At 42.5% G+C, this 144179-nt stretch overlaps 1 protein-coding gene across 2 annotated transcripts; it reads left to right on the forward strand.

The window, feature by feature from the left end:
* The first annotated feature begins 16609 nt into the window (after positions 1-16609).
* Positions 16610-111873, forward strand: RNF2 (ring finger protein 2). 2 transcript variants are annotated; one of them, XM_073592880.1, is made up of 9 exons: positions 16610-16792; positions 24604-24751; positions 52361-52396; positions 82182-82273; positions 82372-82532; positions 83933-84148; positions 92294-92566; positions 102196-102367; positions 108139-111873. In XM_073592880.1, exons 4-9 carry the CDS (start codon positions 82187-82189, stop codon positions 108238-108240), a joined length of 1011 nt encoding a protein of 336 aa, XP_073448981.1. In that variant the 5' UTR covers positions 16610-16792; positions 24604-24751; positions 52361-52396; positions 82182-82186; the 3' UTR covers positions 108241-111873. The 2 variants fall into 2 exon arrangements, with proteins under 2 accessions (XP_073448981.1, XP_073448980.1); XM_073592879.1 differs by lacking the exon at positions 24604-24751 and having other exon boundaries at positions 16611-16792; positions 108139-111872.
* Positions 111874-144179: the final 32306 nt, after the last annotated feature.

Raw genomic sequence — 144179 nt, forward strand, 5'->3', positions numbered from 1 at the left:
AAAGTTGTCACTAAATGATATATTGCTCACACATGCCATGGGCATATGTAGAATTACACCCCAAAATACATTCTGCTGCTTCTCCTGAGTATGGAGATACCACATGTGTGGGACTTTCTGGGAGCCTAGACGCGTACGGGGCCCCGAAAACCAAGCACTGACTTCAGGATTTCTAAGGGCGTAAATTTTTGATTTCACTCCTCACTACTTATCACAGTTTTGAAGGCCATAAAATGCCAAGATGGCACCCCCCCCCAAATTACCCCATTTTGGAAAGTAGACACCCCAAGCTATTTGCTGAGCGGTATAATGAGTATTTTTTTTCATTTGGAGGGGGGGTCATTTGGGGGGGTTGAACTGTCCTGGCATTTTATGCACAACATTTACAACATTTAGAAGCTTATGTCACACATCACCCACTCTTCTAACCACTTGAAGACAAAGCCCTTTCTGACACTTTTTGTTTACATGAAAAAATATTTTTCTTGCAAGAAAATGACTTTGAACCCCCAAACATTATATATTTTTTTAAAGCAAAGGCCCTACAAATTAAAATGGTGGGTGTTTATTTATTTTTTTCACACAGTATTTGCGCAGCGATTTTTCAAACGCATTTTGGGGAAAAAACACACTTTTTTTAATTTTAATGCACTAAAACACACTATATTGCCCAAATGTTTGATGGAATAAAAAAGGTGATCTTAGGCCGAGTACATGGATACCAAACACGACATGCTTTAAAATTGTGCACAAACACGTAGCGACGACACGCTACATACATTTTTAAAAGCCTTTAAAAGCCTTTACAGGTTGCCACTTTAGATTTACAGAGGAGGTCTACTGCTAAAATTACTGCCCTCGATCTGACCTTCGCGGTGATACCTCACATGCATGGTGCAATTGCTGTTTACATTTGACGCCAGACCGACGCTTGCGTTCGCCTTTGCGCGAGAGCAGGGGGGGACAGGGGTGCTTTTTTTTATTTTTTTTTTTTGCTTTTTTATCTTATTTTTAAACTGTTCCTTTCATTTTTTTTTTTTAATCGTTTTTATTGTTATCTCAGAGAATGTAAATATCCCCTATGATAGCAATAGGTAGTGACAGGTACTCTTTTTTGAAAAAATTGGGGTCTATTAGACCCTAGATTGGAGCTGTTCTGGTCTCTGATTAGCTGGCGGAACCACCGGCTGCATTCTCAGGTTCCCTGTTGGGACAGGAGAGCCAGAGAAAACCAGGGAAGACGGTGGGGGGGGGGGACATTCCCTCCCACAGCTTGTATAAGCAGTCTAGAGGCTAATTAGCTGCTAGGATTGCTTTTACATGAAAGCTGACCGCTGGCTGAAAAGAATGATACCAAGATGATACCTAAACCCGCAGGCATCATTCTGGTAACCACTCAAAGTCCAGCAACATACCAGTACGTTGCTGGCCCTTGTTGGGCATATATTGTAATCTTTTTTTTTTTATGCAGCCTGTGGGCTGAACGAAAAAAAGAGATTGATCGGTGGGTATGCCCACCATTATAATACCTCCTTTCATCCACATACTTCTAATGATGGGCATACATGCACCATTTTGTTTTTAACTGTGGTGGTGAAATCACCCCCTACAGCGCTGGAGTCACGGCTTTATGTATCGTGGGAGCAAACGCTGTTGCTGTCAAGATAAATAAATCAGTGCTGCAGCTGAATGGCCTAAAAAATATATGCCGAAGCATGGGGGCATCCTCCCCAAAAGTTAGGAGCAAAGCACTTCTACACCCCTGCTGCCCCCATGCTGCAGCATATATGCTCTTTTTTTTAACTGTGGTGGTGAAATCACCTCCTACAGTGATGGAGTCACGGCTTTATGTATTGTGGGAGTAAACGCTGTTGCTGTCAAGATAAATAAATCCGCGCTGCAACTAAAAGGCGTACCTGCTAAGCAAATGATGGTTAACAATAAAACAAAGTAACATTACAGTATAACAGTAAGACATACCATACCTGTAAAGCAAATACAAAAAAAAAATTGTAAAAAATAAAACATTTTTTAACGCAATATGTGCCTAAAATATATATATGCTGAAGCATGGGGGCATCCGCCCCAAAAGTTAGGAGCAAATCGCTTCTCCACCCCTGCTGCCCCCATGCTTCGGCATATATGCTCTTTTTTTTGTGGTGGTGAAATCACCTCCTACAGCGCTGGAGTCACGGCTATATCTATTGTGGGAGCAATAGATATAGCAACAGCAATGCTGTTGCTGTCAAGATAAATAAATCTGCGCTGCAGCTGAATAGCATACATGCTAAGCAAATGATGGTTAACAATAAAACAAACAATACAGTAAGACATACCATACCTGCAAAGCAAATACAATAAAACATAGCAAAAATAAAACCAAGAGAGAACGATAGATATAGAACAATAGTGAGCGAACAGTAGAGTGGAAAGTAGAGAGCGAACATAAGAGAGAGAACAATAGAGAGAGAGAGAGAAGAAAAATACAACCACAACTATTTTTGGCTTTTTTATTTTTTATTTTTTAGTGTGTGTGTTTTTTTTTTCACTTTTTTCACTTTTATAAAAACTGTAAAAAAAACTATAAACTGAAAGTTGCAGATTAGGGTCTCTCAAAATGTGATGGCTATCACATATTTCAAGATCCTGAGACCCTGTGTACATGTGCCTATGACTGTGTGGTGCTGTACCCTACGCTAATACTCAAACTAGCGTGTGATAGCGTTCGAAACAGTCACCAATGCGAAGACCAGGTTGGTCAGGACAAGAGGGACAATAAAAGCGAGTGTCACGCCTAAATCCGCGCTTTCTACAGACAAAACATCTTCTTTGGGGGTTTCTTTGGGTAGGGGTACCAGAGAGGACATGCGGAAAATGTCTCTCATGCAGCCAAGTTACGGCATTTGCGTTGGGAAGATGGGCCAGAGCACCGTCTGGAAACACAAAGGCTCCGATGATCTCTTCCTGGAATTTAAGGACGGATCCAGTTTGTCCTGAAGCTCTGTATAGCACATGAGCGCTCACCAAAGCCTATTGAAATAAATATACAGACACTTTTTTATACCAGCGGCTGGCCTTATGGGCAATTAGGTACGGCGCCAACAACTGGTCGTTGAGGTCCACTCCTCCCATATTGAGGTTATATTCATGGACACAGAGGGGTTTCTCCACAACACCAGTCGCCGTAGTAATTTGGACAGTCTCAAGCAGGCTCTCTTCCCCAGCCTAAGAAGGGAATCTACAAGCCGCTGGGGTAAGCCCTGGCGATTAGATCACACGGTGCCACATGCGCCAATTTGATGATCAAACAAGTGACTAAAAAGTGGCACGCTCCCTATGTAGTCAGGGCAGTTCTCCGGCTCTACGTAACTGTCTCTTCCCTCATAAACCATAAACTATATGTATAGCCTGTGGCCCTGTCACAGAGCTTATACATCTTGACCCTGTGTCAGGCACGCTTGCTGGGAAGATGCTGTTTGAATGACAAGTGGCCAGAAAACGTAATCAGGGACTCATCAACGCAGACAACTTAATGGAGAGTAAACAAGGCTGCAAAACATTGGTTGAAGTGGTTTACGAGGGGCCGCATTTTGTAGAGCCGATCAAATTCAGGATCACCCCGAGGACGACAGAGTTCATTGTCACTGCTCATATCGTGTCCTGGTCATGGAGGCAGAAATCACGGGCATATGGTGAATTGGGTCAGTGGACCAATATGACCGCAACTCACTCTTTTTAGTTATGCCCATGAGGAGGGATAGGCCCAAGAAGGTCTTAAATTCGGAGACCGTAATTGGTCTCCAATCTCCGGCAAGGGTCAGACCAGCATATAAATTGCTTTGGTCCACAATAGATCTATAGAGATCTTTGGTGAAAAACAGCGAATAAAAATTAAGTGACGTAAAATCAACTGTTTCCACCTGAGTTCCGGGTTGGCCAGTAAATGGGGGAAGTACGGGTGTTGAAGAAGTGGTGGGTTCCCAATTAGGATTGGCAAATGCAGCAGGAAGAGTACTATAGGCTCGATGGGCCTGTCTTTGTCTTCTTCTTGGTGGCAGCGGGACACTACTTGTGCTTGCCACCTCGCCAGCTTAAACTGCACTTATGGGACTCGCCACGTCACCAAGTGTTACTGCAGTGCTGGATGTATGACCAGGATGTACTAGGAGGCTGGTGCTTGCTAGTTCACCAGAAGGAATAGCGGCGCTAGTACTGGCTCTCTGCTCCATACGAGAGACCTGCGGTTCTTGCAACTCAACGTCAGCAAAAGAAGATCGGGGTCGGAGGCGCATGCGCGGCGGCACCTAACATGGACGCTTAGTCCGGGAGCTCCGTCCCGCTCCAGCAGCTACGGCCTCAGAGAGAGCAGACCGAACGGCATCAGCCGACTGGATCCACCCCCCAAGTGTGGGAGACAACCCGGGGACCGTCCACATGTACTCCGGAGCGGTAAGACGCAACCTACAGCCCGCTTTTGAAGCCTCACCGGCCCAGCCTGATACAGCTAAAATGGTGGCGGCCCCTTACTGTGTCACCTCAGATAACACACAGACCTCGCGGCCCACGTCCTCCCCCTCTCTACTGCAGCAAGACAACCTTGCACACAGCACTGCCCTGGGCCTCAACTCCCCTGCTTCTACCGAATCCCTATTAGGACGCTGTACGGCAGGTGCAGACTTTTCCCCTATGGAAGCAGGCCCTCCCCAGTCACAACAACTACTACAGCCCGGGGACTCGGGCCTACCTCAGCCTGTTGATGTTGCGGATCTCTTTGATAAATTTGCAGTACTCCTGGACAGGGGATTAACTAACACTGCTAATAGGATTACAAATGATATCAAAGCAGATCTACAGAATATTGGATCCCGCATGGAAATAATTGAAACACACCTGGAAGCCACCTCATCTAGAACAAATCAGAATACTGCCTGTATACAGATTCTCCAAGAACAGCTTGAAACTGCGCATGCAAAGATTGACGGCCTGGAGAACAGGAATCGAAGGTATAACTTCAGATTAAGGGGGCTCCCTGAGTCTTATAAAGACATACCAGTCACAATACAAGCTTTCATTAAGGATTTACTTCCTGACACCCCACAGCACAGATTGGAGTTAGACCGGGCTCACAGGGCTCTCAAACCACCTAGAGCAGACGGTCTTCCACGTGACGTCGTGGTCAAACCACATTTTTACTCCATCAAGGAGGAAATAATGCGGAAATCAAGAACAATGCCTAAAATCATCTTTCAAGGCCACCAACTGCAAATTTTTGCGGATCTCTCCCCATCCACTATACAGAAGAGGAGAGCCTTGAAACCACTCCTCCAATTCCTAATGGACAAGGATATCAAGTATTGGTGGCTTTTTCCGTTTCAACTAAAATTCATCTGGAAGAGCAAATCATACACTTTCGGTTCGCTTCAAGAAGGTGAAAAGGTTCTGCTTCAACTGGGCCTCATCAGCCAGGACTCTAACTCTACACCGTCGGGATCAAATCCAAATTCAACGAAAAGACAACTTCCAACCAGCCCTCTGTCACCAGTTTGGGAATCGGTGAAGTCCAAGAAACATAAGGAGACAGTTCCTCCATGACTCTTTTGAGTTTAAGGCCATCTGGGCCGTGTCCTGTCCTAGTGGACCTTTTTTTTTCTTTCCTCTCAGGTGACCTGGGGGGTCTCGCACCCCGGGATGGTCCCTCGTGGGATGGTCATCCCTTGGCCTGAATTTTTTACTGGGCCAAGGGGATCTCGCGGGGAATCCCTACCGGAGTTATGAGCCCTACCTAAAATTTACACTTAACACAATTTATAGTTGGGGCCCCCCTCTCGCCATGTCTCTATGGAGGTGTCTGAGAGGAGGGGGAGGAATGATAATAACCACAATCAGTTTGGGCACCTCATAGTGATCTGCTCCTCCTGTATCCCTATATCTGAAAGTATTACCTAGAATACCCGACCCATCCGGAATACTCTTCCTCCCTACCCCCTCCACCATGGGCATCTATGCCCACATGGATCCAGTTTCTTATCGCCATCCTAAAAAGGCTCACAGTTTTTCGTTACTTTTTTAATTCTTTTTTGTTCTATTTTCAAGGCAATATGTAGTCTCACCTCCTGCTCATTTATACATTTCCATTAGTTGAAGCCACCTAGGGTGGAATATTATGCCAGTTATTAATGTTTGAGCCTAGCAACCTATATAAGTCATCCCTTTTTCGGTCTTATTTAGAGATATAGATTTAGCGGCCTGTCTGCTGGAGTGGTGCTCATGCACCCCCTCTTGTCTGTGAGATCGGATTTTTGTCTCTTCTCTGGACAAGTGTAGTCCCCGTCGTTTAGAGGGACTCTAAAGTTCACCTTTAAAATAGATGGGGATCCTGTCACCTCCATCCATCGGAAGACTCCCTTGTCTTTCGTCTTTCCTATCTCCTTTACTTTCATCTCTCTTTCTCAAGACGCTCATTATAATCTCTTTTCAGAGGTCGACTGGGGGGACAAACCCCGAGGTTGTATACTGACATCCGAGGACTCTGATAGGCCTACGAGGTACCTTGGCCTTACTGAACTCGATTGGGTAAGTGTTGATTTGGCCCCGAATCGCTCCCCAACTCTGCTCAATGGCTAATACACCACAGATACAAACTACTATCAAGGTAGTTACGCATAATGTACAGGGATTGAATTCTCCCATTAAAAGACGTAAAATTTTTAACTATATGCACTCGCAAAAAGCTGACGTAATTCTCATACAGGAAACCCACTTCCCTAAAAGTTTCTGCCCATCGTTCATTCACGCTAACTTCCCCTTCTTTTCTTTGGCCAATGCCGAGACTAAGACTAAGGGAGTAGGCATTTTTATTTCAAAGAGAAGCAAATTCACCTTAAAGTCAGAACACAAAGACCCCGACGGGAGATACTTATTACTGGTGGGTGAATTAGATGGACAATTATACTCATTTATCTCATATTACGCCCCCAATACTGGCCAATTAGCTGGAGAAAAAGGGGGAATGTGGGACTTTAAATGAGGTACACATACGTGCCTCCATCCCTATATTTGGATGCATCAAAAGGAAGGTGGGACTTTAAATTGAAGCGGTTGAAATGCAGAGGTAATGGTATAAATATAAAGTTTTATTGGTATCAAATTATTAAATTACGTTTATTACATATATGTACAAGATGTGGGCATGGTAATACAGAGGTGTAAAAAACATGGCTGAATAAAATAAATTCACAACAATCAGATAGATAGTATGCGACAGCAAAACGGCCTAAACAAGCCAAACACAGCATGCCCGGCACCTGTATAGATGATCACATGATACAAAATCAAAAATAGCTGGGTTCATATGGGTAACATCATAGGCCATAATGGATGTGTCTGTAGCATCATGTAGCTCTACGCGTTTCGTGGATTCATTTCCACTCGTCAGGAGCAGATGCGACATATCCCTGTAAGTATAATAATTGAAGTAAACCATACTCAGTTGAAAATTGAAAAATGTAAATTGAAATTTAAGAAATTCGACCCAGTGCACTCACCAACCACAGTAGTGGGCGCAGTAGGGGCCAAGCAAGACACGGCGAATCGGGAGCATAGACCACATCACGGGAGCTGAGGCGGCGTAATAGTGCACAACTAGCTTGGGGAGATGTAGGGGTGCCTATGAGGGTTTCCATGTGCCAAAATACGGGTATGTGATGCTGCAAATTGGAGATATCTGGAATCAAATAAAAAAATTGTATTGTGAGATGAAAAGTATGTAAAAAAAAAAAAAAAATGAGAATGTGAGAAACAATTGGAGTGTAAGTGGGATGAGGTGGTAAATTGGGTGATATATATATATACACCCAATATGTCCGCATGTATAAGTGGTGACCAAGAAGAGTGTAATAAGTGTATGAAAATGGTTGGCCAATTAGCTTTCTTCCAAAACATGCTGCAGACCCTAAATCCGCTAACTGAAGGCACGGTGATCTTTGGGGGAGACTCCAACACCGCGTTTGATCAGGGATTGGATAAATCTAGACCCCCGGGCGCACGCTTAACCAGACCTTCTAAACAGAGCCTCCGTTTGGCCAAATTACTATTTCAACATGGTCTGGTCGACATATGGAGGGAAGTCAACCCCACTACCCGAGACTTCACACACTACTCCAACCCACACGGAACCTTCTCTAGGATCGACCATATTCTCCTTACATCACCCTCTATCCCACTGACCAAAAAAGCTTTTATTAAAGAGGTGGTCTGGTCGGATCACTCCATGGTAGTTTTGACTCTCCTCCGCCGGGGAAGTCGGCTCCCTGATAGACGCTGGAGACTTAATGAATCCATCCTGAGTGACCCGTCCAGAGCAGCGGAAATTGAAAAACTCATCAAATCCTATTTTCACACTAATGACACACCAGATATTAGCCCCTCTTGCCTCTGGGCAGCCCACAAGGCAGTCCTTAGAGGCCACTTAATTCAAATAGCTTCACACATTAACAAGTCCAATAAAGCGGAAATCGCAAAACTAGATAAGGAATTCTCTGATTTGGCCAAAATGCACAAAACTAACCCTAGCTCGGTACCCATAGCCAAATTAGACGCAGCCCGTACGGCACTAAACATGGCCCTCACTACCAAAGCCGAAAAATGGTTAAGATGGAATAGATCCAAATTTTACTGCCACGGAGACAAATTAAGCTCAATGCTAGCAAGCAGACTCTCTCCAAAATTCAGGTCCCAAGCTCTCCCAAAAATTAAAATCCAGGGGGGCACTCTCTCTCAGAATCCCCAACGTATCATGGGTGAATTTCAGAGATTCTACGAAGTCTTATACAGAGGGGATCAAAACCCTCCTCAACGGGAGATGGACAGTTTTTTAAATAGCATTCAAATTCCTAAATTACAAGATACCCACCGTCAAAAATTAGATGCCCCTATCTCAGCGGAAGAGGTATGCACGGTCATTAAAAACTCTAAAACTCTCTCAGAACCAGGCCCAGATGGGTTTTCTATACCCTATTATAAAACTTTCGCCATTACACTTGCCCCATATATGGCCCGGTTCTTCAACGCCCTCAGACAAGGGGGACAACTGGACTCCTCACTTAATATGGCTCACATCACAGTCCTCCCCAAACCCAACAAAGACCCCAGCTCTGTAAGCAACTACAGGCCTATATCTCTTATCAATAATGACTTGAAGTTCCTGACTAAGATCCTTGCAGACCGCCTGGCTTCCTTTATTAGCTTATACATTCACAAAGACCAAGTAGGATTTATTCCTGGAAGACAGGGTCCAGATCAAACTAGACGTGCGATAGATATAATTTCTCTCCTCAACTCAAATTGGGATGGAGGCCCATCCAGACAAGGCTGTCTATTGTCCCTAGATCTCCAAAAAGCCTTTGACTCCGTAAATTGGAATTATATATTCAACATTTTACATAGATGGGGTTTTGGGGACTCCTTTCTGAATGTTCTGCATGCTCTATACTCATCCCCCACAGCCCAGGTACGTCTGCAGGGATTTTACTCTGAGTCTTTCCCCATCTCGAAAGGTACAAGACAGGGGTGTCCCCTATCCCCGTTGATTTTTGCCATAGCAATTGAATCCCTAGCAATCGCCATCAGATCCAATCCGAACATACAGGGGGTTCAGTGTGGCCCCCGTCACCACAAATGTGCATTGTTTGCAGATGACATCCTAATGTTTATATCGTCTCCCCTGACCCCCCTCCCCAACATATGCCGCCTTCTTGACAAATTCGGATCTATCTCAGGACTTAAAGTAAATTATGACAAGTCTCAAGCGCTCAACATCAACCTACCTACCCCTTTGCTGGCCAGGATAAGAGAGAGTTTTAGGTTCACGTGGAATGATGCGCATATCACATACCTGGGGATTAAATTGACCCCCAAGATAGAACTCCTCTATCAAGCTAATTATCCTCAGCTATACCAAAAACTGGAAGAGGACTTGACCAGGTGGTCTGGGCTCTCTCTATCCTGGCTTGGCAAAATAAATTCAATTAAAATGACCCTCCATCCCCGCATCCTATATTACTTTAGGGCCCTCCCAATCCCTATTGACAAAGCCCGACTTAATAAATTCCAAGCCAAAATTATTCAATTTGTTTGGGGCAAAAGAGGTCATAGATTCTCAAAATCAATCTTGTTTAGAGCCAAGACCGGTGGCGGACTGGGCTTACCTAACCTACTCTGGTATTTCCAAGCAGCCCACCTTGCTCAAATATCAGCAGTTTACTCCCGCTGGGAAAAACCTGACTGGGTGCATACTCACATTTCTTCTTCTGTCACTTTCCTTTCTTTTCTCCTCTTCCCCCTCCCATTCTCACTCTCCCTAAGGTCCTCACCCCCCACTTCTTTCTCAAATGTTTTTTAACTAGACTAAACAAAATTACTCTTTAGTAATGTGGTCTAGCATTATGTTGGTACACCGCACACTCCTCAAAAATGGAAAAACCAGTTACTTGTTAAGAACATTTTTTCTTCCATTTTTTTTTCATTGCATTTAAACTAGTTGTTTGTCAGGGCGGTCAAATACATGCCATAATTACTGGTCTATGGTTATGCCTAGACCTTTGATATGTCTTGTACGCCAAAAATACTTGTTACCCTCCACAGAAAGTGATGGGTGGTTTTCTTTTTTTTTATGTATGTTTTTTTTTTTTTTTTCACAAATGTTACGTATTGCAAGATAAATGTCGGAATGGGGGGTCTTGGGGGGGGGGGGCTCTTCCACAGAATGTTCCCTATTGGGGTGGGGGAGCTCCCTCCGTCTGGGATCACCCACCATAACATAAAGAGAGGTGACCCGAGTTAAGGCAATAAAGGACTAGATAATTTAGTCTTTGCTTTCAGGGATTTCATCCTCAACTACATGAAACCTTTTATGTATTATTGCTTTCCGAGTTATACTTACCACTTTCTGATCACTTTAAGAATTTAATGTACTATTTGATGATTATTTCTCTGTAACTGTTACATCATTCTCAGATATGGCGGGGCTGTGGACCTGCTTCATGTTTATTGCCTATGATGTATTCACTTTTTTTGGAAAATAAAATATATTGAAACGAAGATCGGGGTCTGGTACACCTGACCTTGGCAGGGACCACAACTCCGTCATCAGAGCTATCTGTCAGGGTGCCGCTGCTGTCTACAGGTTCATATTCTGAGCCTGAATCTAATACCAATTACCCTAACACTGATTAGTTTCACTAATGACACTAGTACAGTGATCAAAAAAAAATCTGATTGCTGTACTAGGTGACACAATAACAGGTGGTGAAGGGGTTAACTGGGGGGGTGATCGGGGGGTGAATTGTGTGCCTACGTGACCTGGTGTCAGTGTAGTGTTGTGCAACTCACTGTTCTGATGCTCTCTCCTCTCGGTCTGGAACGAAAAGACCGACATGAGGAGAGATGACATCACTTCCTCTGTCAGTGTTTACAGTTACACAGACAGGGGAAGGATATCATTCGTCAGGAGCCATCACCAGGTCCAGGCCAGATTTAATTGGCCTGGGCCTGGGGATTGATCGGTTTCTGATCAAATCCAATCGCCGCGTCCGATGTAGCATAATGGCGATTCATCTGCCTGTGCTATTCTGCCACAGTACAACTGCGCCGGACAGTCGGCAAGCGGTTAAGGGACCAGAATCTCTAAAAGTAATTCAAAAAATATATAAAAATTAAAGTAAGTGTAAAAATAAAATAAAATAATAATAAAAAAATAAAAAATAAAAAATGAAAGTGCCCATGTCCCCCTGTGCAAAGGCGAACGAGCGTCAATACCGCACTCACGCAAACAGTGATCTGTGAGTGGGGCCCCAAGGTTTCGCCTGCCTAGGGGGCTCCACAGAGTTTAATCCAGCATTGAGGCTCAGTCACACCAGACAGCTGCACTGAACGTGCTGCTGCAGGTGTACACTGGCAGGAACAGTGCCAACAGTGCACCACATGGTTTGTCATTGCATTCCCAATGGACGGACAGTATGGTGGTATGGTGATGGTATTAACCAGCAAGTGATTAATACAATCAAACATAGTTTAAACTGTACAACAGTAAAGAAAAGCACACGGAGCAGCACGAACGTAATAAAAATAAAGAAATAGGAACACAGCACAACTACTTACTTTTTTGCAGCACTCTCCTGATCCTTCTATACTGATCGTGCTCCCTTAATTTGAGGTCCGACCACCGCTTCCTCAGTTGATCCTTGGATCTCCGTACCCCAAAATTCCTGTGCAGACTCTTCACAACTTTCGCCATGATCTTGGCCTTTCTGACATTTGGTTTGGGGTAAGGTCCATGCTTCCCGTCATAGTCAGCCCTCTTCAAGATGTCCACCATCTCAACAAAGGCCATATTTGATGCCTTAAATCTCTTCCGGGATCGTGACGTTTCTGGCTCCGGCCTTTCCTCCTCCTCCTCGTTGCTGCTATTATCATGCACCTGCTGTCTCTCCGCCATGTGCTCTCCCCCACTGCACCGAACGAGAAGGAGTGGGGAATAGACTAGAAAGAACGTCAGGGGCGGGCGGAGTTTTACGCATGCGCAGTGTATATAAAGCGTAACACGCGCGCGTCGTATGTACGATCTGTGACCGGAGGAAGGAGTATCGGAAGCACCGGTCGTGATAATGAAGGTAACATTTAAACTTGGGCCTATACTGCTTATAGATTGAGGCCTATATTGGAACAAGATTAGGAAACTTTAGCCTGACATTAGGGTTTGTCTTGTGTATTGCAGATAAAATGGATGGCTTCAATGACCACAACTTCCTCCCCCTGTTCATAGATAAATACAGGGAGCTGCCCTGTCTGTGGCAGGTCAAACACGGCAACCATCCCCTATTTAAAAGCCAAAATTGGTGGCCTGAGGAGCACTTATCTTAGGGAGCGCAAGAAGGTCCAGGATTCCCAGAGATCAGGAGCTGCAGCAGATGACATTTATGTCCCCAGGCTGTGCTACTATGAGAGACTTCGCTTTCTGTCAGACCAGACTGAAGTCAGGGAATCCCTCTCAACCCTTCCTTTCACCCTATCTTCCACCCCAGCTGAGGCTTCCGATGTCCAACCTGGGACTTCCAGCCAGGAAGAAGTGGAGGAGCCCAGTTTGAGCCAGGTATAGCATTCTTCTACAGATTTCTGGTCAAAAAATAAATGTTTACTAGATGTTATTATTCATCACTAATTGCTGATTTAATAAAGTGCTTTACATATCAATAGACAGTAGTGGGCAAAAATAATTGGGACAAGAATGAAAAATGCTGTGCTCAGAATGATAGGCTTTTATATTTGTTAGCATTCAATTTGCAACAGTCATGAGATGAAAATTGTGTGTGATTGATGAAGAAAAAACTAAAACTATGCCCCTTTTTCATACACAGGAAGACCTCAGCCAGGAGGAGGCTGTGGAATGTGGCACACAGGAGGAGGCTGTGGAATGTGGCAGCCAGGAGGAGGCAGGTGCTAGTGGCAGTCAGGAGGAGGCGGGGGTTAGTGGCAGTCAGGAGGAGGCGGGGGTTAGTGGCAGTCAGGAGGAGGCGGGGGTTAGTGGCAGTCAGGAGGAGGCGGGGGTTAGTGGCAGTCAGGAGGAGGCAGGTGTTAGTGGCAGTCAGGAGGAGGCAGGTGTTAGTGGCAGTCAGGAGGAGGCAGGTGTTAGTGGCAGTCAGGAGGAGGCGGGGGTTAGTGGCAGTCAGGAGGAGGCAGGTGTTAGTGGCAGCCAGGAGGAGGCAGGTGTTAGTGGCAGTCAGGAGGAGGCGGGGTTAGTGGCAGTCAGGAGGAGGCGGGTGTTAGTGGCAGCCAGGAGGAGGCAGGTGTTAGTGGCAGTCAGGAGGAGGCGGGGGTTAGTGGCAGTCAGGAGGAGGCAGGTGTTAGTGGCAGCCAGGAGGAGGCGGGTGTTAGTGGCAGTCAGGAGGAGGCGGGGGTTAGTGGCAGCCAGGATGAGGCTGGGTCCAGTAGGAGCCTCACAGAATCGCAGGTTCCTCCCATGTGCCTTCCAAACAAAAGACCCAGGAAGGGGAGTAACGTGGAGGATTCAGCACTCAGGCTGATTCAGGAGGCTTCTGCGTCCCTCAGATCCACCCCCACTCGTGAAGAGGCCTTTGCCTGCATGGCTGCCACAAAACTGCAGGACATGCAGGAGGGCCAACGCCTCATGTGTGAGGAAATCCTTTATAAAACATTAACTAAGAGGGTGAGGGGCGAAATCACACCCAATACCCACCTGTGTGAGTTGCATCATCCTCCTCCTCCTCCTCCTGCCACAACTCCACCACCACAGACACAGCGTGGAAGGAGGAGTGGAAGGAAGACAAGAAAGTGATGACCTGGGTTCAGTCTGGTCTGACAAAAGATGCAGGCTCTTGTATGACCACAGCCTGGGGACATGTATGTCATCTGCTGCTGTTCATGATCTCTTGGACGTCTGGACCAGATTGTACTCCCTTATATATGGACTCCTCAGGCCACCAATTTTGCAGTAAAATAATTGATGTGTGCCCTGGGGGCCAAAGGCTTCGCCAATTTCTGCTGTTTCTCCAGCGTTGTCTCCCTCTTTCTTTGGTTAGGACCCCTTAATAAATTTTTGATTTGTTTTATTATACTCGCCTATGTGTGTTTTCCTTCAAAAAAGGACAGTTTGATTGTGAGGAGGCAGGTACATTTCAAAAGTACAAGGTGAAATTAACAAGAGACACCAACACCAAGCAACCTCCTTGAGATTAAATAATACAAGATAATAATCGTGTTGTGGTAACTTGACACACAAAACACACCCAAAAATATTCTGGAGTAAAAAAAATATATACGAAAAATAACAGGAGATCAGGATTTCAAAAAATAAAAACAAAAAAAAAACAAAATCTAAAAACATCCAAAAATGTAATTCTTTTCGGGAGATGTGACAAATAAAAATATTATATTCATGAAATCACGATAAATAATAAAGAAGTGTGTGAGAAGTCTGTGTGAATATGAGCAGAAAAACTACTTCATTCTTCTAGCATTATAAAGAAGAAGAGAGTGCGCTGCATTAAACAATTTAAAACATTGCAGCGTGACGAAAGTGCTATATCCATTCCGAACGCTAATTTTACCAGACCAAGCAGTTCCGTCTCGGAATTTATTTCGAGCATGCGTGGCACTTTGTGCATCGGAATTGTCCACACACGGTCGGAATTGACGCGATCAGATTTTGTTGTCGGAAAATTTTATAGCCTGCTCTCAAACTTTGTGTGTCGGAAATTCCAATGGAAAAAGTCCGATAGACCCCACACACAGTCGGAATTTCCGACAACAAGCTCCGATCGCACATTTTCCGTCGGAAAATCCGACCGTGTGTACAGGGCATTAGTGCCGGTCCAACAACACCCTATCATGTGAGAGTACATCTGTTCATGTTTTAAGCTAAATAAATGCTCTTTTTTGAAATATTGCGGAATGATGGCTCCTGCATATCAGATATTTATATTTCCATTCATAATAGTCACAAAATTACAGCAATAAGGGAGCAACGAAAATAATTTTACTGTTGGGGTCCCCACAACTTGGGAAATTTTATTAAGGGGTCACGGCACTACAGGGTTGAGAAGCACTGTATTAACTGTTTAAGCGGCACTTTTCGGCCGCTAGCGGGGCGCTTTTAACCGCAAATAAGGGGTGAAAAACGCCCGTTTTGTGGAACTTCCGAATCGCTTTTCAGGTGCTTTGGAAGCACTGCCTATGGGCAGGGCGTTTTTGGAGTGGTGTATACACCACTCCAAAGATGCAGCTTGCAGGACTTGCCCGAACGTCCCGCAAGCGCACTGCCGCAATGTGAAAAAGACACCCTGAAATGAATGGGAGGCAGTTTTCAGGCGCTATTTAGAGGCTATTTCTACCTTTAAAAATGCCTGAAAACCACCTCAGGGGGAAAGGGGTCTAATGCTTATAAATCGCTGCCTATGGATAGTAAAATGTACGTCTTTTGTCGCCGTTGCATGAGTGTGCGCAGTTTTAAAGTGAGTCATGTTTTGTATCTATTTACTCTGCGTAACATCATCTTTGAGTTTTGCAAACGTGTTTAGGAGCATGAAGTGCTTCATTATTTCCATCGGCCAGAACGATAATTTATTCTGGCCATTGAAATAAATGAACGCCCATGCAATTGACGCGTCTAGCGCGTTTAGACATCTTAAGCATTTTTTGGATGCTGAAACGCTCCTCTCCTGAACGCGCTGGCCCCCGGGGGGGGGGGGGGGGTGTGGCCTGTAAACACCTATATGGACGCATAGACTAACATCGAAGGCAGGAAAAAAAGAATCGCAAATTGCCTCAAAAAGCCGTGTTTTTAACGCCCTGAGGCCTTATACAGCATATAAATGATCTTCCTACTGGGGGGGGGGGGAAGCTATAACATGATTCCTAACGGATCACGAAGCATCATGATGGAGAAGAGCTCCAGGGGAAGAAGGACGTTTCCCATTCTATGGTCTATTCCTAATTCAGAATAAAGTCCTCACAAAACAAAGGAGCAGCTCCATTCCCTTCACCATCTTCCCAAATTACAGGCTGCATGGCCCAGCCCACAGCTCTCCCTCCTCTGGTAGGGGATTGTACATCCCAGAAGGCGGAGAGGAGCCCCCACCTCATCGTCACAGGCCTCAGCTCCTTCCTCCTCCCTCACACCCCCCATAACATCACTGCAGAGGCTGCCTGACCCCAGCCGTGCTGAGTGAGGAGCCCTGAACACGGAGGACGTCTCTCTCCCCCCCTCAGGACACGGCGTGTGAGTATGGGAGGCTCTGCTTCTCTATTCCGGGGAATAATACAACGGGGAGGGGGGGCTCCCACCTTCATACAGGAGAGCCTGTGTGTGTATGGAGGAGAGCCTGTGTATGGAGGAGAGGAGAGCCTGTGAAGGGCTGTGTGCACTCTATGAGCTCCTCTCCTCACACAGTGCAGGCTCCTCCAGACCTGGGCCCTCTATGTACATACACTGAGCACAAAGAGCCTGACAGGGATCAGCACACACAATACAGAGAGCATGGGGAGGGGGACATCCATCCTCTGTCACCCTACACCTTCATCCACTCATCTGGGGTCTGAGCTCTGTGCTCATCTCTATTATTAGGGACAATAGCCATCTAGGGTGTCACAGATACAAATCCTCAGCCAGTATGTAAGAGGGAATATATTGATTTCCATTGACACCAGATTTTCCTTCTCATTCTCTCTTATAGAAGTCTTCATAGACAAACACACTATATATTATGTATATATTATATACAGTATATGTGCTAGTCCTGATTTCCTAGGTGAACAGGAGCAGGGATGTGTTCCTGTGATCTGCAGGCTGACATGTCTGCAACAATGTACAACGCATAGAGATTTACTAACATTGGAGCGTGCAAAACCTGGTGCAGCTGTGCATGGAAACCAATCAGCTTCCAGGTTTTATTGTCAAAGCTTAATCCTAGTGCACATGATGAGATTATCAGACCAACAATCAGCTGGTTTTTTTTTTTTTTTGTTTTTTTTTTTTTTTTTTGCATGCTAGTCTTCATATGAAAAATGAATAGGTTACTAAAGTACGAAAAATTTCATACGACAGAATAAAAATTCAGAAGTGATGTCATGTGTTGTAGTGTATTTGTATTTTCAGAGGAAAACTGTACTGATTAAATGAAAGTCGCACGATCTGATATCGTACGAGAAACATTTTCATGTTTGTCCTTTTTGGATAATTTCAGATGAAAGCTGTGTACTAACGATCAGACTATGGTACGATCGCTTTGAAGTGATGTGTTGTAGTGCATTTGTATTGTATTTTTGGACAAAAACTGTACTAGTTAAACGAAAATCGTACGAGAAACATTTTCGTGTATGTTTTGTCCCGCTGGATAATTTCGGATGAAAGCTGTGTACTAACGATCAGATTATCGTACGATCGCTTCAAAAGCGGTATTTTTTTGTACGATATTCTAATTGTGTGTAGGGGCCACTGGTTGAACAAGCTGAAGTTAGAATCTGATTGGCTTTCATGCATAGCTGCACCAGATTCTGAGTGCTCCAGTTTTAATAAATCTCCCCCTAGTGATTCCTAGCAAATGTTAATCTTCCAATGTGTACGGTGTGATCCTAGATTGCAGTGCTTTTTACACATCTAAGCAATGCTGCCTCTGTGTTTTCTTCATCTTATTAATATTATTATTACTATACAGGTTTTATATCGTGCCAACAGTTTGCACAGTGCTTCATAGGCCTCATCCACATGGACGCACTGTTCCATACACCCACGCATGTTGTTCTGCGCAGGCAGCCTGTTAAAATTAATGACAGGTGGATGGCTGCACAGATCCCCAAGTGCATCCCCAAGTGTACATCTGTGCAGGACCGATGCACGGATCAGAACACCGTCTGTCTGCATTCTGATCAATGAATTACTCTGCACAGATGTACACGATGGAAGGTGATTGGAGATCCATGCAGATGTTTACCTGTCGTTGATTTCACCAGGTTGCCTGCACGAAACACCATGCCTCCTATGCAGGTAAACACAGCCCTCTGAACATCGGCCCTGTGCAAACTGTTGCCACTATATAAATCCTGTAAAATAATAATAATAATTATTATTATATAGTATAAATCCTGTATTATAATAAAAACCGAGAAGGCACAGAGGCAAGGTTGTTTGGATATTTAACAAGCACTGCAATCTAGGATCACACCATAGACATTGAAGATTAACATGCGATGTGCTAGAAATCCCTATGTGTTGTACATTGGTGCGGTCATGTCAGACTGCAGTGCCAGTGTACCAGAACGAAAGAACCCTGCCCCTGTTCATTTCCGTGCATCCGCATGCAAGATGCCTGTTAAAAATCAGTGATTGGTGGACGGCTGCGCAGATTTCCAAGCACATCCCGCTGTATAAATCCATGGAGGACCAATGCACGAATGTACACTCAGGGGATGCAAATCTGTGTAGCCATCCACCTGTCATTGATTTTACAGACTGCCTGCACAGTACACCATGTCTCCCATGCAGGCAAACACTAAAAGGGGTTGTAAAGTCTGAACGTTTTCACCTTAATGCATTAAGGTGAAAAACCTTCTTTGCTGCAGTGCCTCCCAAGAACCCCCTTTTTCTTACCTGTGCCCATTCATTCCAGCGCAGTGCACGAGCCCAGCGGCTCCAGCCACTGGCTCTCATGTCATTGGACAGATTGATTGCAGCAGAAGCCATTGGCTCCTGCTGCTGTCAATCAAATCCAGTGACACGGGGGCTGGGTGGGGCTGAGTGCCGCTGTCTGTGTCAATAGACACAGCAGCAGGACTCGGGAGGGCGCCCGCACAGGTGTCCCCCTGGAAAGCGGCTTTCCGTGGGGGCACCTGATGAAGGGGAGGAGCCAGTAGCCGGCAGGGTCTGGCTTAAAAATCATGTTGTTCTCCTGCGCCTGGGGAGCTGCACGTGGCACATACAGGCACCTGTAGATGTGAAAGGCTGCACAGGCTTATAACCACATAAGTGGTGATGTTTTCATGTGCATATGACATATTCCCCAAACGCACAAGTTTCACATTTATGAAATACATTATACGCTAATGCACGGGTTAACAAAGGCGCAAAAAAGCATTGGTGCTTACAGGAATACAAGTGCATGCAGCCGATCACCTCAATGAACAGCTATATGCTCCACCTATGGCTCCTCGGCCGCCAGAAAAAGCCAAGATTTTTACGCCCGATCCTACCTGCTCCTCTAACCATCTGGGTAAAAGAGGTCTTATTCACACAGGACATTATTGCCAACTGTGGCAACAATCCAGTGTATTCTTGCAGCTGGCTTCACAGATGAATGCAGTTAGTTGCAGCCTCTCAGCCTGTACAAAGCAATGACAGGCTGACATTCTGTGGGTGTAGCCGCTCATGGAGCGATTACCTGCAGTTAGGGGCAGGTGGCTACCTCTGGGTGCAGGTTGCCTTGTGAACGATGCCCTAAATTGTATTTACACTTTTACAGCCAAATTCATGACCCCCCCCCCCCTACACACGCACACACACACACACACACACACACACACACACTTTATGGTTACTATATGTTCTTATTCACACAGCTTATCTAAAAATAATTAAAAACATATACTGTATATTTTTACCTTATCAGTGCTTTCTACTACTTTCTTTGGAGCAGACTTATACATAGGACTCTAAAGCCAGCTTGTATTGTTCAGAATTAAGAAAAAAACAGAAAAGTGCCTCTAAGTGCAATATTTATTGTATAATAGCAAATAACAATAAAACACTCACATAAGGTAAAGAAAGATGGGCTATCTGGAAGAAGGAACCCACGGGAACTGTCCTCAACGCCTCTAGTCTGGGGTACGCCCGCCGCGATTACTGCGGTAAATCAGGAAAAAGTGGTTCTCCCCTCACCCTGGTGACATCACACGCCCACTGGCGCTGCGCTCCAAGCTGGTTCCATCAGGCTTACCCGGAACAACTCAGGGCTTGCTTCTTCCTGATTCACTGCGGTAATCGCAGCGGGCGTACCCATAGATCGGAGGCGTTGAGGACTGTTCCCCATGGGTTCCTTCTCCCAGATGAGCCTATCTTTTCTTTACCTTATGTGAGTGTGTGTATGTATATATGTATATGTATATATATATATATATATATATATATATATATATATATATATATATATATATATATATATATATATTGGGTAGCACTCTCGCCTAGCAATAAGAATGGTCGCTGGTTCGAATCCCAACCACGACACTACCTGCCTGGAGTTTGCATGTTCTCCCTGCTGTGCCTGCGTGGGTTTCCTCCGGGTACTCGAGTTTCCTCCCACACTCCAAATACATGCTGGTAGGTTAATCCTGTCTAAATTGTCCCTAGTATGTATGAATGTGAGTTAGGGACTTTAGATTGTAAGCTCCTTGAGGGTAGGGACTGATGTGAATGTACAATGTATATGCAAAGCGCTGCGTAAATTGATGGCACTATATAAGTACCTTAAATAAATAAATAAATAAATATATATATATATATATATAGAGGGATTCCATATATGTCTGTCAGTCGTACCTGCATCTGAGTGTGTAAAGATGTTGCAGCCTGCATGCATCACTTCAAGAAGTGAAGTAGTTCTATATACCTCTTATCAGAGAGTTGCCTTGTGCTGTCCGAAGGATTGTAGCTGTCTCCAACTGTGTGAGACCCACACTGAAGCAACTGCCTCCTGTTCTTAAATTGATGCATGCAGGCTGCAACATCTTTACACACTCAGATGCAGGTACAACCGACAGACATATATATGTATATATATATAAAAAAAAACATACAAACCACATTTCTCTACGTTTATATAGAGCGCTGGGATGTGGACAGCATTAAAGCTAAGGAGATGCGATATACCTCCCAGCTAGCCACTCTCTTTTATGTTGGTCTATCTACCATATTGTACAGACTTCTCCTGTTGTTCTTCAAGGCTCTAATGAAGAGGGAACCCCTTGAAAGGCGTCAGTCACCTTTTAGCACTTGCCCTTGCATGGGCATGTCCAATTTCTAAAATTTTAATGTGTATATTTTGAAACCCTGTTTTTATGAATAAGTAGCTACTTTTTATATGCATTTGTTTCTGTATATAAATAAACTGTATCAATTTGATCACAGCGTCAGATCACGCGCCTTTCACCTCTTTCCCTAACCTGGCTCTCTTCGGACCACCCCTGGTCAGCTTAGACAGAGGGACAGGGACACGCATGATCATCTTTTAATTCCCTCACTTTGAAAGTACTACCACTCTATACTAGCAACGCCTTCACAAGCGCAGGAGAAATTCTTTCTTTGTTTATTTTTTCGCCATACCATTGGATGACGGAAGCTACGTCAAACATCTTAAAGGGGAAACTTTTTTTTATTGCTTTTAAGTGTAAATGCAAGATCTCAGGTCTTTTTGGCCCCAGATCTCACTTTAACCACTTCCCGCCCGCCCTATAGCGGATTGACGTCCGGGAAGTGGTTCTGTTATCCTGACTGGACGTCATATGACGTCCAGCAGGATAACATGCCGCAGCGCGCCCCCGGGGGCGCGCATCGCGGCGATCGGTGGAGCGGTGTGTCAGTCTGACACACCGCTACACTGATCTTGGTAAAAAGCCTCCGGCGGAGGCTCTTTACCACGTGATCAGCCGTGTCCAATCACGGCTGATCACGCTGTCAATAGGAAGAGCCGTTGATCGGCTCTTCCTCACTCGCGTCTGACAGACGCAAGTAGAGGAGAGCCAATCGGTGGCTCTCCTGGCAGGGGGGGTCTGCGCTGATTGTTTATCAGCACAGCCCCCCCTCAGATCACCCCACTGGACTACCAGGGATGCCACTAGGACCACCAGGGAAGGGGCAACGTGGATGGCCAGGTATGTACCCCATGGCCATCCACATGTGCCCAATCTGTGCCAATCAGTGCCCACAAATGGGCACTGATTGGCACTATTATGTCAATGATCGCCCAGCAATGCTTTATCAGTGCCACCTGTCATTGCCCATCTGTGCCACCTGTCATTGCCCATCTGTGCCCATCAGTGCCCACCTATCAGTGCCAATCAGTGCCACACATAAGTACCCATCAGTGCCACCCATATATACCAATCAATGCCACCTACGAGTGCCCATCAGTGCCGCCTATGTGTGCCCATCGGTGCCACCTATGAGTGCCCATCAGTGCCGCATACCAGTGCCGCATACCAGTGCCACCTATCAGTGCCGCCTATCAGTGCCCATCATCAGTGCCCGTTAGTGCCACCTCATCAGTGCCACCTCATTGGTGCCACCTCATCGGTGCCCATCAGGGCCGCCGTATCAGTGCCCATCAGTGCAGCCATATCAGTGCCCATTATTGAAGGAGAAAGCGTACTTATTTACAAAAAAATTTAACAGAAACAAAGAAAAACTTGTTTTTTTTCGAAATTTTCGGTCTTTTTTTATTTGTTGCGCAAAAAATAAAAACCGCAGAGGTGATCAAATACCACCAAAAGAAAGCTCTATTTGTGGGAACAAAATGATAAAAAATTTGTTTGGGTACAGTGTAGCATGACCGCGCAATTATCATTCAAATTGCAACAGCGCTGAAAGGTGAAAATTGGGCTGGGCGGGAAGGTGTTTAAGTGCCTGGTATTGAAGTGGTTAAAGAAGTCCTGTCATGCTTTTTTTCTATTACAAGGGATGTTTACATTCCTTGTAATAGGAATAAAAGTGACCCAAACTTTTTTTTTTAAAGACAGTGTAAAAATAAAAAGTAAAATAAATAATAATAATAAAATATATATATAAAGCGCCCCGACCCACTCAGCTCGCGCGCAGAAGCGAACGCATACGCACGTAAGCGATACACACGCATATGAAAACGGTGTTCTTTCTTGACCCTTCCACTTTTCTCCCTTCTTTCTCTCTTACACTTCAGTTTCTGCCCTACTATAATTATTTTTTTAATATAAATTGGTTTGTACAGCACCATTAACCACCTCCGACCAATCACCGCAGTTATACTGCGGCATGTTGGCTCCCCTGGGTGAGCCGTCGTAGCTATACGTCGGCTCACGGGGTTGGGATAGCAGGCGGGCCCGCTGCACAGCGGGGGTGCCGGTGCTCATAGCCGATGGTTGCGATGACCGCTGGCCACGAGCGATCGTGAGCAGGAGAGACAGAACAGGGACGAGTGTGTGTAAACACACACTTCCCTGTTCTGTTCTGACAGGAGTGACAGATCATGTGTTCCTATTAGCTAGAAACAACGATCCGTCACTTCCTCCAGTCAGTCCCCTCCCCCTTCAGTTAGAATCACCTCCCAAGGAACACAGTTAACCCCTCGATCGCCCCCTAGTGTTAACCCCATCACTGCCAGTGACATTTTTACAGTAATCAATGCAATTTTATAGCATTTGTATTAATGCCAATGGTCCCAAAAATGTGTCAAAATTGTCCGATGTGTCTGCCATAATGTCGCAGTCACGATAAAAATCACAGATCGCCACCATTACTAGTAAAAAAAAAAAATAATAATAAAAATGCTATAAATCTACCCCCTATTTTGTAGATGCTATAACTTTTTATGAAAACCAATCAATATACGCTTATTCCAATTTTTTTTTACCAAACATATGTAGAAGAATACATATCGGCCTAAACTGAGGAAAAAAATTGTTTTTTTATATATTTTTGGGGGATGTTTATTATAGCAAATAGTAAAAAATAATGCGTTTTTTTCAAAATTGTCGCTCTTTTTTTGTTTATAGCGCAAAAAATAAAAACCGCAGAGGCGATCAAATACCACCAAAAGAAAGCTCTATTTGTGGGGAAAAAAAGGACGTCAATTTTGTCTGGGTACAAAATAAGTTAATAAACAGGAGTTTCTGTCTGCTTCTGCTTGCAAGTGTTGTTTTGAGGGTTTTCTTTTTTTTTTCTCCTTTATTTGATACGTTTGCTAGCAGTTTTAAAAATACTTTTTTTCCCCTCCTTTTTTATGACACTTTTAAAACAGCTTTTTAAAAAAAAAAATTTAATTTTTCTTCCTGGTTAATTGTTCACAGGTGTATAAAAGTATCTATACAAACTCCCCTAGGAGCTAGCTTGCTCCCTTATGGTGGCTTGCATGTGGATTTTGTGAACATAAGTGGAATTTTGAACTAAAGTGGAGAGTTAATAACCAGGAGTTGAAAACAGGAGTTAAGAACATCTGTAAGTAACATCTTAAATTTCCTTTAAGTAATTGTATTGTAGGAAATGATTGCTAGCAGGGTTGAAGGTTTTGCTCAGTGCACAGTGTACCACTTTGTGTTTTGTGTATGCAAAATTGGTGCAACAGCTCCAGGATGGATACCGCTGTGACAGATGTGAGCAGGTTGCCCTTCTGGAAGCTCGCATTAGAGATCTGGAGGAGCAAGTTGCAACACTGAGCGGAAAGGACAACCTTGAAAGGGGTCCTGGTCGCTGAGCAGGTGGTCAGTAGGGTTGATGTGGAGGGGCAAGTCAGGATTATCATATAGGAAGATGGGTTAATGTAGTTAGAGGGAGTGGAAGGGACTCGCAGAAAAGGAAGGCCAGTCCTGTATTTGTGCATCAAAACAAATTTGCCAAGTTGGGTGAAGATGTGGAGGTGGCAAACACAGAGGTGGCAGTCCTAGATGTCACTGCTACCCCTAACAGCCAGGAGAGCAGCCCATATAGTAGAGGTGGTGAGGGGAGTGCAGGTAGGCCTAGACAGTTGGTTATAGGGGATTCTATAATCAGAAGGACTGATAGAATAATTTGTCGCCAGGATCGCCTCAACCGAATGGTTTGCTGTCTCCCTGGTGCTAGGGTTTGCCATGTGGTGGACCGGGTGGATAAATTACTGGGAGGGGCTGGGCATGACCCAGCTGTCTTGGTCCACGTTGGAACCAATGACAGTATACATGGAAGGTGGAGGCTCCTTAAGAATCAATTTAAAGAATTAGGCTGCAAGGGAAGGACCTCCAAGGTGATATTCTCTGAAATATTACCTGTGCCATGCGCAACACAGGAAAGGCATGGGGTGATTATAGAGCTGACTGCATGGCTAAAGACCTGGTGTAGGGAGCTGGGATTTGGGTTTCTAGAGCACTGTGCTGAATTTTCATTGGGGTGCAACCTATATGCTAAAGATGGTTTGCACTTGAATGGAAGGGGGTCTGCTGTGCTGGGGGAGAGGTTTATTAGAAGGCTGGAGGAGTATTTAAACTAGGATTGAGGGGGGAGGGTGAACTGGAATTCCATCGGGCAGACAGGTGAGTTAAGGGTCAGACATTAATGGAGGGTGGAATGGGGATAGATGGGGGGAGGGTTATGGCAGGTGACAAGAAATTTCCCATGTTGCAAACAGCCATTGGAAACTATAGTGCCATTTGTACTACTAAAAATGATTTGAAAAACAACAGAGCAAAATGTAATAATGCATTAAAGTGTTTGTACACCAATGCCAGAAGTCTGCCAAGCAAAGTAGGTGAGTTGGAAGCTCTGGTGCATGAGGAGAGCTATGATGTAATCGGTATTGCTGAAACTTGGATTCAATCCTCACGTGACTGGGCTATTAATATTCCTGGATATGCACTCTTTCGGAGAGACAGGGTAAAATGGAAAGGTGGCAGGGTCTGTCTCTATGTGAGAAGTGATCTCAAAGCAAGTGTGAAAGAAGACCTGGTTGATGGAGAGTGTGATGAGTCTGAAGCATTATGGGTGGAACTGCATATTGATGGGCGTAGTTCAAAGTTAATCATTGGAGTTTGTTTTAGGCCACCCGATGTTAACGAGGAGGTGGAGACTCAGCTCCTTGCACAGATGGAAAGGGCTGCAAGGGCTGGGACAGTGATATTAATAGGGGATTTTAACTACCCAGAAATTGACTGGAGTAATGGCACTGCTGGGACAGTTAAAGGGCAAAAATTTATAAACCTATTACAGGACAATTTTATGGTCCAGTTTATTGAAGCCCCAACTAGGAATGAAGCTCTGTTGGAACTGGTAATCTCAAACCATGCAGAGCTATTACTAATGTCCAGATAAAGGAACACCTGGGTAGCAGTGATCATAACATGATTTCATTTGTTGTTAGCTGTAAACAAGAAATAAATACGGGAAAGATAAAAACACTTAACTTCAGGAGAGCAAATTTTCCAAGGATGAGGGCTGCTCTCCAGGATTTAGACTAGGAGGGAATATTTGCATTGATAAACTCAGAACAGAAATGGGAATTCTTCAAAAAGACTGTTTGGGACCTCACTGCAAAGTATATTCCCGTAGGCAATAAGTTTAAAAGGCTAAAAACAAAACCTATGCGGCCAAAGTTAAAAAAAACTATAAACAATAAGAAAAGAGCTTTTAAAAAATATAAAAATGAAGGAACACTAGTGTCGTTTAAATGTTACAAAGAATTTACAGAATATGTAAAAAGGAAGACAGATTGCAAAAGATAGTAGGACAAACCCCCAAAAATTCTTCAAATATATTAATAGTAAAAAGGTCAGGTCTGAGCATGTAGGCCCTTTACAAAATAATCTAGAGTGGGTGACTGGGGACAAAGAGAAGGCAAATGTATTAAATACTTTCTTCAGCTCTGTGTATACAAAAGAGCATGGGGGAGCTCTTGTCCATAATGGGGGTGGTATTGACACAGCCCCGAATGATCCACAATGGCTCAAAAGTGATATGGTCCAGAAATATTTAGACAGAATAAAGGTGGATAAAGCACCTGGACCTGATGGCATCCACCCACGGATCCTAAAAGAATTGAGCTCTGTAATTTTCAAAGCCATTGTATCTAATTTTTAGGGACTCATTAATGACAGTAATAGTACCACTGGATTGGCGCAGGACGAACGTGGTGCCTATATTTAAAAAGGGATCAAAGTCTTTACTAAGTAACTATAGATCTGTTAGTTTAACTTCTATAGTCGGGAAGATACTGGAGCGTTTAATAAAAGACCACATAGACGAGTTCTTGCTGGAAAAAAAACATTTTAAGCAACATACAGCATGGATTCATGAAAGACAGAAGTTGCCAGACAAACCTGATTTCTTTTTATGAAGAGGTAAGTAAAACCTTGGACAGAGGAGTGGCTGTGAACGTGGTGTACTTGGATTTTGCAAAAGCATTTGACACAGTTCCCCACACGTGGCTCATGTGTAAGGTAAAGTCTACAGGCTTGGAAATATCAGTTTGTAAATGGATAGAAAACTGGCTAAAAGACAGAATTCAGAGAGTAGTGGTTAATGATTCTTACTGTGAATGGTCTAGGGTTATCGGTGTACCCCAAGGTTCAGTGCTGGGACTGTTACTTTTTAATACCTTTATAAATGATATTGGGTCTGGGATCAAAAGTAACATTTCTGTCTTTGCAGATGACACCAAGCTATGCAGTGGAATAACGTCCTTACAGGATGTCTCCAATTTTACAAGCCAACCTCAATGCACTGTCTAATTGGGCGACTGTGGCAGATGAGGTTTAATGTTGAGAAATGTAAAGTTATGCACATGGGGGCTAAGAATATGCATGCATCATACATGCTAGAGGGAGCACAACTGGGGGAATCCGTGGTGGAGAAGGATCTGGGGGATTTGGTAGATCATAAGCTCAATAATAGCATGCAATGCCAAGCTGTGGTTTCCAAAGCGAGCAAAGTCCTTTCTTGTATTAAGAGAGGTATGGACTCCAGAGAGAGATATCATTTTGCCCCTGTTCAAATCATTAGTAAGACCTCATCTGGAATATGCAGTTCAGTTTTGGGCACCAGTTCTCAAAAAGGATATCGGGTCACTGGAGAAAGTGCAGAGAAGGACAACTGATAAGAGGCATGGAGGAGCTCAGCTATGAGGAAAGATTAGAGGAACTGAATTTATTCACTGTTGAGAAGAGGAGAATAAGGGGGGGTATGATCAACATGTTCAAATATATAAGGGGTCCATATAGTGAACTTGGTGTTGAGTTATTCTCTTTACGGTCAACCCAGAGGACACGGGGGCACACTTTACGTCTAGAGGAAAAGAGATTTCATCTCCGAATATGGAAAGGCTTCTTCACAGTAAGAGTTGTGAAAATGTGGAATAGACTCCCGCCAGAGGTGGTTCTGGCCAGCTCAGTAGATTGCTTTAAGAAAGGCCTGGATACTTTCCTAAATGTACATAATATAACTGGGTATTAACATTTATAGGTAAAGTTGATCCAGGGAAAATCCGATTGCCTCTTGGGGGATCAGGAAGGAATTTTTTCCCCTGCTGTAGCAAATTGGAGCATGCTCTGCTGGGGTTTTTTGCCTTCCTCTGGATTAACTGAGGGTATAAAATTGGGTATATTGGATTGTACGATATTTTTTATTTAATTTATTTATTGTTTTTAAGGTTGGGCTGGATGGACTTGTGTCTTTTTTCAACCTGACCAACTATGTAACTATGTAACGTTGCACGGCCACGCAATTGTCAGTTAAAGCGACGCAGTGCCGAATTGCAAAAAGTGCTCTGGTCAGGAAGGGGGTAAATTCTTCCGGGGCTGAAGTGGTTAATGTACAGTAAATTTGCATATATAGGCAGCCTCTCTTTTTCGATTGAACTGTTTTGTACTTTGCGTGATCATTTGATGCGCCTAAGCCTTATTTCACCATGCACCGTAATCTGGAGCATTGAGTGCTCAGCCACGAGGACTTCAACTGATATTACATTGTTTTGGTGACGTTTCTAATATTCCAATCGCATCCCTTCGTTGGGATCCTTTTCTTTATGCAATGTTTATTGTAACCATCTAATTGTCAATGTAATCTGTTGAATTTATTTTTTCTACGAATAAAATACTTTGTAAAAGAAAACGGTGTTCAAACCACACATGTCAGGTATCTCCGCAATCATTAGAGTGAGAACAATAATTCTAGCCCACCTCTGTAACTCAAAACTGGTAACCTGTAGACATTTTTAAACGTCGCATGTGGAGATTTTTAAGGGTCAAAGTTTGTCGCCATTCCATTTTTGAAGCATGACACGTTGGGTATCAATTTACTCAGCGTAACATTATATTTTACAATATAGAAAAAAAATGGGCTAACTTTACTGTTGTCTTATTTTTATAATTTACAAATGTGTATTTTTTCCCAAAAAATTGTGCTTGCAAGACCGCTGCGCAAATACGGTGTGACATAAAGTATTGCAACGACCGTCATTTTATTCTCTAGGGTTTCTGATAATAAATAATATATATATATATATATATATATATATATATATATATATATATATATATATATATATATATATATATATTTATTTATTTTTATATAATCTTTGGGGGTTCTAAGTAATTTTCTAGCAAAAAAAAATGATTTTACCTTGTAAAGTTTGAAAAATAGGCCTGGCCCTTAAGTGGTAATACTGTGCCATTAGTTTATACTGGGTGAGTGGTGGGTTTACATACACTTTAAGGGTAAAAAAAACTTTCACATTTACAACCACTTTTTAGGACTTGTTCTCATTTAGGGCAGTGACCTGCATTTTTAACCACTTACAGTGATTGAAAAATGGCAAAAAAATAAAAAATTACACAAAGTTGTCACTAAATTATATATTGCTTACACGTGCCATGGTTACATGTGGAATTACACTCCAAAATACATTCTGCTACTTCTTCTGAGTATGGGGAGACCACATGTGTGAGATTTTTTGGGAGTCTAACCTCATACAGGACCTGGAAAACCAAGCACCGCCTTCAGGCTTTCTAAGGGCGTACATTTTTTTATTTCACTCCTCACTGCCTATCAGTTTCGGAGGCAATGAAATGTGAGGCATGTTGAGTTTTTTTGCAGATCTCACTTTTTTGTCACAAAGTTTTGAAAATTGAAAATAGAAAAAAAGAAATACATTTTTCTTTTCTTTCTTCATTTTCAAAAATAAATGAATGCTGCAAAATACTCACCATGCCTCTTAGCAAATAAATTGGGGTGTCTACTTTTCAAAATAGGGACATTTGGGGGAGTTTTGTGCTATCTGGACATTTCAGGGCCTCCGTAACTGTGATAGGTAGTGAGGAGTAAAATCACAATTTTACGCCTTTAGAAAGCCTGAAGGCGGTGCTTGGTTTTTGGGGCCCTGTACACGGCTGGGTTCCCAAAAAGTCTCACACATGTGGTATCCCCGTACTCAGGAGAAGCAGCATGTTTGAGCAGTATATAATTTAGTGACAACTTTGTGCAAAAAAATAAAAAAAGTTTGTAATTTTCTTGCAACTTGTGGCAAAATATCAAATATTTCATGAACTCAACATGCCTATCAGCAAATAGCTTGGGGCGTCTACTTTCCAAAAAGGGGTAATTTGGGGGGGTTGAACTGTCCTGGCATTTTATGCACAACATTAGAAGCTTATGTCACACATCATCCACTCTAACTCTTTACAGGTTACCACTTTAGATTTACAGAGGAGGTGCTAAAATGATTGCCCTCGATCTGACGTTCGCAGTGATACCTCACATGCAATTGCTGTTTACATATGACACCAGATCGATGCTTGTGTTCGTTTTTGCACGTGAACACGAGGGGACAGGGGTGCTTTTAATTATTTATTTTGCTTTTTTGTTTTATTTATAAACTGTTTATTTTTTTTTTAGAATTTTTATTGTTATCTCAGGGAATATAAATATCACCTGTGATAGCAATAGGTAGTGACAGGTACTCTTTAAAAAAAAAAAAAATTTGGGGTCTATTAGACCCTAGATTCCTCCACTGCCTCAAAGCATCTGACCACACCAAGATCGGTGTGATAAAAGGCTTTCCCAGTGGTGCTGTTTATATCCGGCGAAACCTAAGTAATGAAATGCTCATAGCTTCTGGTTTCTTAGGCCATAGAGATCTTTGGAGCCGTTCTGGTCTCCGATCAGCTCTATGGTCAGCTGGCGGAACCACCGGCTGCAGTCTCGAGTTCCCTGTTGGGACAGGAAAGCCCGAGAAAACCATGAAAGACGGTGGGGGGTGACATTCCCTCCCACTGCTTGTATAAGCAGTCTAGAGGCTAATTAGCCACTAGGATTGCTTTTACATGAAAGCTGAAAACTGGCTGAAAAGAATGATACCAAGATGATATCTAAACCTGCAGGCATCATTCTGGTATAACCACTCAAAGTCCAGCAACATACCAGTACGTTGCTGGTCCTTGTTGGGCATATATTGTAATGTTCTTTTTTTCATGCAGCCTGTGGGCTGAACGAAAAAAAAGAGCTTGATCTGTGTATGCCCACTTCTAATGATGGGCATAAATGCACAATTTTTTAAATTTTTTTTTAACTGTGGTGGTGAAATCACCTCCTATAGCGCTGGAGTTGCTGATTTTCGTATCGTGAGAGAAAACGCTGTTGCTGTCAAGATAAACAAATCAGTGCTGCAGCTAAATGGCATACCTGAAAAGCAAACAATGGTAACGATAAAACATTAACTCAATAAAACAACATGATTTTTTAACGCAACCTGTGCCTAAAAAATATATGCTGAAGCATGGGGGCAATCCGCCCCTAATGTTAGGAACAAATCGCTCCTCCACCCCTGCCCCCATGCTTTGGCATATATGCTCTTTTTATTAACTGTGGTGGAGAAATCCCCTCCTACAGCGCTGGAGTCACGGCTTTACGTATTGTAGGAGCAAACGCTGTTGTTGTCAAAATAAATAAACCCGTGCTGCAGCTGAACGGTGTACCTGCTAAGCAAATGATGGTTAACAATAAAACAAAGTAACATTACAGTATAACAGTAAGACATACCATACCTGCAAAGAAAATTCAATAAAACATAGTAAAAATAAAACATTACACTTCTAAAATACAGCAACAATAGAGAGAGAACAATAGATATAGAACAATAGAGAGTAGACAATGGAGAGCGAACATAAGAGAGAGAAGAAAAATAAAACCACAACTATTTTTCTCTTTTTTTTAATTTATTTATTTTTGTGTGTATATATTTTTTTTCACTTTTATATAAAACTGTAAACGTTCCAGATTAGGGTCTCTCAAAATGTGATGGCCATCTCATCTTTCAAGACCCTGTAAGTGTGCAGTGCTGTACCCTACGCTAATGCTCCACTAGTGTGTGGTAGCATTCGAAACAGTCACCAATGCAAAGACCAGGTTGGTCAGGACAGGAGGGACAATAAAAGCGGGTGTCACGCCTATATCCGCGCTTTCTACAGACATGCCATCTTCTTTGGGGATTTCTTTGGGTAGGGGTACCAGGGAAGACATGCGGAAAATGCCTCTCATGCAGCTGGCTCACTGCATTTGGTTTGGGAAGTTGGGCCACAGCACCTACTGGAAACAGAAGGGCTCTGATGATCTCTTCCTGGAATTTAAGGAAGGATCCAGTTCATCCTGAAGCTTTGTACAGCGCCAAAAACTGGTCGTTGTTGTCCACCCCTCTCATATTAAGGTTATATTCGTGGACACAGAACGGTTTCTCCACAACACCAGTTGTCTCTGCCTGAAGGGAGGACAGAACAAAAACATTCTTATTATCCCTCCACTTCACAGCGAGCAAATTATTACATCTCAAGCAGGCGCTCTCCCCCAGCCTAAGACGGGATTCTACAAGCCGCTGGGGTAAGCCCCGGCGATTAGATTGTACTGTACCACATGCGCCAATTTTATGATCAGACAAGTGACTAAAAAGTGGCACGCTTGTGTAATAATTGTCCACATACAAGTGGTACCCCTTTCCGAATAAGAGTGACACCAAGTCCCACACAATTTTACCAATGCTCCCTATGTAGTCTGGGCAGTTCTCCGGCTCTACGTAACTGTCTCTTCCCTCGTAAACCATAAAACTATATGTATAGTCTGTTGCCCTGTCGCAGAGCTTGTACATCTTGACCCCATATCTGTCACGCTTGCTAGGAAGATACTGTTTGAATGACAAGCGGCCAGAAAACTTAATCAGGGACTCATCAATGCAGACAACTTGATTGGAAGTAAACAAGGCTGCAAACTGCTGGTTGAAGTGGTTTACGAGGTGCCGAATTTTGTAGAGCTGATCGTATTCAGGGTCACCCCGAGGACGACAGAGTTCATTGTCTTTGAAATGCATGAACCGCAAGATCTGCTCGTATCGTGTCCTGGTCATGGAGGCAGAGAACACAGCATATGGTGAATTGGATCAGTGGACCAATATGAACGCAACTCACTTTCTTTAGTTATGCCCATGAGGAGGGACAGGCCCAGGATTCGGAGACCATAATAGGTTTCCAATCTCTGGCAAGGGTCAGCTGGGGATTAGCGGCAATGAATTGACCAGCATACATATTGCTTTGGTCCACAATAGATCTATAGAGATCTTCCGTGGAAACCAGCAAATAAAAGTCAAGTGACGTAAAATCAACTGTTTCCACCTGAATTCCGGGTTGGCCAGTGAATAGGGGAAGTACGGGTGCTGCAGAAGTGGTGGGCTCCCAATTTGGATTGGCAAATGCAGCAGGAAGGGCACTATGGGCTCGACGGGCCTGTCTTTGTCTTCTTGGTGGCTGTGGGACACTAGTTGTGCTAGCCACCTCACCTGCTTGAATGGCACTTATGGAACTTGCCACGTCACAACGTGATACTGCAGTGCTGGATGTATGACCAGGATGTACTAGGCCGCTGGTGCTTGCCAGTTCACCAGAAGGATGAGCGGCACTAGTACTGGCTCTCTGCTCCATACGAAAGCCCTGTGGTTCTTGCACCTCAACAGCAGAAGAACGGGGTCGGGTACGCCTGACCTTGGCAGGGACCACTACTCCGTCCTCAGAGCTATCTGTCAGGGTGCCGCTGCTGTCTACAGGTTTGTATACTGAGCCTGAATCTGACAGATGGATGAGTTCCTCTTTACTCTCATCTGTCATGCTCAGAAACGTGTAGGCCTCTTCACTAGTGTACCTTCGATTGGACATTTTGCCTCTAAATTTGCTGGTACACTAGTGAGACTCACAGGAAAAAAGAGCACCTGACTGGCAGCAACTGCTTCCAACGCTACCGAAAAAACTTAGCATTCGTAAGGATCAGGCGTGACTCTGCGAATGCTGCAGTTATGTGTGTTGTGTTTTGTAAGTGACAGTAATCGATTGATACTGAACTTGGCTGGGCTGGGTGGAGGGGCTAAACGCAGGTGCTAGCAGGTGCGTTTTTGGCAACCCTAAGCTACTGGGGATGCTAGTATAGATCTGATCAGATCCGATATTGATCCGTTCAGACACTATACTACTAAGGGAGGTGTATGGTGCGTTTGTGGGTATTAGCGTTGCCTAGGGCGACGCAGACCCTAATTGACACTAAAACCTAATCAGGGAGTTAAACCTTTTATTAGGTAATATACGGCGGGTGCCCTGACGCTATAAAAAAATTAACTAACTGACCAGCGCCACCCGTGACACTAATATGGTGATCATTGGTGACGGGGGTTATCAGGTTGAACCTTTATTGGGGGGGGTTAGGGGGGTCCCTAGACTTATCTGGGGCTACTATTAAGTACCCTAACACTGATTAGTGTCACAAATGACACCAGTACATTGATCAAAGAAAAATATGAACACTGCACTGGGTGACACAGTTACAAGGAGTGAAGGGGTTAATTGTGGGGGGGGGGGCGATTGGGGGGTAAAATATGTGTAATGTGTCAGTGTAGTGTTGTTGCAACTCAGGTTTGGATGTCCTCTCTCTGGAACGGAAAAGAGTTCGACGTCCCCTGTCTGTGTTTACACTTACATAGGCAGGGGAGGATTTCATTCATCAGGACCGATCACCAGGTCCAGGCCAGAAATCATTGGCCTGGACCTGAAGACTGAAACGAATCCGTCGCGGCCGCCCCACGTACCATAAGGTCGCTTCGCCCACCCGTGCCATTCTGCCGCAGTAAAACTGCGGTGGCTGGTCGGGAAGTGGTTAAATGACATTTAATATGTATATTTTTTTTATTGCATTTTAGTGTAAATATGAGATCTGAGGTCTTTTTGACCGCAGATCTCATATTTAAGAGGTCCTGTCATGCCTCTTTTCTATTACAAGGGATATTTACATTCCTTGTAATAGGAATAAAAGTAACACAATTTTTTTTTTTTAAAGAACAGTGTAAAAATAAAAAATAATAATAAAAAAACGTGCCCCGTTCCGCGGCTTCCACCGAGCTCGCATGCAGAAGCGAACGCATACATGAGCAGTGCCCACATATGAAAACAGTGTTCAAACCACACATGTGAGGTATCGCGGCGATCGATAGAGCGAACGCAATAATTCTAGCCCTAGACCTCCTCTATAACTCAAAACATGCAACCTGTACAATGTTTTAAACGTCGCCTATGGAGATTATTAACCACTTAAGGACCGCCTAACGCCGATTTACGTCGGCAAGGCGGCACGGGCAGGCAAAATCACGTACATGTACGTGATTTGCCTCTCGCGGGTGGGGGGTCCGATCGGACCCCCCCCCGGTGCCCGAAGCGGTCCCGTTCTGTTCCCCGGCGATCCGAGATGAGGGGGAGGCCATCCGTTCGTGGCCCCCCCCCTCGCGATCGCCGCCGGCCAATGGGAACACTCCTTTGCTGCTGTATGCTAAACAGCAGCAAAGGAAATGATGTCATCTCCCCTCGGCTCGGTATTTTCCGTTCCAGCGCCGAGGGGAGAAGACATCAATGTGAGTGCACAACACACACACACACAGTAGAACATGCCAGGCATACAAAACACCCCAATCCCCCCCCCCGATCGCCCCCCGATCCCCCCCCAATCACCCCCCCCCCTGTCACAAACTGACACCAGCAGGTTTTTTTTTTTTTTTTTTCTGATTACTGCATAGTGTCAGTTTGTGACAGTTACAGTGTTGGGACAGTGAGTATTACCCCCCTTTAGGTCTAGGGTACCCCCCTAACCCCCCCCTAATAAAGTTTTAACCCCTTGATCACCCCCTGTCACCAGTGTTGCTAAGCGATCATTTTTCTGATCGCTGTATTAGTGTCGCTGGTGACGCTAGTTAGTGAGGTAAATATTTAGGTTCGCCGTCAGCGTTTTATAGTGACAGGGACCCCCATATACTACCTAATAAATGTTTTAACCCCTTGATTGCCCCCTAGTTAACCCTTTCACCACTGATCACCGTATAACCGTTACGGGTGACGCAGGTTAGTTTGTTTATTTTTTATAGTGTCAGGGCACCCGCCGTTTATTACCTAATAAAGGTTTAGCCCCCTGATCGCCCGGCGGTGATATGCGTCGCCCCAGGCAGCGTCAGATTAGCGCCAGTACCGCTAACACCCACGCACGCAGCATGCGCCTCCCTTAGTGGTATAGTATCTGATCGGATCAATATCTGATCTGATCAGATCTATACTAGCGTCCCCAGCAGTTTAGGGTTCCCAAAAACACAGTGTTAGCGGGATCAGCCCAGATACCCGCTAGCACCTGCGTTTTGCCCCTCCGCCCAGCCCACCCAAGTGCAGTATCGATCGATCACTGTCACTTACAAAACACTAAACGCATAACTGCAGCGTTCGCAGAGTCAGGCCTGATCCCTGCGATCGCTAACAGTTTTTTTGGTAGCATTTTGGTGAACTGGCAAGCAAGCACCAGGCAGCGTCAGGTTAGCGCCAGTACCGCTAACACCCACGCACGCACCGTACACCTCCCTTAGTGGTATAGTATCTGATCGGATCAATATCTGATCCGATCAGATCTATACTAGCGTCCCCAGCAGTTTAGGGTTCCCAAAAACGCAGTGTTAGTGGGATCAGCCCAGATACCTGCTAGCACCTGCGTTGTGCCCCTCCGCCCGGCCCAGCCCAGCCCACCCAAGTGCAGTATCGATCGATCACTGACACTTACAAGGCACTAAACGCATAACTGCAGCGTTCGCAGAGTCAGGCCTGATCCCTGCGATCGCTAACAGTTTTTTTGGTAGCATTTTGGTGAACTAGCAAGCACCGGCCCCAGGCAGCGTCAGGTTAGCGCCAGTACCGCTAACACCCACGCACGCAGCATACGCCTCCTTTAGTGGTATAGTATCTGAACGGATCAATATCTGATCCGATCAGATCAGATCTATACTAGCGTCCCCAGCAGTTTAGGGTTCCCAAAAACGCAGTGTTAGCGGGATCAACCCAGATACCTGCTAGCACCTGCGTTTTGCCCCTCCGCCCGGCCCAGTCCAGCCCACCCAAGTGCAGTATCGATCGATCACTGTCACTTACAAAACACTAAACGCATAACTGCAGCGTTCGCAGAGTCAGGCCTGATCCCTGCGATCGCTAACAGTTTTTTTGGAAGCTTTTTATTGAACTGGCAAGCACCAGCGGCCTAGTACACCCCGGTCGTAGTCAAACCAGCACTGCAGTAACACTTGGTGACGTGGCGAGTCCCATAAGTGCAGTTCAAGCTGGTGAGGTGACAAGCACAAGTAGTGTCCCGCTGCCACCAAAAAGACAAACACAGGCCCGTCGTGCCCATAGTGCCCTTCCTGCTGCATTCGCCAATCCTAATTGGGAACCCACCACTTCTGCAGCGCCCGTACTTCCCCCATTCACATCCCCCAACGAAATGCAGTCGGCTGCATGAGAGGCATTTTTATGTGCTCCCGAGTACCCCTACCCAACGAACCCCCCCCAAAAAGATGTTGTGTCTGCAGCAAACGCGGATATAGGCGTGACACCCGCTATTATTGTCCCTTCTGTCCTGACAATCCTGGTCTTTGCATTGGTGAATGTTTTGAATGCTACCATACACTAGTTGAGTATTAGCGTAGGGTACAGCATTGCACAGACTAGGCACACTTTCACAGGGTCTCCCAAGATGCCATCGCATTTTGAGAGACCCGAACCTGGAACCGGTTACAGTTATAAAAGTTAGTTACAAAAAAAGTGTAAAAAAAAAAAAAATATATATAAAATAAAAAAAAATAGTTGTCGTTTTATTGTTCTCTCTCTCTATTCTCTCTCTCTATTGTTCTGCTCTTTTTTTACTGTATTCTATTCTGCAGTGTTTTATTGTTATTGTTATTGTTATTATGTTTTATCATGTTTGTTTTTCAGGTATGTAATTATTTATACTTTATTGTTTACTGTGCTTTATTGTTAACCATTTTTTTGTCTTCAGGTACGCCATTCACAACTTTGAGTGGTTATACCAGAATGATGCCTGCAGGTTTAGGTATCATCTTGGTATCATTCTTTTCAGCCAGCGGTCGGCTTTCATGTAAAAGCAATCCTAGCGGCTAATTAGCCTCTAGACTGCCTTTACAAGCCGTGGGAGGGAATGCCCCCCCCCCCCCCCACCGTCTTCCGTGTTTTTCTCTGGCTCTCCTGTCTCAACAGGGAACCTGAGAATGCAGCCGGTGATTCAGCCAGCTGACCATAGAGCTGATCAGAGACAAGAGTGGCTCCAAACATCTCTATGGCCTAAGAAACCGGAAGCTACGAGCATTTTATGACTTAGATTTCGCCGGATGTAAATAGCGCCATTGGGAAATTGGGGAAGCATTTTATCACACCGATCTTGGTGTGGTCAGATGCTTTGAGGGCAGAGGAGAGATCTAGGGTCTAATAGACCCCAATTTTTTCAAAAAAGAGTACCTGTCACTACCTATTGCTATCATAGGGGATATTTACATTCCCCGAGATAACAATAAAAATGATTTAAAAAAAAAAAAAATGAAAGGAACAGTTTAAAAATAAGATAAAAAAGCAAAAAAATAATAAAGAAAAAAAAAAAAAAAAAAAAAAGCACCCCTGTCGCCCCCTGCTCTTGCGCTAAGGCGAACGCAAGCGGCGGTCTGTCGTCAAACGTAAACAGCAATTGCACCATGCATGTGAGGTATCGCCGCGAAGGTCAGATCGAGGGCAGTAATTTTTGCAGTAGACCTCCTCTGTAGATCTAAAGTGGTAACCTGTAAAGGCTTTTAAAGGCTTTTAAAAATGTATTTATTTTGTTGCCACTGCACGTTTGTGCGCAATTGTAAAGCATGTCATGTTTGGTATCCATGTACTCGGTCTAAGATCATCTTTTTTATTTCATCAAACATTTGGGCAATATAGTGTGTTTTAGTGCATTAAAATTTAAAAAAGTGTGTTTTTTCCCCAAAAAATGCGTTTGAAAAATCGCTGCGCAAATACTGTGTGAAAAAAAAAAATGAAACACCCACCATTTTAATCTGTAGGGCATTTGCTTTAAAAAAATATATAATGTTTGGGGGTTCAAAGTAATTTTCTTGCAAAAAAAAAAAAACTTTTTCATGTAAAAAATAAGTGTCAGAAAGGGCTTTGTCTTCAAGTGGTTAGAAGAGTGGGTGATGTGTGACATAAGCTTCTAAATGTTGTGCATAAAATGCCAGGACAGTTCAAAACCCCCCCAAATGACCCCATTTTGGAAAGTAGACACCCCAAGCTATTTGCTGAGAGGCATGTCGAGTCCATGGAATATTTTATATTGCGACACAAGTTGCGGGAAAGAGACAAATTTTTTTTTTTTTTTTTTTTTTTTTTGCACAAAGTTGTCACTAAATGATATATTGTTCAAACATGCCATGGGAATATGTGAAATTACACCCCAAAATACATTCTGCTGCTTCTCCTGAGTACGGGGATACCACATGTGTGAGACTTTTTGGGAGCCTAGCCGTGTACGGGACCCCGAAAACCAAGCACCGCCTTCAGGCTTTCTAAGGGGCGTGAATTTTTGATTTCACTCTTCACTGCCTATCACAGTTTCGGAGGCCATGGAATGCCCAGGTGGCACAAAACCCCCCCAAATGACCCCATTTTGGAAAGTAGACACCCCAAGCTATTTGCTGAGAGGTATAGTGAGTATTTTGCAGACCTCACTTTTTGTCACAAAGTTTTGAAATTTGAAAAAAGAAAAAAAAAAAAAGTTTTTTCTTGTCTTTCTTCATTTTCAAAAACAAATGAGAGCTGCAAAATACTCACCATGCCTCTCAGCAAATAGCTTGGGGTGTCTACTTTCCAAAATGGGGTCATTTGGGGGGGGGGGTTGTGCCACCTGGGCATTCCATGGCCTCCGAAACGGTGTTAGGCAGTGAAGAGTAAAATCAAAAATTCACGCCCTTAAAAACGCTGAAGGCGGTGATTGGTTTTCGGGGCCCCGTACGCGGCTAGGCTCCCAAAAAGTCCCACACATGTGGTATCCCCATACTCAGGAGAAGCAGCTAAATGTATTTTGGGGTGCAATTCCACATAGGCCCATGGCCTGTGTGAGCAATATATCATTTAGTGACAACTTTGTGCAAAAAAAAAAAAAAAAAAAAAAAAAGTGTCACTTTCCCGCAACTTGTGTCAAAATATAAAATATTCCATGGACTCAATATGCCTCTCAGCAAATAGCTTGGGGTGTCTACTTTCCAAAATGGGGTCATTTGGGGGGGGGGTTGTGCCACCTGGGCATTCCATGGCCTCCGAAACTGTGATAGGCAGTGAAGAGTGAAATCAAAAAGTTACACCCTTAGAAATCCTGAAGGCGGTGATTGGTTTTCGGGGTCCCATACGCGGCTAGGCTCCCAAAAAGTCCCACACATGTGGTATCCCCGTACTCAGGAGAAGTAGCTGAATATATTTTGGGGTGCAATTCCACATAGGCCCATGGCCTGTGTGAGCAATATATCATTTAGTGACAACTTTTTGTAAATATTTTTTTTTTTTTTTTTTTTTGTCATTATTCAATCACTTGGGACAAAAAAAATAAATATTCAATGGGTTCAACATGCCTATCAGCAATTTCCTTGGGGTGTCTACTTTCCAAAATGGGGTCATTTGGGGGGGTTTTGTACTGCCCTGCCATTTTAGCACCTCAAGAAATGACATAGGCAGTCATAAACTAAAAGCTGTGTAAATTCCAGAAAATGTACCCTAGTTTGTAGACGCTATAACTTTTGCGCAAACCAATAAATATACGCTTATTGACATTTTTTTTACCAAAGACATGTGGCCGAATACATTTTGGCCTAAATGTATGACTAAAATTGAGTTTATTGGATTTTTTTTATAACAAAAAGTAGAAAATATCATTTTTTTTCAAAATTTTCGGTCTTTTTCCGTTTATAGCGCAAAAAATAAAAACTGCAGAAGTGATCAAATACCATCAAAAGAAAGCTCTATTTGTGGGAAGAAAAGGACGCAAATTTCGTTTGGGTACAGCATTGCATAACCGCGCAATTAGCAGTTAAAGCGACGCAGTGCCAAATTGGAAAAAGACCTCTGGTCCTTAGACAGCATAATGGTCCGGGGCTCAAGTGGTTAAGGGTAAAAGTTTGTTGCCATTCCATGAGTGGGTGCAATTTTGAAGCGTAATATTATCTTTAACAATATAAAAAAAAATGGGCTAACTTTACTGTTGTCTTTAGTAGAGGTCGACCGATATGGGTTTTTCTCTGGCCGATGCCGATGCCGATATTTAGAAATCGCGGTGGCCGATGGCCGATATATGATGCCGATTTTTTTGGGCCGATATATTAGGCCGATTTTTTTTTTTTTTTTTTCTTTTTTTTTCCCCCTTCATCTCATAAAATCTAACAGTTAGACCCCTTTCACACTGGGGCATTTTTTTAGGCTAAAAATAGCGCCTGTAAAGTGCCAGTAAAATGGCTCCCCTGCAGTCTCAGTGTGATATCCCGAGTGCTTTCACACTGAGGCGATGCGCTGGCAGGATGTAAAAAAAAAAGTCCTGCAAGCGGCATCTTTGGAGCGGTGTATACCGGTCCTCCACCACTCCTGCCCATTGAAATGAATGTGCACCGCTGCCGAAGCACCTGCATAGCGTTTTGGCAGCAGCACTTCAGGGGCACATTTAACCCCTTCCTCGGCCGCTAGCTGGGTTATAAGCGCCCCGCTAGCAGCCGAATAACGCCGCTAAAATGACGGTAAAGCGCCGCTAAAACTAACAGCGTTTTACCGTCAACGCATGCCCGCTCCAGTGTGAAAGCAGCCTTAAGTAATAAGTGATACAGAAAATTTTTTACATTTAAACATTTATTGAACAAAACAAACCTCCAATCAGTTCACTTGTATGTAGAATTTAGATTAAAAAAAAATAACTATATCTTAAATATTAAATACACAAAAACAGGTAATCAAAACTTTTGGACGAAAAAAAAAATGGGCTAACTTTACTGTTTATTTTTTTTAATTAGTGTATTTTTTTAAAAAAAATTACGTTTGAAAGACCGCTGCGCAAATACCGTGTGACATAAAATATTGCAACAACTGCTATTTTATTCCCTAGGGTCTCTGCTAAAAAAAATATATATATAATGTTTGGGGGTTCCAATTGATTTTCTAGCAGAAAATACAGGATTTTTACTTGTAAGCAACAAATGTCAAAAAAGATTTAGTCTTTAAATGGTTAAACTGAAAACTTCTCCACGGAGTTCAGTCTATTGATAAAAAGAACCCGAAGAGATACAAATGTATCTTCTTATCAGATTTGGCTGGCTGCCCAGAGGAGGAGAGAAGACAAACTTCAAACAGCTTGCAATTGACTTCTATTACAGAAGTCATTTGCAAGTCCCGCTGAAGTTATAATCGGCTTTTTTTTATCAGCACAATCGGCCGATGCCGATTAAGTAAAAAAAGCCAAATATCGGCCGATATATCGGCCGGCCGATATATCGGTCGACCTCTAGTCTTTAGGGTTGTCCCGATACCGATACTAGTATCGGTATCGGCACCGATACCGAGCATTTGCCCAAGTACTTGTACTCAGGCAAATGCTCCCGATGCTTCCCCGATACCTGGAAGTCAGCTGTGATCGGCGTGTGGGGGAGTTACAAGATTCTCCCCCAGTGGCTTTTAGCTGCTTTAGTGACATACAGCGGTGATCGCTCACCGCTGACTATCACTGCATCCTCCTCCATGCCCCCTCCGTTCCTCTGTCCCCCTCCGCTCCTCTGTCCCCCTCCGCTGTCCCCCTCCGTTCCTCTGTCCCCCTCCGCTGTCCCCCTCCGTTCCTCTGTGCCTCTCCGCTGTCCCCCTCCGTTCCTCTCTCCTTATCTGTGCCTCTCCGCTGTCCCCCTCCGTTCCTCTCTCCTTATCTGTGCCTCTCCGCTGTCCCCCTCCGTTCCTCTCTCCTTATCTGTGCCTCTCCGCTGTCCCCCTCCGTTCCTCTCTCCTTATCTGTGCCTCTCCGCTGTCCCCCTCCGTTCCTCTCTCCTTATCTGTGCCTCTCCGCTGTCCCCCTCCGTTCCTCTCTCCTTATCTGTGCCTCTCCGCTGTCCCCCTCCGTTCCGCCGTCCTCCTCCTCCTTCCTTTGTGTATGGACAGAGTCAGCTGACTCTGTCCATTCACATAACTGAAACATTGTAATCTTCTGTGATTACTATGTGTCAGTTTATGAATGGAGAGGAGCCGCTGTCTTCTCTCCATTCATTCTCAGTGCAGCTGAGGCTGCAGAGAAAGGGACTGGGGAATCTCTATCCTTTGTCTCTTTCTCTGTCTCAAGGGGGAGATATCAGAGGTCTGTTAAGACCCCTGATATCTCACCAAAGCCCCCCAAAAGGGCTGATTAAAAAAAAAAAAAAAAAAAACAATAAAGAATAAAAAAATATTATTGTAAAAAATAAAAATTGTAAAAAAAAAAATAACACACACATACAACGTTCACCCCCCCCCCCCCCAAAAAAAAAGCAAGCACTGTTAAAAAAAAACAAAACTGTCACGTGACATTAAAGCGGGGGTCCACCTATCTATCGTTTTTTTTTTTTTTTTAGTTCATTCACAAACTTTTCTTCTCAGCATTACATACTCGCATATTGTGTGTAATATGTCCGCCTGTGTCAGATTTCGTCGGAAAGAATAACTTATATTATTCACTGCAGGTGGTTTCCATCTTCATTGTGGGCATTTGAAGCCCACAAGCATTTATTTCCTGGATGTGGTGAATGCTGTGCTCCCAGCATTCACCGCTCGTTCCCGCACATGCTCAGTGGCATCCTGGGAAGCCTAAGACTAGCTCCCAGGAGTCTGGGAGAGGCTAGAAACACGCCTACTCCCACGGGAGGAGAACCAGGAAGTGCAAAGAAGAATAGAAAAATAAAAGGTAATTACTGCGATTTAAATTTTTTTAAATGGCATGTCAGCATCTAGGCAAGGAAGAGAATACATACAGATATTGTTCAAAATTTGGGTGGAACCCCGCTTTAAAAAAAAAGTATCGGTAATCGGTATCGGCGAGTACTTGAAAAAAGTATCGGTACTTGTACTCGGTCCTAAAAAAGTGGTATCGGGACAACCCTAGTTGTCTTATTTTTTTAATTAAAAAAAGTGTATTTTTTCCAAAAAAGGTGCGCTTGTGAGACTGCTGCGCAAATACGGTGTAACAGAAAGTATTGCAACGACCGCCATTTTATTCTCTAGGGTGTTAAAAGATATATATATATATATATATATATATATATATATATATATATATATATATATATATATATATATATATATATATATATATATATATATATAATGTTTGGGGGTTCTAAGTAATTTTATAGCAAAGAAAACAGTTTTTAACTTGTAAACTTCAAATCTCAGAAAGAGGCTCGGGCCTTAGGGCAGTTTTTGAAAAATGTAGTATTTATTATGCTGTGTCCAGCCATATGGTTTTTTTTTCTAGTTTTGGATAGAATGGGGGAGAATCAGAACTCTTCTCTGGTTTTTACTACTATCTGAGGTTCCATTAGTTAAATTTAAAGTGGTGTAAAGCCAATTTGTCATGATCATACATTCCCATCTGTTAGATAACGATATTTGCCCCACTGCATGTGTTGTATAAAAAATATGTAGATTTCTACTTTCTTTCAGGGTGCCTCCCGGCACTCACGGACTGCTGACTGCTCTTCTCTCCCTGTCTGACAGCTACAGCGGGAGGGGCCGAGAATTTCCACTGATGTCAGCCGGGAGGAGAGGAGGAGAGCGGCAGGTGGACATTTGAGCGCCGGGAGGCACTCTGAAATAAGGTAGAAATCTGCAATTCTATGGTCTCTATGACTCTATGGTTGTGATGACGCCAGAGCCTGGACCGACTCTGTGACGATAGCGGACTTCAGCCCACTCTCTGCTAAAACGGGTCACGGGATTGTAAATTGGACTGCACTCCTGTGATCCACAGAAGAAGTACAGCCAAATGAGCTTTGGCTGTACTTCTCCTTTAAAGTGGAACTTTAGTCAGAAAATTAAGTCCTGCTAGACTTTCTCCTTTTGCAGGTATAGCTATGTAATATCTAAAAAAAAATATATGCCTATACGGTTTTAAAGCCAGTAATGCACTGTTGCACCCTACTCTGCACATGCTCAGTTGCCCTCTATTTTTAGGCATTGTGCCAAATTTGTAGAGGCTGATCTGCTGACAGCCTAAAGATTTACTGCTGCTCATGGTCTCTGGGCTTAAATCGACGGCCTCCAGCAAGAAGAAACAGGAGCAATGCTGGAGTCAATTTACGGCACACACTAATTCTGGTAGCATAATTATTAATGTGGAATGTATGTTTCATGCTAAAGAACATTATTTTTTATCAAGTTATGGGTAAAGTTCCACCTTAAATAATATCTTCTCCCACAATTGCACAATTGCCTCCCTCTAACCTCCCTACTCCCTGTTACAAGTTTTGAAACTTTTTTTTTTTTTTTTTTTTGGTGGGGGGGTCAAGTACATCTTTTTCCAGCACGTACTTGCTTCACACTTACTTTGCTTTACAAACAAAAAAAATTCCCAGGACACTTACCAGCTAGCCTGCAAAAGACCAAATTGCAGGCTAGCTGGTAAGAGTATCCAAATCGGAGCACATATAGCAATGGATATGTTAAGGGCAGGTTTGCCTGGAGGGAGCCAATTCCTCCTTAAAGGTACAGGGACACTCTGGATGCCCAGCAAGAGCACAATGGCAGCTGAAGGCATTCAGCATGTCCTCGCCAAATCTAGCCGACAAGCTGTGCAAACAAGTGGCAACTGCCCCAATACAAAGCCTTTGCAGTAAGGTGCGCATGATAGGGCAACACAGATCACAAACAACAATTTCCACTTATTCCTCTCCTAGGTGAGAAAGACATTGCACTCAGTATGCACCCCCCTCCACCTGTAGCCTCCTGGGATCACATCATACATCCCAGAAGTTTACAGGACCAGTCTCTCAGCAGTCATGAGCCAGCAGAGTCACCAATAAGTTAACAGCCGGCTCTTGAATCCCGGATGGCAGGAACCTAACGAGCAGCAAAGATTTCTGGTGCTAAGGGGGCAGCACTGAACCTCATGAACTTGTAAGTATGTGGTTTATAAAAGTTAGCATCTTCAGTACTTGCAGCTGCTGACTTATATTTTTGAAAATATAAGTGAAGGTCCTCTTTATTGCCAATACCACCAACTTTTGGGTAATTAGAAAATACTTTACTATATTTTTTAAAAAACAAAATGCGTGTGCTCTAACATTCTCTAACAATCATCCATGATTGAATTCATCGAACATTTCACCCACCTTCATGGGAAGATGGTCTTTGTTCCAAGGCCTCTTTGTTCCAAGGTTTGTTTTCTTAAAATGGATATTTCAGATTTTTGGACATAATGTAGATTTAAAAAGAACATGTTCTCTTGAAAGCTTTCTCCTCCACCCACTGATACTTAATTTTACCACTTTCTCTCACTGCTCCATTTTTCTTTCAGGGCTGTGGAGGACTCTGTGTACTGTATACATTATGATGGTCAGTGTCAGAGCTTACACTAGATTAATGACCTGCTCCTCTCCCCTACATGGAAGTATTCAGACCCAGTGATTGACTAGGTCGTCCGACTCTGAAGCCGCCCCACACAGCGCAACCTCAGAGCGGCTTGCAACCGACTTCTTTAATAGAAGTCAATGCAAGCTGCTCCGAAGTCACCCCAAAGTAGTGCAGGAAACTTTTTATAAGTCGGATCAACTTGATTGGCTCCTATTAGAACAGTTCTATTGCACTACACGAAAGGCAACTTGTCAGGCGTCTTAGTCGCCTGACAGGTTGACCCTGTGTAAACTGGCACTTAAAGCGGAGGTCCAGGCTTTTTTTTGTTCATTAAAAGTCAGCAGCTACAAAAAGTGTAGCTGCTGACTTTTAATAAACAGACACTGACCTGTCCCATGGTCCAGCAATGTGGCCGCATGAAGCCTCACTCCTCTCCCCCTCCTCTCCGCGGTGCCTCCATTGAAACTGTGGGAACCCAGCCATGACAGCTTGCAGCATCACGGCCGGGTGCACACTGTGCATGCACGAGTCGTGCTGCGTTCTCCCAGTGGAAGGCAATCTTCTGGGACCTGTGACATGTCCCAGAAGATTGCTGAAAGGGAGGGGCTGCCTAGGAGGAGAGGAGGAGTTGCCTAGGCGGCCCGTAGTCAGAAGCAGGAAGTGGGACAGGAAGTCCCACTCAAAACTAAACACCCACTTACCGCCCCCCCCAAAAAAATTACATGCCAAATGTGGCATGTAAGGGGGCGAGGAGTGCTTAAAGTGGAAGTTCCACTTTTGGGTTTCCACTTTAAGTAAACTTTATTTTCATGTTGTGGTCAATATAGGACTTTGTTTTTACAGGTTCACTATTATGCTGCTCACACATTGGGCATTTTTTACTTACAATACATTGTTATTAGAAATATAAATGGACACATAGAGAAAGAGCAAAGATTATCACACACACATCTAAGCACAGAAAATATACCAGTGACCTGGCCTTTTAAAAATAAACAGAGCCAAATATAGCGGATCGGCATAGTCACAAAATGCTGTCCAAAAACATAATGTAAAGTGATATACCTAAGCTCTATCTTCAAAACTTGTTTGTATTTCTAAAGAGACAATAAAAGCTGTGCCAGATCTCAAGGCTATAAAGATAGAAAGGTGAGACTTAAGCCTGCAATGGATGGACTGATTTTCTTTCCTGCAACCATGAGTTCTAGATAAGAAAATTTACTCAATTCTATTCAATCACTCAGTCACTGTAGATGGTGGAATCCCTCCAGCTGAGCTATCGTGTTCTCCTGGGGGGGGCGGGAGCTATAGCTGCTGGCAATAATCTGCAAAATCCAACATGCTGGTTGTACCCAAGTTGATTAATCGATCAATTTGGGTACAATCAGCCAGCCATGCAGTTGTGTTCAAAATAATAACAGTCCAACATCACTAACCAGATCAATAGTTTTTGGTATAAATTATATTTCTATAATTTACTAGTAGGTGTAGTAGAGTAATAGAAAACCAATAAACCCAACAATAATGACATGCATGCTGCTGATTCTGTGTAATTGAATCATTAATTGAAAGGGGCGTGTTCAAAATAATAGCACTGTGGTGTTCAATTAGTGAGCTCATTCAGTCTGTGAAAAAACAGGTTTCAAACAGGTGGCCCTTATTTAAAGCGTTTGTTACCTCAACATTTCATATTCCTGATATGTACCTGCTGCACCATGTACTTGTATAAGGAAGTACCCTGTTCTCTTTGTATTGCTTCCTTTATGTGAAATACTTGGCATTCCTGCTAGTCCCCCCTTGGTTTCCTATTGAAAACTGACCACACTAATGGGAACACACTGGTCAGTTCTTTTAGCTATACTGGGAACTCAGCCTGCTCTCCTCCAATGATCAGGCATGTCCTGACACATACTCCCTGCACAGCCTGTCACTGGGAAGCTCAATGTACAGTCGAGGCTCCTCCCCCCAGCTCTTATGCAGCTGAGAACAGATGAAATGTGATCACTTATAAAAAAAGTATTTACAATGTTTTTGATATCTATACAAAAGTGTTTTGCCTGTCATTTCTATTTTAAACTGAATGGGTTGTTTTACAAGGTGATCGTTTACAATCACTTTAAGGACGAAGGCAGCAAATGTTGTACATGCTGGGTATAGTGCATGTCTCTCGGAAAGTCGGAGAGTAAAATGGGTAGTTTCAGATATTGTTCAGAAGAACAGCGTACTTTAATTAAAAATTTGATTGGAGAGGGGAAAACATACAAAGAAGTGCAGAAACTGATAGGGTGCTCATCTAAAGTGATCTCAAATGTTTTAAAATGGCAACCAAAACCAGAAAGATGTGGAAGAAAACGGAAAACTACCATTCAAATGGATCGAAGAATAGCCAAAATGGCAAAGACTCAGCCAATGATCAGCTCCTGGGTGACCAAAGAAGGTCTAAAGTTACCTGTAAGTACAGTAACAATTAGTAGATGCCTTTGTGAAGCCAAGCTATCAGCAAGAAGCAAAGTCCCATTGTTGAAAAAAACGATGTGCTGAAGAGGTTACAATATGCCAAAGAACACATTGACTGGTCTAAAGAGAAATGGTGAAACATTTTGTGGACTGATGGAAACAAGATTGTTCTTTTTGGGTCTAGGGGCTGCAGACATTTTGTCAGATGACCCCTAAACACTGAATTCAAGCTACAATACACTGTGAAGACAGGAAGCATGGTGGCGCAAGCATCATAATATCGGGATGTTTCTCATACTATAGTGTTGGGCTTATTTATCACATACCAGGGATCATGGATTAGTTTGAATATATCAAAATACTTCAAGAGGTCATGTTGCCTTATGCCGAAGAGGAAATGTCCTTAAAGTGGGTGTTTCAACAAGACAACGACCCCAAACACACCAGTAAGCGAGCATCTTGGTTCCAGACCAACAAGATTAACGTTATGAAGTGGCCAGCCCAACCCCCGGAACTTAATCCAATGGAAAACTTGTGGGGTGAGATCAAAAATGCTGTTTCTAAAGGTGAAACCAAGAAATGTAGAGGAATTGTGGAATGTAGTGCAATCGTCCTAGGCTGGAGAATACCTGTTCACAGGTTCAACTCAGATGCAACACAGATGTGAAGCAGTTCACGGAAACAGTGGTTATACAAATAATATAACAAATATTAGTTCAGTGATTCACAGGAAAGCTAAATCTTCAAGCATTTTTCAGTTTATACAGTAAATGTTTGAGTTTGTAAAGAAAAATTGCATACACTGCTTTTTTTTGGAAAAGCCGATGTTCCTTTTTCTTCACGTTAGAGTAATAACAAATTTGAAACATTTTTCTTCATGTTTTGATTTCGAATAGACTGAGCAGTATTCCTAATGCATTTGTGTGTATGGAAATAAAAGCTTTAAGGATTTTGAGCTTTACTCACTTTTAAACACACTGCTATTATTAACACAACTGTACATGATTCAAATCTCAGCCGGTCCCTACTGAACATGCTGAGATTCTAACTATCTATGGCCACCTTTAGAAAAGCAGAATTTAGGTAGAAAGAAAGAGAAAAGTAAGAATAAGGCAGGGGGAATCCCAAGGACGATATTAGTCACCAGCTTAGTAACTCATGAATCCATAATACTCATAAGTAAGGCTCCATGCACACTGGGCTTAAAAAAATGTTTTCTTGGGAGTAAAAAATGCTTATATAGAGCATTTTTTTGTACAAAGTCTAGAAGAGTTTAGGAGAGTTTGACGTTTTGTCTGCCAGTGAGCTCCAATCAGAAACACGTTCCAGAAAGGTTTTTTTTCTTGCCTCTAAACATTTGAGCTCAAAATATGCCTAATCATTCCAATGTGCATTGACACATAGAATAACATTGAACTGCTTCTACAGGCAACATTTTTTTATGCCAGTGTGCATGGAGCCTCAATGTGGAGATAACAAGCCCAAAGACTCCAGACTTTCTCAAATCGTGTTTTGAGAGTCCTGAATAATGCTAGCCAGTTATGGGTCATGATCCATGAGACCTTTTGTCTTACCTGGGATATTGGGACTGAGGTCTTCTACTAGTACCTGGCAATGGTGAGCTTGGCAGCCAAAATAAATAAATAATGCCACTCTGTGGGTAGCTTGATGCGCACTGTCAATGAGTTCATTCAACAGTTTTACATTTGGAGATTCCAGTCGTTTGTCTTAGGAGGGCAAACACCTAATTCCAAAAGCCACATAATCAAGGGTATTCCCACCAAACATGGAACATTGTACCCAGCATGTGACATCCCCTAAAGCACAGCGGTGATGAGTTTGGGTATAATTTTGACAGACAAGTCAGGACCACGTACCACCTGGTTAGTACTTTACCATTGGCCTCAAGCTTTGACACATTCAGAATGCCCTTGTACCCCTCTGGAAACAGGAATGTCATGATTCCACCCTTTGTCATTGTCTAAATTGGCATCCCAGTCCTTTATATATGGCAGCTTAGCAGATGTATCGAGCAAGAGGCCATGTATAGTGGAAATTCCCAGGAACCTTTTCCCTATGTCTTACGCAGCTACAGCAGCCCATTCAAATGAATAGGCTGCTGTGCCCGTGCAAATGTGAGCTGTGAACAGCTACAGTGTGAACATAGGGAATGTTCCAAAAATTTTTAAATATAATAGAATATTTATAATTTATGTTATATTATATTATTTATAATTTATAAAAAGTCTTTAGGTTTACTGCACTGGGAACTTTAGCTTTTGTGAATTATTTTTTGAAACATTGAGGGAAAGATGGATGGGAACGTGGAATGTGTTTTATTACAACTCTGTGCAGATTATTTAATCACAGCAGGTTATCACAACTGCATAAAGGCAGGAAAGCCAGAGCTAGGAAACATTTTTATCCAATTTACTTGAATACATCTGCAATAACACTTGCTGTATCCCTACAATGTATATATGAGCTCATATGAAAAAAATAGTTTTTACTTTTACCCAACATATTTTATCTGGAGTTTCAATTAAAGAAATACTTTCTACTGCTAAAAACACCATGTGATTTATAATAGAACATTTTTTTATTATTTATCACTACTTTCTTTTCTATTTTCTAGGGTTATATAAGCTCCAGCTCACCAGCATAAATTAAGGTAAGTTCAACAGAAAAGGTAAGGTCCCAAGTATGTTATTGGCTACTCCTGCACTGCACTGTAGGGATAGGCATTACATTTTTTACCTTACATCAGGAATCTAGTAGTTGAAATCACACAAGAAGGAATTATTAGAGGAAAGCTCACAGGCACCGCATCCTATCAATTAGTAATAGGACAAAGGAAGATCAGTGGGGAGACTGGGGCACAGACATGGTTTACAAACAACAGCACAAGTCCTGCATAAGATCTGTCCTCCACTAAAATTCAAATTGATCGAGCAGGCTTATAGGGGATTGATCTCTTGGTTGAAGCCTTATAACACTTTGGCAGTGGCGATGGATCTGTTTTATCCTCTCCTGCGGCCAGCACATGAATGCCCCATCTCATAACCACTTGGTGTGTGTTTCCCTTTATGCTTGCTGAGTGTTTATACATGGGTCTTTGGATTCTTTAGATAAATGCGCTTGACAATGGTGACGAGTGGTGACGAGCGGTGTGATAATTAATATCCCCTGAAGCAGCCGAACTTATACGAAATCCCAGCTCCTGACGGGAGCATATCTTCCTGTGTCATAGTATTTTATATATTTTTATTTATGTCTGACATGGAGTTTTATAGATGGGCAACTCCTATCCTCCTCATCTTGATTAGTGGTTCCAAATTAATAACAACTACTGCAGTAGGGAACAGACAAAAGATACACTCCACATCTTTCCAAATAACTGTTCTGCTTTATTATGATGCAATTGAAGGTTTTTAAACACCTTATTACGTAGGTATCACATTAATATTACAATTGTACTTTTATGGCAACAAGGGGCGTAACATAGGTACGCTAATTCTAATCAGGACTCGAAAGAATGCAAACATGTAATGAAAACATTATTAGTCCTCATGCACACGGACGTTTTTACAGCTGCTTTTTTGAGCTTTTTTTGCAGCTTAAAAAGGCCTGTCTATGTTAGTCTATGGCTTCATGCCCACCTAGGCGTTTTTGAGCTGCAAGTGGCATAGGCGTTTTTAAGCTGTAAAAAAAACCCAGGACCAGTGGGTTCTGAGAGACGTTTTTCAGCTGTAAAAACGCTCTAACGCTGAAAAACGCTCAAAAACGTCATTCACCAACGTTTTTTAGCGTTTTTGATCCATTGAAAAAAAAAAAAAAAAAATTTGAAAAAAAAAAACGCTAACGCGGAAAAACGCTCAAAAACGCTGAAAAAAGTCACTGCAAAGATACTGGCGTTTTCATAACGTTTTTTTAACAGCCTGTGTGCATGAGGGCTTAGTGCTGTGTGCACAGTGAATGCAGTGTGCAATACATACAAAATTTGAATACACTTATATACAGAACTTACAAATTTCCTTTACAATCTCTCCTCTTTTTATCAATATTTTGATCACTAACCATACCTGCTATCATCTTTAACCTGGAACCTCTACACGCTTAGGTGGAGGTAGTCCTGGCCAAAGAGGCAAAACTCCATTGTGGAGAATATAATAGCTGAGCAGCCTTTTCATTACAAAATTACTTTTCATTGTGAAAAACAAATGATTGATAAGACATAGTTACAGAGTATTGACTGTACACTCCTGTGGCCATAATGGCCTTCTAGCTTAATTGTTGGCATGCTGACTTATCCGCATATGTAAACACAGACAATTCTACATAGAATGGAAGACGTAAAGACAAATATGACTTCAACATAGCTAAACTACTTTTCAATTCACTATATCTCCTCTATCATCTCTATCTCTATCTATACAGTATCTCACAAAAGTGAGTACACCCCTCAAATTTTTGTAAATATTTTATTATATCTTGTCATGTGACAACACTGAAGAAATGACACTTTGCTACAATGTAAAGTAGTGAGTGTACAGCTTGTATACCAGTGTAAATTTGTTTCAGGGTCTTGGCAATCTTCTTATAGCCTAGGCCATCTTTATGTATCCTCAGAGTTCTTTGCCATAAGGTGCCATGGTGAACTTCCAGTGACCAGTATGAGAGAGTGAGAGCAATAACACCAAATTTAACACACCTGTTCCCCATTCACACCTGAGACCTTGTAAACACTTTTTCAAGGCACGGTATATGTGTATATATATATTATTATTATTTAAGGTACTTATATAGCACCGTCAATTTACGCAGCGCTTTACATATACATCGTACATTCACATTGGTCCCCACCCTCAAGGAGCTTACAATCTAAGGTCCGTAACTCACATTCATATACTAGGGCCAATTTAGACAGAAGCCAATTGACCTACCAGCATGTCTTTGGAGTGTGGGAGGAAACCAGTGTCCCCGGAGGAAACCTACGCAGGCACAGGGAGAACATACAAACTCCAGGCAGGTAGTGTCGTGGTTGGGATTCGAACAGGCGACCCTTTTTACTGCTAGGTGAGAGTGCTACCCACTACACCACTGTGAGATACAGTGCCTTGCAAAAGTATTCATCACCCTTGGCATTTTTCGTGTTTTGTTGCCTCACAACCTGGAATTAACATGGATTGTTTGAGGATTTGCAGCATTTAATTTACAGAACATGCCCACAACTTTGAAGATGATTTTTTTTTTGTTTTATTGTGAAGCAAACAACAAATAGGACAAAATAACAGAAAAAGTCAATGTGCATAACTATTCACCCCCCTAAATTCAATACTTTGTAGAGCCACCTTTTGGTGGTCACAGCTCTAAGTCGCTTTGGATAAGTCTTTATGAGCTTGCCACATCTTACCACTGGGATTTTTGCCCATTCCTCCTTGCAAAACTGCTCCAGCTCCTTCAAGTTGGATGGTTTGCACTTGTGAACAGCAATCTTTAAGTCTGACCACAGATTTTCTATTGGATTGAGGTCTGGGCTAGCAGTGTATTTGGGGTCATTGTCCTGCTGGAAGGTGAACCTCCATTCTAGCCTCAAATCACACACAGAGTGGTACAGGTTTTGCTCAAAAATATCCCTGTATTTAGCACCATCCATCTTTCCCTCAACTCTGACCAGTTTCTCAGTCCCGAATGCTAAAAAAACATCCCCACAGCATGATGTTGCCACCACCATGTTTCACTGTGGGGATGGTGTTCTTTGGGTGATGTGATGTTTTGGGTTTGCGCCAGACATAGCGTTTTCTTTGATGGCCAAAAAGTTAAATTTTAGTCTCACCAGAGCACCTTCCTCCATACATTTTGGAAGTCTCCCACATGCCTTTTCACAAACTCAAAACATGGCATTTAGTTTTTTGCTGAAATTAATGGCTTTCTTCTGACCACTCTGCCATAAAGCCCAACTCTATGGAGCATATGGTTTATTATCGTCCTATGTACAGATACTCCGGTCTCTGCTGTGGAACTCTGCAGCTCCTCCAGGGCTACCTTAGGTCTCTGTGCTGCCTATCTGATTAATGCCCTCCTTGCCCGTCTGTGAGATTTGGTGTGCGACCGTCTCTTGGCAGGTTTGCTGTTGTGCCATGTTCTTTCCATTTGGTTATGATAGAATTGATGGTGCTCCTAGGGATCATCAAAGATTTGGATATTTGTTAATAACCTAACCCTGACTTGTACTTCTCAACAACATTGTCCCTTACTTGTTTGGAGAGTTCCTTGGTCTTCATGGCAGTGTTTGGTTAGTGGTGCCTCTTGCTTAGGTATTGCAGCCTCTGGGGCCTTTCAAAAAGGTGTGTATATGTAATGACAGATCATGTGACACTTAGATTGCACACAGGTGAACAACATTTCACTAATTATGTGACTTCTGAAGGTAATTGGTTGCACCAGAGCTTTTTATGGGCTTCACAACAAAGGGGGTGAATACATGCGCACACGGCAATTATCAGTTTTTTATTTATGAAAAATAGTTTTATGTATATATTTTTCTTCACCAACTTAGACTATTGTGTTCTGATCCATCACATATAATTCAGATTAAAAAAACATTGAACTAAAGGCTGTGATGTAACAAAATAGGTCAAAAGCCAAGGTGGGTGAACTTTTGCAAGGTACTGTGTATATATATATATATATATATATATATATACCAAGCAATCCACAAGTCACCTGGCTTTAGTTTTAAATTCTTCAAAACTGTTAGGATCTGAAATTGGGGAGAAAACACATAAATGAGTTTTTCAAAAACCTTAAAGAACACAGCAACATTCTCTGTGAGATCCGAATAGAGGACTTCAGCTGCTGAGACAAAATATAAGCCAATGGGTAAAACACTCCCAAACAAAATCTCATAGGTAGAGAGTCCAACATCCCTTTAGGGCAGTGGTTCTGAACTCCTGTCCTAAGGACCCACTAACAGGTTTGCAAGATAACTGAAATACATCACAGGTAATATAATTTGCTGCTCAATTATTGCAGTATTCTAGTCTGCATCTCTCAAGGTAATACTTTAAATCCGGCCTGTTAGTGTGTCCTGAGCACAGGAGTTGAGAACCACTGCCTTAGGGGCTTGATAAAATATAAGAAAACATTCAGTGTCAGGTCACCTGACACTGGATGACAGATGCACACCATTGGAGTCAGGACTGCACAACTAAGGTAGTGTACCCTATGGCTGACTGCTGCGGATGGAACTCTGGGTGGTTCAGGAAAGCAGGTCCACTGAAGCACCAACACGGCTCCCACTGGGAGCTAGAGCATAAGATTCCCCAGGGCGCGGAGTCTAAGAACCAGTAAGTATTCACCAGAGCCTCTACTGTTAAGGATGGACTGCGCTGCAACTGGCTCCAGGTCTTGGCCCCCAGATTCTCCCAGCTCACACTCACGGTAGGCTACAGGAGGATAGAGAGGAAGCAGCAGCCCAGGACAACAAGGGATAGTCAGGAGATAAGCAAAAGGTCAGGGCAACTAGCAGACAAGGATAGACAGAGAACACGCCATAGGTCAGGATAACAAGCAGGCAGGAGGAATAGTCAAAGAACAAGCCAAGATCGGTAACAGAAACAGACCTAGAGCACACGGCAAGCAGGAGACAGGAAACCAAACACACAATATTGCTTGGGCAAGGCAGGCTTGGACAGCACCGTGTTAAATAGTGTATCCTGTAGAGGCTATGGTGGAGCCACGCTGAGGGAAGATTACTTAAGCATGCAGGTGTGAGAGTGCAGGCCCAATTCTGATACACAGACAGAGGTAAGCAGACAGACAGGACACAAAGGTATTACTGGCGATTCATGACATTCAGGCAATAGTTTTCTAGTTTTCTACTCTAGTTTTTCCGCTACATTGTAGACAGTAGGGGGTGTAAAAATAAAACCTCAAAACTTCTATTAAGGACATCAGGAAAACATGTCCATACAGACAAAATTCATACTTGTAAGATCCTGATTTGGGCATCTGGATATATCTTTTTGCAAGCTCTGGAAGGGATCTTCAGCTTCTTGGTAACACCTTTGGTAACAGGTAAAACAAGATGTGGTATGTTATAAAAACTGTGGTAAACCCTGGCTCTATCCCATGCTCATTTACTAAGGCAGCCATAACTGCTTGTGACTGATGACATGGTCCATTTGTTAAGCTGGAGGGAAAAGAGTGGCTGGCAGACATAAAAGATCACATTTTTTCAAAGTCTTTCATAAGAAGTTGCCCCCCTGTGGACCACTTGTTCTTCTCCCTCTGGGGTCTTTAAAGTTGAGTTATTAATCCCAGCTATACTGGGCCAGAACTAGGGTGGAATCTGTGAGTTGCACAGACCCAGCAAGTGTTCGGGGCTGTAATGCAGCATCCTTAGTCACCTGGTCTGCTTCCATGTGAGAGTTTTTTAATGTTAGTATGGCTACCTCAGCAATAAGCTGGAAGGCTGAAAACAGCCAATCAATTAACTTAGCATGCTTGATTGGTTTACCTGCCAAAGTAAAAACAAACTTCTGGCCCTTCAAATGGAACCAAAAGCTCTCTAAATCTCTACTATCTATATAAATATATACTCTTTTTATAGCTCACAGGCTTGCTAAAGCATGGAGATCTGCTTCTTGAGCTAGGGAAAAAGGACCCAATGACTCTGAATACAGAGCATCCTTCTGGGTGAAACTACATACTCAGTATGGGTATTGCCATCACCAGTTTAAAACCAGGATCAAATCTACAAAAAAAAACAAATATCTGGGTCTTGCACTGGGCTTACAGCAGGTGATTCCTACGGCATCAATTTAACAAATGTGGTTTTTCTTTGTCTCCAGCCTCTTCTAATAGAGGCAATAAGGTAGCTGGATTCAAATGTACGCATTTTTCATTGTTAGTTTTGTACATAAACAAAAATACTAATTAATATTTTGAACATTTCATTGGACAAACATTTAGTTAGCTGTTTGCAATATTTGCTGCGCAGAATGTGGGACCATTAGAAATAAATATTTGACCAAAATAATGTTGGTAACTTTGTCTAATAGCACCTTGGCATAAAGCTACAGCTCTGATATATCGGGATGAACCCTTCATTACTGGGTCCAGCTTGCATAAATATATTACAATGGCATGCTGCTTGTGTAAGAACTCCAGTTTTATGTTTCAAAAAAACATCCTCTTCCTGACAATATTATAATTTCTCCTTACTTGCGCTGTTAGTTTTAGCAAGATAACACAAGTCCTTAGTTTGCATCTGACATTATTTTCCTGATGTCATAACATAATAAATTATAACAATACCCTGCGGTCATGCAGAGATGTCCATAAATCCAAAGTATTCTTCTGCTTATACCACTGCACTTACAAGGAAAAGGGGCACATCCTTTCACAATCCACACATTCTGCATTGGATTTCAAAAATAAAAATAAATAAAAACAAAAGGATCAACAATCTGTATATGACAGAACAGAAAGCCAAACATAAGTCCCATATGCTGAATTATTGTGGGTTCACCTCTAAATTAGTCAGCAGGTAGTACCCAACATTTGGCTTGGCTGCTATGCTACTTCCATTCTTCTCTTTTTTGTTGAACGTTACTAACGTAATCGTTTACCATTTTCTTCACACATCCACCAAATTATTCTATAAGAATTAAAGGGGTTGTAAAACCTCGTGTTTTTTCACCTTAATGCATCCCATGCATTAAGGTGAAAAAACTTCTGACACTGACCGGCCCCCCAGCCCCCCGTTCCCTCGGCGGACACGCGTGCTTCCTCTCTGCCCGGGGTTCTTGGCTCTTGATTGGATAGATTGATAGCAGCGCAGCTATTGGCTCCCGCTGCTGTCAATCAAATCCAATGACGCTGGCATCGGGGCTGAGTGCGGCATTCTGTGTCTATGGACGTAAATGCTGGACTCGAGAGTGCGCCCGCAAGGTAACCCCCTGGAAGAGCGCTTCTCCTAGGGGGTTTACCGATGCGAGGAGGAGCCGCGAGTGCTGCCGGGGCACCCCAGAAGATGAGGTTTGGGGCCACACTGTGCAAAATGAACTGCACAGTGGAGGTAAGTATGAAATGTTTGTTATTTTTTTTTAAAAAGGTTTAGTGTCACTTTTTAACAATTCTGTGAATGGTGCCCATGCTGATTGGTAATGGAGATCACTGGAGTAGCGGTGTTTACTTCAGTGGTTTCCAGCTTCCAGGGGCATCAGTCAGGCATGGTATACATAATTACATTGGTCCAACCTGGACCTATGTAACTATGTATAAAAAAATACCATGCCTCTGCAATTTTTCTTTAAATCAATGGGTTTAGATTTGCTTTAAGTTTTATGTTCCTAAATAATCTATAAAGGTCTTCCTCAAGCAAGCAAAATCTCCATTTTAAAATTAATAACCATTAATTTACTGGAGGGCAGAATAAGGGCTTTGTTGGTCTCTGCGGATGATTCTGGTAATTGATGACTCTGGGGAGCCTAATTGTTGTGGTGATGGTGCTTTCTCCCTTGTGTAGATTTCCACATGGATTTTCTCCAGATGCTTGAGGTCCCTTTCATACTTGTGCGACTTGTCCTGCGACTTGGGACTGCAAAATCGCAGGACAAGTCGTATCCCATGATTTCCAATGAGTACCATTTATATCTGTGCAACTTCAAAGTAGTCACTGTACTACTTTGGTCTGACTTTGATACGAGTTGAGGTCCATAGACCTAAAGTTTGCACAGAAATTCCCAGAAATCGAACGACTTTGAAGTCGCGGTAGTGTGAAAGGGGCCTGAGTGTGTGTGGATGACTGAAGTGCCTAGAAAAAATGATTCTTGTAAACAAAGTAACAGATGACTCTGATTCAGTAAATTACCTGCTTTCTGTTTATCAGGATTAAGTGAAATTAAATTATAATTATTTATAATATATTATGTTATAGACACTTTCTAATACAGTTATTATAACTAAGCAGTCACCTTAATTGCTTTTGCTTAGTTTCAGACATGACCTTTCTTACCTTTTTAACAAGGTTAAAGGTTCTGTCATGTGACCATGTATCTCTTCTTCCTGATATTGGGGGGGCGGTGGTTACAGGACACTGTGCAGACACACTGTGTGCCTGTATTCCATAGTCTATATGTGTAAGTGCTGCACTAATGTAATAAATAAAATTGAACCCATATTACAAATCATCAACTGTATTAGTGCATTAACACAAACATGTGAAAAATAAGGAAAAAACATGTCTGTGCATAAAACTCTGTGATAAATCACACATAACATATAGTGCATCAAATAATCATGTAAAGTCTGTCACCATTACTAGGTTTGGTCCATGGAAGGAGGCATGCTGCCTAGGGCTTCAGAAATTACCAAGGAATTTTGGAATACTTTGAGAATCTTTTTGATTCAAAAGGTCTATTTTTTTCCCTTGCTTGCAAATGGAGCAAATATAACCTGCTGTTGCTAGCAAGATCTTGACTGGCTCAAAATGTATTGAGATGGACTTCTGTTCTTCCCAGTCTATTACCCTTCTCTATGATGCTCCCAATTGACCCTGCTTGCCCTTCCTCCTCTATTGATGACTGTATTTTTGAAGTGATCAGTCTATACACACAGAGTTAATTGTAACAGAATCTCCTGAAGAAGCCGTGAACGGCGAAACATGTAAAGAAACAATTTACTTCTGTTGATATTTGTTACTGATGTACTGTGGTTTTACCCTTTTTTTGCATATGTATTTTTAATTCAATAAATATTTTCTATTTTTCTAATTTTGTATGTGTGTGCATGTTAAAAGTCCCAATTTCTCTCCTCCTATGTTATTCTTGCAATAAGGGATGTAACGCCTAAATTGAGTCTTTCCAACAGACTATCTCTAAAACTATACTTCTCCTCTATGATCAAAGTTTTGAGGTTACTCAAAAGAGGGGTGATGGACATTTTTTCACCTGCAAGAGCTCACTCTCACTGAAATGTCTCACAGACTTTACATGATTTTTTGATGCATGAATCACTGCATGTGAGGATTTGGATTTACCACAGAGTTTTATACACGGACATGTTTATTTTCCTATTTTTCACATTTTTGTATTAATGCGCTATTATGGTTGATGATTTGTAATATAAAGTTCAATTTTATTTATTCCATTAGTGCAGCACTTACCCATACAGTATATATTTTATCAAGTAATTATATTCACGTTTTGCTTACAGCTTGAGGTCTTTTTAGATTGGTGCGCAATTTATTTTTTTATACAGCATATTCCACAGTCTGTTTAGTCTGAGTCAAGATGCAGGCTGTGCTTGAGCAGGGGGCTTCCTCAAGAGGCAGACTGTGATTGGAAGGGGGTGTGTGGTTGTGGGGTTTTGCTGGCTGAACAAACTGTCAAATACAGACAGGCTGTGGGGGGAGATTTACTACAACTGGAGCACTCAGAATCTGGTGCAGCTGAGGACGTGATTGATGGTAATCAATCAGCTTCTAACTTTAGCTTGTTCAATTAAGCTTTGACAATGAAACCTGAAAGCTGATTGGTTTCTATGCAGAGCTGCACCAGTTTAAATAAAACAGACCCAGTGTCCTGTACCTATGACAAGGCTAAGGATGAAAACTAACCACGCTAACACAGATCAGCTTCTTTGGGTGGTTAGTTTAGAACAAGGAAGGAGGGTGACTGGCAGGATCAACTAGGTACATACACTTTGTTTTGAGCAAAAAACAAAGCTTGATGTTCTTCCACTTGGATCGGAATCCACCTGGTTCCTGTCTTACTATACAGTATCTTACAAAAGTGAGTACACCCCTCACATTTTTGTAAATATTTTATTATATCTTTTCATGTGACTACACTGAAGAAATGAAACTTTTCTATAATGTAAAGTAGTGAGTGTACAGATTTTATAACAGTGTAAATTTGCTGTCCCCTCAAAATAACTCAACACACAGCCATTAATGTCTAAACTGCTGGCAACAAAAGTGAGTACACCCCTAAGTGAAAATGTCCAAACAGCCAGCAGCACTCGTGCAGCCCCAGACCATGACACTCCCACCACCATTCTTGACTGTGGGCAAGACACATTTGTCTTAGTACTCCCCACCTGGTTTCCACCACACACGCTTGACACCATCTGAGCCAAATAAGTTTATCTTAGTCTCATCAGACCACAGGACGTGGTTCCAGTAATCCATGTCCTTAGTCTGCTTGTCTTCAGCAAACTGTTTGCGGGCTTTCTTGTGCATCCTTCTGGGCCGGCAGCCATGCAGACAGATTTGATGCAGTGTGCGACGTATGGTCTGAGCACTGACAGGCTGACCCCCCACCCCTTCAACCTCTGCAGCAATGCTGGCAGCACTCAAATGTCTATTTCCCAAAAACAACCTCTGGATATGACGCTGAGCACGTGCAATCAACTTCTTTGGTCAACCATGGCGAGGCCTGTTCTGAGTGGAACCTGTCCTGTTAAACTGCTGTCTGGTCTTTGCCACTGTGCTGCAGCTCATTTTCAGGGTCTTGGCAATATTCTTATAGCCTAGGCCATCTTTATGTAAAGCAAAAATTCTTTTTTTTAGATCCTCAGAGTTCTTTGCCATGAGGTACCATGTTGAACTGCCAGTGACCAGTTTGAGAGAGTGAAAGCGATAGCACCAAATTTAACACACCTGTTCCCCATTTACACCTGAGACCTTGTAACACGAACGAGCCACATGACATCGGGGAGGGAAAATGGCTAATTGGGCCAAATTTGGACATTTTCACTTAGGGGTGTACTCACTTTTGTTGCCAGCGGTTTAGACAATAATGGCTGTGTGTTGAGTTATTTTGAGGGGACAGCAAATTTACACTGTTATACAAGCTGTACACTCACTACTTTACATTGTAGCAAAGTGTCATTTCTTCAGTGTTGTCACATGAAAAGATATAATAAAATATTTACAAAAATGTGAGGGGTGTACTCACTTTTCTGAGATACTGTACATGTGTGTCAAATGTCATTCTCGTTCCTTTTATGTCAAATACCTCACCCAGTTACCCCACCCATTGATACCATTCAACAGCCTTTGTTGAACCCATAGGCTGGGCTGTACTATTATGCCCCGTACACACGGTCGGATTTTCCGATGGAAAATGTCCGATCGGAGCGTGTTGTCGGACATTCCGACCGTGTGTGGGCTCCATCGGACATTTGCCATCGGATTTTCCGACACACAAAGTTTGAGAGCAGGCTATAAAATTTTCCGACAACAAAATCCGATCGCGTCAATTCCGACCGTGTGTGGCCAGTTCCGACGCACAAAGTGCCACGCATGCTCAGAAGAAATTCCGAGATGGAACAGCTCGGTCTGGTAAAATTAGCGTTCGGAATGGATTGAGCACTTTCGTCACGCTGTAATGTAAAAAATGGTTTAATACAGCGCACTCTCTTCTTCTTTATAATGTGTGAAGAATGAAGTAGTTTTGCTGCTTATATTCACACAGACTTCTCACAAACTTCTTTCTTTATTATTTATTGTGATTCCCTCAATATATTTTGATTTGTCACATCTGACAAATTTTTTTTTGTTTGTTTTTAATTGTAAAAAATTTTTTTTCAAGGCTGTTTTTTTTTTCTAATTTTGTTTGTTTTTTAATAAAGAATATTTTTGGGTGTGTTTTGTGTGTCAAGTTACCACAACACCATTATTATCTTGTATTATTTAATCTCATTGAGATTGTTTGGTGTTGGTGTCCCTTGTTAATTTCACATTGTATTTTTGAAATGTACCTGCTTCCTCACAAACAAACTGTTTTTTTTTTTTTAAGGAAAACACACATAGGCGAGTATAATTGAACCAAAAATTCCTTTATTAAGGGCTCACAACCAAACAAAGAGGGAGGCAACACTGGAGAAACAGCTGAAATTGGTGAAGCCTTTGGCCCCCCAGGGCACACATCAATTATTTTACTGCAAAATTGGTGGCCTGAGGAGTCCATATCTAAGGGAGTGCAGTCTGGTCCAGAAGTCCCAGAGATCCTGAAAGCAGCAGATGACATCTGTGTCCCCAGGCTGTGGTCATAAAGAGCCTGCATCTTTTGCCAGACCAGACTGAACCCAGGGCCACCACTCTCTGGTCTTCATGCTTCCTTCCACACTGTGGCTGTGGTGGTGGAGTTGTGGCAGCAGGAGGAGGATGGTCCAACTCAATCACGTCGGTCTTGGGTGTGATTTCGCCACTCACCCCCTTATTTAGGACTTTATAAATAAGTTTCTCACACATGAGGCGTTGACCCTCCTGCATGCCCTTCAGTTTGGTGGCAGCAATGCAGGCAAAGGCCTCTTTAGGAGTGGGTAAGGCTCTGAGGGACGCAGAAGCCTCCTGAATGAGCCTGAGTGCTGAATCCTGCATGTGAGTCCCCTTCCTGGGTCTTTTGTATGGAAGGCGGAGGGGAGGAACCTGCGATTCGGTCAGGCGCCGACTGGTCCCAGGCTTCTCCTGGCTGCAACTTAGCCCCGCCTCCTCCTGGCTGCCACTAACCCCTGCCTCCTCCTGGCTGCCACATTCCACAGCCTCCTCCTGTGTGCCACATTCCAGAGCCTCATCCTGGCTGAGATCTTCCTGTGTATGAAAAAGGGACATAGTTTTGAGTTTTTGATTCATCAATCACACACAATTGTCACCTCATGACTGTTGCAAATTGAATGTTAAGAAATATAACTGATGATCATTCTGAGCTCAGCATTTTTCATTCTTGTCCCAAATATTTTTGCCCACTACTGTCTATTGATATGTAAAAAACTGTATTAAATCAGCAATTAGTGATCAATAATAACATCTAGTAAAGATCATTTATTTCTTGACCAGAAATCTGTAGAACAGTGCTATACCTGACTCCATCTGGGCTCCTCCACTTCTTCCTGGCTGGAAGGCCCAGGTTGGACATCGGAAGCCTCAGCTGGGGTGGAAGGAAGGGTTGAGAGGGATTCCCTGACTCCAGTCTGGTCTGACAGAAATCGCAGTCTCTCATAGTACCACAGCCTGGGAACATAAATGTCATCTGCTGCAGCTCCGGATCTCTGGGAATCCGTGACCTTCTTGAGCTCCCATAGATAAGTGCTCCTCAGGCCACCAATTTTGGTTTTTAAATAGGGGATGGTTGCTGTGGGGACCACCGGCTTCACCAACTCCAGCAGTTTCTCCAGCGCTGCCTGCCTCTTTTGTTTATTATTCTAATGTGAATGTTTTACCTGCCACAGACAGGGCAGCTCCCTGTACTTGTCTATGAACAGGGGGAGGAAGTTGTAGTCATTGAAGCCATCCATTTTATCTGCAAGACACAACACAAGACAAACCCTAATGTCAGGCAAAACTCTCCTAATCTTGTTACAATATAGGCCTCAATCTAGAAGCAGTATAGGCCCAAGTTTAGATCTTACCTTCGTTATCATGATCGGCGCCTCTTATACTCCTTCCTCCGCTCACAGATCGTACGTACTACGCACGCGTGTTACGATTTATACACACTGCGCATGCGTGTAACTCCGCCCACCCCTGATGTTCTTTCTAGTCTATTCCCCGCCCCTTTTCGTTTGGCGCAGTGGGGGAAGAGCACATGGCGGAGACACAGCAGGTGCGTGCTAATTACAGCAACGAGGAGGAGGAGGAGGAAAGCCCGAAGCCAGAAACGTCTGGATCCAGAAGGAGAAGATTTAAGGCATCAAATATGTCCTTTGGGGAGATGTTGGAGATGATCGACATCCTGAAGAGGGCCGACTATGATGGAAAGTATGGACCTTACCCCAACCCCAATGTCAGAAAGGCCAAGATAATGGCGAAAGTAGTCAAGAGTCTGCACTGGAATTTCGGGGTACGACGATCGAAAGATCAACTCAGGAAGCGGTGGTTGGACCTCAAATTAAGAGAACACGAGCAGTACAGAAAGATCTGGAGAGTGCTGCAAAAAAGTAAGTAGTTGTGCTGTGTTCCTATTCCTTTTGTGTTTATTACGTTCGTGCTGATCCATGTGCTTTTCTTAACTGTTGTACAGTTTAAAATGGCAACTTTCATGTTCATGGGCACATTATTCGTTCGTATGAAACATTTTTCTTTCGGCCTATAAAACACCATTGTTTTGGCCATATGCATTTGACCACATTTTTTAGGGCCTACTTGTATGAAAATAATTTGGTTGTGTAGATGGGTTTGTTATTAGAATGAAATGCAAACTAGATTCTCTGTAAGGAGAGGACACTCAGCAGCAGTTTTCACATCTGGACACTGGAGCACTAGTGTGGGTCACAAGAACACCCTTTTTATTAGGGGGCCCACACAGGTGCTCCAGTGTATACTATAGGGGTGTCTCCATCTGTGAAGCTTGGACAAAACAGGTAAAGTATTGAAGCTTGACAAAGGACACAAAAAATTCTACATCTTGGAACTCTGCCAAAATAGACAATAGTACCCCACTTCCAAGCAATGTTTCATATTTATAGTTCTGCCATAAAATATCTGTGTGCTAAGTATACCATTTTTTTTTTACATAGGGGAGAAAAGACTCGGAGGACACCCCTCATCCGAAGAGACCAGAGACCCCCCACCGCTGGAAGAAGGGAAAATCCCCCAAAGACAAGAAGAGCCGGAGGAGGAAGACGTGGTGGAACTAGTCACCACAACAGGTGAGTGTCTGCGACCACAGGCTCAGGTAAGAGATGGATGCCGACATATTCATAATACATGTTTTTTTTGGTTTCTATCTTTTTAGGTGATCGTGATGTTGTGGATCCAGGGCATTTCACCTCGGAAAGTGCACAGATCCTGATTGGGGAGATCATGGGGTGTAATGTTGCATTGGAAAACATCAAGAAAAACATCAATGATGTTATTCAAAAAAATAAGAACATCATTGATGTTTTGGGGAGGGTTTAAAACCCCTCCAAATCCCTTTCTTTTATGGTGTGCTACAATTTTTACATTTTTTGTCGAATTGTAGAAAAGCCAAATTTTGAAGAGGCACACAGTGTGTCAACATGTGCTATCTGCCATCACGGGAGATCAATGGACGCGTTTTGGGGGTGCAACCCCTTCCTCAATAATAAAGTAGCTGAGAGGAAGGCATTGCTCCCCCAAAACACGCCCCTTGATCCCCTGTGATGGCAGGTAACACATGTTGACATTGTTAAATTTGTATGCATCTTCAAAATTTGCCTTTTCCTGGGGTGACTTCACCCCATCGGAACGCAATATCAAACACAGTTCCTAAATACTCATGTCTGATATTGCCTTCAAGTTCTACCAAAAGTGAACTTTGTAAGTTCAAGATTTGTGTCTTTCTTGTTGGTTTTAAACATGCCTGTTTTATCTTAAATGGACATTTCTACTTTTTCTAATGTGACCCCAAAAATTGTTATACAACAAACATGTTTGTTTGTTTTAAAAACCTTTTCTAAATGCACATGCGATTGTGCAGGTATTAAAAAGATTGTTAATCAAGAATGTGTGGATAATTGTCTCAACGCTCCAACACTTATGTTGTTCTCTAATTGCTGCTTTCTGTGACAATGGGGGTTATTTCCTAAAAGGGCAAATCCACTTTGCACTATAAGTGCAGTTTCAAGTGCACTTGTAGTGCAAAGTGTCTTTGCTTTAGTAACTAACACCCAACAGTGCTTTGTATAAGGTTACACAATCACGCCATTTTCTGGACTCCAAACATTTCTGTCAGGGTCAGCTAAAACAAACACAAGCAGTAAATGTCACCAAAGATTTGCTTAATTTTATTTATTATTTGATAAAGGTTTCACACATTGTCTGGCATATTGATAGCCCCCCTACCCGCAAAGAATTCAAGGTATCTTAGCCGGACATCACGGGCACTCAGGGAGGGCAAGCCAGGACGGACACTTTCAAGCGCCGTCAGGGTTGGTTCATTTTGAATTCCGGCTTCAGGCCCAACTGAGCCAGCATAGTTGGCAGAATGTTGCTGTAAAAAGTTGTGTAGAACACAGCACGCCAGGATAATGTTATTCAGTTTGTACTCCGCCATATGTATGGGTGTAAGAAATAGGTGGAACCGGCTGGCCATGATTCCAAACGTGTTTTCCACCACTCTTCTGGCTCTGGCCGGTAATTAAAAACACTCTGGTCCGGGGTGAAGGTCCTCATCGGGAATGGCCGCATAAGATGGTCACCCAGCGCAAAAGCTTCATCCGCAACGAAGACAAATGGGAGTCCTTCCACATTGTCTTCTGGAGGTGGCAAGTCCAAGCTGCCATTCTGGAGACGCCTGTAGAACTCGGTCTGGGCGATGACTCCACCATCGGACATCCGGCCATTCTTCCCCACGTCCACATGCAGGAACTCATAAGTAGCCGACACCACCGCCAACATCACAATACTATTGCACCCCTTATAATTATAATAGTACGACCCCGAGTTGGGTGGTGGGATGATGTGGACGTGTTTCCCATCAATTGCCCCTCCGCAGTTAGGAAAGTCTCACCGCTGGGCAAAGTGAGAGGCCACAGTCTGCCATTCCTGTAGCATGGAAGGAAACTGTTGAGGAAAAAAAAAATTAGTCTTCTTGCACATAAAAACATGGAAAGCAGATTAGACACAAACATTCTTGGCCAACATCTAGATAACATTTATTTATGGGAATTTTTAAACACCAAAGTATAAGGTACACCTATCAGATTCCCCCTCCCCCCCTCTCCTGGGCCATTTCTAACATTATAGGGGGGGGGGGGGGGGCTCTTGGACAGGTAACCCTCTCCACTTCATTGAGAGATGAATGCCTAAATAATGGGTATTACTTTGAAACAGCCCCTCCTTAGTTACACTATTGGCCGCCCACTGGACAGGTAAGAAGTGTCATAATACAAAGATATAAATACACACTGTACACATTTGAGCACATTTGGACATTCTGCTATTACCTATCAAGATAATAATAGGATAAAAAAACTTTAAACAGTACCATATGAAAGTATTCATGCTGGCCCTTGCACTACATGCTTTGGGGAATTCATCCATAAATCTCAGCACAAAAGAGATGGGTATAGTGTGTATGGGTTTGGCAAAGTCAGTAGATAGATGATTGAGGATAGATAGAGAATTGGTATCAACTGACTTAGCAGTTGGGGGGAGGGAGGGTTGAAAATGATTTGGGGACACCCCAAAAAAAGCCTCTGGCACTCTGCCTGAATTTAAAGCACAAATCACATTTAAAAACATTTTAGGGGGTGTTTGGGGTAAAGCACTACTATGGAGCTGATAAAATACATTGTTAACTGACTACATGAGGTGAACATAGGGCCAGGAGAGCATGCTGGGGAGGTAAGTGAAGGCAAATATGTATGAAGGAGAAAAAAAATAATTACATAAAAATCCAGCATGCATGAGGACAAAGGGGACATTCACAGCATATTACAATCATGGTAATTAGGGAACGAGGAAAGAAATACAATTCATTATCAAACATTAAATACAATAAAATGTGATATTAAAGGATAAATCTTACCTTAATATACTCCTTCTGCAGGACCTGGATGATGGCGGAACAGGTCTCTGGGATAATGATCCCCAGAGCCTGGGGGGAGATGCCTGTCGAGAACTTGAGGTCCTGCAGGCTTCTCCCTGTCGCCAAGTACCGCTGGGTGGCGACGAGCCTCTGCTCCGGAGTGATGGCTTGCCTCATGCAGGTATCCTGCCTGCTAATATAAGGGGTCAGCAAAGCCAACAAACGGTGAAATACAGGGTCCGTCATCCGGAGAAAGTTCCTGAAATCATCAGGATTATTCTCACGGATCTCACGGAGCAAAGGCATATGACAGAACTGGTCACGCTGAAGCAACCAATTCTTGGTCCATGAACTCCTCCCCACCCTGTTCATGGACTGGACTTGTGTCAAGGTCAGGACTCCAACACCAAGCCCCCGCACAGCACGAACTCTACGAGGAGTACGTATACGCAACACGGCTAGAAAACGGTCGGCTGCTCAGAACGAAGTAACAGAGCGCACTGAAGAACAGCAAGGCCTGTGAAGAGCGACCTGAAAAACAGTAACGAACGAACAAGAACACAATGACAAGTCACATGTAGCTTGCTTGCACGCACTGAAGAGCAGATACAAACCCACAAGCACAAACTGAACAGCAGAAAACGATCTGAAAACCACGAGTCTGAAAAAGCGCGAATCGTCTCTCACCAAACTTTTATTAACACGAGATGAGCAAAAGGAGCCCAAAGGGTGCCGCGCTTGGTTTTGAACTGGCCTTTTCTAGTCTCTTCGTATGTGGTTTACGTCACCGCGTTCTTGGCGATCGGAAATTCTGACAACTTTGTGCGACCGTGTGTACGCAAAACAAGTTTGAGCCAACATCCGTTGGAAAAAATCCTAGGATTTTGTTGTCGGAATGTCCGATCAATGTCCGACCGTGTGTACGGGGCATTAGGCTCCATTCACACCTGGATGTCCTGGGAATCACCGGCGATTCTGCCTGTGATTCCAGAATCATGGCAAAATGCACCCCAATCATGGCAAATCGCTTGTCGCTCAAAAAGGAACTGGAGCTTCTTTTGGATGACAGCATCGCGTACTGCAATTTGCCGCAATTGCATTTATCGTGACAAAATCACACCACAATTGGAGTGCCTCTAGAAATAATGCTTCACAAGCGCATCTCACTTTTTGCCGCAATTCTGGAAACACCGGCAAAATCGCCCGTGATTCCTGGGATGCCCAGATGTGAATAGAGCCTTAGGCATATTGGACATCATCAGCACAATACTGGTGGTTCAAGTCAGAATGTGAAGTGTAATATGATTATAAGGTACAAGTAGAGAGACTTTAGGCAGACCCTGAGACATTTATGAACATATTCCTCTCCAAAAAGAAACTTCTGGGTATTCAGCTTTTTGCATGGTAGGTGTTTTTTTTTTTTTTTTTTGTCACATCAGTCGACCAGTTTGAGGGGTGTAAATCAACTTTGCAGTTCATTTAGATATCCGGCCCTCTCTCATTGTCTCATCATCGTGACACTTTTGCCAAATAAAACGAAAAGAAAAAATGCTTACAGCCATGTATATTTCCAATCAAGGGAATTACTTAATCTTGCAGGATGTCACATAAATCCGGTTGGCCATGTTACATTCTATCTGTCTATCCCTGCCCTCCCCCCTCTCCCCTCCTACCCACTCCTCCCCCCTCCCCACTCCCACCCTTCCCTCCTCTCCAGGGTCTAATATTCAATCCACTCTCCTCCTTAATTTACAGAATTAATTTCTTTGGCATAACTCCATGTTTTTTTGAATTTTTTCCATTGGTCCCAGCTACCCAAATTCTTACTTCTTATTTCTTCTACTCTACACTCCAGAGTCTCCAAATTACAAATCTCCTCTATTGCGTCAAACCACTCCCATATCTCCGGGCTCTCTCTCCTCTGCCAGTTCCTTGGAATCGTCCTTTTTGCCGCATTCAGAAGTTGCGGAACGAGAGTCTGCTTACCGTTGTTCAGATCCCCCATCCCCCCTAGGAACAGGACCTCCCAAGGGTCGTCTGCTACCTCTATTCCCGTGATTTCCTTTATGAGGACAAGGATTTTATGCCAAAAGTTTTTAATTATAAGACAACTCCACCACATGTGTCCCATTGTTCCAATCTCTTGGCATCCTCTCCAACAGGTGGCTGGCCCTTTCTGATATTTACTTGTTATCTCGGGGGTCAGGTAACTTCTACTGATGCATTTGTAGTTAATTTCAGCCGTTCGGCTATCTATTTTTGAATTGGCGCTTATTTTAAAAATCTTTTTAATTGTGTCAATATCCTTTTTAGTGCCTAAATCTCTCTCCCATTTGAATATGAATGGCGGCATCTCCAACTTTTCTGAAGCCAGCAAGATTTTGTAAATCTGAGAGACTGTATTTCTTGGGGCCTCCTTATCACACAGCTTTTCGAAGTCTGTCAGTTGTCTTCCAGACCTGATTGGCTGTGGTAGCCTATTCACAAAATTATTTAATTGAAGATATCGCCATCCATTTAGACCCCGTGTATTCCTCCCATGTGTAAGTTGCTGGAGTGACATAATTTTACCTTCGTTCATAATTTCTCTCAATTGTGTTTTTCCCCACAGTGCTTCTTTTCCTCCTATATTCTCCATACCTGGTGTAAAAAATGTATTATCTAATAGTGCAATCAGTGGTGAATTATATTCCCCATTTACTTTCTTATAAATCCCATCCCATATTTTCAAAACATTTCTTGTTATTTTATGTGTACTATCTGCAAGTGATCTAAAGTGCGGGGGATTCCAAATAATAGTACCTAATTGTGAGTTACTTAAATCTTCTTCTAATTTTACCCATTTTTTCCGTTTATCCTTCATCGCCCATTCGACTACCCTAGATAAAACTACAGCTTTGTAATACATCTGTATATCAGGGACTGCCAAACCACCGTCTACTTTCTTTTGTTTTAGTGTCTGGAGGGACACTCTCGGTTTTTTATTTTTCCAAATGAAGGTCATAATTATTTTTTTTAACATCCTCAGATAGTTCTGGGGGAGGGGAACTGGTAGCATCTGGAAGACATACATGATCTTGGGTAATAATACCATTTTAAAAACATTAATACGTCCAATCCAGGAAAGGGCCTTATGGTAGAGTCTATTACATTCTAATCTTACCAAGTCTAACAAGGACATGTAGTTACTAGTAAACATCTTCTTGGTTGAGCTAGTTAGTTTAATGCCCAGGTATTTTAATTCCTTAGTCCATTTAAAACTATAATCTTTTTTCAAACTCTCGACCACTAGCTTACTTACATTTATATTTAATATTTCTGATTTATTCATATTTATTTGAAAATTGGATACCTCTCTGTATTTTCTTAATGCCTTTATGAGGTTGGGCATCGTCGTGTCAGGGTCCGTAACATAGAACAACATATCGTCCGCATATGCTGCGACTTTGTGTTCCTCCTCTCTGACCACAACACCACGGATATACGGGTCCCTTCGTACTGAAGCCAAGAAGGGTTCCATGGCTAAAACGAAGAGCAGCGGGGACAGGGGACACCCCTGTCTCGTGCCTCTCTCCATCTCGAATGGTTGAGAAAGGGTCCCATTAATTTTAATTACGGCAGTTGGGTGCTGATACAAAGTTTTTATCCTCCGAATCATTTTTGGGCCCAGTCCCATAGCCTCCAAAGTCTGGATCATGAACCCCCAGTCTACCCTGTCAAAAGCCTTTTCGGCATCAACTGACAGAAGTAGTCCTGGGGGCCCACTCTCCTTCATTTTCCCCGTCAAGAGCAGGGTCCTGATCCCGTTGTCCCTCCCCTCCCTATTTGGGACAAACCCTGCTTGGTCTGAATTAACTAATAGGTTCATATATTCCTTTAATCTTTCTGCCAACACTTTGGCATAGAGTTTTGTATCGTTGTTCAGTAGAGAGATTGGGCGATAGCTTGAGCATATTGTTTTATCTTTGCCTTCTTTCAGTATGATTGTAATAGATGCTTTCAATGCATCTCTGCTCATCTCAAAGCTATCACCCAACCCGTTCATATACCGACACAACCTAGGTACTAAAACTTCTCCTAAATGTTTTATAATAAAGTGTTGTTAGGCCATCTGGGCCTGGGCTTTTCCCTAGGGCCATTCCAGCTAATGCTCTACTAATTTCTTCTTCTGAGATTGGTCTTTGCAATAGGTCTCTATCTTCCTCAGGGATCTTGGGGAGCGCTGCCCTTTTAATATAATTGTTACCTCTCGCTATCCTGTTTTTTGAGTAGGTGTCTTGCTTGGGGGCGGAGTATATCTCCTTAAAGTAGTCCTTGAAGGTTTCTGCCACCTTCTTAGTTGAATATTCTATTTGACCCTCTTTAGTTTGAATTTTTTCTATAAAATTCCTAGCTTTTTTTCCCCTTTGGACTATTTTTGCAAGATGTTTGCTCGGTTTATTACCCCATCTATGTCTCTCCCAGGCTATCTTATTCAATGAAACTCTGGACTCCTGTTCCATTACCGTTTTTAACTCAGATCTTTTAATAACCATCTGATGGTGTATCTCTTGGGGTAACTGACCTTTATATTTTTTATGGGTTTGTTCTAATCCCGTGATCTCCTCCGTTAATTTTAGGATTTTTTCCTGCCTCTCTTTTTTCTTCCTAGCCCCCATTTCAATCAATACTCCTCTAATATAGGCTTTATGTGCCTCGCATAATGTAGCCCCTGATATATCCCCCGTATCGTTTGTCTCGAAATAATTCTCCTAGTTCTAGTCTAATTCTGTTGTACCCCTCTGCTTCTGTAATCAGCTCCTCATTTAGCCTCCACTGCCCCCTCTCAACCTGGTCCCTTCCCCAACTCACTTCAATGGTCATTGGTGCATGGTCAGAGTAAGTTATGTTTCCTATCATGGATCCCTTTACCCTGTCAATCCCCTTATGCTCAATTATACCCCAGTCAATCCGGGAGTAGGTCCCGTGCACAGGGGAATAGAACGTGTAATCTCTCTTAATTGGATGTTGAACTCTCCAGATGTCCACCAGTTGCCAGTTGGAAAGTATTTGCTTTATCTTCTTTAGATGACTACAGTCCTTCCCCTGCGGACGAGCCGTACTGTCCATACTCGGATTGAGGCAGAAATTAAAATCCCCCATCATAATCAAGTGTCCACTCATGAACTCCACTATTTTTCCCAAGATGTTTGCCAGGTACTTCGTCGGATTTTTATTGGGGGCATAAATATTGACTAGGGTAACTTTCTCTTCATTTAAACAACCTCTGAGGCACAGATATCTTCCTTCTGGGTCCACTAATCTTTCCTCCAGCACAAACCTTATTTTCCTTGCGAAACCAATAGCTACTCCCCGTGACCTATTAGAGATAGTATCTCCTTGAAACCAGACCGGGTATTCCCTCGAGAACAGTCTTAATCGCGATTGGAGTGATATGTGTGTTTCTTGTAGGAACACCACGTCTGGTCCCAATGATTTCAACTCATTAAAAATATTATATCTTTTCCTGAGTGTGTTTAAGCCTTTAACATTATATGTTGTGAATTTTATTGTTACCATATCTCTTTATTTAATCCTCCTAAAATCTCCCTTCGCCTTAGACCCTGGAGAGTTTTCCCTTTTCTATCGGGATAATGTTGAGCAAGACCCCTCGTTCCTACTGCCCCTCCCTCCCTCCCCTCTATTCCCCCCCCCCACCCTCTCCCCCCCCCTACCCGCCCCTCTCCCCCCCCACCCCCCACTCCCTCCCCTCCTCCCCCCCACCCCCCTGGTCCCTACCGAACCCTTGGACCAGTGCGGGTCACCAACATTGTGGCCCACCATTGGTCTCCTCCTCCGAAAGGCGGAGTCTAATGTGTGCCGTCCCTGCATTTCATATTGCCTTAGCCGCTGAACATACTTGACTCTATTCCACGAATCCTCTCTTTTCCCTAAAATGTGATTGAAAATGACCTTTAACTTCCTCTTCCCCCCCAAATCCTCCCCCCACCAGGTCCCTCCCCTAGCCCATACTCAGTTCAATCCAACGTTCCATAGACCAGTCCAGTGTAGGGGGTACCTGCATCCCCAATTTCTCGCAGAACTCTTCTAGTTCTCCTGGGAATCTTAAACTTGCAGATCTCCCACCTTTCCTGCCTACCAGGCAGGCTGGGAATCCCCATGTATACATAATATCTTGATTCACCATTTGTTCCAATAGGGGTTTTAGATGTCTCCTTCTCGCCAGTGTGCCTTTAGCTAGATCCGCAAAGACTTGAATTCTTGCCTCTTCAAACTGTAATGGGGCATGGCCCTTCAGCTTAAGCCAGATGTTTTCCTTATCCTCATAAAATCTAAACCTCACAATTATATCACGGCTACCTTCGAACCGTCTGGTATCCAGCCTGCCCAGCCGGTGCACACGCTCAATTTTTGGGAAGTCTTTTCCTTCCAGCCCCAGAAGTGGGCTGAAGATAGTCGCCACAGTCTTCCTTAGGTCTTCACCTCTATTTTCTGGGACCCCTCTGAGTCTCAGATTTTGTCTACGGTCCCTATTTTCCTGATCTTCCAGCCTGTAGCATACTTTTATCTGATTTTGTTGGGTTGTTTTAAGTTGTTCATTTAATCCGGAGATCTCCCGTCTTTGTTTATCTAGCTTATCTTCGGCCTCTTCCACTCTTACCAAAAGGTTGCCTAAATCAGACCTCAACAAGGTAAACTCCGCCTTAATTGACATTTCGAGCGCTTTAAGCATCTCTGCTAATTCGCCTTTTGAGGGTAGTTGTGGATCTTGTCTATGTTCATCGATTCTAGATGCTTCCATCGTATTTTCGGCTAGTAGCTCCTCCCTGGAGTAATCTGGGGTCATATCTTCCCTCTCATTACGTCCCTTCTTTTTATCTGTTATGTTTAATTTTTGAGTCTCTTGCTGGGAGCTCCCCGGACTCCCCCCTTTTACCATGTATTGCTTGATAGTACTAGCGGAGGTATTCCCAGCCGTATTCTCTTTTGGGGTTTTCAGTAAGCCCCCCTTCCCGGCTTTAGCTGAACTACGACTCATACTTCTCTTCCCGCTGTCTAAGCCTTCTTAGTCTTAATCAGTGTAACCGGAATTAACCGTCTTGGGCCAGGCTCCAGGCTTCTTCTGTTTAGGCACCGTATAGAGTTATATTCAAAGTGCAGGTGCTGGTGTGGTGATGGTACCCAATTAAATCAATGAAATCAATGAATAAGCCTCTATGTGACAGTGCTGAAATCGTACCTTTATACAATACTGATACATAGGATTCCTATATGCGTTTTCCGCTGATCTGTGTCTGGCATCCCCTGAGTTAAATAAATGTTGTAGGGAGAGTCCCGTTATGGTGCTGTATTTAAAAATTTCTATTCCGATACCACTCACTCAGCCTTATATCTGCTGTATACCATTATCCATACCCATCAGATATATAAATCCTTACAGGGCTTCCTCCCTATATTGATGTTTACGGAAGTGTCAGCTCTGCTTACAGCATTTTCTGGGGTTTGCCGTATCACACTTTTCCGCTTCTTAGTTTATATTTGAACGGTTGAAGTTATTATCAATATCCCCGTTTTCCCTCCCTCATGGATGCTGCGGTACTGGTATACAAGCTTATAATTGGCGCGCGGATATATCCTAGGAGTTTGTGTGCTTCCAAACAAAAAAAAAAAAAAAAAGAGGGGAGGGGGGGAAGACAAAAGAAGCAGTCCGTTGTTCCACCCAGGAATATCAGTTCTTCCACTTCAACCCTAAATGACCATACTCTTATTGTATTCTATTCATTTGGTACAGTTTATGCAAATATAAGTTATGATACCAGAGCCACTTTCCCTCTATCCGGTTACCGGGATAATAAAGCTGATCTCACATAAGTTTTCTTGCATAATATCCGCCAGCTTACTTCTCCATACTTATTTCTAATACACTCTTACCTTCAGCGTTTGTTAGGCTTTATGAATCTCTTACCACCACCACACTAGATGTCTGTCATCTCTTCATGTTGTATATGCGGTGCTCGGCTATTGAACTTCCTTGCCACTCTCAGGCTGTAAAGCACCTATCCTCTGACACTTGTCGTGGTGTCCGGCTCGATACTTGACTCCTTCACTGGCATTGCCTGCAGTAAGGGGGGGGGGGGAGAGCAGGGACCCGGAGCGAGCCACCTAAATGTCACCTCTGTCTTCCCGGAGAGGCGCCGGCTCTCAGCACGCCGACCCCCTCTCAATACTCCCGGGGTTCTCCGCTCTATCCGCTCCGTCCTGGCGTCCCGCTCTGTATAGGCTAGAGGGAGTCTACCAGCGCTTCAGCGGGACGGCACACCTCTTACTCCTCCCTTCCCCTAGGATGTCTGACGTCTCACGTCATTCTCCTCCCCCTCGACAGCGTGTACATGGTAGGTGTTTTAACGCTGAATTTCATTTGCACAATTTTTTTATTCCCTGGCGCATCCTTCCCTCCTCTTCAACATACTAGTGACATTTTTAAATAAAACTTTTCTGTTTTCATTACATGCTGTACCTTATTTTAGACCCTTTGATGTCATCACTTTGTCTCTGTACCTTTCTCTGCAATGCAGGCAGATCATAGCTGGTGGGAGGGGCTGGCAAGATGCTGTACATAGCTTCCTGAAAACATCACAGCACCCTGCTTTAATACCTATTTCATGAGCCCTCAGCCCTGATGCAAACAGTTTGGCTGGCTGTTAGGAGGAGTTGTGCAAATATCCAATTGCCTTGATGGGGGTGTCAGTCTGAATGTGTGGGCAGTCCTGGTAGGGTACATTTGCATGTAGGCTGTTTCAGGTAACACCCACATGAGATGTGAGCCTCCATGATTGTCCTTAGTCCAATGAAAAAAAAAAAGTACAGGCCAGGGACAGCCAGGCTACTTAGGAAAGGGCTAGATGATGCTGGAATCTTTCAGACACAATGAGGCAGGCTCTGTCGAACTTGCTGCAGCTTCTAAAGCACACTGTGAGAAGTTTAGAGGGTACAATGAAATCAGAGTAAGCTATTTGATTACACAAGAGACGTATGTACAGTTGTGCAAAATGGCAGGTAATGGCTGTATACTTGAAGTTTTCCTACATGTATGAGAGTGGGATGAAACTTTACACCACCTGATTAAACCTTTTTATACAATAAGGAAATACTCATGTATGTTAAAGAGTAACTCCACTTTTGTTGAGAAAAAACATTGACTTCTGGGTGTTCTATGTACATTGCAAGTTTGTTAAACTTCGTTGCAGATTTCTACCTTTCATTATTCTGAAGAAATAGCTGTTTGTTCATCTGTGTCCAATGGCAGAGTGAACCAGCATGGGAGTCATTTTATAATTATAATCAGCTGCTGCACCTGCAGGCTTCTAATGAGGAGAGTGGCAGGGTCTGAATCCCTTTTGGACGTGATTTCCCTTTGGGAGTATCTCAACAAAATTACATTTTTATTGCAGGGGATGTCTAAAATCTGATTTTTATCTTAGTGTAGACTTCTGGGAAAATCAGTAAGTCAATCTCACAAGCAGGAAATACATTTCTGGGAAGTGTTCTGAAATTTCTGGGGGGTGTTCTGTACATCTGTGTACAGAACGCTTCCAGGTAGCCATATTGCATTGCATTTTACAGAAAACAACAGAGCTGCATATTCAAAAGCAAAGATCATTTTTAATAACATTCCAATACAAAATTAATGTGTCGCAATCACATATGCTACATTATTTAATTTTTTTTATTTGCAATTTTTTCCCATGAAAGTGTAGTTAATCTTTAAGCTTTCTATGTATGACTATGTTTACCTTTACTTTTGGTACGTGGATCATAAGTGGTGTGTGCTTTAAGATGTGCTGTTCTTGATTTATGGTTGAATACAGGTGCATCTCATAAAATTAGAGAATCGTCAAAAAGTTATTTATTTCAGTAATTCAATTAAAAAAATGAAACTCATATATTTTATATAGATGCGTTACACACAAAGTGATATATTTTAAGCATTTCTTTCTTTTAATTTTGATATATATGGCTTACAGCTAGTGGAAAACCCAAACTTCAGTATAAATCATCCCCAACTCATTACTGACTGTGGAAACTTCATGCTGGACCTCATGCAACTTGGATTCTGTGCCTCTCCATTCTTCCTCCAGACTCCGGGACCTTGATTTCCAAATGAAATGCAAAATTTTCCACAGTCAGTGATGATTTGGGGAGCCATGTCATCTGCTGGTATTGGTCCACTGTAAGCACAGCCCTCTACCAGGAAATTCTAGAGCACTTCATGCTTCCCTCTGCTGACCAGCTTTATGGAGATCCTGATTTCAGTTTCCAGCAGGGCTTGGCACCTGCCCACACTGCCAGAAGTACCTGGTTTAATGATCATGGTATCATTGTGCTTGATTGGCCAGCAAACTCACCTGACCTAAACCCCATAGAGAATCTGTGGGGTTTTGTCAAGAGGAAGATGAGACACCAGACCGAACAATGCAGATGAGCTGAAAGCCACTATCAAAGAAACCTGGACTTCCATAACACCTCAGCAGTTCCACAGGCTGATCGCCTCTATGCCACGCCACATTGATGCAGTATCTCATGCAAAAGGAGTCCCAACCAAGTATTGAGTACTGGCAACAAAAGTGAGTACACCCCTGCAGCACAGTGGCCAAGACCATACAGCGGTTTAACAGGACAGGTTCCACTCAGAACAGGCCTCGCCATGGTCGACCAAAAAAGTTGAGTGCACGTGCTCAGCGTTATATCTAGAGGTTGTCTTTGGGAAATAGATGTATGAGTGCTGCCAGTATTGCTGCAGAGGTTGAAGTGTGGGGGGTCAGCCTGTCAGTGCTCAAACCATACGCATCACACTGCATCAAATTGGTCTGGATGACTGTCATCCCAGAAGGAAGCTTCTTCTAAAGATGACGCACAAGAAAGCCCGCAAACAGTTTGCTGAAGACAAGCAGACTAAGGACATGGAATACTGGTACCATGTCCTGTGGTCTGATGAGACCAAGATAAACTTGATTGGTTCAGATTGTGTCAAGCGTGTGTGGCAGCAACCAGGGGAGGAGTAGAAAGACAAGTGTGTCTTGCCTACAGTCAAGCATGGTGGTGGGAGTGTCATGGTCTGGGGCTGTATGAGTGCTGCCGGCACTGGGGAGCTACAGTTTGAGGGAACCATGGATGCCAAGATATACTGTGACATACCGAAGCAGAGCATGATCCCGTCCCTTCGGAGACTGGGCCGCAGAGCAGTATTCCAACATAATGACCTCAAACACGCCTCCAAGATGACCACTGCCTTGCTAAAGAAGCTGAGGGTGAAGGTGATGGACTGGCCAAGCATGTCTCCAGACCTAAACCCTATTGAGCATCTGTGGGGTATCCTCAAATGGAAGGTGGGGGAGCGCAAAGTCTCTAACATCCACCAGCTCCATGATGTCATCATGGAGGAGTGGAAGAGGACTCCAGTGGCAACCTGTGAAGCTCTGATTAACTCCATGCCCAAGAGGGTTAAGACAGTGCTGGAAAATAGTGGCCACACAAAATATTGACACTTTGGGCCCAATTTGGACATTTTCACTTAGGGGTGTACTCACTTTTGTTGCCAGCAGTTTAGACATTAATGGCTGTGTGTTGAGTTATTTTGAGGGGACAGCAAATTTACACTGTTGTACAAGTGGTACACTCACTACTTTACATTGTAGCAAAGTGTCATTTCTTCAGTGTTGTCACATGAAAAGATATAATATAATATTTACAAAAATGTGAGGGGTGTACTCACTTTTGTGAGATACTGTATCAATCTGTGTGTAACACACCTTTATAAAATATGAGTTTCACTTTTTGAATTGAATTACTGAAACAAATTAACTTTTTGATGATATTCAAATTTTAGGAGATGCACCTTTTATATGGAATATTTGAGACTACCAGTAAATCAGCTTTATATCTGAATTTCAGGAATTATGTCTCAGACAATACAAGCCAATGGGGCTCAGCCACTCAGCAAAACATGGGAGCTAAGTTTATATGAACTGCAGAGAACACCACAGGTAAAGACTTTCAATTAAATCTGTTTGGAAGTGGAGCTTTTACTGTAGGCTATGAGTTTGTAATAATGATCATATTTTGAATTTTAATGTTTTGACAGGAAGCAATTACAGATGGGCTAGAAATTGTAGTATCACCTAGAAGCTTGCACAGTGAACTTATGTGTCCAATTTGCCTTGACATGCTGAAGAACACAATGACAACTAAAGAATGTCTGCACAGGTTTTGTGCTGACTGCATAATAACTGCTCTCAGAAGTGGGTAAGTATAGTTTGTTTGTAGTTGGTATTTTGTACAGGGCTGGCAGCAGAGGCTCTACTTGACAAAGTATTGCTTCTTCCCAATAAAAGCTTCTTCTTTTTTTATTTTAATGTATAATTTATATAAAGTTTCAGCTGAACTTACCACCTCGTTCTTTGTTACCACCTTGTCCTTTGTGAATGCAGCAGAAAAAGTCATAGCTCATTTGACCTGGTTCCAAAAACAAGTGGAGATGAAAACAGGAACCGTTTTCTAATATAATAATAAAAGCTATCTGAGCAATGAAATTCAGAAAGCATAATTTACTTTTTCAGTCTGCCAGTTATCTTCTGGCTCATTTGTTCCAATACTTTAATGTTGCCCTTTTAACCAATTCAGCTTTGGAGGGTTTTACCCTCTTCATGACCAGGCCATTCTTTGTTATTTAGCACAATAACTGGTAATTGTGCGGTCATGAAATTTATGTAATTTCTTTCACACAAATAGATCTTTCTTTTGGTGGTTTGATCAACACTGGGTTTTTTCTTATTTTTGCAACCCAGGAGGTGACGCATGCGTTTCGCACTGACCTCAGTGCTTCTTTAAACCCTGAGGTCAGTGTGAAGCGCACGCGTCACCTCCTGGGTTCGGACACTCTATCTTTGTTGGCTGTCATTTGCTATTTTTGGAATAAAATTGTTGGAACGTTGCTGTGATGTGCAGCCGTTCTTTTCTTCCTGTTGATCATCGGTGGCGGGCTGTGGCTTGCACCCAGCGCATTCGGACTGTACTGACTGCTCGCCTGGAGCGGCATCTTCCTTGTTTGAATAAGAAACAAAGTGATCATTCCCTCAGTACAAAGCCCTGTTTGGGTTGATAACACAGGGCTTTGAGCTGTGATTGGACAGTCGATTAGCAGGTCCCAGCAATGTATAATTGGCTGGGACTTGCTGACAGACTCCCGTTGTGTACAATCACAGCAGGAGGGGCGCTTTACCTACACGGACCGCCCGTCCACAATACATTGTGGGCGGGCGGTCCGCAAAAGGTTAGACATGAATTGCTTATGTTTTTTTATATTGGTCTTTCTTAATTTGTCCCAATGTTGGAGCATGTAGACATTTAAATATTAACCTAACATAACATTTAAATATTAACTATTAATTGTACAGTCCCAGGTTCTATTTAAAACAAAAAGTTTTGGCTGGAGTTAGGCAGTATGCATTTATGCAGTTATGGTGTATAATATGGTCAACTAAGACTTATAGCTCACTATTTTGATTTGAAAATAATTGTAATGCTTGGGTACATAAAATGTACAAAAAGAAAAGTAATAGGTTATTGCATGTAAGGAATGAGCAGCTCAGTATGCAGAAAGAAAAAATCCTGGAATTACATCCTTTATCCTTTGTTCTCCACAGAAATAAAGAATGTCCAACATGCCGTAAAAAATTGGTCTCAAAAAGATCATTACGCCCAGATCCAAACTTTGATGCCCTCATCAGTAAGATCTACCCAAGCCGAGATGAATATGAAGCTCATCAGGAAAGAGTACTGGCCCGGATCAGCAAACATAACAATCAACAGGCACTGAGCCACAGTATTGAAGAAGGTCTTAAGATACAAGCAATGAACAGGTAAAACTCTAGGTAACAAATTATATAAAGGTGGATACATACCAGTATGTACAGCAGGGGTCTCAAACTCAAATTACCTGAGGGCCACAGGACAAGTATTCATATGCCATGGGGCCACATGCAAACGTTTCTTTCTGCCAGCATTGGTGTCAGCGGGCACACTATTAACCCCCAGCATTGGTGTCAGCGGACGCACTATTACCCCCAGCATTGGTGTCAGCGGATGTACTATTAACCCCCAGCACTGGTGTCAGCGGACACACTATTACCCCCCCAGCATTGGTGTCAGCGGATGCACTATTAATCCCCAGCACTGGTGTCAGCGGACACACTTTTACCCGCCCAGCATTGGTGTCAGCGGACACACTATTACCCCCCCCCCCAGCATTGGTGTCAGCGGACGCACTATTAACCCCCAGCATTGGTGTCAGCGGACGCACTATTAAACCCAAGGACTGGTCTCAGCAGATGCACTATTAACCCCAGCACTGGTCTCAGCAGACGCACTATTAACCTCCAGCACGGGTGTCAGCAGACACACTATTATCCCCCAGCACTGGTGTCAGCGAACTCACTATTAACCCCCATCACTGGTGTCAGCGGATGCATTATTAACCCCCAGCACTAATGTCAGCGAACGCACTATTAACCCCCATCACTGGTGTCAGCTGATGCACTATTAACCCCCAGCACTGGTCTCAGCAGACGCACTATTATCCCCAAGCACTGGTGTCAGCGAACTCACTAATAACCCCCATCACTGGTGTCACCAGATGTATTTTTAACCCCCAGCACTCATGTCAGCGAACGCACTATTAACCCCCATCACTGGTGTCAGCTGACGCACTATTAACCCCCATCACTGGTGTCAGCTGACGCACTTTTAACCCCCATCACTGGTGTCAGCTGATGCACTATTATCCCCCAGCACTGGTGTTAGCGGAAACACTATTATCCACCAGCACTGGTGTCAACGGAAGCACTATTATCCCCCAGCACTGGTGTCAGCGGACGCACTATTATGCCCCAGCACTAGTGTCAGTGGACACACTATTAACCCCCAGAACTGGTCTCAGTAGACGCATTATTAACCCCCAGCACTGGTCTCAGCAGACGCATTATTAACCCCCAGCATTACCCCCCCACACTCCACAAATACCCCCCATACTCCACAAATACCCCCCCACTACACTCCACAAATACTCCCCACACTTCACAAATACCCCCTCTTCACAAATTTCAACCCCAGTCACCCAACTAAGGACTTTGCTCAGCCTCTGCGTGATGGCTCACTAACCTCTCCTCCTGGCAGTCAGCTGGTGGCCTGATCTTCTGCCTCCCGAGTCCTCTCGTCCTGTCAGATTCTGGCTTCATCACAGGCCTAGTGGCAGGGCATACCCAGAACGACACAATCTCCCGCCCTGAGGTGGCAGCAGGACCCTGGATCCGGGGCCACGCATTGCCTTCGAGGTCGATCATACCTAGGTGGGCGGGGCGATGGGCGGATGCTCCCTCCGCTATGTTCTCTCTCGTCTCCTGTGCTGTCTGTTTTCCTATGCTGTGCGCGCTGGGCTGCAGCAGCATGTGGGGGAGAAGACACAGGAGACAGAGAGAGAAAGCTCCTCTGCGCTGCTACATGTGACACAAACTAGGAAGGGGCAAGGAATAAACTGGGGGGGCGATCGTCCCCCCCCTAGAGACGCCACTTTACCTGACATTACAGGCACCTTGGCACCCCCCTCCTCTGCGGCGCCTGAGTGCGGTGCTTCCCACGCGCCCGCCCAGGATTGGCCGTGCCTGCGGGCCATTTGTAACCAGCTTGAGTGATCTTTCTCCATTTGTAACCAGTCGGCCCATTTACGGCCCGCGGGCCAGTACTTTGAGACCCCTGATGTACAGTAACTGTTTTATCATTTGTAAAAAGCATAGAAGAAAAGTAGAGAAAACACCAAATCCTGTGGTCTATTCATTGCCTTACAACATTTGCTGGAGGTCTTTCCAGCACATCTGGTTTATAAAACTTTTCTCTCAGCATTTTTATCTACTAATTTATATATCATTGACATTTATTTGGGCGAGTAAACACACAAAAAAAAGTTGTGGCATATACTAAAATACATTGAAGGCATTAGGATTGGGCTGCCTTTTAGGGGGACCTGTATTCACTTTCTTCAGGCCAGAAAAAAGCCGATGCTACAAAAAAAGTTTCCTAAAATCTTTGCATTATATACTGTAAGTCCACCAGAAGGGGATTGTTCTTTTAAGTAGTGTTCATAATTTGAGGCATCAGCTGGTTTATAGCAATTGAATCTATTTTAGGACTGAGCCAAATCTTAATTCATGTAAAACCTTGAACAGATATAACTATTATGCAGTATTAAAAGTTTTATAGGTGTCCACTGTAGTTTAGTGTCAGAATTCTGCCAGAAGTTGAAATTGAAGGTTGCTATATAATCTGCATATGTTTGTTTTTTTTGGTATACTCTATGTACCTTTCCTGAAGAAAGTGCTGCTGTGGGCTCCATCCACTGCTGGACTCATGGCCAAATACCTAGATTATGATCTTTGCCGAAGAGAGTAACCAGCCAGCCTAAACTTGATCCACTCCCTCAGCGGAAATCTCTTGACCAAATTCTTTGCCTTTGTGTTATGTTGGCAGCACTGACAGATACCTGGAACTGCATTTTCACTAGCAAAGCTTACTGCTTTTTAATTATCTTTTACCTGTATCAGCAAGTCTGTTAACAATTTAATGTATAGCTCCATACTTGTATTTTGATCAACCACAAAGCAGATATAAAAGATTAGCGTTTTGTTTCCCGATAATCAAATGGCCATGAATAAATTGTCTTTATTCTGGCCTTCCTAATTTGGGTTTTTTAGCTAGACCATTTCTGCAGTAGAATCTAATGAATTGGGTACTTTTTCCATAATCCCTAGCTGGCTGGCTGTATGGACTACTGTACATACTACTACTACATTTATTTTCTGAAGTTGCCCATAGCTGCATAGTTATTGATTTCTCAGTGTAGCATTTGATCCTTATAAGATTTATCTGTCTTCCTATTACTTAAAGCGGTAGTAAACCACAGCATTAATCGCATACTTGCACATTATGAAATACTTACCTTAGAACAAAGCCCTCCAGCGGAGTGCTGTCATCGCTGACAGGGCTTCCATCTTCACCCGGTCTTCCTTCCGAGTTCATGGGCTCTGGCTGTATGAGTGGCCGGAGCCGCGATGATGTCACTCGGCCTCACTCTGTGCCTTGGCTCTGGCACAGAGCTCTGAAGGTCCGGCAGCATCAAGTGTGAATATCTCCTAAACACCACAAGTTTAGGAGATATTAACTGTACCTACAGGTAAGCCCAATTATTACCACTTTAAAAACTCAGTAACTCTAAATAATATAAAACAAGAGCTCACACCTAATGCCTCTTATTAGTGTTGTGGGAATAGTCATTGACATCAATAAGGAACATTGTCCTCTCAAGAGTAATGTTATTATGCATACTAGACATGTGCAATTCGTTTGGTTCCAAATTAGTTTTTTAACGAACTTTGACAAATTTGTTAATTCCAAAATTCCCGAATTTCCGAAATTTTGAATTTCCGAAATTTCGGAAATTGGAAAATTCTAAATTTTGGAAATTGGAAAATTCTAAATTTTGGAAATTTCAGAAATTCTAAATTTCGGAAATTGGAAATTCAGAAATTGGAAATTTCGGAAAGTGGAAATTTCGGAAAGTGGAAATTTTCAAAAATTGTAAAATTTGGAAAATTGCAAAATTCGAAATTTCGGAAATTAGGAAATTAGAAAATTCAGAAATTAGAAAAATAAGAATGAAAATCTGGAAATTAAAAAAAATGAAAATCAGAAAATCCGAAAATCTGAAATAATAACTAATAATAACTATTAAATTAGGAATTTTCTTTCAAATTTGGCTGTTGGTGAACGTAACGAGTATGAATGTATCCGAAGTTACGAATTATCTGAAATAACGAATGCCATATCTAAACGAAAGGACCGTAACAATCTAATAATAATAATAATTAACAATAATAATAATGAAACCTTTTTATTATTATTATTTATTATTAATTTGTTCCATTCCATTTGACAAATGCTGAAATAACGGCATTGGTTATTTCGGATAATTCGGAACTTCAGATAAATTTGTATTCGTTACGTTCACAAACAGCCAAATTTGAAAGGAAATTCAAATACCTATACTTTAATAGTTAGTTATTATTAGTTAGTTATTTTGAATTTTACTGATTTTTTTTCTTTTTTTTTTTTTTCTTTTTTTCAGATTTTTGAATTTTCAGATTTTCGAATTCCGAAAATTCGGAAATTTGAAAATTTGAAAATTAGAAAATTTCCGAATTTCAAATTTTCGTATTTCCGAATTTTCTAATTTTTGAATTTCCAAATTTTCTAATTTTTGAATTTCCGAATTTCCGAAAAAAGCAAAAAAAACAAATGAAATGAAAACAAACAATTTTTTTGTCAGTGCACATATCTAATGCAAACCTCAGATTTTAGAACGTGGATATTTTTCATTTACTGCTACAACTACAGCAGACTTTTCAGGCAATCTTGTTCCCTAAAAGAAACCTGTAATGAAACACATAGGGACTGGGGTGGCCGAGCTTTCCCTCTTTAGGTACTAGTTGCCTGCTGTCATGCTTATCGACTGACTTCTTTGCTTTGAGTCACTGACTTGGAAAACACATGCAAACAAGCAATGGAAACTCTAGTGCCCCTTTTGACTTCTGTTCCATCCTCTTCCAGAATTCCTTGTTTGTGTGCATTCTTTTTGTTTTCCTTTGCTTTTGTATTTCTTAAGCTTAAAGAAAAAAAATTCTGCTAAGGTTGTTTTTTTTTTCAAGGAATAGTTTGTTTTTTGAAGGAGCTCAATTATTCTACTTGCAATTCCATGGAACCCTATTGCAAAAACTCAACAGATGTTAAGCAAAATAAAAAAAAAGGAGAGTCTATTACACTTAAAGCTCTAAAGTCAAATTAAAATGTCCTAAAACTTCACGTACATAGGTACTCTTGGTGCCTAATGCCTGGTAAATACTGTATATCCTAAATGATCATCTTTTGGCAAGTGTATAACTTTGATTCACCTCCAAAGGGAATACACTGTTACATACACACAACAGGGGTCATTAACCTGTGCGTGGGTTGTGCCCACCAAACTTTGCATCCGCCAACAAATATTAAAGTGGTATTAAACCCAAACCAAGAATGTATTATATTGCAGCTTAGCAATCATTGGATGTGGTGGCTGCATTCGTTTTCTTTTCTTTGGCTTTTTTCCCCTGTATTCTCACCTGGTGATCTGGCCAGTAACACTCCTGTATTAGTAAGACACAGCTCTGGAATGAGTACAGGGGGGCACAGCAGACAGCAGCATTGTCAGTCTGGAGGTGGGGGTGGCAGTGTTGTATCAGCAGAATTAGAACCACTAACAATTTGAAGCCAAACTTCAGATCACACTTTACAAGCAGTTACAACAAACTGTTTTTTTTCCTTTTTGGATTAAGGTTTTGCATCAATAAATGAAAAAGCTGATTACTTTATTAATCACCCCTGCCAGTGTTAGTGGTTTGTCTCATCCATGTAAACTGATACATTGTGCTGGAGAAATTGTGCTTTTTGCAAAACAGCATACTTACTGGCTGCTTCACCAATAGAAGAAAGAAAACCTAAAAAGGGAAACTAATGCAGTCATCACATCTAAGAATTGGTAAGCTGCAATATAATAAATGTTTGCTTTTGGGTTTAATACTGCTTAAAATCAGATGTACTGGGCAGTGTGCTGTATCCATTTGATAGCCTTGTACATATAACCTTACAGAGATACCTGAGTAGATTATGGTACGTATTTAACAAGTGAACATATTTTGGGACTGTATTTGTTACAAGTATCGCTCTCATAGCATATCTCAAAGTGTTGGTCGAAATTTATGTTCCATAAAATATTTAGTGATAGTGTGAGTCACAATTTTCTGATAATATTAAAGGACCTCTACTGACATGGCTGAGTGTCAAACACTTGGCAGCACCCTGGCAGTACAAACTATCCGAGTGAAAACTTGGGACTTACTGAGTTTTACAATTGGTAACATAATTTAGTAGAAAAGCTCATCCCAAGTAGATCATTGTGTTAGTCAGCTGTGTTTACAATGAATGTTAAATATATGTATATATTTAATTACTGTCAGAGAGAGAACAACATTGAATGTTCGCTATTGCCCTTTAACCACTTCAGCCCCAGAAGATTTGGCTGCTCAATGACCAGGCCATTTTTTGTGATACGGCATAGCGTCGCTTTAACTGACAATTGCGCAGTTGTGCAACGCTGTACTCAAACAAAATTGACGTCCTTTTTTCCCCACCAATAGAGCTTTCTTTTGGTGGTATTGGTTTGCGCAAAAGGTATAGCGTCTACAAAACAGGGGATAGATTTACGGCATTTTTTATTTATTTTTTTTTTTTACTAGTAATGGCGGCGATCTGCGATTTTCATCTTGACTGTGACATTGTGGCGGACACATCTTACACTTTTGACACATTTTTGGAACGATTGACAATTATACAGCAATCAGTGCTATAAAAATGCACTGATTACTGTATACATGTCACTGGCAGGGAAGGGGTTAACACTAGGGGGAAATTAAGGAGTTAACTGTGTTCCCTGACTGTATGTTCTAACTGTAGGGGGAGGGGACTGACTATAGGAGATGACAGATCGTGGTTCCTAGCTATTAGGAACTCATGAACTGCATCTCCTCTCAGAACAGAACAGAAATTTGTGTTTACACACACGTCCCTGTTCTGCCTCTCGTGACCGCGATCGCTCGTGGCCGGCGGTCATCGCCCCCGTGCCTGCTATCCCGCTTAAAGGAGCCTACGTACAGCTACGACGGCTCGCAGGATCGTGCCGAACTGCTGCAGTATAATGACATCGGCTGGTCGGCAAGTGGTTAAATACCCCTCTTTCTAAGATCCTTTCTCAGTTTTTTTTTTTTTATTTCTGGTCCTTGCTATGACATCAGTTTATGATGCTGGGTTATACACACATCACTATTTTCATGTTTTGAGTTTTAATTGTTTTATAGAGTTAAATGTTCATGAAACAGTACCTTATCTATATATATGCATACCCCTCTTGTTCAGCATTCTGCACATTATTTGATTTGTTTTGTTTTTGATTTGTTGCTTTTAAACAACATAAAATCAAATAAATTATTTTCTCGACAAATTTAATTAATGGCGTTGCATATATCATATCCTAGTTAAGAGTTAATGTACGGGTAATTATTTTAGGTATCTTCTGTTTTGTGCTGTGTACAGGGAAAGGAGAACATTCTAATCTGCTTACCAGTTTCTTCTTCTGGAAAATAAACAAAACCGCAGGAGAAGAACAAAATGGTAAGCCAATTTAGAATTTTCTCTTTTTTAATATAAAAACACTTTTGGAAAACGTAAACCATCAGTATTTTTCTCTGATCTACACGTAGTGATTAGAGATATTGTGTGGGCACTTATTGTAAGGAAGTGTAAATGTATAGAAATGATTGCTTTACTGTATGAATAATATACATAGTGTATGTTTTTTTGTAATATAATTATGTATCACAAGATATCAATTTGATTCAATACATACAACAATCACTTTAAAGGGGTAAAGTGTTAATAAAAAAACTGACCTGGCCTAATAATTTGTTGGGTCCATTTAAAATACTTGTCCAAATATGAACACATTTGAGCTGAAAATGAACATGGAGAAAGCCTTTTTAGTTAGTTACCCACGGCCACCTCCTTCATTTAACCCGCTTTATCCTTGACTCTCTAATAGAAAAACACAAAATTTGAATATTTGATATTTTTTTATTGTGTATTGCAAAAGTAAATTGTCTTAAGTCCTGTTCATCTTCTGTTGTCACTATTGTTAGTGCTAATTCTGTTATAGAGTTGCATTTGCTTGTTGCAGATCTTGGAAAGGGACTAGCCCACATGTTCCTTTCATGATGGCCTCCAAAACACTAATTGTTTATGGTTTGTCATGGAACATACATTGATGGATACAATACTGTTAGATTTGTGACAGAATAAATGTTGCATTACAGATTACAAAGGGGAAAGAAGCAACAAGTGGAGAATGGAAGTGGAGCTGAAGATAATGCAGACAGTTCCCACTGCAGTAATGCTTCTGTACACAGCAATCAAGAAGCTGGGCCCAGCAATAAGAGGACAAAAACATCTGATGATTCTGGTTTGGAGCTGGATGCAAATAATGAGACTGTAACAATGGATCCTGTGTTGGATGGATCCAATGAGATAGAGCTGGTCTTTAGGCCTCACCCAACACTAATGGAGAAAGATGATAATGCTCAGACACGGTAAAAGAATGTCATCTGTAATTTGATCACTATACCTGTATAATTTCAAGCAAAACTGTACTGAGGTCACAATCACTGAAAACATGTTAAGAGCCCATTTGAAGGCTTATACTCTTGTTGTTTCTATTGTCCTTTAGTTATACGTCATGATTTTTAAAGGAGAAGTATAGCCAAAGCTATTTTGGCTATATTTCTATGGATCACAGGAGTGCAGTTTGTTCTGCAGTTCTGTGACCTGTTTTTAGCCAACAAAGGGGTAAAGCCTGCCGTCGGCTGACGCCACTCAACCAGGCCAGGCTCCGGGGAAAAAACCTGACTTTACAGTCGGGGTCCACCCAGATGCCTGGACCAGCAGCTGCCTCAGCCTCTCGGCTCTCGCTCCCCACCCCCGCATTTTTTTAAATGCATACTTCTTTTAACTGATTTTCTCTCAGTGAAAATGCTGATTCCTGCCCTTGCACTTTATTGTTTTTTTGCCGCCATTGATAGGTAATGGCCACACCCATCACATCCATTTGTGCTGTGGAGAAAGAGTAGGAGTAGGTCAGTAAGTGTGCACTGGACAGAGTGGTCCAATGCTGGTGTCTTCTGCACTGCAGAGTCATATTTAAATCTGAACTCCAGGTTAGAAGACCTGATTTTCCTGTACTGCAGTGTAACATTTACAGGTCCTGTCCCTTCTCCACCCTGTGGCTGGACAGTGAAAAGAGAAGCAGCATACTGATGAGCTCATTTCTCTGTCACTATGCTCTCTTACAATAATAGCTTGTACCTTGTTAGCACATGAGCACAACAGCATACCTGAATAATTCCTTGTGCTCCTTCTACTTCACCCATCCTAAACTCTGGTGTATGAGAATTGCTAAAGGCACATTCCAGGTCAAATTCAGGTACTTACACTGTTTGTATTTTACAAACCCATTTGCCCTCATCTTTGGGCATTATAGTTTTGAGCATGGATGTAGGCATTTTTTTTTACCTTTTTCCTTGTCAAAAGAAGTTTATTGAGTATACAATATTATAAAGATACATAAAGTAAGTTTACAAGGATCTATAAAGTAAGCTCATTGTTTTTCAGTAGGGATTATATAGGTAAATATCATGAAATTTCAAATATTAAACATTGGGTTCACGTAAACCTAATTTAAAGATATATATCATTTCCTTAGTTACTTTTGTAGGTATTTAAATGATTTATACCTACTATATATATTGTTTACAGGTAGAGTGTGTATATAGGTCAAATAAATTCTGATAATGAGCTTTAATCGTAAGGTGGAGAAAAGGAAAGAGAAAGAAGAAAAAGGGTAGAAAGGCAGAGGTATGGTCCACAAGGTTGTCCCGCTCCTCAGTTTATTATTCTTTTTAGTTCTCTTTGAAGCTTTAGAATGGGTGTCTCTGTAAGTCATTTAATCTGTTACCATGGCAACAGGACAGAGTCATTGAAATTTGACAGGAACTGTTGTTTTATACAAGGATGCCAACGTTTTTCAAATTTTGTAATTTGATTTTGATCGATGGCTACCATCTTAGCATGGGACATTGTATTATTCATTCTGTGAATTGTTTCTGCTAGTACCAACGTAGGAGATTTCCATGCTTTGGCCACTGTTTGTTTTGCAGCCGTTATTAGTTGGATCATAAGTTTGAATTGAGAGAGTGTTAACCATTCCGGTTTTAGATTAAGTAAAGTTATATATGGATCTGGTTGTATTATTTTTTTAAATATTTTAGATGCAATCACGAAGACTTCCTTCCAGAAGGTTTGGATTACTGGGCACGTCCACCATATGTGTAAATGTGTGCCTATTTCTGGGCATCCTCGAAAACAAAGAGCTGAGGTATTAGGTGAATATTTTGCCACTCTAGCGGGTACAAGGTACCAGCGAGTTAGGACTTTATAATTTGTCTCCAGTGCTAAGATGTTGGGTGAGGATGACTTAGATGTGAGCCATATGTTAGACCAGTCTGTGTCTTCTAAAGTTCGTCCCAGGTCCTCCTCCCACCTCTGAACGTAAGAGGGTCTATTAAGATTTACTACTCCATATAATTGATTATAAAGTGATGAAATTGTACCTTTAGCAAATGGATCTTTTGTACAGATTGATTCAAAAATGGATAATTGGGATAATGGTGTATCCCCCTTTAGGAATGGTGTATAGAAATTTTTGATTTGGAGATATCTAAATATCTCAGAGTTTGGTAGATCATATTTTTCTCTAAGCAATGGGAATGAAAGGAATGATTTAGATGCTATGAGGTCATTTAGTGTCTGAATGCCTGATGTTGTCCAAGCTTTAAAAGAATTTGGGTAGATCCATGCCGGATAAAAGGCCGGATTTCTGATAAAAGAAAGGAGAGGATTGTGTGGAGATTGTAACTGATATTTGGTTTTTAGTTTATCCCAGAGAGATAAGAAGTGTTTAGTTATGGGATTATGAATTTTAAAGCGGTCTTTAGGATCAAGCCATAACAAGTTTGATATTAATAGAGGGTCATTTTCTGAAGCCTCTATAAATACCCATAATGGGATTTCCTGTTTTGCATGGTATTTGGACAGACTGGCCAAATGTGCTGCTCTGTAGTAGTTAGTAAAATTAGGGTATCCCAGGCCTCCTTTATTTTTGGGAAGATGTAGTGTGTGTATAGGTATATGTGGTTTAGAAGAGCCCCATATAAATGAAGTTGCTCTTTTTTGTACTATTCTCAAAAAATAGGAAGGAATTGGAATAGGGAGGACTCTGAATAGATAAAGCAATTTGGGTAGAATACCGTATTTATCGGCGTATAACACGCACCGGCGTATAACACGCACCCCAATTTAGGAGGGAATTTTAAGGAAAAAAAAACTTTTAGGAGTGAAGTTGAAGGGAAAAAAACTTCATTTAAATGCCCATCATTGCAGCCTTCTCAGTGCAGCCTTGTCAGTGCAGCCTTGCTAGTGCAGCCATGTCAGTGCAGCCTTTCAAATCGCGGCCGGCGATTTTGACATTTTGACAGCTCGGGATCGCAGGGTATCGGCGTATAACACGCACCTGCGACTTTCCCCTGATTTTAAGGGGAAAAAAGTGCGTGTTATACGCCGATAAATACGGTAGTCATTTTGATTGCATTAATATTCCCTATCCAGGATAAAGGAAGTTGCGACCATTGTTTTATTAGATTTGTGATCTGTCTTAATACAGGAGGATAATTGGTTGAGAATAAGTCAGAATGAGATGCTGTTAAATGAATTCCAAGATATGGGATTGATTTTTCTGCCCATGTGAATGGGAGTGCAGCCCTAGCCGGGATCAATTCCATGTTTGTGAGCGAAATATTAAGCACTAGGCATTTCTTAGGATTAATCATAAGGCCGGATAGGGCTGCAAATCCATCAAGAGCTGGTATTAAAGGGGTTGTAAAGATGTTTTTTTTTTTTTTTTAAAATAACAAACATGTTATACTTACCTTCACTGTGCAGCTCGTTCTGCACAGAGTGGCCCCGAACCTGGTCTTCTGGGGTCCCTCGGCGGCTGTTTCAGCTCCTCCCCGCAAGCATTTACCACCTTCATGCGAGCTCCCTCGCACGGTGGTGAGTGCTTGCGGGCGCGCTCCCGTGATACAGCCGGCGGCTATAGCCGCTCTCTGTATCACTCGGCCCCGCCCCCCGGCGCGCCGCGTCATCGGATGTGATTGACAGCAGCGCGAGCCAATGGCTGCGCTGCTTTCAATCCATCCACTGCAGCCAATCAGCGACCAGGCTGAGCTGCAATGAAGCTGACGAGGAGCGAAGATTCGAGGCGTCAGGTAAGTAAAACGGGGGGGCTGGGGGCGGCGGTACTGTCAAAAGTTTTTTAACCTTAATGCATAGAATGCATTAAGGTGAAAAAATTTTTACCTTTACAACCCCTTTAAGTTAGGACCAGAGACCTGTGGTGATGATAGAAAAAGTAATATATCGTCTGCAAATATACATAATTTGTGTGTAATACCTCCTACTTCAATGCCAGTTATAGTTTGGTTTGTTCTGATGTATTGGGCCATGGGTTCGAGTATAAGGGCAAATAATAAGGGAGATAATGGGCAACCCTGTCGGGTACCTCTTTCGATATTAAAGGCATCAGATTTGTATGCAGCGTATTTTATATAGGCTTTGGGTTTATTATATAATGCTTTGATCCATGTTAAAAAGTGGGGTCCAAAACCCCATTTTTGTAATGAATATTGCATATATTGCCAGGATACTGTGTCAAATGCCCTCTTAATATCGAGAGATAGAAAACATAAAGGGATTTTCCGTTTTTTAGCAATATGTGCCAATAACACTGCCCTGCGTATATTATCGCCTGCCTGTCTATTTGGCATGAAGCCTACTTGATCTCTATGTATTAATTTTCCTATAATGCTATTGAGGCGTTTTGCTATTATTTTTGCTAATAATTTAATATCAAGGTTTAACAGAGAGATAGGCCGATAATTCACACAGGAAGTATCATCAGAAAGGGGTTTTGGGATCATACAAACAATTGCCATTAGTGTTTCTTGCCGAAAAGAATGTCCTTCTAGAAGTTTGTTAAAAGTTTCAGTGAGAATGGGAGAGAGTATTTCTGAGAACGTTTTATAGTATAAAGCCGAGTAGCCGTCTGGGCCTGGTCTTTTGTTAAGTTTTAGGTCTTTTATGGCGTTAGCAACTTCATCTATAGTTATAGGCTCATCCAAACTGCTTTTTTGATTCTGAGACAACTCAGGTAAGGTTATTTTTGAGAAGAAGGATTCAGCCTCTGTAGGATTAAATTCATTGTTTGTCTTGTATAAAGTTGCGAGATGTGAGTGAAATTTATGGACTATTTTAACTGGATTACAAGTATAAACACTTTTTGATAATTTCAAACGTATTGGTTTGAAAGATTTGTTAGTTGAATTTAATGCCCGAGCCAAATATGTACCTGGTTTGTTTGTATTCATGTAGAAATTGTGTTTGGAGCGTTTGAGGGATTTATCAACTGACTCAGTGAGAAATAGATCGTATTCCAATCCAGATTTTTCCAGATGAGATTTTGTACTCTGAGATGGATTATCTTGGAATAATATGTAGGCTGCATTAAAATTGAGTTCTAGTTTTTTTGCTAGATTTTTGCGTTCCCGTTTAAATAGTGCCATTTGTCTTTGTATTGTACCACGCAAGACAGGCTTATGAGCTTCCCACAGTGTTATTGGGGAAATGTCTGTTGTATTATTAATTGATATGTATTCCTTTAAAGCTTGTTCAATGGCCATCTGATGTAGTGGGTGTTTGAGCATTATGTCCGGTAAGTACCACGTTGGGTCATGCGCTTTTGGTATGGCTGAGGCTATAGTAGTGTATACTGCATTATGGTCAGACCACGGAATCGGAATTATATCGGATGCAATAATTTCTGGTATCATTCCTATTGTTAGAAAAATATGATCTATTCTGGTGAAGGTTTGATGAGGGTGCGAGAAATAAGTGAATTTCTTTTTCATTGGGTTACTTTCTCTCCACGAATCTACCAGATTGTATTTGGAAAGAAGTTGAGAAAAAGGTAATCTAGAGGTTATTTTGGATGGTGTAAAAGGTGATTTATCTAGAAATGGGAGGAGGACCTGGTTCGAATCCCCGCACATTATCACTGTTCCTATTTTGTGTGTATTAATCACTTGTAATATATGTGAGAGGAATGGTGTAGGTTGTTTGTTAGGAGCGTAGTAGGAAATCACTGTGATTGCTGTATCCATTATATAACCCATGAGTATCAGGTATCTACCTTCTGGGTCTTTAAAGTGGAGTTCCACCCAAAAGTGGAACTTCCACTCATCAGATTCCTCCCCCCCTCCGGTGACACAGTTGGCACCTTTCAGGGGGGAGGGGGGTACAGATACCTGTATATTACAGGTATCTGTACCCACTTCCGGCATAGATAGCCGCAGAATCTGCGGTTATTTACGCAATTTCCTGCTCCCTCCCCTCTGCCTGCTGGGAAACACACGGATCCCAGAGGCAGCAGGGACCATCCGTATTGCGCTGCGCGACTCGCGCATGCGCAGTAGGGAACCGGGAAGTGAAGCCGCACGGCTTCACTTCCTGATTCCCTTACCGAAGATGGAGGCGGCAGCACCCGAGGACGGAGAGACGCTTCGGCCTCGGGTGCCGACATCGCGGGCGCCCTGGACAGGTAAGTGTCCATGTTTTAAAAGTCAGCAGCTGCAGTATTTGTAGCTGCTGACTTTTAAAAAAAAATTTTTCGGCGGCGCTCCGCTTTAATTTCTGATGATAAGGTGAATGGTGTGGATCGGTGAAATGCAATTAGAGTACCCCTTTGTTTGGTACAGGCAGAAGCCGTGTAAATTTGTTGATAAAAAGGAGAAATATATTTTGGAGTAGAATCTTTGGTGAAGTGTGTTTCTTGGAGGCATACTATGTGAGCCTTCTTGTTATGGAAAGTACGGAAGGCTTTGGTCCTTTTTTGAGGGACATTTATTCCCTGAACATTCAGGGAAAGTATATTCAGTGGTGCCATGGCAACAGATCAAATAGTTTTGACTTACTTTTTGTTATGCAGAGCTGACTGCGCAGATCAACCTGTGTGGACTGAAGAGATGAAAAGATAGAAAAGAAACCAGTGAATTCTGGAGTAAAGAGTAAACAAAAAACATATGAGATTAGATGATACATTGTATAAATTATTTTTTGCAAGTAATCACAATTAAGGCTCGGTTCACACTGGGGCGACTTGTCAGGCGACCTAGTCGCCTGACAAGTCGCCTCCCGTTCTGTGCTATGGAACCGTTCTAATCGGAGCGACGCAAGTCGCTCCGACTTAGAAAAAGGTTCCTGTATTACTTTGGGGGCGACTTGGGGCGACTTGCATAGACTTCTATGCAGAAGTCGTCTCGCAAGTCGCCCCGGCAGTCGTTTGCAGGTCGCCTCGCTGAGGCGACCTGCAAGTCGTGCCGCCCATGTGTGAACCGAGCCTTACCCGTGAAAGAGAATAAATATCTCTCTCAGGGGAATAAGTGCCTTCGTCACACTCCCACATAATATGGTTGGGAGAATGAGGAGGGCTAATGGGGGTACACGGATCTTCCGCTTACAGGAGAGAAGTGCTATGTCAAAAGACATCAAAATGATGATTCATTAATTGGAGTGCAGAATATAGTTTTTGTTGAAGTTATTTATTCCAGGGTGGTTGTATATGGTTAGTCTTGCCCTAGGCTAAATAATTCAGTTAGAAAGGTACTGTTAATAACTTTGGTATTGATGAAGATAGTTTGAATTATTTTGGGATTTTAACCCTTTTAGAGTAAACAATTACATATTTTATTCATATGTAACTGTTTAGATATGTTAACTCATAAAATTGAGGTTGTATTGCTTCAGATTAGAATAAACAAAAACATAGTTCTAGGAACTAGTTAGGTACTAATATATTTTATATTTTATGTTTTAAGAAAAGAAAGAAAAAGCTTCCATTACTTCTGGATTATTGAATTATATTTGTCCTAAAAAGTAATAAATCTATTGTTATTACCTGAAAATATATAACTGAACAAGAATTTCCTTATTTCACTTATATATTCTAAGGCTATATGAATCAGAAGTAATAAGAAATATAACTGGAATGTAACATGATCCCACACAGTGTGTGACTATCAGAATGCAGTTACATTCAGTTATAAATACAGGTTTTTTATAGAGAACCATCTCTTAGTATAATAAATGAAGAGATATCAGGAATTAGGATGTCAGTCCATTGAATCTTCTTGGTCCATGGATGATGTGGCGTAACGGCCTCTTTTGTGAGAATGATGATTCCCATTTTGTTCTGAAATTTTCTGGGTGCTGCCTGAAGGTGAAGATGATGCCATTCTTCTGCGTGTGGGAGAGTTGCTGTTTGTGGGTTCTGTCAGATTTAATTTTAAAAGGGTTTGTTGTAGTTCATCTGCTGATCTGCTTCTGTAAATTGTACCTTGGTAGTTAAATCTGACTGAAAAGGGGAAGCCCCATTGATACATAATGTTGTGGTGTTGCAGTTCCATTAGTTGGGGTTTCATGGATCGTCTTTTAGTAATAGTAAGTTGGGATAGGTCAGCAAAAATTTGATAATTGTGTCCTTGAAAATTAAGTTCCTTTTTTTCTCTTGCAGCAATTAGTATTTGTTCTTTCGTTCTGTAATAATGAAATTTTGTGATTATATCACGTGGGGGTCCATCTTTCTTTTTGGCTGTGAGGGCTCTGTGTACTCTGTCCAGTTCTAAACGTTCAATAGGGATATCTGGCTTTAGTTCTTGTAATAGAGCAGTAATAGTAGATTGCAGGTCTGTCACAGTTTCAGGTATTCCCCTTATGTGCAAGTTTGAACGTCTGGCTCTATTTTCGTAATCTTCGAGCTTAGTTTGAAGTATTAAATTCTCTTCTTTTAATTGTTCCAATTCTGTTATATTTTCTTGGGTTGTAATTTCAATTTCATCAATTTTTATTTCTAAGGCTGCGGTGCGGTTTCCCAGCTCTCTTATTTCTTTGGTTAGCCTGTTTGTTATTTGGTCTGAGGTTTGTTTTAAAGCCTTATGAAGCATCTTTTCAAATTGTAATAATATTACTGAGGATACTGAGGAGGCTTGTGGAGAAGTTTGTGAGAGGATTTGTTCTGTATCTGACTCAAATGGAGAGTCTTGCTGTGACATTTTCTGTCTGTGAGAGCGCCCTGATGCTGTATCTTGTGAGGTGACTGGAGCTGCTTCAGCTGCAGTGAGTGCCTGTGAGCTCTTTGTGAGGTGATTTTTATTTCTGCCACGGTTTCCTCCCAGTACCATATTTCCTGCCCAAACTTTCACAGTTTGTTCCCTGGGGCAAAAAGGTTCAAATGGATACCTTTTGAGCCTGCAGGCTCCGCTTTGTCCTTCTCTTCTCTCCTCAGCGGTGTGGAGCTCTAACAATGCATGTCTGCTCCGCTAGGCTCCGCCTCCTGTCTTTTTTTACCTTTTTTATCATGTGTGCTCTGATAAAAGATTTTCTTCTGCATTGCTGCTTTCTTTCCTGAAGTCATTCTTCAGGGGCCATTTGCAGCACAGTGACCTGTCTTCTGAATGTCCCTGTGTAGTTTTTTAGTACTTTGGGTGGGCTTATTAAAATTAGATTATGTTCTGCCTGTCTGTCTCCACCCACCAGATGCTGCTGCAGAGATCTGGAAGGGAGCCCTGTGATGGCATCACTGGTAATAAAACGAGGGCTATTGCTTTACAGGAACCATATAAGTGCAAAAATATTTTTCATACTTTCAAAGGGGTTGTGGGCGATTGAAAGCTTTCATTTTTTATGTCTTTTTATATCTGCCTGTAGTTCAGCTTTAAACACACTAAGGTAGAAGTGAAACTATGACAATGAAGAGTATTTTAACTATCAGTGAATAATATTATTGAACTCACAATTCTGCTCAAATTGCTCAGGTGTAATTCTGTTGTCTTAAATGCAGTATATTCAAATTAACAACACCATCACAGGAAGACTTGTGATGCTTCCTTAGTTGTGGGTCATCTTGTTTGGTGAGCAGTCTTGGTAGTTATACAACTGTACACACGCGTATACTTATAACACATAGACATCACTTTCCCATTGTCTTATCTTGAAGGTTCATAAAGACTTCTGGAAATGCTACAGTTGATCACTTATCTAAATACCTTGCTGTGAGATTGGCTCTTGAAGAATTTCGGAATAAAGGAGAGACCAACCAGATGAGTCTGAACGCTGCCAGTGAAAAGCAGTATACTATATACATTGCTACAGCCAATGGACAATTTACAGTGAGTATTTTGTTTTCTGTGTTTGCCTGCATTGATATTGTTTAGTGGTATTCAAAGTGGTGTTATTCCCCACCACCATTAGAGATGAGCATGCTAATCTCGGAATTTGGACCCAACCAAGATCACCAAAGTCCTAATGCAAACCGAAAAACCTATATCATATTAATTCACTTGAAATGGATATTTTCAACCCTTTCTTTTTTTCACCATATTTTAGTGGTATTTCTGCTTCCTAATGACAGTCAGCTATGCTGCTTCTGTCAGCGGAGTTGTAATCGGAGAGAAATAATATGCAGGCAAGAGCTTCCTTGGATGGCTATGTTCTTTACCTGGTGCTTGTTTTAATAACAAACATGTTAATGGGCAGTGCTCAGTGGTGAGACTAACCTAATACATAATACAATGGGTGGACCACAGTTGGTCATTCAGTTGAATATATTTGGCATCTGTATGATCCCAGATTACCATGTGAAAAATATATTGGGAATGAATTCATACAACAGGCAGCATGTCTCACACAGTATGATGCCCATTGCCCAAGTGTAATCCCAAGTGTTTTGTTTTCATTAAAGTGACCTTCTACTTTGCCCTCGCGGGGCACAGCAACAAATTCAAGAGAAGACTCCACTTTCTATCAACATGCTGAAACAGTGGGCATTTAAACTGTCCTCCACTCCTGTGCTGGACAAGTTTTCTATAAGGACATCCAGAAACGGGGCAGTCTGACAACACCACACATCACATCAAACACCAAGGAGAAAAAAAGAGGGTTCTGTAATGCTGGAGGTTTGCTACATCTTTCAGTGGGCAGAAAATCACATTCCAGCTCTTCCCACAATGTCCATTCCAGATGTAAAGTATTGACAGGCTGACTAAGTCACTAGAGCCAGGATTAGGACAGTGGTTTCTCCATCCACATATATTTACATAGTTGTACTTTTGGTGAGGGTAGTCAGGTGTGGACCTGATAGAGTTTTGCCTCAACCACAAGGAAGAGAGGTTTGTAGCCAGGACAAAGGATCTCTGGCAGGGGATGACAGATGCACTGGTGTCTCCATGGGACTGATACTCTCTGATTTTTCTATTTTAACCACTTCCCGCCCGCCATATAACAGAATGAAGTACGCAAACTGATTAATGACGTCCAGCAGGATAAGCCACGATCGCACGCCCGCTTGGGCGTGTAGCGCGGCGATCGTTGGTGTGGTGTGTCAGTCTGACACACCGCATTAACGATCTCCGTAAAAAGCCTCTGACGTAGGCTCTTTACCATGTGATCAGCTATCACAGCTGATCACAGCGTAAACAGGAAGAGCCGTGTATCCACTTTTCCTCCACTCGCACTGACAGAAGTGAGTAGAGGAGAGCCAATCAGTTGCTCTCCTGACAGGGGGGGTCTGCGCTGATTGATTATCAGCGCAGCCCCCCCGAGGATGCCCACCAGGGATACCCATCTAGGACCATCAGGTATGCTCACCCATGACCATCAGGGTTGCCAATCAGTGCCCATTAGAGGTGCCTGCCAGTGCCTTCTCATCGGTGCCCATCAGTGTTGCCTAACAGTGCTGCCTATCAATGCCCATCAGTGCTGCATATTGGTGCCTCATCATCAGTGCCAACTTTGCCAGATTGGATGGCGTGCCTTACGGACCCCAAATAGACAGCTTAAGGAATGGCAAACAGTATTTCAATATATTGTCATCACCGATGCAGGACCCTGACCAAAGTCCTATTTGATCCCCCTCTGTGAGATTGCCAGATGGGCTTTAAACCTTCGTTCCCAGCTGCACATCCACTTGTCTGAAGGACCACTGACACGTTCCTTTCCTTTGGGCCGTGATACTTCAAATCTATAGGTTGAACTTGACCTCCACATACGCCATCCAATGACATTGCTAACTTTAGTCTTGCCTGAATACTGTGTGTTTGATTGCAGTGTCATTCACCATTTCTCGAATTTAAATTCTCCTATATAAATACCCCTGATGAAAGGACTTTGAACCTGAAACGCATTTGGTACCGAAAAACATTTCCTGGAGGTTGGCTACTGGAAAGTGTTTTCAGCTACTGGAGAGAGACTACTTTATATACATACTCTTTGTATTCTATTGCAAGATATTACATTATGTATGTTCGTGTCTGATGTTTATGTTTGTTTTATCGATCATCGTGTGATGATTTTTTAGCTCATATTTGTATTAAAATAACTTTTTATATATTCCATTAGTGTTTTTGCCAATTTAAAGTCCCATTCGGGGTTATCCAATTTTCTCTATATATACAGGGATGTGGCAAACACACAATTTTTTCTGATATGGTAAAAACATTTATCCATCATCAGTGCCACCTCATCAGTGCCCGTCAGTGCAGCCTCAACAGTGCCCATCAGTGAAGGAGAAAACTTACTTATTTACAAAATGTTATAACAAAAACAAAGCAAAACTTTTTTTTTTTTTTTTCAAAATTTTCTGTCAATTTTTATTGGTTCAAAAAACAAAAAACCCCAGTAGGGATCAAATACCACCAAAAGTAAGCTGTAGTTGTGGGAACAAAATTATAAAAACTTTGTTTGGGTATAGTGTTGTATTACCGCGCAATTGTCATTTAAAATGCGACCGCACTGAAAGCTGAAAATTGGCCTGGGCAGGAAGGGGGGAAAGTGCCCTGTATTGAAGTGGTTAAAGCATCTACCTTAGTTGCTCTGAAGGATTAAATTCAAGAGGTTTTGATCATTCTAGTGGCACCAGAATGACTTTGTGGACCTCGTTTGTCAAGTCATAGATAGTCCCTCTTTGTCCATTCTTTCTGACTCAGGAACCCATATTTGATCCTGATTTACAATCACTACATTAAATCACATGACTGTTTGAAAGCCAGGTCCTCGGGATAAGTTTCTTGTCTCCTATTGTCATCCTTTTTTTGACTTTTACTCAGAAGGTCATCTTTTTGTTGGCCATCTCTAAAGCTGGCCATACATTATACAATGTTCTTATTCAGTTTCTTTCAGATTTACCTTCAACAATTTAAAGTGTTCATATTGTATGGTTTTGGTAAGTCTAAAGGAAAATTGTACAAGAAAATTGTATAGTGTATAGCCAGCCTTAGGCTCAAAGAGTTTATCCTCCTAACCTCCTTATCTGGTCTTGCATAAGGACAAGTCATGCTTTGCCCAAGGCCAGCTTAATATCCTAAGGTGAGATCTTTTCACCTAAGAGGATATTGTCTTCCCAACATGCTATCCTAAACCAGTTCCTCATGGGAGATGGCTCTCCATTACATAAACGTGGTCTAGGCTGCTTATGTTTTTTAAATGCTACAGCCTCTTTCCACCAGGTGAATTCCCACTTTGTGGTCACTGTTAGGTTACAGAGAAGTTTGGTGGCCTTTGAGGCCACCATTTCTTGTTGGATTCATTAGACTTTAGTTCAGGCTTATGCCATCTACACCTGAATCCTCAATTTTCAGTTACAACTCATTCTGCTAGGACAGTAAGTGCCTTGTCAGCTTTTCACCACCAGGCATCAGATTCATAGGTCTTCAGATCGATGTTGCATATTGCCATATTTTCTATTGACCTTTGCTTTATTAGCACTGCATTTGATGCCCCATTTGTGAGAATAGAGAAAGCTATGTCCATCAATGAATGAAAGAGAAAATATGATTTTTTTTGTACTCGTAAAATCTTTTTCTACGAGTTATTTGATGGACATAGCACTACCCCCTCTGTTTGTTTGCTGTTGCTCCATATATGTTGGATTGTTGTTTCCCCTTTTTACTGCTTGTTCACTTCAGCAGAGGCCACCCCTAGGCTGAACTTGATTCGTCTTATACTTAGTGTCTTTGTCCAGCATTTGGCAGTATAACCCAGTTACGGAGAATAGAGAGGAAGCTATGGTCGTCAATGAAGTCAGTAAATATTGCATTCTGCTGATTACGCTCTAAATGAAAGAAAGTCACCTCTAAGATAACCCCCCGAAACTGTATGTAACTTACGTACGTACACTAACTAACAGAACTACCAAATCTTTTCTCAGCTCTGCTTGCCCAACTGTAGTCCACTTAATGTATACAGTGGGTATAAAAAAAAATAATCACCCCCCCCCCAATTTTGTTGCTTTGCAGCCTGGAATGAAGACAGATACAGTTTATTTTATCCAGCTGTATTTACTCAGTGCAACCTATAACATCCAAGTGAAAGATATAACACCAACATGTCAGAAAACTGCATTTGGCCTTTTTTGAGTGGCTTTTTTCTTGCAGCCCCCCCCATACAATCAACATTTGTGGAGAATTTGTGATATTGTTGCTCACAATGACCACTCTTTGTCATAATTTCCTGCAGCTGCTTCACAGTTGCTGTAGGTCTCTTGGTAGCCTCTCTGACCAGTTTCCTCCTGGCTCTTTTCATCCAGTTTGGAGTAATGTCCTGATCCAAGGAGGGTCTGTGTTGTACCTAATACCTTTCACTTCTTAATAATAGACTTCACTTTGCTTCCAGGCATTGGCAAAGCCTTTTTATTTTATTTTTGTATCCATCTCCTGACTTGTGCCTGTCCACACCTTTATTCCGGAGATGTTTTGACAGTGCCCTGCTACCCATATTTGATTGCTTCAGTTGTACTATCAGGGACTGAAATGCTCCAGGAAAGCTCTTTTTATGCTGAGCTAATCAAAACGACCACAGCTGATCACAGTTGAAAATTAAATTGCTTTATGTGTCATTGAGAAGGTGATTAGCTACACCTAATTGAGTTTACAAGTCATTTTAAGAGGGGGGTGATCCTTTTTCCAACTCAGTGATTCTGTTTTTTATTTTTTTATTTGTCCTGACATTTTGGTGTTATATCTTTTACTTGAATGTTATAAGTTGCACTGAGTAAATACAGCTGGATAAAACAAAAACTGTTTGTCTTCATTTCAGGCTGCAAAGCAACAAAATGTGATTATTTTAAAGGGGGTGATTCTTTTTTATACCTACTGTATAGAGGCAGTGATATTGGTGCAAAAACCTTACCTTTTTTGTATTAATTTTTTTAACCATTAAATAACTCCAGGCAAAAAGCAAAGTAAACATTTCAAATACATATATACTTATTGTTTTACCTGCAAAGATATTTGGTGCTGGCTGTAGTCATCAAATGGCTTCAAAAACATATTAATCCAACTGTCTTCAGTAGCCACAGGCATGTCTCCAACCCAAAAAATGAATAAGCAAGCCAACGTGCCAGCATCAGATATTCTTCATCAATCATATCAACAAAGAAAGAAATGACCAAAAAACATTTATCAGTAAAACACATATACTATTAAAGAGTATTATCCTAAGGTGGAACAGCTGAGTTTACTATCAATGGGACTAGGTACTGTACACAATATATACTATACATCATAGAGGCTGCACCAACATGTAATCGCCTCTAGATGGCAACAGATATCCAGTCAAAGAACAGAATACCATCTAGTGGCAATTACATGTTGACTTGTTAGTAGCATCGTTGTTTTATGTGTTATTTTGTATTTAATGTAAATGTAATACATTTAAGTTGATTCTTTATATTGGAAATTTTGTTTATAGTTGTTGAATGTACAAGTCATTTTCAACAATGACATTGTGACTCTCTCCTTATTTACTGTTCAGTTGCCTAATACAATATACTATTTTGATGGTGCTGTTTTATATGACCATCTTAAAAATTACATAAAACATTGCTGGAAAGAAAATTTCAGACTTTGATAACAAATTCAAATAACCATGAAATGTTTCATTTTAGGTTTTAAATGGCTCATTTTCCTTGGAACTGGTCAGTGAAAAGTACTGGAAGGTAAATAAACCCATGGAACTCTACTATGCACCTACTAAGGAGCACAAATAATTTGGGACTTCTCTTTTCAAAAGGAGCTTTTTTCTTATCCTAAAGACAAACTATGTACACTTCATACTCAAGTGGCATCTCCAATATTTCCTAAAGGATATCTGTGAATTTATTCACAAAAACATGTTGATGGTGTTTTTGAAGACAGCCCTTTACAGCTTTTTGGAACTAAGGGATCTGTGTAATCCTGGAAGTTGAGGACTATCGTTTTACGTATTATGGATATTCTTATTTATTTATTTTTTTGTCCTAATTGGTGGCTGTGGATTTGTTCAGAAACAAATGTAGCACTAAACAAGTTCAATATGATCGGTATGTAAAGCTAGTGGTATCATGAACATGTTACGGTACCCATAGATATTAGAAGCTCTTTATCATTGGTCTAGAATATATGAAATCTACAAAATATGACCTTGGTAATCCTCTTTTGTAGAGAAGAGCTCCTGGACAAGATGTACAGTTTTTTACTTAACTGCACCAACATAAGGAAAAAGGGTTATTATCAGTACAGTTCTATGGCTTATAATAAAGGCTGTAGTATATAAACACGTAAGTATGTTGTCATAAAGCACTCCTTCACTTACTGTATCCCACTTAGCTCAACTCTCCACCTCTGGTGCTAAATCCTGTGCTGTATCTCAGACCTGTCCTCCACCTCTGGTGCTAAACCCGATTCCATAACCATACCTGCTCCTGTATTTACATGGGAAATAGTGTGGTGTTAAAGTTTTAAGTTCACTGCAGTGTTGGCCAGTATGCACAGGAAAACATGGTATCTTGCGAAACAAGGGGTAAAGTGAGTATCTTACGTCATAAAGGCTCAGTCTAGAGGGTGCTGCCTGAACAAAGATTTTCTCCTTTTGTTTGTGGTAAAAACTGTCAAATATGTATCTGGTGTGGGAGAAAGAAGATCTGTTAAAGTGTATCCAATAATAGTATAGTATCGGTGCAAATTATATGATCATTAGGAAAAAAAAAACAGTCCATATAAGTGAGTCCATATGTAAAAATAGGTTCCATCCAAAGGCTCCACCCTGGAATCAGACTTCTCCTTAGGACTGGAGAGCAGCAACGTCTCTGTGGAAATTCTACTTGATTTAAAAAGTGGGTGGTCTGTCTACTTTTCATAGATGACGCCATACATATAGAGGTCCCACCATCCTGCATATCCAGCTTGACAAAGGACATACCACTCTCAGCGCGCATGCTCAGAAACGCATTGTAATCATGCCCAGTGATGTCATCATGCCTGACACTGTACTCAATGAGCGTTACACACACTTTTACATTTTTTTAAAAGTCTACACTTAGAGGCGCTTCTGTTTCTCCCCTCTTTAAAGTGTATCCAAACCTAAGAGCAAAAAAATAATATATTACAGCTTACAAGACACTAGATGTGGCAGCTGCATTTGAAGGAGGGGGCCGAATTTCCTTGGGACAGCGCCATCTACCGGGAGTGGGGACAGGTACCTGTTCTCCCCCCTGAAAGGTGCCAAATGTGGCAACGGAGGGGGAGTGGGAGTCAGTTAAGTGGAGGTTCCACTTTTGGGTGGAACCCTGCTTTAAGTTTGTGTTTAAAGTGGAAGGAAAGGCTACCCAGTCACGTTCCTGTAAAATGATGCTTTGCCCTTTGCTCTGATCCTCTCTGCCTACATTTTGTATTAAATCATTTTCTGAATTTTTTTTTTTTTTTTTTTACATTTTTCTATGCGTTCACATTACTGCAAAGTTTCAGCACTTATCTGTACTGTGGAGGGTCCGACAACCGTGCTGAATTCCCTGTAGCCATGACGTCATCTAGCTGGCGTTCATAGCTCCCAGGGTTGTTGAGGCAATGTCAGCTGGTAGAAGAGTTTCTGCCCTCTAGGTGAAGAGAGAGAGAGGGTATTGAGCCAGCACGCAGGAGTTTTGCAGTCATGTGACGGCATAAGAAAAGTTAAAAGAATAGCATTCAAAAAGCAGTTTATTACAAAATGAAGGCAGAGAGGATCACAGTAAAGGTAAGGCATAATTTAACAGGTAAGTGATTGGGTAGCCTTTTCTTCCATTTTAAGAGCAATGAATGTAACGAGCACATTAAAGGATCATTTCAGAAACATATTCAAGCACAATACACATACAAAGAGGAAAGTACTCAAGTTATTATTCAGTTGTTTTTTCTAAAGCAGTTCAAATCTGTTTTTGCTTTACTTACTTTCCTGTATTGCAGACATGAATCAATGAAGTATTGTTAAAAAAAGACTTGTATTGTGTCTTAATATTATTGATAATGATCACATGGGGAATACACTGCTAAAAACAAAAAAGAGCCTTTTTACAGTGCCATTTGTAGTCGAAGTCTTGAAGTTTCTATTGGCATGTAAATGTTTGTCTCTATATTTATGTTTGGCTTTGCCAAATATACTTGTTTTAACAAGTCTATTATAATAAGTATAACGTGTACACTATTTGAGATATTTCAATTGTAAATAAAGTATTTTTCATTTACAAATTAAATAAGTACCCTGGACTAAATAAAAAGCATGATAACATTTATTTAGTGTTTAACCGGTTAACATTTCTGCTTAGCTTGCAATGAGACAAAGGCTAATTTGCATTCCAGTACCCAACACCATTAAGTACTTTGTGCCCCTGTCAGAAATATGCATTACATCACACACACATGGACAGGGTTGGAACAGAGAACGTTTTGGATTATGATTCCTGAGCTTCTTGTCAATCCTCAAAGGCAAACATTTTAACGTTTTAACATAATGTACCATAAAAAAAAAGTAATTTTGGTTTGCAGAAATGATTGTTAGTATTAAAGGACAAAATCTGATGACCAAGTATGGCTAAATGGGAAAGGAGTTTTTATTTAATCTGCTATTTCTTAGCATTTCACATGAATGCAGTGGGCATCATAAATATATGTGTTTATAAAAAAAATACAAACAGATTTGTTGCCCAGAACATCCATCCGGCTCTTATATGAAATTAATACAGTAAGGATGATTAGTTGCTGTTGGCAGCGGGGTATGGTTGTATTTTAGGTACCTAAATTCACAAGGCCTTCTGGATTCTCCATAAAGTAAAATATAGCAGGGTAAACTTCACGTTAATATCTAAAATGCCACACAAGCAATTTATACTTTCACAATCAGAAGACCATAAAGCACTGGACTTGTTCTCAAAAATTCAGTAAAGTAAGAACGCCAAGAAAAAAAGGGAAATATATTTACTTATGTGTATTTTGCTACAAGGTTGCACCTGGGGTGGCAGATGTTTTGATCAATGAAATATATCTATAACAATTGTATGTTATGTTCAATTGACTGAATTAAATTTACTACACCCAAGCTATTAAAACTGTCTTTTACATATATGTACAATATATATGTATTGTGGGGGTTAACTCAAAGGGGATCACCTTCCCTGGTAAAAAGGGTAGTCCAAACGACAGGTTTTCTTAAAATCTGACTTATAGCCAGTCTTATTTTTAAATGGTTGCATGAAAATTAAATAAAAAAAAAACCTGAAAATAAATCCTTGCCATCCAGGCACTAACTAAACAGTTAAGGATCCTAACTCCCAGGTGAAGGGCTTCTCCCAGTCAGCCACAAAACAAAGATAATGTAAACCCTTTTCTGTCTCTCACAAAGCAGATCTCTCTCTCTCTCTCTCTCTCTCTCTCTCTCTCTCTCTGTCTGTCTCTGTCTCTCTCTCTGTCTGTCTCTGTCTCTCTCTCTCTCTGTGTCTCTCTCTCTCTCTCTCTCTCTCTCTCTCTCTCTCTCTCTCTCTCTCTCTCTCTCTCTCTCTCATTCTTTGCACCAGCCCTTTTTTAGTTATACCACCTGTTGGTGGACCGCAAAATCTGGTCAAGAACCAACCCTTGCCAATACCCTGAAACTGAGCTGCAGCATGGTGGCCAAGACCATACAGTGGTTTAGCAGGACAGGTTCCACTCAGAACAGGCCTCGCCATGGTCGAGCAATGAAGTTGAGTACACGTGCTCAGCATCATATCCAGAGGTTGTCTTTGGGAACTGAGTACTGCCAGCATTGCTACAGACATTGAAGGGGTGAGGGGTCAGCCTGTCAGTGCTCAGACCATACGCCGCACACTGCATCAAATTGATCTGCATGGCTGTTGTCCCAGAAGGAAACCTCTTCTAAAGATGATACACAAGAAAGCCCACAGTTTGCTGAAGACAATTAGACTAAGGACATGGATTACTGGAACCATGTCCTGTGGTCTGATGAGACCAAGATAAACTTATTTGGTTCAGATGGTGTCAAGCGTGTGGCGGCAACCAGGTGAGGAGTACAAAGACAAGTGTGTCTTGCCTACAGTCAAGCATGGTGGTGGGAGTGTCATGGTCTAGGGCTGCATGAGTGCTGCCGGGACTAGGGAGCTACAGTTCATTGAGGGAACCATGAATGCCAACATGTACTGTGACATAAAAAAACAAAAAACCGCTATAAAGTATTATAAAGGTGTATGGTCCTATACGGAAAAAAAGTCTAACAATCATAAATCATTGATGAGTGACGTGAAATTCCTCAATAGTTCATATATTGTAGGGTGAAAATTCAGATGAACACATTTATAAGGTGAAGCGCTTACCAGAAGTAAGCCAAAAAACAGGCAAGTGGCTTAAAACCCAGCCTGGGCCTTTGGAGAACGATCCCAATGGAGCAGGAAGGTCACACTCGTACCGTGTGTTCAGATCCGCCAAGGATTATCCAAAAATATATGGCAAAAAACATAGCGTAATACTGATAACATAACAAATTCAAAAGGAAAAAAATAGTGCAACACTACACAAGACAAAAATCATATGTATTCATAAACAACATCCAGTGTCCTAAACACACACAGGATTGTTAAGTGAGTGCCATGCAATCATGCAATAAAGTGTAATTTCCCTGGATGGAAAAAATTGGTAAGCCTTACAAATCTCCTTACCAGATATTTAAAGGCAAGTGAGCATATAACCATCACCAAGATGAACGGTATGAAAAGAAATCCCACTGGGTGCAACAAGCCACTTGTAAAACCTGCTTACCAGATGTCAAACTAATGTGAGCAGATTCACACAGCTGAAGTCTAAACACCATAAGGAGTGACACAGGGTATGAAGTTCCAGCGAACCTTGTGAAAATCCTGCTTACCAGATGTCAAATATGAGTGAGCAGATTGACACAAACACAGACCGAAATCCCGGCAGGAACAGCATGGATACGTCCTGGTAATCTTGACCCGAGCTCAGCAGTGCATTTTGCATAAAAAAGTAGCCAATAGTGTAATACTGTATATAACTGGGGTTTATTAAATTAAAATAACACTTACAATATAAACGAAAGATAAAAACGATGCTAAGACAAGCTCCCGTCCACAACAGGGCGACGTGGTGACGTCAGCGTTTTGTCATACGTTGACGTTTTCAATGGGGAACGTCTTAGTGCCGGCCGGCATCGTTTTTATCTTTCGTTTATATTGTAAGTGTTATTTTAATTTAATAAACCCCAGTTATATACAGTATTACACTATTGGCTACTTTTTTATACAAAATGCACTGCTGAGCTCGGGTCAAGATTACCAGGACGTATCCATGCTGTTCCTGCCAGGATTTCGGTCTGTGTTTGTGTCAATCTGCTCACTCATATTTGACATCTGGTAAGCAGGATTTTCACAAGGTTCGCTGGAACTTCATACCCTGTGTCACTCCTTATGGTGTTTAGACTTCAGCTGTGTGAATCTGCTCACATTAGTTTGGCATCTGGTAAGCAGGTTTTACAAGTGGCTTGTTGCACCCAGTGGGATTTCTTTTCATACCGTTCATCTTGGTGATGGTTATATGCTCACTTGCCTTTAAATATCTGGTAAGGAGATTATTTGTAAGGCTTACCAATTTTTTCCATCCAGGGAAATTACACTTTATTGCATGATTGCATGGCACTCACTTAACAATCCTGTGTGTGTTTAGGACACTGGATGTTGTTTATGAATACATATGATTTTTGTCTTGTGTAGTGTTGCACTATTTTTTTCCTTTTGAATTTGTTATGTTATCAGTATTACGCTATGTTTTTTGCCATATATTTTTGGATAATCCTTGGCGGATCTGAACACACGGTACGAGTGTGACCTTCCTGCTCCATTGGGATCGTTCTCCAAAGGCCCAGGCTGGGTTTTAAGCCACTCGCCTGTTTTTTGGCTTACTTCTGGTAAGCGCTTCACCTTATAAATGTGTTCATCTGAATTTTCACCCTACAATATATGAACTATTGAGGAATTTCACATCACTCATCTATGATTTATGATTGTTGGACTTTTTTTCCGTATAGGACCATACACCTTTATAATACTTTATAGCGCGGTTTTTTGTTTTTATATTTTTGTATTGGTGTGCCTCATTTATAACCGCAGCTTTTATTTCTATTTTTCTTTTTTCCAAGCGCAGTTTTTTTAATTTTTATTTTTTAATGTACTGTGACATACTGAAACAGAGGCTGTATTCCAACATACCAACCCAAAACACACCTCCAAGACGACCATTGCCTTGCTAAAGAAGCTGAAGGTAAAGGTGATGGACTGGCCAAGCATGTTCCCAGACCTAAACCTTATTGAGCATCTGTGGGGCATCCTCAAACGGAAGGTGGAGGAACGCAAGGTCTCTAACATCCACCAGCTCCGTGATGTCGTCATGAAGGAGTGGAAGAGGACTCCAATGGCTCACTTTTGTTGCCAGCGGTTTAGGCATTAATGGCTGTGTGTTGAGTTATTTTGAGGGGACAGCAAATTTACACTGTTATACAAGCTGTACACTCACTACTTTACATTGTAGCAAAGTGTCATTTCTTCAGTGTTGTCATATGAAAAGATATAATAAAATATTTACAAAAATGTGAGGGGTGTACTCACTTTTGTGAGATACTGTATATATATATATATATATATATATACACACACACATACATACACCAATCAGCCATAACATTCTGAGGACCCATAATAACCCATCAAGGCATGGACTACACTAGACCTCTCAAAGTACCTGGCACCAAGCTGATCCTTTAATTCCTGCAAGTTGTGAGGTACAACCTGCAGGACTCAGACTTGTTTTTCCAGCACATCCCACAAATGCTCAATTAGATTGAGACCTGGAGCACTTGTAGGCTAATTCAACACCTCAAACTCATTGTTGTCTCCTGAAATCATTCTTGAATTGATCAGACATGGGCGCTTTCTTCCATTGCTCCCTGGTCCAGTTTTTTTTTTTTTTTTTTTTTTTTTTTTACGTTCTTTATACATTTTTTAGAGAGACAGACAGACCAGTGCAACAGTACCAATTATAACAATACAAAGAGTATGGCAATCCAGATATGTTACAGCATAATAGCTGTGGTAAGAACTGTCTTTACACAGATAAGAAGTATCTATTTCACACACAAAAGCCCAAAATAAATGTTGTTACTCTGAATATTTCCAAAATAAGCATAAACAAGAGGAGTCCCAGGTCAGGTACAGTCAGGTCCATAAATATTGGGACACAATTCTAATCTTTTTGGATCTATACACCACCACAATGGATTTGAAATTAAACGAACAAGATGTGCTTTAACTGCAGACTTTCAGCTTTAATTTGAGGGTATTTACATCCAAATCAGGTGAACGGTGTAGGAATTGCAACAGTTTGTATATGTGCCTCCCACTTTTTAAGGGACCAAAAGTAATGGGACAGATTAACAATCATCCATCAAACTTTCACTTTTTCATAATTGGTTGCAAATCCTTTGCAGTCAATTACAGCCTGAAGTCTGGAACGCATAGACATCACCAAATGCTGGGTTTCATCCCTGGTGATGCTCAGCTAGGCCTCTACTGCAACTGTCTTCAGTTCCTGCTTGTTCTTGGGGCATTTTCCCTTCAGTTTTGTCTTCAGCAAAAAGAAATGCATGCTCAATCGGATTCAGGTCAGGTGATTGACTTGGCCATTGCAAAACATTCCACTTCTTTCCCTTAAAAACTCTTTGGTTGCTTTCGCAGTATGCTTCGGGTCATTGTCCATCTGCACTGTGAAGCGCCATCCAATGAGTTCTGAAGCATTTTGCTGAATATGAGCAGATAATATTGCCCGAAACACTTCAGAATTCATCCTGCTGCTTTTGTCATCAATAAATACAAGAGAACCAGTTCCATTGGCAGCCATACATGCCCACGCCATGACACTACCACCACCATGCTTCACCAATGAGGTGGTATGCTTTGGATCATAAGCAGTTCCATTCCTTCTCCATACTCTTCTGTTCCCATCACTCTGGTACAAGTTGATCTTGGTCTCATCTGTCCATAGGATGTTGTTCCAGAACTGTGAAGGCTTTTCTAGATCTTGTTTGGCAAACTCTAATCTGGCCTTCCTGTTTTTGAGGCTCACCAATGGTTTACATCTTGTGGCGAACCCTCTGTATTCACTCTGGTGAAGTCTTCTCTTGATTGTTGACTTTGACACCAATTGTCCCATTACTTTTGGTCCCTTAAAAAGTAATGGGAAAAAAATCCATTGTGGTGGTGTATAGAGCCAAAAAGATTAGAATTGTGTCGCTATCCCTATATATATATATATATATATATATATATATATATATATATATATATATATATATATATATATATATACAAAGCCAGGATGTATATATATATATACTAAATACACTGCAGCTAACTGAATCAACTGCCTGCCTGAAGTATATTAGAAACAGTACAGCAGGAACGGTCTGCAGTGAGATCTAGCTAAACACATACACCTACTCCTGGAGAGTGTTCTTGATCTGGCCAACTGTTGTGAACCAGGGAAAGAATTCTTTGGTCATCCACCACAGTTGTTTTCCATGGTCTTCCGGGTCTTTTGGTGTTGCTGAGCTCACTGGTGCGCTTGTCAGAGAACTCACACAGCAAGTGCTCATCCTCACGCAGCAGCTGCTAGCCTCCGTTCCGCTAACATCAATGACACAGCAAGTGCCCATCCTCATGCAGCAGCTGCTAATCTCCATTTCGCTAACGCCAATGCGCATGCACAGAATCTTAGAGTGAGATGAATGGGGTTCAGAATGGGCATGGACAATGGAGCACCCATGCGAACGCATGCATGCTAGTGCGCATGCGCGCGCTTCCACAAATCCTGGTGCACGGCCTTATATAAACACAGACTCTGCCCAGTATCAGTGCTGGCTATATGGAAATTGATCCTCTTACAGCACTTTAAAGGGAACACCTACTCACAGGTCATAAAGAGTGTGGGAGATACAAAAGTTGTATGATAAAGTGTTTATTGGTAGTATAGATCTTTAAATGGATCTGTGGTACATGGGGTAAATGTGCAGCATGCATGATACATACAAAAAAGTAGCAATACACAATCATAGAACTCCAAAACACATGGAACACATATGCGGGGAGTACCCAACGCGTTTCGAGATATACTCTTCCTCAGGGGTATCAGATTGGAATCAGCAAGCAAAAAGTATGTCATGTGGTATTGCTGGAAGGGCATGTGTCAAATGCTGCATTCATATTAAAAGAGGAAAGGGGCAGTCTGGGGGGGACATAACACCACTGGATGTAGAGGTATGTCCTGCTCCTGGTCCACAACCCGCAAGGCCAATGTGCCCACCCCAGGCGCGGCCACCAGGGAAAGATTCCCCAACAGAGGGCGTCAAAAAAGGCCACCGGTAAATGGAATGGTCCTGGGAGGGCTCCAATCTGTGGGGAGCAAGAGGTGGAAGAGAGGGTAGGGTGATGAAGAGGCAAGGGGGGTATATATGCATACATGTTGACATGTAGGACATAGATGTACCTAGGACCCCACACGTATAATAGCCCAATAAGGGATAAAAGACATAAACATAAGTAGCATACCTGGGTCAGCCCGTCAGTGGTTAACTGGCGGGAAGCTGGGGGGGCCTTCTAAGCCGGGGACGTCTGGGCCTGGGTCCTGTGTGGCTGGGTGTGGTACCCCAGCTGGGTGACCCCCAAAGTCGGGGGGTCCCTGGTGCTGCAGGCAGGGGGGTAGTATGATGCCGGCCAGAGGCTGTTGCAGGGCACTAAGAGGAACAAGGGTGCCAGGCCAGGGGAGGCTTGCAGAGTCCAGTCTGCAAGAGGTAAAGAAGGGGACAGTGAGCTGAGTATACCCCCGGAGTAGCGTGAGTCCAGGATGTAGCTGTCTTACCTCGATGGGGTCCCAGGTGCAGGCTGAATGTGATGTGGATCAGCGTTCTAGGCTGAAGGACGCCTTAGGGTTGTGAAAGGAAAAGGCCTCTTCATATAATGAGGTCGCGCCCGTGATTGGTCAATGGGTGGGGAGGTGGACGCCCCCCGGGCCTAGGGCACGTGCATCGGCCTCATTGGACACCGCCACCGGAGTGCATGTGAGCCTCCAGGTGCGGTGACGTATGCCGCACGGGGCGGAGCCGAGACACGCGCAAAAGGCCCGCGGCGCGGGAGCCGGGAGAAGCCGGGTCGAATTCCGGCTTAGAAGGCCCCCCCAGCTTCCCGCCAGTTAACCACTGACGGGCTGACCCAGGTATGCTACTTATGTTTATGTCTTTTACCCCTTATTGGGCTATTATACGTCTGGGGTCCTAGTTACATCTACGTCCTACATGTCAACATGTATGCATATATACCCCCCTTGCCTCTTCATCACCCTACCCTCTCTTCCACCTCTTGCTCCCCACAGATTGGAGCCCTCCCAGGACCATTCCATTTACTGGTGGCCTTTTTTGACGCCCTCTGTTGGGGAATCTTTCCCTGGTGGCCGCGCCTGGGGTGGGCACATTGGCCTTGCGGGTTGTGGACCAGGAGCAGGACATACCTCTACATCCAGTGGTGTTACGTCCCCCCCAGACTCCCCCTTTCCTCTTTTAATATGAATGCAGCATTTGACACATGCCCTTCCAGCAATACCACATGACATACCTTTTGCTTGCTGATTCCAATCTGATACCCCTGAGGAAGAGTATATCTCGAAAAACATCGGATACTCCCCGCATATGTGTTCCATGTGTTTTGGAGTTCTATGATTGTGAATTATTCTTTGCATTTTGTATTGCTACTTTTTTGTATATATCACGCATGCTGCACATTTACCCCATGTACCACAGATCCATTTAAAGATCTATACTACCAATAAACACTTTATCATACAACTTTTGTATCTCCCACACTCTTTATGACCTGTGAGTAGGTGTTCCCTTTAAAGTCCTGTAAGAGGATCAATTTCCTTATAGCTAGTTCAATTTGGGATGTGGGTTCACCTACCCCTTAGACCAACTCAGCACCAACCCCTGTCTATTTAACCAGTATCAGTGCTGGATCATCTTCAGCTTCAGCTGTGTTCTTGTACTTCTGCCTGATTGACTCTGCTCCTGAAAACCCGGCTTCCCTCTGACCATTCTCTTGGATTCTCCTTACCTGCCTGCCTGCCTCTGTGTACCGAACTGACTCTGGCTTGGACTTTGACCACGGCTCTGTCTCCTGCCAGCCTGTTGCTGACTCCTGCCAGTTCCTGACTCCTCTGTTTATCCTGATCTGGTCCCAACTGAACAACCTGGTGTTCATTCCTTACAGGAATTCCTGTGTCTTCAAGTTCCAACCTTTGACCCGCAGGCACCTGCACCCTTTCGCTGCCCTGTATCCACCACCAGGGGTGCTAGGACCGGAACTGTGCAAGAGGCCACCCTCATCCTCTCGGGCTTCGCTGTAGGTAGGTGACAGCGTTCTTTCTTTTTAAGGCTGTTCCAAACAGGTGATTTGGCCACACCTAATGTTTTTGCTATCTCTCTGATGGGTTTGTTTTGTTTTTTCAGCCTAATGATGGCTTGCTTCACTGATAGTGACAGCTGAGAGTTGACAGCAACAGATTCCAAATGCAAATAACACACTTGAAATGAACTCTGGACCTTTTATCTGCTCCTTGTAAATGGGATAATGAGGAAATAACACACACCTGGCCATGGAACAGCTGAGCAGCCAATTGTCCCATTACTTTTGGTCCCTTAAAAATTGGGAGGCATATATACAAACTGTTGTAATTCCTACACCGTTCACCTGATTTGGATGTAAATACCCTCAAATTAAAGCAGAAAGTCTGCAGTTAAAGCACATCATGTTTGTTTCATTTCAAATCCATTGTGGTGGTGTATAGAGCCAAAAAGATTAGAATTGTGTCGATGTCTCAATATTTATGGACCTGACTGTAAACATAAAGTATAATCAGAAAAATTGGGAAATAAACACTATTAATAGCAGTTCACATTAAATTACACATTGAAGTGATAACAATAGACGCTTCCCTGAAGACGTTCATAACGAAACGTACGTCGGAGCGGTACGTGGTCACATGTCCTGTTGTCTTACAACATCCGGATCCTTTGGCTGTCCCCCTGTGCGGGCTGGAACGCACGCCAGCTAGGAGGAGATATGGAGGGTCTTTTCTGACTGCAAAGTTACCCTGACATGCAAGCAGCCCCAGTGCCGGGTAGGCACTTACCAATGTAAGCGGCCACTTGGCTATTTTATTGTTTATATTTTTAATAAATGGTTTTATGCTATGGAGACTGTTTTTGTTTCCTATCTATCCATATCCATATCTTGAATGAGTGTGACGGGAACGATCCATGCCTATAACACCATCCACAGTCCAGCCATTCATGTGAGCAGGCACAATCCTGCGCAAGCGCTAGTGACTATCTTTTTAACTAAAGGAGTCATTGGTATCTGGTAAGCAGATATCTACTACTTCGAGGTGTACTCCTTTCTTTTTTCTTCTGGTTTCTAACAAGAGCAAGACTGTGATAATATTGCAAGATATCACTTCAATCACTTCAGTCACTCATTTTATGGGGACAATCAATCACTATTGCTATCATCACTATTGTTATCACTTCAATGTGTAATTTAATGTGAACTGCTATTAATAGTGTTTATTTCCCAATTTTTCTGATATTGCAAAGATATGTTTATTCAATGCACTTGATTTATATTGTATAGCCTCTAGCGCCCCCTATCTTTCCAACTTTCCAATATTCCAATTTTTTTGATTATTCAAAAATTGGGGGAGCAGCTTATATCGGTTGTATAACACTAATAATTTATTTTTATTTTTATTTGTATTTTTCACTGCTGGGAATGTTTTTTTACTAGTGTATGTGATTCACTTATGGTATTTGGTTATTGACACCACTGGCGCGGAGGTCATTATTATATTTTATAAAGTATAATCAGATCAGGTCCCTGAACTAGTCACAATTGTTGTGTGTAGATGCTGCTCTAAGTGGTTAGAATAAAGTAAACATTCTTTGTTAGGAATGGGTGTGTATTTTATTTGCAGAACATACGTATGTATAGTACCATCTGTTGTGGTTATTATTATTTTTTTATTTTTTTAGAGTCAATGGCTTGTTTGTTTAAAAACTAATTTTAAATATTGAGATCTCAGCAGTGTGCTTTATGCAGCAGTACTTGGGATGAACATGACTGGTAAAGCTGCTTCTAGAAATTACACTTCATATAACTGGTGAGTACAGAGCATGCTTACTACTACTTAATAGGGCATAAATAAAGACTATGGAGGCATTGGGGACATATATTAATTATGACATATGGTATTGCAAACTGGAGCAACAAGACCAGTCATGAGCAGATTTAATATAAACTTTTTGTTCTATTACTCAAAAGTAGCACTGCAATAAAAATTGCAGTCCTTGGACTAGTTTAATGGCAAATCTATTTTAGATCTATGCTAAACAATCATAGATGAGCACAAGAACACAAATACCTTACCTCACTGAAAGGCAGCCTGATTTGCACTAATGTACTACTGATTCTGTTGACAATTTGTTAATTTATACCTCTCAGTCACACTCAATTTGCACTAATGAAATACAGTACATATAAATATATGCAGTATAAAAAATAGTTATTTGTAGGTCCATTTTGCATCTGAGCTTGTGTAACTAACTTTTTTGTACAAGATATTTCAAAGACTTCACAGATGTACTAAACCCAATATTATTATTTTTATATTGAACTGCATAAAAATGTTATTGTAATGCTATGCACTAAATATAACTAATGATTAGTTTGATAGGGTTGGCGCACACACTGCATTGCAACGCATTAAGGTCTTCTGCAGTGCCTTGCATTAAGCAGCTCATTCAAAATCAATGGACTATAACACACTTCAACGCACACCTTTTTGCAGCACTCAGCAATGCATCAAGTTTTATAAATACTTTTTTATGGTGTCACAAAGCTTACTGATATTGCGTGTATGAAGAACTTGTGCTTGCAAACTAGCAAACTAGGCGTAAATTAAAGTAAATCTATTGCCCAAACTTTGGAAGAAACAGGAGAATGGAAACAAGGTTACTGGATTTTGTAAAACCGATAGAGATCATCAGAGAGGATGAATAAAAGATATCTGTCTTGAGTAAATATGGATGCTTCTATGGCTGAGCTATCCTTCTGAGAATGCAAATTGCAAAGCTGTCATGCTGACCCCCTTGCTTCAATATTTTGAGTGGGCAGCAAAAAGTATGTACTAAGTCCTAAAAACCTGAAAAGTAGTGCGTACCTAATTCAACATGACTGTAAACCAAATTAAATGGTAGCACAACTAGCAGAATACTAACCCTGGGTCCCTTTGAAGATGCAAGCAAATGTGTCAGTAGGCACAAGGGAGACATTTACAAGGTCCCAGTGACTTCACTAGGGTTTACAGTATGTCACCTGTTTTTGCCATATAACAATTAAGTGTAACACTTAGGGAGCGCAAAATTGGACCTGGTCAAACTTTACATTGGGAGAGGCTTAAGGGGCATGGTTAAACAAAATCCAGGTTTTGGATATGTGCTGGGGGGTACTTTGGAACAGGAGAGGACTTGTGCTAGAAAGTGGGTTGGGGAGGTCGAATATGTCTTGGGGGGTGCTCTGGGAGGGGCGCGGACTTGTGCTAGAACGCTGAGGAGGGGGAGCTGATATGTACTAGGGGGGTGCATTGGGAGGTGAGAGGACTTGTGCTAGAAGATAGGGTGGAGGGGCTGATATGTACTAAGGGCATGTTGGGACAGGAGAGGACTTGTAATAGAAGGTGGGTTGGATATATTGGGGGTGCTCTGGGAGTAGAGAGGACTTGTGCTTGAAGGTGGGGCATTTTAAATCCACTCCCCCTTCTAGCACAAGTCCTCTCCCCCAAAGCACCTCCCAGTATATATCTTCTTACCCTTGACTTACTACTCCATGTGTACACCCTTTTCTTTATCATACATCATGGGACACAGAGCCTTAAGTAATTACTTAATGGGTTATAGGCCACCTTCAGGCGTTGACACTGGTAAACCCAATCAAGGGAAGTTTACTCCCTATATAACCCCTCCTCCTTCCAGGAGCACATTAGTTTTTTCGCCAGTGTCTAAGGTGTTGGTCACAAATGAAAAAGTGCTCTGAGGAGCTCCAGGAGGGATCCATGCTGGATTTAAATTACTCCATAAAAAGAAGCCAGATCATCCAAAGTGCCACTGAGGCCTAAGATGGATGGTACCTGGGACCTCGTATCTGAAGTACGAGGTTTTGCCTGTAACTCTTCTCTTTGTAGGGCTGGACCCCAGAAACCCAGGGCTTAGGTCTTGTTACATTACCTAAAGCTTCCTGAAGGGGTGCTTGTCCTTGAAGGTTTGCTAAATGCAGCCCGCTGTGATGGGTGAAGGTTGGATTTTCTGTTAATTCAGCAAAATCCTGCCGCGAGGATAAGGTAAGGAAATAAACTTAGGTATTAAAAACATCTACGTATGTCTTCCTTTAACGGAAAAAATGTTGTCATGCCTTAAAATCTCCACTAGATGGAGTCTATGCACATACCTTACTCTGTTGTCTTCACTGTTAGCTCAGTCCGTGTCTGGCTGCACAGCGTGTGGAGGAAGATTTGCAATGTAAAAAAGAAATCTGCAAAAAATTTCTTTTTCTCCCCCTGATGGGACCAGAGGGTTAGGGGGACAGCAGCACTGCACCCCCCTTATATCCCCCCCCCGCCATGGGGGATGCGGAGGTCCCACTATTTTACCGCTAAAAGTTTGTTACTGTGGCTGTATTTTTTTACATATCTGTGCCTCACTGCAGGAGTCCCTGCCTCCCCTCCACCCCCTCGTGTTAGGTCTGGGACCCGAAAAATGCTGCACCCAGGCGCGGGAAACATTTTTAAATAAAAAAGGGGGCAGAATTTTTCGGAGGGGGCGGGGCCTAAACGCAGGTGACGTGAACGTCCACAAGGACGTACGCCAGGCTAAAAGCAGATAAATACAGCTGTGTCAGTCTCTCCTCTGCTGATGATGAAGAAACAAGCTGCCTGCACACAGGAACACACGAGCTGTGGGACACGTATGGGTTGCAAAAACTGGCATTCCTGATTCAGCACTAGACTGAACTTTATAGCGGTTTTTAAAGTCATGACTATTTTCAGCGATTTAGTGCAAATTGTATAGCGCCTCTGTTTTTGTACTTAGGACTATGCCTGCCAAAAAAGACACCACAAAAGCCAAAAGAGTAATGCCCCGTACACACGGTCGGATTTTCCGACGGAAAATGTGCGATCGGAGCTTGTTGTCGGAAATTCCGACCGTGTGTGGGCTCCATCGGATATTTTCCATCGGATTTTCCGACACACAAAGTTTGAGAGCAGGCTATAAAATTTTCTGACAACAAAATCCGATCGCGTCAATTACGACCGTGTGTGGCCAATTCCGATGCACAAAGTGCCACGCATGCTCAGAAGAAATTCTGAGACGCAACAGCTCGGTCTGGTAAAATTAGCGTTCGGAATGGATATAGCATTTTCGTCATGCTGCAATGTTTTAAATTGTTTAATATAGTGCACTCGCTTCTTCTTTATAATGTGAGAAGAATGAAGTAGTTTTGCTGCTCATATTCACACAGACTTCTCACAAACTTCTTTCTTTATTATTTATCACGATTCCCTCAATATATTTTGATTTGTCACATCTGACCAAATTTCTTTTTTGTTGTTTTATTTTTGTTTTGTATTTTTTTCAAGGCTGATTTTTTTTTTTAGTTTTGTTTTTTATTTTTTTCAAGGCTGATTTTTTTTTTGGGGGGGTGGTATTTTTTTCAAGGCTGATGTTTTTTTTTAGTTTTTTTGGGTTTTACTCCATAATATTTTTGTGTGTGTTTTGTGTGTCAAGTTACCACAACACCATTATTATCTTGTATTATTTAATCTCAAGGAGATTGTTTGGTGTTGGTGTCCCTTGTTAATTTCACATTGTAGTTTTGAAATGTACCTGCCTCCTCACAAACAAACTGTCCTTTTTGAAGGAAAACACACATAGGCGAGTATAATTGAAAGCAAAAATTCCTTTATTAAGGGATCAGATCCAAAGAGGGAGGCAACGCTGGAGAAACAGCAGAAATTGGCAAAGCCTTTGGCCCCCAGGGCACACATCAATTATTTTACTGCAAAATTGGTGGCCTGAGGAGTCCATATCTAAGGCAGTGCAGTCTGGTCCAGAAGTCCAAGAGATAATGAAAGCAGCAAATGACATGTATGTCCCCAGGCTGTGGTCATACAAGAGACTGCATCTTTTGTCAGACCAAACTGAACCCAGGGCCATCACTCTCTGGTCTTCCTTCCACGCTTCCTTCCACGCTGCGGCTGTGCTGGTGGAGTTGTGGCAGGAGGAGGATGGTCCAACTCACACAGGTGGGTATTGGGTGTGATTTCGCCACTCACCCCCTTAGTTAGGACTTTATAAAGAAGGTTCTCACACAGCTGGCGTTGACCCTCCTGCATGCCCTTCAGTTTGGTGGCAGCCATGCAGGCAAAGGCCTCTTCAGGAGTGGGTAAGGCTCTGAGGGATGCAGAAGCCTCCTGAATGAGCCTGATTGCTGAATCCTGCACATGAATCCCCTTCCTGGGTCTTTTGTTTGTAAGGCGGAGGGGAGGAACCTGCGATTCAGTCAGGCTCCTACTGGGCCCAGGCTTTTGGCTGCCACTTAGCCCTGCCTCCTCCTGGCTGCCACTAACCCCCGCCTCCTCCTGGCTGCCACATTCCACAGCCTCCTCCTGTGTGCCACATTCCAGAGCCTCATCCTGGCTGAGGTCTTCCTGTGTATGAAAAAGGGACATAGTTTTAGTTTTTTCTTCATCAATCACACACAATTTTCATCTCATGACTGTTGCAAATTGAATGTTAACAATTATAACAGACTATCATTCTGAGCCCAGCATTTTTCATTCTTGTCCCAATTATTTTTGCCCACTACTGTCTATTGATATGTAAAAAACTGTATTAAATTAGCAATTAGTGATCAATAATAACATCTAGTAAAGATCATTTATTTCTTGACCAGAAATCTGTAGAAGAATGCTATACCTGACTCCATCTGGGCTCCTCCACTTCTTCCTGGCTGGAAGGCCCAGGTTGGACATCGGAAGCCTCAGCTGGGGTGGAAGGAAGAGTGGAAGGAAGAGTGGAGAAGGATTCCCTGACTTCAGTCTGGTCTGACAGAAATCGCAGTCTCTCATAGTACCACAGCCTGGGGACATAAATGTCATCTGCTGCTGCTCTGGATCTCTGGGAATCCGTGACCTTCTTGCGCTCCCTTAGATAAGTGCTCCTCAGGCCACCAATTTTGGCTTTTAAATAGGGGATGTTTGCCGTGGGGACCACCGGCTTCACCAACTCCAGCAGTTTCTCCAGCGCTGCCTGCCTCTTTTGTTTATTATTGTAATGTGGATGTTTCACCTGCCAAAGACAGGGCAGCTCCCTGTACTTGTTTATGAACAGGGGGAGGAAGTTGTGGTCATTGAAGCCATCCATTTTATCTGCAAGACACAACACAAGACAAATCCTAATGTCAGGCAAAACTCTCTTAATCTTGTTACAATATAGGCCTCAATCTAGAAGCAGTATAGGCCCAAGTTTTGCTCTTACCCTTGTTATCACGATCGGCGCCTCCGATACTCCTTCCTCTGCTCACAGATCGTACTTACTACGCACGCGTGTCACGCTTTATAGACACTGTGCATGCGCGTAACTCCGCCCGCTCCTGACATTCTTTCTAGTCTATTCCCCGCCCCTTCTCGTTCGGAGCAGTGGGGGAAGAGCACATGGCGGAGACACAACAGGTGCGTGCTAATTACAGCAACGAAGAGGAGAGGGAGGAAAGCCCGGAGCCTGAAACGTCACGATCCAGAAGGAGAAGATTTAAGGCATCGAATATGTCCTTTGGGGAGATGTTGGAGATGGTGGACATCCTGAAGAAGGCCGACTATGACGGGAAATATGGACCTTACCCCAACCCCAATGTCAGAAAGGCCAAGATCATGGTGAAAGTGGTCAAGAGTCTGCACCGGAATTTCGGGGTACAACGATTGAAAGATCAGCTCAGGAAACGGTGGTCGGACCTGAAATTAAGAGAGCACGAGCAGTACCGAAAGAGTACTGCTGGAGTACCAGAGAGTGCTGCAAAAAAGTAAGTAGTTGTGCTGTGTTCCTATTCTTTATATTTATTACGTTCGTGCTGCTCCATATGCTTTTCTTAACTGTTATCCAGTTTCATGGGCACATTATTCGTTCGTATAAAACATTGTTCGTTCGGCCTATAAAACACCATTGTTTTGGCCATATGCATTTGCCCACATTTTTTAGGGCCTACTTGTCTGAAACTAATTTGATTGTGTAGATGGGTTTGTTACTAGAATGAAATGCAAACTAGATTCTGTGTAAGGAGAGGACACTCAGCAGTTTTCACATCTGGACGCTGGAGCACTAGTGTGGGACACCAGAACACCCTTTTTATTAGGGGTCCCACACAGGTGCTCCAGTGTATACTATAGGGGTGTCTCCTATAGTCTCCTAGTGTGAAGCTTGTACAAAACAGGTAAGTATTGAAGCTTGACAAAGGACAAGAAAAATGCATCTTGGAACTCTGCCAAAACAGACAATTGTACCCCACTTCCAAGCAATGTTTCATATTTATAGTTCTGCCATCAAATATCTGTGTGCTAAGTATACATATTTTTTTTTACATAGGGGATAAAAGACTCAGAGGACACCCCTCATCCGAGGAGACCAGAGACCCCCCACCTCTGGAAGAAGGGGAAATCCACCCAAGCTAAGCAGAGCAGGAGGAGGAAGACGTGGTGGAAATTGGCACCACAACAGGTGAGTGTCTGCGACCAAAGGCTCAGGTAAGAGATGGATGCCGGCATATTTATAATACATGGTGTGTTTTTGTTTCTATCTTTTTAGGTGATCGTGATGTTGTGGATCCAGATCCTTTCACCTCGGAAAGTGCACAGATCCTGATCGGGGAGATCATGGGGTGTAATAGGGACTTGGAAAACATCCAGAAAAACATCAATGATGTTCAACAAAAAATGAAGAACATCATTGATGTTTTAGGGAGAGTTTAAAACCCCTCCAAATTCCTTTGGTTTTTTGTGTGCTAAAAATTTTTGACATTTTGTGACAAATTTGAGAAAAAACAAATTTTGAAGATGCACACAGTGTGTCAACGTGTGCTATCTGCCATCACGGGAGATCAATGTAGGCGTTTGGGGGTGCAACCCCTTCCTCAATAATAAAGTAGCTGTGAGGAAGGGGTTGCACCCCCAAAACACGTCCCTTGATTCCCCGTGATGGCAGGTAGCACATGTTGACATTCGTAAATTTTGTGTGCATCTTCAAAATTTGGCTTTTCCTGGGGTGACTTCACCCCATCTGAACGCAATATCAAACACAGTTTGTAAATACTCATGTCTGATGTTGCCTTCAAGTTCTACCAAATGTGAACTTTGTAAGTTCAAGATTTGTGTCTTTCTTGTTGGTTTTAAACATGCCTGTTTTATCTTAAATGGACATTTCTACTTTTTCTAATGTGACCACAAAAATTGTTATACAACAAACATGTTGGTTTGTTTTAAAAACCTTTTCTAAATGCACATGTGATTGTGCTGGTATTAAAAAGATTGTTAATCAAGAATGTGTGGACTATTGTTTCAATGCTCCAACACTTTTGTTGTGCTCTAATTGGTGTTTTCTGTGACAATGGGTGTTATTTCCTAAGGAACACTACACTACAGTTTCAAGTGCACTTGTAGTGCAAAGTGTCTTTGCCTTTAGTAAATAACACCCAACAGTGCTTTGTAAGGTTACACAATCATGCCATTTTCAGGACTCATCACATTTCTGTCAGGGTCAGCTAAAAGAAACACAAGCAGTAAATGTCACCATTTAGTAGTTATTTGTTTTTTTTTAATTTGAAAAAGGTTTCAGACATTGGCATATTGATGGCCCCCTACCCGCAAAGAATTCAAGGTATCTTAGCCGGACATCACGGGCACTCAGGGGGGGCAAGCCAGGACGGCCACTTTCAAGCGCCGTCAGGGTTGTTTCATTTTGAATTCCAGCCTCAGGCCCAACTGAGCCAGCATAGTTGGCAGAATGTTGCCGTAAAAAGTTGTGTAGAACACAGCACGCCAGGATTATATGATTCAGTTTATACTCCGCCATATGTATGGGTGTAAGAAATAGGCGGAACCGGCTGGCCATGATTCCAAACGTGTTCTCCACCACTCTTCTGGCTCTGGCCAGCCAGTAATTAAAAACTCTCTGGTCCGGGGTGAGGGTCCTCATCGGGAATGGCCACATAAGATGGTCCCCCAGCGCAAACGCTTCATCTGCAACGAAGATGAATGGGAGTCCTTCCACATTGTCTTCTGGAGGTGGCAAGTCCAAGCTGCCATTCTGGAGATGCCTGTAGAACTCCGTCTGGGCAATGACTCCACCATTGGACATCCGGCCATTCTTCCCCACGTCCACATACAGGAACTCATAAGTAGCCGACACCACCGCCAACATCACAATACTATCGAACCCCTTATAATTATAATAGTATGACCCCGAGTTGGGTGGTGGGACGATGTGGACGTGTTTCCCATCAATTGCCCTTCCGTACTTAGGAAAGTCCCACCGCTGGGCAAAGTGAGAGGCCACAGTCTGCCATTCCTGTGGCGTGGAAGGAAACTGTGGAGTCAAGCAAAAAAAAAAATTTAGTCATTTTGCACATAAACAGGGAAAGCAGATTAGACACAAACATTCTTGGCCAACATCAAGATAACATTTATTTGAGGGAGTTTTTAAAGACCAAAGTATAAGGTACACCTATCAGATTCCCCCCCCCCTCTCATGGGCCATTTCTAACATTATAGGGGGGGGAACTCTTGGACAGGTAACCCTCTCCACTTCATTGAGAGATGAATGCCTAAATAATGGGTATTACTTTGAACAGCCCTTCCTTAGTTACACTATTGGCAGCCCACTGGACAGGTAAGAAGTGTCATAATACAAAGATATAAATACACATTTAGAGAAAATTGTCTGCAACAGAGTGCATATAGGGGACGCCCCTTTGGATTTTGTAGGCAGAGACAAAATAGAGAAAGTATTAACCATAAAAGGCAACAACAGTGCCAACTTTATTGATATACAAAAATGGAATAAAAATGTCTAAAAGACAAGACCGACGTATACAATCAATATAAAGTATAAGTTTGAAAAATAATAATAACAAAGACATATAGAGCATACATGAATATTATCACCCAATGCCAGCAACCCCGAACCATCATCTAAATGAGGTAGATCTGGTGGGGGTAGGTGGCTGATGCATATTTCCCAACATGTTTCGGAGAGGACCGTAGTCACATTGGTATATTCCTTCTTCAGGGTAATTGTTTTACATACAGATGGGTGGAGGATAAATATTTCTTGTCTCTAGAACATAGATGTGAACATCAATGAGTAACATAGCAGAGAAACAGAACCATATAAATGGTCTATTTTATAGCCATCATTTATATCACAGAAAATCATCAAAAAAATAATAATCATAGTACTTACAAAATAAAGCTCATGTCATAGGGAAAAGACAAGCAGAGAAAAATGTCAACGTGCTGGTTGTAGGGGTCCACGGGTGACAGAAGGGACGCCAAAGGATAACACGCAGAGCCGCAAGGGCACCTTCACAAGGTACGCCTGATCCACCCTGTAGCGAACAATATCAGCGTTAGGGGGAAAAAAAATTGCACATAGAGAGGCCAAAGAGAGCATGTAATTAAAAAGGATCCATAGGTATATATAAACTGACCCTATTAAGGTGACAGTTGGATGAAGGACACACAAGGTTCATACCTGAATTAGGATGGTAATCAGAGACAATTACTGCTGACAGTCTAATGTCCATCAGGTAGAAAAGTTGAATCAAGAGTATCAGCTGCTGACAAAGATGTTGGATTGAGAGTATCTGCTACTAACAAACCGGTGTCTGCCACTGTGTTGGCATAAGACATCCAGATATGAGCCAGAGCAGCAGCTATATATAGGGAGGTGTAACACTGAAAGAAATTGCAAAATGCAGCACAGCTGTGTATGTATTCAGCTGAAGAGATTAGAGTGGAGGGTGTGTGGAGACTGGCCAATCACAGGCAAGCCTCAGGGCCGTTCCGGCTGCCGCGTAGTCACGCCTGACAGGCGGGAACATTTCCCGAGGGGCGTACCTCAAGCAGAGGGGTGCGCTGCGCAACCGCGCCCGCACCTGGCGCGATGGCATCACGCGTCGACGTGCCACCGGCGGGGAGGCTTCGCCGTCATCATGGAGATGGCGGCGAAGGCATGTGAACGCTCCACCCCCCACAGCCAGTCCAGGACGGGAAAGAAGAACCATCACCATCCTCGGCTGTGGCAGGGGGAGCCCACCCGCCGGGTGTCAGTGCACAAGTAGCACCACGGGAACCACAGGCGCCCATGCTCGCCACCCAGTGGACAGATGTAGAAAGAACAAGCCAGCCTGTTGAATAGAAAAGTTTTTTTAAATAAATCAATATGAGATACAAACATGATGAAAAATAATAAAAAAGAAGAAAGATGGGCAAATGCACATAGTGGAGGAGAAAGAAAAAGGGAAAACAAGAAATGCGAGATGCATACATAAAAAATATTTGTATACAAATGTGGAGTAGGGAGGGGGGGAGAAAGAAAAACAAAACAAAACTCCATAGCATTGCACAACATGGGGACAGTATTGATACAACATCAAACTTGGATCAACAATCAGAAGGATTACATCAACACTGAATATCAAGAGGTAAAATTGTGTATAATTAGAAAATGAAATGAAATAAAAATAAATATAGGATCTAAACTGAAAGGGTGGCCTACATGTTGAGTTTGCATACCCCTGACGAGAAACCTGGGAGGAAGGGTCTAAAGTTGAAAGCCTCATTCAATCCTGGTGGAAACGTAGCTCGTAAACTATGAATCCACTTGAGTTCACATTGGAGGAGGCTTTTATTGAAATCACCACCTTGTGAACTGAAGTGGATACGATCTAATCCCAGAAAGTGAACTTTGGGGGTCAAAATGGGGTGTGCTTGGGCCATATGTCGGCCGATCGTGACATCAGGGTTACGTTTGGAAATGGTTGAGATATGCTGGTATATCCTCTTCCAGAAGGGATTGATAGTCTTTCCAATATAATATCCTCCACATTCGCATGTGAGCAAGTAAACCACCCCGGGGGTTTTGCAATTAATAAAATGTCTTGGGTGGAATATCTGTCCATTGGGTAGGTGAATGTCCCTACGCCTGTCCATATACTGGCAGTAGGGACATCCACCACACGAAAAGGTGCCCAGGGTTTTGCAGATATCACCCCTGTGTGGCCGAAATTCACTTTGAACTAGTCGGTCACCAATAGAAGGGGCCCTCCTATAAGTTACAGCTGGTGTATCTGGAACAAAGGGTGATAAAAGTGGGTCCATTTTCAATAGGTACCAGTATCTATTAAGAATTTGTTTTAATCTTCGATGTTGCGTAGTGTAAGTGGTAATGATTCTGGTAGTGTTGTCCATGGGAGACTGTGTCGGTGTATCCAATAAGTCATGTCGTGACAAGGCTAGTGTTCTTTTATAGGCCTTTTTGAGGGAAGATCGAGAGTAGCCTCGTTCAAGTAGTCGCGTTCTTAGTTTGTCAGCCTCTACTTTAAATGTAGAGTCATCAGAGCAGTTTCTGCGTGTCCTGAGGTATTGTGAGTAAGGTATGGAAGACAGCAGGGGTTTAGGATGGAAACTGGTTGCATGTAGCAAGGAGTTTTCCGCTGTAGGCTTCCGATACAATTGACTTGAAAGACTGCCGTCAGGTTGTTTTTTGACTGACACATCCAGGAAAGTAATCTCGGTATCACTGTAAACCATAGTAAAGGCTAAATTGAATTCATTGCAGTTAATTGCAGCCAAGAATTCGTGCAAGAGTTTGTCTGGGCCTTCTCATATAAGGAAGACATCGTCTATATACCTGCGCCACGTGGAGATGTGGCACATGTAGGTAGACAGCGAATCGTTGGTGATCAAGGAGTGTTCCTACTCCCCCAGGTACAGATTGGCGTACGATGGGGCACAGCAAGTCCCCATCGCAACACCCTGTACCTGGAGGTAGTGGGAACCATTGAAACAAAACACGTTATGGGACAAAATTAATTCGAGAGAGTTCAAAATGAACTCATCGTATTCTGGTTTAGAGTCACTGAATTGAGAATGTGCGCGGCGCACCATTGCGAGACCTAAGTTGTGTGGTATGCTACAGTATAAGGACTCCACGTCGATACTGACTAAAAGAGTGCCCTCAGGGATATATATATCTCGTAGAGCTTGTAGAAAATGTATGGTGTCACGTATGTATGATGTTTGACATTCAACAAGAGGTTTCAAATGATTATCAACCACCCTACTGAGATTTTCCGTGAGGTTACCACGTCCGGAAATGATTGGTCTGCCTGGTGGTTTATCTAGTTTCTTATGCAGTTTAGGCAATGCATAGAAAGTGGCTTCTTTCGGGTGGTCGGTTCTGACAAATTCCCAAGTGTCTTTGGTTATAACATTGTGGTAATAAGCTGTATCAACGAGATTATAAAACTCGTGTGTGAATTTATCTAAGGAGGACCGTCCAATCGGGCGCTACCACTCCCTATTTTTGAGTAGGTCCTGACACATTTCTATGTATTGAGTGTTGTCCATGACCACGACATTGCCACCCTTGTCAGAAGGTTTGATGACAATGGTTCTTCCTTCCCGTCCTGGACTGGCTGTGGGGGGTGGAGCGTTCAGATGCCTTCGCCGCCGTCTCCATGACGACGGCGAAGCCTCCCTGCCGGTGGCACGTCGACGCGTGACGCCATCGCGCCAGGTGCGGGCGCGGTTGCGCCACACGCCCCTGTGCCTGAGGTACGCCCCTCGAGAAATGTCCCCGCCTGTCAGGCGTGACTACGCGGCGGCCGGGACGGCCCCGAGGCTTGCCTGTGATTGGCCAGTCTCCACACACCCTCCACTCTAATCTCTTCAGCTGAATACATACACAGCTGTGCTGCATTTTGCAATTTCTTTCAGTGTTACACCTCCCTATATATAGCTGCTGCTCTGGCTCATATCTGGATGTCTTATGCCAACACAGTGGCAGACACCGGTTTGTTAGTAGCAGATACTCTCGATCCAACATCTTTGTCAGCAGCTGATACTCTTGATTCAACTTTTCTACCTGATGGACATTAGACTGTCAGCAGTAATTGTCTCTGATTACCATCCTAATTCAGGTATGAACCTTGTGTGTCCTTCATCCAACTGACACCTTAATAGGGTCAGTTTATATATACCTATGGATCCTTTTTAATTACATGCTCTCTTTGGCCTCTCTCTATGTGCAATTTTTTTTCCCCCTAACGCTGACATTGTTCGCTACAGGGTGGATCAGGCGTACCTTGTGAAGGTGCCCTTGCGGCTCTGCGTGTTATCCTTTGGCGTCCCTTCTGTCACCCGTGGACCCCTACAACCAGCACGTTGACATTTTTCTCTGCTTGTCTTTTCCCTATGACATGAGCTTTATTTTGTAAGTACTATAATTATTATTTTTTTGATGATTTTCTGTGATATAAATGATGGCTATAAAATAGACCATTTATATGGTTCTGTTTCTCTGCTATGTTACTCATTGATGTTCACATCTATGTTCTAAAGACAAGAAATATTTATCCTCCACCCATCTGTATGTAAAACAATTACCCTGAAGAAGGAATATACCAATGTGACTACGGTCCTCTCCGAAACATGTTGGGAAATATGCATCAGCCACCTACCCCCACCAGATCTACCTCATTTAGGTGATGGTTCGGGGTTGCTGGAATTGGGTGATAATATTCATGTATGCTCTATATGTCTTTGTTATTATTATTTTTCAAACTTATACTTTATATTGATTGTATACGTCGGTCTTTTTTTTTAGACATTTTTATTCCATTTTTGTATATCAATAAAGTTGGCACTGTTGTTGCCTTTTATGGTTAATACTTTCTCTATTTTGTCTCTGCCTACAAAATCCAAAGGGGCGTCCCCTATATGCACTCTGTTGCAGACAATTTTCTCTAAACATTATGTAGAATGTTGGCAGTATTATTGCACACCAGTATGGTTTCTCATAATTTAATCTCTTAATAAATACACATTGTACACATTTGAGCACATTTGGACATTCTGCTATTACCTATCAAGATAATAATAGTATACAGAAACACTACATGCTTTGGGGAATTCATCCATAAATCTGACAAAAGAGATGGGTATAGTGTGTATGGGTTTGGCAAAGTCAGCAGATGATTGAGGATAGATAGAGAATTGGTATCAGCTGACTTAGCAGTTGGGGGGAGGGAGGGTTCCAAATGATTTGGGGACCCCCCCAAAAAAAGCCTCTGGCACTGAATTTGAAGCACAAATCACATTTAAAAACATTTTAGGGAGTGTTTGGGGTAAAGCACTACTATGGAGCTGATAAAATACATTGTTAAGTGACTACATGAGGTGAATATAGGGCCAGGAGACCATGCTGGGGAGGTAAGTGAAGGCAAATATGTATGAAGGACAACAAAAATAATTACCTAAAAATCCAGCATGCATGAGGACAAAGGGGACATTCACAGCATATTACAATCATGGTAATTAGGGAATGGGGAATACAATACAATAAAATGTGATATTAAAGGATAAAAATCTTACCTTCATATACTCCTTCTGCAGGACCTGGATGATGGCAGAACAGGTCTCTGGGATAATGATCCCCAGAGTCTGGGGGAGATGCCTGTCGAGAACTTCAAGTCCTGCAGGCTTCTCCCTGTCGCCAAGTACTGCAGGGTGGCAACTAACCTCTGCTCCGGAGTGATGGTTTGCCTTATGCAGGTATCCTGCCTGCTAATATAAGGGGTCAGCAAAGCCAACAAACGGTGAAATAAGGGGTCCATCATCCGGAGGAAGTTCCTGAAATCATCAGGATTATTCTCACGGATCTCACGGAGCAAAGGCATATGACAGAACTGGTCATGCTGAAGCAACCAATTCTTGGTCCATGAACTCCTCCCCACCCTGTTCATGGACTGGACTTGTGTCAAGGTCAGGACCCCAACACCAAGCCCCCGCATAGAACGAACTCTACGAGGAGTACGTATACGCAACATGGCTAGAAAACGGTCGGCTGCTCAGAACGAAGTAACAGAACGCACTGAAGAACAGCAAGGCCTGTGAAGAGCGACCTGAAAAACATTAACAAGCGGACAAGATCGCACTGAATAATACAATACAAACTGACTGCATGCACTGAAGAGCAGATACAAACCCACAAGCACAAACTGAACAGCAGAAAACGATCTGAAAACCACAAGTTTGAAAAAGCACGAATCGTCTCTCACCAAACTTTTACTAACACGAGATTAGCAAAAGGAGCCCAAAGGGTGCCGCGCTTGGTTCTGAACTGGCCTTTTCTAGCCTCGTCGTACGTGGTGTACGTCACCGCATTCTTGGCGATCGAAAATCCCGACAACATTGTGCGACCGTGTGTATGCAAAACAACTTTGAGCCAACATCCGTCGGAAAAAATCCATGGATTTTGTTGTTGGAATCAATGTCCGATCATGTGTACGGGGCATTAAGGTTTCACCCCCAGGCATTGGGATCTTGAGCTGTATTTTCATGCTATCATCCTCACCTGAATTACCAGTTATGGCAACTCAGGGTGAGCCATTAGAACAAATTGATGGTGCAGCTGCCTCTCACATCTCAGCACCTGTATACGTGACTGAAGATGCCCTTTCCTCCTCCCTCCAGGGTCTGGAAGAAAGATTAGCGGCTTTAATCGCATCCTCCATTCAAATGGATAGGAAGCGTACTAGGTCCCCTTCCCCCACTTCAGCTTTGCAAGGGGAACAGTGGGCACACGATGAGGTGTTGCCCTCAATCGTGTAAAGAAGAAAAGCAAACCGATGATTTCTCTACAGTGGAAACAACGGTAGATAAACCTTTTTCAGCTTCTCAATCTGAGAAATTGCTGATACAATCTCTTACAAAAATGGTTCATTCCACTTTCATGATGCCTCTAACAGAGTCACAGAGACAGAAAACTCTGCCTCTTCCTTAGATTCTTTAAAACCTTCTTATCCTTTGCATGCGTTTCCAGCACATGCACTACTAGAACAACTTATTTTTGCCGAATGGGATCAACCGGATAAGCATTTTCTCCCTCCTAAGAGGTTTTCAATTCTCTATCCTCTGGAGGAGAAATTCTCCAAAAAATGGAAAGTACCAGTAATTCATGCTGCGATTTCCAATGTGAATAATAACTTAACTTGTCCTGTAGACAATGCACAGATGCTTAGGGATCCAACAGATAAGAAGTTGGAATCCCTGCTAAAATCTGCCTTTTCCATAGCAGGTGCCATCACTCAGCCCTTAGTTGCCGCAATAGGCGTCTGCCAATCCCTAAAGGACCAATTTAAACAGGCCCTTAGAGAGCTTCCTACACAACAAGCTTGGGTTTTGACTGAACTACCTAAGGCATTATGTTTTGCCATAGATGACATCAAAGATTCTATTCACCAGGCATCCCGCCTTACGCTTATGCTTGTACATATGCATAGAATCCTGGGTTCCCCTTTCATGGGGAGCGACTATTTGGAGAAGACTAGGATAAATATATCAAGACAATTTCTAGTGAGACAAATTCTAGTCTTTTACCAGTCAAAAGAAAATATAAACGCCCTTCATTTAACCGGCTCTTTCTCCTGCGCCAGGGGCTTCTGCCTTTAGGCAGTGGCGATGGCCTCTGCCGTCAGACTCTAGAGGAAAACCTCAGGGTCAGGGTCAGACCCAGGCTCAAAAGAAGCCCTGGGGTAGGAATTATGCAAAACAGAATCCTAAAGCCTCATCATGAAGAAGCAACCCCCTCACTAAGGTGGGGGGAAGACTTCTGCAATTTTCAGAAGTCTGGAAAAAGGAAATTCAGGACAGATGTGTCATCTCCATGGTAACGCTGGGGTACAAGCTGGAATTTTGGGACTTTCCACTGTCTCGTTTCCTGAGATCAAGCATTCCCAAAGATCCAGAGTAGAAACTATCTCTGTTTCAGGCTCTAGACCGATTAATATCTCAAGGGGTGATCATAAAGATCCCCACAAAAGAGCAAGGTCTGAGGTTTTATTCAAATCTTTTCATGGTACCAAAACCAAATGGAGATGTCAGACCCATTCTAAATCTAAGAAAGCTAAATCAATTCCTGAAGATCCCTTTCCCATGGAGACAATCAGGCCGGTAGTTTCCATCCTTCTAGGAAGAGAACTTCTGGCGTCAATCGACATCAGGGATGCATATCTGCATGTCCCTATATTTCCTGCTCATCAAAAGTTTCTGCGGTTCGAGTTAGAACAGCAGCATTTCCAGTTTGTAGCCCTGCCCTTCGGGCTAGCCACTAGGGATGAGCTTCAAGTTCGAGTCGAACATGAGTTCGAGTCGAACATCGGCTGTTCGATTGCTCGACGAAGAACGAACATTATGGGTCGTTCGTGCCAAATTCGAGCGACGTGTCATGCCCCATAATGCACTGTGTAATCGCATTGCTGGCTGATGATTGGCCAAGCATGCACTATGACCGGCATGCTTTGGCCAATCACATAGCCATCAGCAAAGAGAGCCATAATTGGCCAAAGGCAGGGTGCCTTTGGCCAATTATGTCTCAGGGTCTTAAGTCCACGCCCCACACTATATAAGGCCACCTTCATGTCGGCCTTGTGTAGTGTGTTACTGGCAGAGAGAGAGAGAGAGAGAGAGTGTCATTTAATTTACTTTGAGCAGGAAGTTTATTCAGTTAGCTAGATCTCACTGCAGACCTTTCCTGCTGTACTGTTTCTAATACACTTCAGGCAGGCAGTTGATTCAGTTAGCTGCCGAGTAGTTTATATATATATATATATATATATATATATATATATATATATATCCACTGCATACAGTTTAGCTAGATCTCACTGCAGACCATTCCTGCTGTACTGTTTCTAATATACTTCAGGCAGGCAGTTGATTCAGTTAGCTGCAGTGTATTTAGTATATATATACATCCCGGCTTTGTATATATATATATATATATATATTGGGATAGCGACACAATTCTAATCTTTTTGGCTCTATACACCACCACAATGGATTTTTTTCCCATTACTTTTTAAGGGACCAAAAGTAATGGGACAATTGGTGTCAAAGTCAACAATCAAGAGAAGACTTCACCAGAGTGAATACAGAGGTTTCACCACAAGATGTAAACCATTGGTGAGCCTCAAAAACAGGAAGGCCAGATTAGAGTTTGCCAAACAAGATCTAAAAAAGCCTTCACAGTTTTGGAACAACATCCTATGGACAGATGAGACCAAGATCAACTTGTACCAGAGTGATGGGAAGAGAAGAGTATGGAGAAGGAAAGGAACTACTCATGATCCAAAGCATACCACCTCATTGGTGAAGCATGGTGGTGGTAGTGTCATGGCGTGGGCATGTATGGCTACCAATGGAACTGGTTCTCTTGTATTTATTGATGATGTGACTGCTGACAAAAGCAGCAGGATGAATTCTGAAGTGTTTCGGGCAATATTATCTGCTCATATTCAGTGAAATGCTTCAGAACTCATTAGACGGCGCTTCACAGTGCAGATGGACAATGACCCGAAGCATACTGCTAAAGCAACCAAAGAGTCTTTTAAGGGAAAGAAGTGGAATGTTATGCAATGGCCAAGTCAATCACCTGACCTGAATCCGATTGAGCATGCATTTCTTTTTGCTGAAGACAAAACTGAAGGAAAAATGCCCCAAGAACAAGCAGGAACTGAAGACAGTTGCAGTAGAGGCCTGGCAGAGCATCACCAGGGATGAAACCCAGCATCTGGTGATGTCTATGCATTCCAGACTTCAGGCTGTGATTGGCTGCAAAGGATTTGCAACCAAGTTTAAAAAAGTGAAAGTTTGATGGATGATTGTTAATCTGTCCCATTACTTTTGGTCCCTTAAAAAGTGGGAGGCACATATACAAACTGTTGTAATTCCTACACCGTTCACCTGATTTGGATGTAAATACCCTCAAATTAAAGCTGAAAGTCTGCAGTTAAAGCACATCTTATTTGTTTCATTTCAAATCCATTGCGGTGGTGTTTAGAGCCAAAAAGATTAGAATTGTGTCGAAGTCCCAATATTTATGGACCTGACTGTATATACATCCCGGCTTTGTGTATGTATGTATGTATATATATATATATATATATATATATATATATATATATATATATACACACACTGTATCCAGTTTAGCTAGATCTCACTGCAGACTGTTCCTGGTGTATATATTCAAATACACTATCAGGCAGGCAGACCAGGCAGGTTATTCAGTGATCTGCAGTGCATAAAATATATATACTGTCTCCTACATATATATCCACTGCATTCTAGTCTAGCCAAGCCTATATCTGACTGCAGGTAGTTCCTGGTGTACGTTTTCAAATACACTTTCAAGCAGGCAAGCAGGTGATTCATTTATCTGCAGTGCATAAAATAAATATACAGTCTCCTACATATATATATATATCCACTGCATTCTAGTCTAGCCAAGCCTATATATGACTGCAGGCCATTGCTGGTGTACGTTTTCAAATACACTTGCAGGCAGGCAGGCAAGTGATTCAGTGATCTGCAGTGCATTAAATATATATACAGTTTCCAACATATATATATCCACTGCATTCTAGTCTAGCCAAGCCTATATCTGACTGCAGGTAGTTCCTGGTGTACATTTTCAAATACACTTTCAGGCAGGCAGGCAAGTGATTCAGTGATCTGCAGTGCATTAAATATATATACAGTCTCCAACATATATATATCCACTGCATTCCAGTCTAGCCAAGCCTATATCTGACTGCAGGCCATTGCTGGTGTACGTTTTCAAATACACTTGCAGGCAGGCAGGCAGGCAGGCAAGTGATTCAGTGATCTGCAGTGCATTAAATATATATATACAGTCTCCAACATATATATCCACTGCATTCCAGTCTAGCCAAGCCTATATCTGACTGCAGGCCATTGCAGGTGTACCTGTCAGAGGAATAACAGGAACCTTATCTACCAGTACCGGCGCTTTCTCGTGCACCTGCGTGGTAGAGCGGCGCAACGGCGCACGCAGGTGCGTGATTCAGTGGGCCGCGACACGGCGCACGCAGGTGCGCGATTCAGTGGGCCGCGACACAGCGCATCGGCGTAGGCACGTGAGCACCTTAGCCTGCACAACGTGAGATCCCCTGGCGGCCCTATAAAAGGCAGCTCTGCTCCTTGCCTCATTGCTGGTTTGTCTCTTCAGCTCCTGTGTACCTGTTTCCAAGTTCTGTTATCTGTACCTGCCTGCTGTGACCCAGATTACCTTGACCACCTCTGAGACTCTCCTGCACTTGACCTCGGCTTGCCAAACGAACTTCTCTTCCTACCTGATCCTGTGTTTGACCCCCGGCTACTCTAAGGACTTTGCTTCTGCCTGATTACTGTGTTTGACCCTCGGCATGTTTAAAGGACTTTCCTATTGCTTGATTCTCGTGCATGACCCCAGCTTGCTTAACAGACTTCTCTTTTACTAGATCACTGTGTTGGACCCCTGGCCCTCTCATCAAACCCTGTTCCAGTTACCTGTTCCGGATCAAGGTGTTTGAACCCCAGCCAGGATTCCCTGCTGACCAGTGTCCTAGTGCAACCTGCACAGGTCTTTTATCTGCCAGAAGATCTGTACGCAAGCCTCTACTACTTCCTGGCGACCCGTGCCTCTCCGTGCCCGATACCCTCTGTGCCACCTCCAGGGGTATAGCGCACCCAGCTGCAAGGGGAGCCGCTCTCAGGATCTCGGCCCTGGTGAGTACCTGACAGTACGTATTCAAATACACTTTCAGGCAGGCAGGCAGGTGATTTAGTGATCTGCAGTGCATAAAATATATATACAGTCTCCTTCATATATATCCACTGCATTCTAGTCTAGCCAAGCCTTTTCCTGACTACAGGCCATTCCTGGTGTACGTTTTCAACGACACTTTCAGGCAGGCAGGTGATTCAGTGATCTGCAGTGCATAAAGATCTATATACAGTCTCCTACATATATATCCACTGCATTCTAGTCTAGCGAAGCCTAAACCTGACTGCAGGCCATTCCTGGTGTAATGTTTCTAGTAAACTTCAGGTGGTGTTTTGCTAATCCAATTTTACAGTATGTCTGGAAGGCCACCAAGGAAAGCAGATGTACACAGGTCACTAAAAGAGGGCAAGCAAGCTCTGTGTCTACAGCCAACAGTGCTGGTCATGGACACGGTGCATCCTCAGCATGTGGCCGTGGGGCACACCTGTCCTTTTTTTGACAGCTGGTCGTGTTGAGCCACAACATGCAGAAGAGTTGGTAGAGTGGATCACAAAGCTGTCCTCATCCTTCTCATCCTCTGTCACCCAGGCTAAGACAAGTTTGACTGCCAATGCAGCTGCCAAAGCAGCCTATTCCATCAGCTCAATGGCATCAGTCACTCCTTCCCTAGCCCCACCATCATGTCCTGAGGAGTCCCCCGAACTGTTCGACCACAGTGTCGGGTACATGCTGCAGGAGGATGCGCAGCATTTTGAAGGCTTCGATGATGGTACCCAGGTTGAGGGTGAAGGCAGTAACGTGAGCCCAGAGAGAGGGGTACCAAAGAAGGACAAGAAACTGGCAGTCATGTTCCCCCAGCTGCAGCATACTGCCAGGTTTGCTCCAGTGGCGAGGAAGGAGGGCATGATGAGGTCAATGATTCTACGTGTGTGCCTGATAGAAGCGAGGAGGAGGAGGAGAAAGGGGCACATCTCCAATGAGGCAGGATGCCCTCCAGGGGCCAGCTTAAGGACAGCCAACTGACTGCATCACACCACAGAGCTCCGCATGTGCAGGGCGCTGCTGACTCAGTGCGTTTTTTCAAAGGTTCTTTGGTGTGGGCCTTTTTTGAGATGTGTGCAGCAGATCGCACCGTTGCTGTTTGCAACATATGTCTGAAGCGTATCAAGCGTGGCCAAAACAGCAGCCGCTTGGGCACCACATGCTTGACCAGACATATGTCAAGCTCCCATGCTGTCTGTTGGCAACAGTACTTAAAAGACCCACACCAAAGAACAAGGCAGACCTCTCCTTGCTCCTCATCAGCTGGGATCTCCAACCCCACTATACCTTCAGTCCTCTCGGAGACCTGCACTGAGAGGAATGAAGGTGTAAATTAGGTGTCCCAAGCACTTGCAGCCAATCTGCTAGCGGTACACCTAAATCCAATTGTAGCAGGCAAATTTCCCTACCCCAGTTGCTAAACCGTCAAAAGAAATTCAGTCCCAGCCATCCACATGCTCAGCGGCTGAATGCTAGTTTGGCTAAATTGCTAGCACTCCAACTGCTGCCTTTTCAGCTGGTAGACTCTGCCACCTTTCGAGAATT

Source organism: Aquarana catesbeiana, linkage group LG07, assembly GCF_042186555.1.
Source record: "Aquarana catesbeiana isolate 2022-GZ linkage group LG07, ASM4218655v1, whole genome shotgun sequence".
Taxonomy (NCBI): domain Eukaryota; kingdom Metazoa; phylum Chordata; class Amphibia; order Anura; family Ranidae; genus Aquarana; species Aquarana catesbeiana.

Bases quoted from the DNA above. Each gene is read 5' to 3' on its own strand.
- RNF2 (XM_073592880.1), top strand. From the start codon at position 82,187: ATGTCTCAGACAATACAAGCCAATGGGGCTCAGCCACTCAGCAAAACA. The intron at 82,274-82,371 runs GTAAAGACTTTC...ATGTTTTGACAG, and splicing joins AACTGCAGAGAACACCACAG to GAAGCAATTACAGATGGGCT. The intron at 84,149-92,293 runs GTAAAACTCTAG...GTTGCATTACAG, and splicing joins AAGATACAAGCAATGAACAG to ATTACAAAGGGGAAAGAAGC.